The sequence below is a fragment of the Pseudophryne corroboree genome (assembly GCF_028390025.1).
Source record: "Pseudophryne corroboree isolate aPseCor3 chromosome 3 unlocalized genomic scaffold, aPseCor3.hap2 SUPER_3_unloc_4, whole genome shotgun sequence".
In the NCBI taxonomy this organism is placed as follows: Eukaryota; Metazoa; Chordata; class Amphibia; order Anura; family Myobatrachidae; genus Pseudophryne; species Pseudophryne corroboree.
Genome location: NW_026967530.1, coordinates 1,087,337 through 1,197,500, shown reverse-complemented (window position 1 = coordinate 1,197,500; position 110,164 = coordinate 1,087,337). Strand labels below are relative to the sequence as shown.

General features: G+C 44.9%; 1 protein-coding gene across 2 annotated transcripts; it reads right to left on the bottom strand.

Annotated features, from left to right (window-relative positions):
• Positions 1–25,823: 25,823 nt before the first annotated feature.
• LOC134984198 (zinc finger protein 260-like) lies at positions 25,824–105,529 on the bottom strand. Of its 2 annotated transcripts, none has more exons than XM_063949832.1 (6): positions 105,353–105,529; positions 52,527–52,634; positions 51,005–51,083; positions 50,789–50,886; positions 50,207–50,606; positions 25,824–27,739 (listed from the first exon to the last, which is right to left on the bottom strand). In XM_063949832.1, exons 2-6 carry the CDS (start codon positions 52,590–52,592, stop codon positions 26,259–26,261), a joined length of 2,124 nt encoding a protein of 707 aa, XP_063805902.1. In that variant the 5' UTR covers positions 52,593–52,634; positions 105,353–105,529; the 3' UTR covers positions 25,824–26,258. The 2 variants fall into 2 exon arrangements, with proteins under 2 accessions (XP_063805902.1, XP_063805901.1); XM_063949831.1 differs by lacking the exon at positions 105,353–105,529 and adding an exon at positions 57,429–57,630.
• Between the last annotated feature and the right edge of the window lie 4,635 nt (positions 105,530–110,164).

The window sequence follows — 110,164 nt, the reverse complement described above, 5'->3', positions numbered from 1 at the left end:
TTTGGAAGTCTTTTTGTGCTTCGTTAAAAATGAAATTATCATTAACCTCCGGTTATCATCCACAATCAAATGGACAGACTGAGCGAGTGAACCAATCCTTAAAACAATATTTGCGTTTGTACTCGGCCAAACTCCAAAATGACTGGTCTGAGTTTCTTCCATTGGCAGAGTTTGCTTATAATAATGCCTGTCATTCCTCCACCAATGTGTCTCCATTTTTTGCAGTTTTTGGTTTCCACCCCAGAGCTAATTCATTTTTCCAACATTCCTCTGTCTCCTCTCTGGCCCTGACCTCTCATCTTAAACTTATTTGGAAAAAACTGCACATAGCTCTCAGAAAAGCAGCTTTCAGGGAAAAAGATTTTTCGGACAGGTTCCGGCGGCCGTGCACTTTTAGAGTAGGAGACAGGGTGTGGCTGTCGACTCGCAATATCAAACTTCGACAAACCTCAGCCAGATTGGGTCCTAGATTTATTGGACCATTTCTCATTATCAAAAAAGTCAATCCAGTTGCTTTCCGGTTACAGCTACCAAAAACGTTACGGATCGGAAATACCTTCCATTGCTCTTTGCTCAAACCATATGTTTCATCTAGCAGATTTCCTCGTAAAAAACCTCAGGGGAGATCACCAGTTAATGTACAGGGTCAGCAGGAGTTCGTGGTTGAGAAGGTTCTCGATTCCAAGTTGTCCCGGGGTCGGCTTTATTTTTTGGTGCATTGGAGAGGTTATGGTCCTGAGGAAAGGTCGTGGGTCCTAGATGAGGACCTTCATGCCCCAAGGCTCAAAAGGGCATTTTTTCAAGAATTTCCTCAGAAACCCGGATTTAGGGGTTCCTTGACCCCTCCTCAAGGGGGGGGTACTGTTAGGCGCCGAGGGTCCGCTCGTCAGTGCGGCCGGCGCCTAGCAACGGGGACGCCACTGTCGGATCGTGTTCCCCGTTGCTGGGTCTAAGTTTATATCATCACTGGTTTCCTGGCTGTGTAGCATGCAGCTGCACGGCATGTTGTAATTATCACTCATCTGTTTTCCTGGCCATGCAGCTTGTCAGCTGCATGGCATTTAATCCAATCAGCCTCCAAACAGCTGATTGGAAGACTCTCTGTTAAAAGCACTCCCAGGACTCCTCACAGACGCCGGTGATAGCTTCCTGTTTGCCTGATTCTGCTGCAGAGAGAGTTCCCAGTCCCGGTCTGTTAGTTTGTTCCTGTTCTCAGTGATCCTGTACTCGGAAGTTACCATCTGTTCCTGGAGTCTGATCGAGCACCTTTAACATCTGGTGGCGTTCGTGAGTCGCGGCGCAGCCGTGTGTTGCGGCTTGTCCGCTACTATTTATTATTGTGTTTATTTTGAGTTCTGGAGCTTTGCGGAGGATTCCGCTTCCACAAGATCCACTCTGGTGTCCAGCGGTGCCGGATAGGAGTGTCGGATCCGTGGATCTTTGGTTGTCCTTTTCCCTGGCGGCTAGTCCGCACATACCTTTTGATTTAGTTTAGGTAGCTTGTAACCCCTGGCTTGGTTGCTTAGTCAGAGGGCCCCTTGTTATCACCCTGTCTCGGACTTCCCCTTGTCTCCCATTAAAACCTGCGGGGGCATCGGGGTTGGGCAGACATAATCCGCCCTTCGAACGCGGCTGCCATGAGCTCAAGCAACCATAGTCTCGCAGGGGATTTCTGATAACACGGGCGAGACAACGGAGTTAGGGCGCCAGGGGTTACTAGGCTCTCCAGCTCCCACAACCTGTATTTCATTCCTGTACTCAGATCTCTGCCATAAGATCTTCTCCAGTCTGGAGTACAGGAATCGTAACATTTGGGGCCTTTTCGGCCTCACACCATGCAACATATTTCCGCCATATGCAGTGATAATGTTTTACCGTAACATCTTTCCTAACTTTAATAAGCGTAGGGATGACTTCCTCCGGAATGCCCTTTTCCTTCAGGATCCGGCATTCAACCGCCATGCCGTCAAACGCAGCCGCGGTAAGTCTTGGAACAGACAGGGCCCCTGCTGTAGCAGGTCCTGTCTGAGCGGCAGAGGCCAAGGGTCCTCTGAGATCATCTCTTGAAGTTCCGGGTACCACGCTCGTCTTGGCCAATCCGGAACCACGAGAATTGTTCTTACTCCTCGCTTTCTTATTATTCTCAATACCTTTGGTATGAGAGGCAGAGGAGGGAACACGTAAACTGACTGGTACACCCACGGTGTCACTAGAGCGTCCACAGCTATCGCCTGAGGGTCTCTTGACCTGGCGCAATATCTCTCTAATTTTTTGTTTAGGCGGTGTTAGGGTCTCCTGCCCTGTGCTGCCACGTCGTCATGGCAACCGGGAGACAAGTGCTAGTGGAGTAACCTGAGCGCAGCTGATACTCCGGTTCGGGTCTTTTGCTGTGCAGTGGTTATAGGCTCTGTGCACGGCAGGGGATCCGGTGCTGGTTTTTGTGCTCACAGTCTGTGAGGTCTGAGTGGGGCGTGGACAGCACCTGCTTTATAAGGCCTCTTTGCAGGGTATGCAGATGCTGCTGAATCTTTGTTGGTTAGTCAGTTCATGAAAGTTAGCCAGTACTGTGTAGCTTTGTATTTGTTTGTTGCTTACTGCAATTAGGCCTGGGGATTTGGTATTACACTCTGCCAATCCAGACCTAGCAGTAAGACTGGAGTCAGTCGTTCAGCTTGCTGGGGTTCTGTTACTACTCTGTGAACTTAGCAAGTTTGCGGCTGTATTCTAAGACTTGCCTGTCTAATCCTGTCTCACTGTGCTAGGTGTCAGGGGTCAGTTTAGTGGCAGTAAGCTAAAACCTGTGCACTGCAAGTGAGAAATAGGATTGTGGAGACTCTCCTTGTGTCTATCATTCCATCTCTGACCAAGGAGTTTACTGCCACACCCGTTGGTAACCCTTTAGGGTTTTGCTGTTGCCCTTAGCAACAGCATTTCGGGTTCTCTACGTATTAAAACACAACATCTTGCTTTTTCCATCTTAGCAGTTCTAATACAAGGGAGATACCCAGTTCCTTAGCCTCTGGGCTTCTCTGTTCACTTTGTGTGTATTTTGTTACCCTATCACCTTCTGTGTACGTTATGTCATTTTCCCCAGTTTGTCTGTGAGTCCATTTGTTTTGCATAACAGTTCAAACACCAGTACATTCCTGCAGACACTGGAGTGCATAACAGTTCTGACACCAGTACTTTCCTGCAGGCACTGGTGTGCATAACATATTCAGCAGCCTAATACTCCTGTTGAAATTTTGTGGGAATATGGAGCATACCCCTCAAAATACGTTGCAACAGGTGGTCGATCAGGTGAAGGTCCTGACTCGACAATTTAATGATTTGTCCATTAAAATGCACACCTCCCAGGCTGCTGGCGGAGCTCCCGCAGCAGCAGCACCTGCAGGGGTTAAGGAGCCGAAAGTAAATCTCCCGGATCGTTTTTCTGGAGATCGCTCGCAGTTCTTTTGTTTCAAGGAGAGCTGCAAGCTATACTTCCGGCTTAGGCCTCAGTCTTCTGGGTCGGAGATTCAGCGGGTGGGCATAGTGATTTCCTTGCTACAAGGAGACCCACAGGTCTGGGCATATGGGTTGCAGCCTGACTGTCCGTCGCTTATAAGTGTTGATGCTTTTTTTACGGTACTGGGCATGTTGTATGATGACCCTGACAAGACGGCCTCAGCCGAGGCACAGATTTCGATCCTTAAGCAAGGGCGAAGGCCAGTTGAGGTTTACTGTACGGAGTTTCGGAGGTTGGCCCATGATACCCAGTGGAATGACCCAGCCCTGAGACACCAGTACCGAAGAGGTCTTTCTAACCAGATAAAGGACCAACTGGTACAATATCCCTTGCCTGATAGCTTGGATCAGCTCATGCAGTTATCTATCCGGGTGGATAGACGGCTGAGAGAGCGTAGGCTTGAAAGGGAGACTGAGATTTCCTTCCTTCCCAAGGGAACCTCAGACTCTGAGGAATTTTCTGAGGAGCCTATGCAGATTGGGGCTACCCGCCTCTCCTCGCGTGAGAAGACGCGGAGGAGACAGCAGGGGTTGTGTCTGTACTGTGGGAATAAAGGTCATGTGGTAGTATCATGCCCAGAAAAGCCAGAAAACTTCAGGGCCTGAGGGTGATGGGAAATATCCTGTCAGGCCAGAAGTCAGAATTTCCCAAGAAGACTTTTATCATTCCGGTGACCTTGAAGATCCTCGGTCAAACTGTCAAGACTGAGGCCTTTGTGGACAGTGGGGCCGACGGGGTTTTTATGGACCGCCAATTCGCCCTAAAACACTCTGTTCCCTTAGTACCCTTGGCATTGGAAATTGAGATTTGTGGGTTAAACGGGGAACCATTATCCCAAGGTAAAATTACCTCTTGCACTAGCCAGATTTCTTTGTTTATTGGAGCCACACACTCTGAAAAATTGTCCTTTTATGTGACTGTCTGTACTTTTGCCCCATTGGTGTTGGGGTTGCCCTGGTTAAGGGCCCACAATCCTCAATTTGACTGGGTCTCTGGGGAGATTCTTAGTTGGGGTACTGATTGTTTCAGGAGTTGCTTGAGCCTTCCAGTCAGGCTCTCGCAGCTAAGTTTGCCAGGATTGCCAGGGTGTTATGCAGATTTTGCGGACGTGTTCTCCAAAAAAGTTGCAGAGGTACTACCTCCCCATCGCCCCTATGACTGTGCCATTGATTTGTTGCCAAATGCTAAGCTTCCCAAGAGCAGGTTGTACTCCCTGTCACGTCCTGAGACTCAGGCTATGGCAGAGTACATTCAGGAGAACTTGGCTAGGGGATTTATCAGACCTTCACAGTCTCCAGTTGGGTCGGGGTTCTTCTTTGTGGGTAAAAAGGACGGTTCGTTGCGACCCTGCATCGACTTCAGGGAATTGAACCGTATCACGATTAAAAACTCATACCCACTGCCTCTCATTTCGGTCTTGTTTGACCAGCTTCGTACTGCCACCATTTTTTCTAAGATTGACCTACGCGGTGCGTACAATCTAATCCGAATAAGAGAGGGGGATGAATGGAAGACTGCCTTTAATACCCACTCAGGGCATTATGAATATTTGGTGATGCCTTTTGGGCTCTGTAATGCCCCGGCAGTCTTCCAGGATTTCATGAATGATGTGCTCAGGGAATATTTGGATAGATTCTTAGTTGTATACTTAGATGACATCCTAATCTTCTCCCATTCCCTGGAGGAACATCGGAAGCATGTACGCTTAGTCCTCCAGAAACTCAGAGACCACCGGCTTGGGGCGAAGCTGGAGAAGTGCGAATTTGAAGTTCAGCAAATCGCATTTCTAGGATATATTATCTCCCCAGAAGGTTTCCAAATGGAGGGTTCCAAGGTACAGGCAGTCCTGGATTGGGTGCAGCCCACTAGTTTGAAGGCGCTTCAGCGTTTCCTGGGCTTTGCGAATTTTTATAGACGATTTATCGCTGGATTTTCGTCTATAGTGGGCCCTTGGTGGCACTCACTAAGAAAGGGGCGGATGTTGCTCACTGGTCTTGTGAGGCTAAAGCGGCTTTTGCCCGTCTCAAAAGGGCATTTGTTTCGGCCAAGGTGCTGCGACACCCAGATCCAGAGCGTCCTTTTGTGGTGGAGGTGGATGCCTCTGAGATGGGTATTGGGGCAGTGCTTTCTCAGATGGGAGTGTCTGATAATCGCCTTCATCCCTGTGCTTACTTTTCCCGTAAATTTTCGCCTGCCGAGATGAATTATGACGTGGGTAACCGGGAATTGTTGGCTATTAAGGATGCATTCGAGGAGTGGAGACACTGGCTTGAGGGGGCTAAGTTTGTGGTCTCAATTCTCACTGACCATAAGAATCTGGCATATTTAGAGTCAGCAAAGCGTCTCAATGCCAGGCAGGCACGATGGGCTTTGTTTTTTGCTCGCTTCAATTTTTTGATAACATATCGCCCTTGGTCAAAAAACATCAAGGCTGATGCGCTCTCGCGGAGTTTTGCTCCAATCCAGGAGACCACCGAGGAGCCGTTGCCCATTGTTTCCCCATCATGTATTAAAGTGGGCATTACCCAGGACCTCTTATCATTAGTCCTTAGAGCACAGGAGCAGGCTCCTCCAGACCTTCCGGTAGGTCTTTTGTTTGTGCCTCCTAGGTTAAGACAGCGAGTGTTCCTGGAATTCCATGCCAAGAAGTCGGCAGGTCACCCGGGTATTGCCAGAACTCGGGAGTTGCTATCTAGGGCGGTGTGGTGGCCCTCGGTGGCTAAGGATGTGGATCAGTGGGTTCGGGCATGGGACATCTGTGCCCGAAATAAGACTCCTAGAGGGGTTCCTGTTGGCCCATTACATCCACTCTCTATCCCATCTAAGCCATGGACCCACATTTCAATGGATTTTGTGGTGGACTTGCCCAAATCCTCGGGGATGACAGCCATCTGGGTTGTCGTTGACAGGTTTTCGAAGATGGCGCACTTCGTTCCACTGGTTGGGCTGCCATCAGCCAGACGCCTGTCTGAATTATTTATGCTGCATGTTGTGCGTCTCCACGGGTTGCCACTTGATGTGGTCTCTGACCGCGGATCCCAGTTTGTGGCCAAATTCTGGAGGGCATTTTGTTCCGATCTCCAGATTTCTGTCAGCTTGTCGTCAGGCTACCATCCGCAGTCTAATGGGCAGACTGAAAGGGTGAACCAGTCCTTGGAGCAGTTCCTCAGGTGTTATGTCTCCAAGTGTCAGACTGACTGGGTTGCTCATCTGTCCATGGCGGAGTTTGCCTATAACAACACGGCTCACTCTGCTACAGGGATCTCTCCCTTCCTTTGTGTGTATGGGCATCATCCTAAGGCCAATTCTTTTGACCCCCTGGACTCCACGCCTGGTGGTTCCTTTGTGGTTTCGGTCCTTAGAGGTATTTGGCGGAAAGTGAAGAAAGCCCTTGTGTCTGTGTCATTAGTGACCAAAAGGGTTTTTGATAAGCGGAAAAGACCCTGCAGCTTCAAATTAGGAGACTTCGTCTGGTTGTCTACCAAGAATTTGAAGTTGAGACAGCCATCTCATAAGTTAGGCCCCCGGTTCATCGGCCCTTATAAGATCACCAGGGTTATCAATCCGGTGGCATTTCAGTTAGATCTGCCCCGTTCTTTGGGTATCAATAAAACATTTCATTGTTCCCTTTTAAAACGGGCGATTAGTAATCCTTCTTCCAGTGGAAGACCTTCCCCTCTTCTGATACGTGGCCAGAGGGAGTTTGTTGTTGAAAGGATTCTTGACTCCAAGGTGGTTCGGGGTCGGCTGTCATTTTTGGTGCACTGGAAGGGGTATGGCCCGGAGGAGCGGTCGTGGGTGCGCAGTTGTGATCTTCATGCCCCCAGACTGATACGCTCTGTCTTCTCGCAGTTCCCCGATAAACCCGGTGGTAGGGGTTCTTTGACCCCTCGTCAGAGGGGGGGTACTGTTAGGGTCTCCTGCCCTGTGCTGCCACGTCGTCATGGCAACCGGGAGACAAGTGCTAGTGGAGTAACCTGAGCGCAGCTGATACTCCGGTTCGGGTCTTTTGCTGTGCAGTGGTTATAGGCTCTGTGCACGGCAGGGGATCCGGTGCTGGTTTTTGTGCTCACAGTCTGTGAGGTCTGAGTGGGGCGTGGACAGCACCTGCTTTATAAGGCCTCTTTGCAGGGTAAGCAGATGCTGCTGAATCTTTGTTGGTTAGTCAGTTCATGAAAGTTAGCCAGTACTGTGTAGCTTTGTATTTGTTTGTTGCTTACTGCAATTAGGCCTGGGGATTTGGTATTACACTCTGCCAATCCAGACCTAGCAGTAAGACTGGAGTCAGTCGTTTAGCTTGCTGGGGTTCTGTTACTACTCTGTGAACTTAGCAAGTTTGCGGCTGTATTCTAAGACTTGCCTGTCTAATCCTGTCTCACTGTGCTAGGTGTCAGGGGTCAGTTTAGTGGCAGTAAGCTAAAACCTGTGCACTGCAAGTGAGAAATAGGATTGTGGAGACTCTCCTTGTGTCTATCATTCCATCTCTGACCAAGGAGTTTACTGCCACACCCGTTGGTAACCCTTTAGGGTTTTGCTGTTGCCCTTAGCAACAGCATTTCGGGTTCTCTACGTATTAAAACACAACATCTTGCTTTTTCCATCTTAGCAGTTCTAATACAAGGGAGATACCCAGTTCCTTAGCCTCTGGGCTTCTCTGTTCACTTTGTGTGTATTTTGTTACCCTATCACCTTCTGTGTACGTTATGTCATTTTCCCCAGTTTGTCTGTGAGTCCATTTGTTTTGCATAACAGTTCAAACACCAGTACATTCCTGCAGACACTGGAGTGCATAACAGTTCTGACACCAGTACTTTCCTGCAGGCACTGGTGTGCATAACAGGCGGGACGCCATCATGTCCACCTGTGGACGTTCCCATTGATTTACAATCATTTGGAAGACTTCTGGATGAAGTCCCCACTCTCCCGGGTGGAGGTCGTGCCTGCTGAGAAAGTCTGCTTCCCAGTTGTCCACTCCCAGAATGAACACTGCTGACAGTGCTAGTACATGATTTTCCACCCATCGGAGAATCCTTGTGGCTTCTGCCATTGCCATCCTGTTTCTTGTGCCGCCCTGTCGATTTACATGGGCGACAGCCGTGATGTTGTCTGACTGGATCAGCACCGGCTGGTGTAGGAGCAGGGATTTTGCTTGACTTAGGGCATTGTAAATGGCCCTTAGTTCCAGAATATTTATGTGTAGGGAAGTCTCCTGACTCGACCACAGTCCTTGGAAGTTTCTTCCCTGTGTGACTGCCCCCCAGCCTCGAAGGCTGGCATCCGTGGTCACCAGGACCCAGTCCTGTATGCCGAATCTTCGGCCCTCTAGAAGATGAGCACTTTGCAGCCACCACAGCAGAGACACCCTGGTCCTTGGAGACAGGGTTATTAAGCGATGCATCTGAAGATGCGATCCGGACCATTTGTCCAACAGGTCCCACTGAAAGATTCTGGCATGGAACCTGCCGAAGGGAATTGCTTCGTAAGAAGCTACCATCTTTCCCAGGACTCGCGTGCAGTGATGCACTGATACCTGTTTTGGTTTTAGGAGGTCTCTGAGATGACAACTCCTTGGCTTTTTCTTCCGGGAGAAACACTTTTTTCTGGACTGTATCCAGAATCATACCCAGGAACAGTAGACGTGTCGTCGGAACCAGCTGTGACTTTGGGATATTCAGAATCCAGCCGTGCTGTCGTAGCACCTCCTGAGCTAGTGCTACTCCCACCAACAACTGTTCCTTGGACCTCGCCTTTAGTAGGAGATCGTCCAAGTACGGGATAATTAAAACTCCCTTCTTTCGAAGGAGTATCATCATTTCCGCCATAACCTTGGTAAATACCCTCGGTGCCGTGGACAGTCCAAACGGCAGCGTCTGGAATTGGTAATGGCAATCCTGTACCACAAATCTGAGGTACTCCTGGTGAGGATGGTAAATGGGGACATGCAGGTAAGCATCCTTGATGTCCAGGGATACCATGCAATCCCCCTCGTCCAGGCTTGCAATAACCGCCCTGAGCGATTCCATCTTGAACTTGAATTTTTTTATGAATGTGTTCAAGGATTTCAAATTTAAAATGGGTCTCACCAAACCGTCCGGTTTCGGTACCACAAATAGTGTGGAGTAGTAACCCCGGCCTTGTTGAAGTAGGGGTACTGTGATTATCACCTGCTGGGAATACAGCTTGTGAATTGCCGCTAGCACCGCCTCCCTGTCTGAGGGGCCACTCGGCAAGGCAGATTTTAGGAACCGGTGGGGTGGAGACGCCTCGAATTCCAGTTTGTACCCTTGAGATACTATTTGAAGGATCCAGGGATCCACCTGTGAGCGAGCCCACTGATCGCTGAAATTCTTGAGGCGGCCCCCCACCGTCCCTGGCTCCGCCTGTGGAGCCCCACCGTCATGCGGCGGACTTGGAAGAAGACGCGGGGGAGGACTTTTGCTCCTGGGAACCTGCTGTTTGTTGCAGCCTTTTTCCCCTACCTCTGCCTCTGGACAGAAAAGACCCGCCTTTTCCACGCCTGTTTTTCTGGTTCCGAAAGGACTGAACCTGATAAAACGGGGCCTTCTTAGGCTGTGAGGGGACCTGGGGTAAAAATGCTGACTTCCCAGACGTTGCTGTGGAAACTAGGTCCGAGAGACAATCCCCAAATAATTCCTCACCCTTATAAGGCAAAACTTCCATGTGCCTTTTAGAATCTGCATCTCCTGTCCACTGGCGAGTCCATAAGCCTCTCCTAGCAGCAATGGACAATGCACTTACTTTAGATGCCAGCCGGCAGATTTCCCTCTGTGCATATATAAGACTGAGTCTTTAATATGGTCTATGGTTAGCAGAATCGTGTCTCTGTCTAGTGTGTCAATATTTTCTGACAGGACATCTGACCATGCAGCGGCAGCACTGCACATCCACGCTGACGCAATAGCTGGTCTAAGTATAATGCCTGAGTGTGTGTATACAGACTTCAGGATCGCCTCCTGCTTTCTATCAGCAGGTTCCTTAAGGGCGGCCGTATCCGGAGAGGGTAGTGCCACCTTTTTTGACAAACGTGTGAGCGCTTTATCCACCCTAGGAGGTGTTTCCCAACGTGACCTATCCTCTGGCGGGAAAGGGAACGCCATTAGTACCTTCTTAGGAATTACCAATTTTTTTTATCAGGGAAGGCCCACGCTTCTTCACACACTTCATTTAATTCTTCTGATGGGGGAAAAACTACGGGTAGTTTTTTCTCCCCAAACATAATACCCTTTTTTATGGTACCTGGATTTACATCAGAAATGTGTAACACCTCTTTCATTGCCTCAATCATGCAGTGAATGGCCTTAGTAGGCATTAGATTAGACTCATCGTCGTCGACACTGGTGTCAGTATCCGTGTCGACATCTGTGTCTGCCATCTGAGGTAGCGGGCGTTTTAGAGCCCCTGATGACCTTTGAGACGCCTGGGCAGGCACGACCTGAGAAGCCGGCTGTCCCACATTTGGCATGTCGTCAAATTTCTTATATAAAGAGTCTAAACGTGCACTCATTTCTCTCCATAAGCCCATCCACTCAGGTGTCTGCCCCGCAGGGGGTGACATCCCTTCTAAAGGCATCTGCTCCGCCTCCACATCATTATCCTCATCAAACATGTCGACACAGCCATACCGACACACCGCACACACACCGGGGATGCTCTAACAGAGGACAGGACCCAGAGAAGCCCTTTGGGGAGACAGAGTGAGAGTATGCCAGCACACACCAGAGCGCTATATAATGCAGGGACTAACTGAGTTATGTCCCTTATAGCTGCTTTTCTCTATATTATATGTATAGCACCCAAATTTAGTGCCCCCCCTCTCTTTTTTACCCTTTCTGGAGTTGCAGACTGCAGGGGAGAGCCAGGGAGCTTCCTTCCAGCGGAGCTGTGAGGGAAAAATGGCGCCAGTGTGCTGAGGGAGATAGCTCCGCCCCTTTTCCGCTGACTATTCTCCCGCTTTTTTCTGGAATCTGGCAGGGGTATTTACCACATATATAGCATCTGGGGCTATATATTGTGGTATTTATGCCAGCCAAGGTGTTTTTATTGCTGCTCAGGGCGCCCCCCCCCCCAGCGCCCTGCACCCTCAGTGACCGGAGTGTGAAGTGTGTATGAGGAGCAATGGCGCACAGCTGCAGTGCTGTGCGCCACCTTGGTGAAGACTGATGTCTTCTGCCGCCGATTTTCCGGACTTCTTCTTGCTTCTGGCTCTGTAAGGGGGACGGCGGCGCGGCCCCGGGACCGAACACCAAGGCTGGGCCTGCGGTCGATCCCTCTGGAGCTAATGGTGTCCAGTAGCCTAAGAAGCCCAATCCGGCTGCAAGCAGGCGAATTCGCTTCTTCTCCCCTTAGTCCCTCGCTGCAGTGAGCCTGTTGCCAGCAGGTCTCACTGAAAATAAAAAACCTATTTCTAAACTTTCTTTCTCTAAAGGCTCAGGAGAGCCCCTAGTGTGCATCCAACCTCGGCTGGGCACAAGATCTAACTGAGGCTTGGAGGAGGGTCATAGTGGGAGGAGCCAGTGCACACCAGGTAGTCATATTTCTTTCTAGAGTGCCCAGCCTCCTTCGGAGCCCGCTATTCCCCATGGTCCTTTCGGAGTTCCCAGCATCCACTAGGACGTCAGAGAAAAGAACGGTATCCAACCGGTTAAAATGACTGCATCCCACAAAAGAATGCGTAATCAACCGTTGTGAGGGAACATATCTCAAGAAGGTACTTATCCGTGACTTACCCGTGGTATCTGCTGAGATTAACTTAACAAAGCCATCCCCAAACACTGGTTACACTTTCATAGGGAAGATACTCCAGTATCTCTTGGAGTCAGCCTCAGCATTCCCTTGGTGAATCCACAACGCCCTCCTAGCCATCGAATTGGCCCGCGAACCCAAGAGTCCCATACTTCTTGTAGTCGCACGGCAGCCTGCTACAATGTTCTAGAGAAGACCCAACTTAAGAAATATCCCCTCTCTCTCTAGGGTAATTCTATCGGATGCCAAGGTAACCGACCATTTCTGAATGCAAGCACTCCCCCATGCGTATGTAATGCAAATATCATCAAAGCATATAATTAAAATATCACTTAGCTTCCTGTATACGATTCTTTGTGACAGGGCCCCGTTCAGACCAGGAGTTGACTTTCACTTTATTCTATCCACTGCGGGAAAACAATAAACACTCGGACTCCTCATGAGGATTTGAGACCATCTCGTCACGGCTGACCTAGAGCTTTATCAACAGAGCGACCAGCACATGAGAAGGAATAACTTTACTTCAGCATTCATTAGAAATTGTAATAGGAATATACATATTCTAATACACATATACACACATATCCTATATATATATATATATATATATATATATATATACATACAGTGGGGATTGAAAGTTTGGGCACCCCAGGCAAAAATTCATTTTAATGTGCAAAAAGAAGCCAAGGAAAGATGGAAAAATCTCCAAAGGGCATCAAATTACAGATTAGACATTCTTATAACATGTCAAAAAAAAGTTTGATTTTATTTCCATCATTTATACTTTCAAAAGAACAGAAAACAAAAAATGGAGTCTGCAAAAGTTTGGGCACCCTGCAGAGTTAATACCTTGTACTGCCCCCTTTGGCAAATATCACAGCTTGTAAACGCTTTTTGTAGCCAGCCAAGAGTATTTCAATTCTTGTTTGAGGTATCTTCGCCCATTCTTCCTTACAAAAGTCTTCCAGTTCTTTGAGATTCCTGGACTGTCTGTGACGCACTGCTCTTTTAAGGTCTATCCATAGATTTTCAACTATGTTGAGGTCAGGAGATTGTGAAGGCCATGGCAGAACTTTCAGTTTTACGCCTCTTGATGTAATCCACCGTGGATTTTGAGGTGTGTTTAGGATTATTATCCATTTGTAGAAGCCAGCCTCTCTTTAACTTCAGCTTTTTCACAGATGGCATCAAGTTAGCGTCCAAAATTTGCTGGAATCTTATTGAATCCATTTTTCCTTCTACTCGTGAATGTTCCCTGTGCCACTGGCTGCAATACAACCCCAAAGCATGATTGATCCACCCCCATGCTTAACAGTTGGACAGAGGTTCTTTTCATTAAATTCTGTGCCCTTCCTTCTCCAAACGTACCTTTGCTCATTGCGGCCAAAAAGTTCGATTTTAACCTTATTGGTCCACAGAACTTTATTCCAAAATGCATCAGGCTTGTCTATATGTTCATTTGCAAACTTCAAACGCTGATTTTTGTGGTGAGGACGTAGAAGAGGTTTTCTTCTGATGATTTTTCCATGAAGACCATATTTTTACAAGTATCTCTTTATAGTGGAATAGTGTACCACAACTTCAGTGTCTGCCAGATCTTCCTGGAGGGATCGTGCAGTCACACGTGGATTTTGACTTGCTTTTCTCACAATCCTGCGATTAACTTCCACTGTTCCTGATGACTGTCATTTCTTAATTACATTACGAACAGAGGATATGGGCATCTGATAACGCTTTGCTTTCTTCTTATAGCCTTCTGCTTTGTGAGCGTCAATTATTCTTAGTTTCAGTGTTCTACACAACTGCTTAGAGGAACCCATGGTGCTGATTGTTGGAGCAAGGTCAGATGAGTCTGGGCTTTTAAAACCTTTGAGATTGACATCACCTGGTCTTTCCAGACGATGATTGAGAACAATCCATGACACTGCCAGGTCTCAGCTGTCCAAAGGGGGCAGTACAAGGTATTAACTCTGCAGGGTGGCCAAACTTTTGCAGACACCATTTTTTGTTTTCTGTTCTTTTGATAGTGTAAATGATGGAAATAAAATCAAACTTTTTTTGACATGTTATAAGAATGTCTAATCTGTAATTTGATGCCTTTTGGAGATTTTTCCATCTTTCCTTGGCTTCTCTTAGGTTTTCTCTTAGGTTCTCTCCAGTTAATTTTTTCCCTCCTTGTATCAGAGGCGTAGCGTGGACACATGACACCCAGAGCAGGGTCATGTCACGGTGCCCCCACCCACCACCACCCATACATACATACATACATACAATTCACACACATTTTGGCACAGACATACATAAACACACAAATACAGTATACACAGATAGATATATATATATATACACACACACACACACACACAAACATACACATATACTCACACAATTCTCACCAAGTGGGCAGCAGCAGAGCAGCTCCTCATTCTAAGCTGGAGGGGCGGAGCTTCTATGTGATTGACAGGCTGGGCCTCCGTGGGTAGAAGGAAAGGAGTGAGGAAAGGGTGACTACCACACTGCCTGCATTTTCCAGATCACTGAATGCAGATACCTGACAGCCAGGAAGCATCTTCTGACAAGCCTCCAATACTCCCCTCTTCCCCAACAACACACCACACTTCACTGCACTGGACTCTCAGCACTGCAATCAGTGACATGGAACAAGCAGGCAGTGTGGTGGGCACCCCTTCCCTCTCTTCTAGTTATCTCCTCCTACTCGGAGATCCCGGCTCTCAGCTGTGTTACAGGGAGCCGTGGTCTTCTGTCCCCAGCAGCGCCTCGAGCTCCAATTACTCCACCCTCCCTATGCATCTGGATATAAGTGATGTCACTATAAAGTTCCCAGATCCCCTCATCTCCCCAGTCGTGTCCCTGTATTATTACTATAGATATATAAGTGATGTCACTGTGACACTCCCAGATCCCCTCACCTTCCCAGTCAAGTCCCTGTATTATTACTATTGACATAAGTAATGTCACAGAGACACTCCCAGATCACCTCACCTCCCCAGTCATGTCCCTGTATTATTACTATAGATATAAGTGATGTCACTGTGACACTCCCAGATCCCATCACCTCCCCAACTCATGTCCCTATATTATTACTATAGATATAAGTGATATCACTGTGACACTACCAGATCCCCTCACCTCCCCAGTCATGTCTCTGTATTATTACTATAGCTATGTGATGTCAATGTGACGCTCCCAGATCCCCTCACATCCCCAGTCATGTCCCTGTATTATTATTATTATAGATATAAGTGATGTCACTGTAACATTCCCAGATCCCCTCATCTCCCCAGTCATGTCCCTGTATTATTACTATAGATAAGTGATGTCACTGTGACACTCCCAGATCCCCTCACCTCTCCAGTCATGTCCCTGTATTAAAACTATTGACATAAGTAATGTCACTGTGACACTCCCAGATCTCCTTACCTCCCGAGCTCCACTTGTCCACCCTCCCTACGCCCCTGCCTAGTATGTCCTCTTTCTATATTCCAGGTACCAGATTCGCACATAGGTAAACGATTTACCAAAAAGGGAGGCCAAGTTGAGGAACTTTTTAAAGTAGCCCCCGAGAGTGGAATCTTCAATATTTCGAAAGTAGAATTACTTCCTTTAGAGAAACAAGTTCTTAAAAAGGGTCTTTCATATGCGCCATCTTGTGGCTTGAATAAAGTAAATACATAGATAGATCTTAACCTGTATGTTAGGAACTTGACATTAAAAAGGCATTATATAAAAAAAGATGATGCAGTAATAAAAAACTGGAATAATACTATACAGGATTCTGGACTCAAATTAAAATAGACCTCTTATCCCTTAGAACCAAAGGGCCCTTATATTGAAATGTTTAGTCAAATGATGAAGAAGGAGATAGAGAGCCTGAACACATCGGTAAGGAACAACACTAAAAATCTTAGCAAAGCCGAATTAGGGGCCTTAAGGAACCTTTCTTCAAATCAAAATATAGTGATTAAGAGGGGTGATTAAGGGGGTGGGATAGTAATTATGGATCGGGAGTACCATGAGGAGGAAGCTTATAGACTTCTTGGTGATGTTAATTCATATATAAAGTTGAAAAAAGATCCCACCAGTGTCTTCTAGAATTCTCTAGAATTGGAACAGATTCTCAAAGAAGGAATTTCCAATAAGTGTATTAATTTAAATGAATTTCATTATTTGCCAAATCGACATCCAAAGATGGAGACTTTTTATCATATCCCAAAAATCCCTAAAGACCTATCCCACCCCCCTGGTCTTCCAATTGTCAGTGGCATTGGATCACTGACATCAAGGGTGTCTGAATACGTTGACAACTGTATTAAAAAAATATATACCCACCCTTGAATCCTATATTCAAGACTCAACTCAAGTGTTACAAATAAAAGGTGATCTACAATGGGCAGAATCTTATAAGTGGTGTTCAATGGATGTACAATCGCTCTGTACATCTATTCTTCACGATAAGGGGATTTCGGCTGTAGAACGTATATTAAGAAATGACCCTGAGGTGATTGAGTCTAAGATTCGTGTGTCAATGTCTTGAATTTGTCTTAAAAGCCAATTACTTCGCTTTTCTTGAGGCATGGTACCAGCAGGTGTGTGGATCAGCCATAAGCCAATATCTATATGGGACAGTGGGAACAGAATATCATGAGTGGGGCTGCAAAGGATAAGATCGTGTTGTACAAAAGGTACATAGACGACGTCCTGATAGTATGGAATAGTCCGAGTGGGTTGACTTTTTAGAAGCGATTAATGCCAATACCTTCAACCTACGCTTCACAGGGACATTCAATCCCGTCCATTTAGAATTTTTGGATGTAGTGCCTAGCACCGAAAATTTCCCCAAGACAGGTCTTCGAGAAACATTCACCCATTTTAAGAACGTGGATAGCAACAGCTATTTGGAGGATACCAGCTGCAACCTGCCCCAATGGAAAGAAAATATCACCTATTTACAATTTTTGAGGTTAAGAAGAAATTGTTCTCACATGGTCAAATTTGACGAACAGGCTGAGATATATAAAAAGAGGTTCGCTGAGAGAGGGTTCCCCGAGGACTTAATAGAATCAGCTAAAGAAAAAGCGAAGACTAAAGATAAAATCACTTCTTGTGTATAAAAGAAAAAAAGGATGTAGAATATAAGAGAATCTTTTGTCCATTTGTAACACAATTTAGTTCAGGACATCGGGAATTAGAAAATGGCCAAGAAAAACTGGCACATATGGTTGTTGGATCAAATTCTAGGTCCAAAACGGCCTAAAAACACCCGATATCATAGTATACCACGTCATTTTAGTGAACATCATGGTGCTGATCCAGATTCTCTGAGATTTATTGGGATAGAACAGGGCTGGCCAAACCAGTCCTCGAGATCTACCAACAGTCCACATTTTCCAGACCACCTAGCTGGAGCACAGGTGTAGTCATTACTAAGTAAGATGTGCTGCATTCATTCCTAACTGACCATTCTACAGATCTCCAGGAGGCCTGGAGAACATGGACTGTTGGTAGATCTCGAGGACCGGTTTGGCCAGCCCTGGGATAGAACATGTACCAGTGGACAGAAACGGGGGAGTGGGGGAACAGGTACTTCTAAAACGTGAGACCTTCTGGATCCTTTCTTTAGACACTCCAATTCCAGGAGGTCTCAACGAAAATGATGAAATGACCCCGTTTATTAGAGAGAGGTAAAGTCATCTCACTTGTGTGTATCACTTTAAATGATTCCAGTACAGGTTAATGGATCGGTCTTTTTTCCATCTAAGATGTAATACTGCCGTCTCTGTTGTTTCATGTAAAATGCGTCTTTCAGTGAAGACTTAAAGTAAAGGCCCCCGTACACTAGAACGATAATGCCCGATTTCATCCGATTTCGACCTTTTGGGCCGATAAATCCAATGTATCATATGCGATCCTGCCGACCGGCCGGTTCAAGGGAAATCGTATGCTACATGAGGGTTCCGACGTGTCGCTGTAGTGTATGAGGCCCTTTAGATGATGATAAATGGAATGCTCTGATGATGAAACCTGCTAATAGAAGAAGTATGTTCCAGTGGAGTAATTGTTCCAGGTGTCATGATTCATTAAGCTACATCTGTGTGACACCAGTACTATAAATGACAGGCATGACGTCCAGTGGGCCAGCCTCCTGACGAAGCTACATGCAAAACGCGTAGAGGCGTGGCCTGCTAGATGTATCAGCTCCCAAGCTGACCACTGGTTTGTGCCTCCTGGTTGTGTTGGTGTCCCGACGAGCCGCGGTGTTGTTCGGTAAGCCGCTGGTGCAGTGTGAGGTCCCGGAGGTCCTGGTTCCTGGTGCAGCACAGCTCTTACCAGCAGGCAGAGACTGGAGCTGTCCCGGGGTGCCTTCTCCTCCACCCTGCAGCCGGAAGGATCTCCAGCTGTGTTGCTAGGGGAGGAGGAGTTTGGTTTCCGGGACCAGGGTTGACCAGGACTTCCTGGTAGAAGGTAATGCCGGGGGGAGGGAGGGGGTCGGCGTCTGCGGGTTGCGGCGGCAGGCAATAAGAAGCCCATAGGCTTCTATAGGGTATCGCCATCCAAAGATGGCGATACCCTCAGGGGCAATAATGCGGCGGACGGGGTATAGTACATATGAAAATGTGATAAATTGGGGGTTTTATCGCATTTTCCCTTTAGTACATCCCGCCCTTAATGTGGATTCCATCTCACAGTAATTTTATTTGTTAATGTGGATCCTTCGCTAAAGGGATTTTACCTGTTTTAAATAAAAGTGATTTGCACTATGTGCGCCCGCCTCTTTTGTTTCTGTATTTAGAATATATATATATATATATATATATATATATATATACACACATATACATATATACAGCCCATGTATTCCGGCTCTCCATTGAAAAAGAAGTAGCTGCTTCGGGTGCCTTCGTAATAAAATTACATACGCAGCCAATAGACGTGGCACTCCTGGAGTCTTGTCAAATAAATCTCGTGAGTAGGTTTCACGAAACTGCCTACTCACGAGATTTATTTGACAAGACTCCAGGAGTGCCACGTCTATTGGCTGTGTATATATATATATATATATATATACACACACACATACTTTTATATTTCCAATTTGTGCTTATATTCAAATTGCCATATCCATGAGTTATTTTTTTGTATAAAATTTGTATATATATATATATATATATATATATATATTTATAAATGTGTAAGCCCTCACTCACTGACTCCCTACCTCACTGACTCCCTACCTCAGTTGCTCATCACTAATTCTCTGACTTCCCAATACGTCAGGAAGATGAAATGTAACACAGGTATTCTTCAGGTGGGAAATAGGAAAACTACGTAATTAGGATTTTAATAAACCTCCCCTAAGGGTATGAAAAGGGCGATGACATAATGGGATCATTACCGAAGCATGACTTGCGTTGCGTGAACGATAACGCCCAAATGGACAACTGGATCAAAGTTTGGATTCCACATCCAGTGTGTAGAATTTAATAAATTACAAAAACGGTCCCGTCACTTATTACCATATCTGCTACGGGTGCTCCTCGGGTAACGCCACGAACCATGGATCAACATTTACTTACATTCAGATATCTCAAATTTCCATCTCTATAGATTATCAAATTATTAACTCATATTTACAACCGTGACAATCAGACACTCCCGTGCGAGGAACGGGTAGAACAGCTAGTAATATAATAATTAAGAGTGCACCTAGGAGCAGTGCTTTGTATTTCACCTCTGCAAATCATAGAATTTAGATTGTAAGCTCCATTAAGGCAAGTACAGATGTTAAAATAAGAATTTACTTACCGATAATTCTATTTCTCGGAGTCCGTAGTGGATGCTGGGGTTCCTGAAAGGACCATGGGGGATTAGCGGCTCCGCAGGAGACAGGGCACAAAAAGTAAAGCTTTACGATCATGTGGTGTGTACTGGCTCCTCCCCCTATGACCCTCCTCCAAGCCTCAGTTAGGTACTGTGCCCGGACGAGCGTACACAATAAGGAAGGATCTTGAATCCCGGGTAAGACTCATACCAGCCACACCAATCACACTGTACAACCTGTGATCTGAACCCAGTTAACAGTATGATAACAGCGGAGATGGCTCACAACAACAATAACCCGATTTAGTTAACAATAACTATGTACAAGTATTGCAGATAATCCGCATTTGGGATGGGCGCCCAGCATCCACTACGGACTCCGAGAAATAGAATTATTGGTAAGTAAATTCTTATTTTCTCTATCGTCCTAGTGGATGCTGGGGACTCCGTCAGGACCATGGGGATTATACCAAAGCTCCCAAACGGGCGGGAGAGTGCGGATGACCCTGCAGCACCGAATGAGAGAACTCCAGGTCCTCCTCAGCCAGGGTATCAAATTTGTAGAATTTAGCAAACGTGTTTGCCCCTGACCAAGTAACTGCTCGGCAAAGTTGTAAAGCCGAGACCCCTCGGGCAATCGCCCAAGATGAGCCCCCTTCCTTTTGGAATGGGCTTTTACAGACTTTGGCTGTGGCAGGCCTGCCACAGAATGTGTAAACTGAATTGTACTACAAATCCAACGAGCAATCGTCTGCTTAGAAGCAGGAGCACCCAGCTTGTTGGGTGCATACAGGATAAACAGCGAGTCAGATTTTCTGACTCCAGCCGTCCTGGAAACATATATTTTCAGGGCCCTGACTACGTCTAGCAACTTGGAGTCCTCCCAGTCCCTAGTACCCGCAGGCACCACACTAGGCTGGTTCAGGTGAAAAACAGAAAACACCTTAAGGAGAAAATTGAGGACGATTCCTCAATTCTGCCCTGTCAGAATGAAAAATTTTGTAAGGGCTTTATATATGATAAAGCCGCCAATTCTGAGACACGCTTGGCTGAAGCCAGGGCTAATAGCATCGTCACCTTCCATGTGAGATATTTTAAGTCCACAGTGGTGAGTGGTTCAAACCAATGTGACTTTAGGAAACTCAAAACAACATTGAGATCCCAAGGTGCCACTGGAGGCACAAAAGGAGGCTGTATATGCAGTACCCCTTTTACAAACATCTGAACGTCAGGCACTAAAGCCAGTTCTTTCTGGAAGAAATTCGACAGGGCCGAAATTTGAACCTTAATGGACCCTAATTTTAGGCCCATAGACAGTCCTGTTTTCAGGAAATGTAGGAAACGACCCAGTTGGAATTCCTCTGTAGAGGCCTTCTTGGCCTCACACCACGCAGCATATCTTCACCAAATGCGGTGAAATTGTTTTGCGGTTACATCCTTCTTGTCTTCGACCAGGGTAGGGATGACTTCATCTGGAATGCCCTTTCAGGATCCGGCGTTCAACCGCCATGCCGTCAAACGCGGCCGCGGTAAATCTTGGAACAGACAAGACCCCTGCTGGAGCAGGTCCTTTCTTAAAGGTAGAGGCCACGGGTCTTCCGTGAACATCTCTTGAAGTTTCGGGTACCAAGTCCTTCTTGGCCAATCCGGAACCACGAGTATCGTTCTTACTCATCTCCCTCTCATGATTCTCAGAACTTTTGGTATGAGAGGCATAGGAGGGAACACATACTCTGACTGGTACACCCACAGTGTTACCAGAGCGTCCACCGCTATTGCCTGAGGGTCCCCTGACCCGGCGCAATATCTGTCTAGTTTTTTGTTCAGGCGGGACGCCATCATGTCCACCTTTGGTTATTCCCAACGGTTTACAATCATGTGGAAAACTTCCCGATGAAGTCCCCACTCTCCCGGGTGGAGGTCATGCCTGCTGAGGAAGTCTGCTTCCCAGTTTTCCACTCCCGGAATGAACACTGCTGAGAGTGTTATCACATGATTTTTCGCCCAGCGAAGAATCCTTGTAGTTTCTGCCATTTCCCTCCTGCTTCTTGTGCCGCCCTGTCTGTTTACGTGGGCGACTGCCGTGATGTTGTCCCACTGGATCAATACCGGCTGACCTTGAAGCAGAGGTCTTGCTAAGCTTAGAGCATTGTAAATTGCCCTTAGCTCCAGTATATTTATGTGGAGAAAAGTCTCCAGACTTGATCACACTCCCTGGAAAATTTTTTCCTTGTGTGACTGCTCCCCAGCCTCTCGGCTGGCCTCCGTGGTCACCAGCATCCAATCCTGAATGCCGAATCTGCGGCCCTCTATAAGATGAGCACTCTGTAACCACCACAAGAGAGACACCCTTGTCCTTGGATATAGGGTTATCCGCTGATGCATCTGAAGATGCGATCCGGACCATTTGTCCAGCAGATCCCACTGAAAAGTTCTTGCGTGAAATCTGCCTAATGGAATTGCTTCGTAGGAAGCCACCATTTTTACCAGGACCCTTGTGCAATGATGCACTGACACTTTCCTTGGTTTTAGGAGGTTCCTGACTAGCTCGGATAACTCCCTGGCTTTCTCCTCCGGGAGAAACACCTATTTCTGGACTGCGTCCAGAATCATCCCTAGGAACAGCAGACGTGTCGTCGGGATCAGCTGCGATTCTGGAATATTTAGAATCCACCCGTGCTGCTGTAGCAGTATCCGAGATAGTGCTACCCCGACTCCAACTGTTCCCTGGACTTTGCCCTTATCAGGAGATCGTCCAAGTAAGGGATAATTTAAGACGCCTTTTCTTCGAAGAAGAATCATCATTTCGGCCATTACCTTGGTAAAGACCCGGGTGCCGTGGACAATCCAATGGCAGCGTCTGAAACTGATAGTGACAGTTCTGTACCACGAACCTGAGGTACCCTTGGTGAGAAGGGCAAATTTGGGACATGGAGGTAAGCATCCCTGATGTCCCGGGACACCATATAGTCCCCTTCTTCCTGGTTCGCTATCACTGCTCTGAGTGACTCCATCTTGATTTGAACCTTTGTAAGTGTTCAAATTTTTTTAGATTTAGAATAGGTCTCACCTAGCCTTCTGGCTTCAGTACCACAATATAGTGTGGAATAATACCCCTTTCCTTGTTGTAGGAGAGGTATTTGATTATCACCTGCTGGGAATACAGCTTGTGAATTGTTTCCCATACTGCCTCCCTGTCGGAGGGAGACATTGGTAAAGCAGACTTCAGGAGACTGCGAGGGGGAAACGTCCAATCTGTACCCCTGGGATACTACTTGTAGGATCCAGGGGTCCTTATGGTCCCAGCGTCATGCTGAGAGCTTGGCAGAAGCGGTAAAAAGGCTTCTGTTCCTGGGAATGGGCTGCCTGCTGCAGTCTTCTTCCCTTTCCTCTATCCCTGGGCAGATATGACTCTTATAGGGACGAAAGGACTGAGGCTGAAAAGACGGTGTCTTTTTCTGCAGAGATGTGACTTAGGGTAAAAACGGTGGATTTTCCAGCAGTTGCCGTGGCCACCAGGTCCGATGGACCGACCCCTAATAACTCCCTTTCCTTTATACGGCAATACATCTTTGTGCCGTTTGGAATCTGCATCACCTGACCACTGTCGTGTCCATAAACATCTTCTGGCAGATATGGACATCGCACTTACTCTTGATGCCAGAGTGCAATATCCCTCTGTGCATCTCGCATATATAGAAATGCATCCTTTAAATGCTCTATAGTCAATAAAATACTGTCCCTGTCAAGGGTATCAATATTTTTAGTCAGTGAATCCGACCAAGCCACCCCAGCTCTGCACATCCAGGCTGAGGCGATCGCTGGTCGCAGTATAACACCAGTATGTGTGTATATACTTTTTATGATATTTTCCAGCCTCCTGTCAGCTGGCACCTTGAGGACGGCCCTATCTATAGACGGTACCGCCACTTGTTTTGATAAGCGTGTGAGCGCCTTATCCACCCTAAGGGGTGTTTCCCAACGCGCCCTAACTTCTGGCGGGAAAGGGTATACCGCCCATAATTTTCTATCGGGGGAAACCCACGCATCATCACACACTTCATTTAATTTATCTGATTCAGGAAAAACTACAGGTAGTTTTTTCACACCCCACATAATACCCTTTTTTGTGGTACTTGTAGTATCAGAAATATGTAACACCTCCTTCATTGCCCTTAACAAGTAACGTGTGGCCCTAAAGGGAAATACGTTTGTTTCTTCACCGTCTACACTGAAATCAGTGTCCGTGTCTGTGTCTGTCGACTGACTGAGGTAAATGAGCGTTTTACAGCCCCTGACGGTGTTTGAGACGCCTGGACAGTTACTAATTTGTTTGCCAGCCGTCTCATGTCGCCAACCGACCTTGCAGCGTGTTGACATTATCACGTAATTCCATAAAATAAGCCATCCATTCCGGTGTCGACTCCCTAGAGAGTGACATCACCATTACAGGCAATTTGCTCCGCCTCCTCACCAACATCGTCCTCATACATGTCGACACACACGTACCGACATACAGCACACACACAGGGAATGCTCTGATAGAGGACAGGACCCCACTAGCCCTTTGGGGAGACAGAGGGAGAGTTTGCCAGCACACACCAAAACGCTATATTTTACAGGGATAGCCTTATAATAAGTGCTCCCTTATAGCTGCTTTTATAAAATCACAATTTCGCCAAATTTTGCCCCCCCTCTCTTTATTTAACCCTGTTTCTGTAGTGCAGTGCAGGGGAGAGCTTGGGAGCCTTCCTGACCAGCAGAACTGTGTGAGGAAATGGAGCTGTGTGCTGAGGAGATAGGCCCCGCCCCCTTTTCGGCGGGCTCGTCTCCCGCTTAAAAATGGATTCTGGCAGGGGTTAAATATCTCCATATAGCCCCGGAGGCTATATGTGAGGTATTTTTTGCCTAAAAAAGGTTTTTCATTGCTGCCCAGGGCGCCCCCCCCCAGCGCCCTGCACCCTCAGTGACTGCCGTGTGAAGTGTGCTGAGAGCAATGGCGCACAGCTGCAGTGCTGTGCGCTACCTTAGGAAGACTGAGGAGTCTTCTGCCGCCGATTCTGGACCATCTTCTGTATTCAGCATCTGCAAGGGGGCCGGCGGCGAGGCTCCGGTGACCGATCCAGGCTGTACCTGTGATCGTCCCTCTGGAGCTTAATGTCCAGTAGCCAAGAAGCCAATCCATCCTGCACGCAGGTGAGTTCACTCCTTCTCCCCTAAGTCCCTCGATGCAGTGATCCTGTTGCCAGCAGGACTCACTGTAAAATAAAAAACCTAACCTAAACTTTTCTAAGCAGCTCTTTAGGAGAGCCACCTAGATTGCACCCTTCTCGTTCGGGCACAAAAACCTAACAGAGGCTTGGAGGAGGGTCATAGGGGGAGGAGCCAGTACACACCACATGATCGTAAAGCTTTACTTTTTGTGCCCTGTCTCCTGCGGAGCCGCTAATCCCCCATGGTCCTTTCAGGAACCCCAGCATCCACTAGGACGATAGAGAAAAGCATATGTTATAAAAAAGATGACTTATGATCGAGTATGATATAGCAGCCAGAACCATCCACAGGAGGAAATACTGTGCTCCTTAAAACATGTAACACAAGTCAAAGGTGAGGAAAAAGTTCACATGGGCAATGATATGAAAGAGATGTTCAGGCTCTGAAATGGTCCCATATACCATCTGATATTCATACTCACAGCCTTGGTGTAATTACATTGCAGCTTTTTATTATAGCAAGAAGACACACATATAATGAATTAAAACATAGTGCATTAGAGTTCATAGAGTGCATTCTCTCGTAATAGCCCGCCATGTGGTATAGTCAGTTGGTGTAGCCAGGTACAGTATTAGGTAGTAGGATAAAACCAGTTGATATTTACCATATCCTTAGGCCTGACATATCCCATAGGTCTTGTCCTGGCAAAAAGAATGGCATTCCCTCGGTTCTCCAAAAGTGCAGCATCCCGTGCCTGAAATTGCTAAAGATGGCTGCCTCATCTTATACAAATATGTACAAAGGGCTTGGATCCTATTAAAAGTCAGTGTCTACACAAATAATTGTATTACAGATTCTTATATGTAAAACATTAACGCAACCTTATTTCATGTCTACCAGTTCAAGGAAATTAAACTGTGTCTTGCAATAGCTAGTTCTCACCAGTGTGACCTCTCTGATGTCTAACAAGAGAGGATTTCTGTGTAAAACATTTCCCACACTCAGAACATGGAAATGATCTTTCACCGGTGTGACTCTTCTGGTGTGAAACAAGATATGAGTTACACGTAAAATGTTTCCCACACTCAGAACATGTAAATGGCTTTTCTCCTGTGTGATGTCTCTGATGTCTAAGAAGATGTGATTTGTGTTTATAACATTTCCCACACTCAGAACATGGAAATGGCTTCTCACCTATGTGATGTCTCTGATGTATAAGAAGATGTGATTTGTGTTTATAACATTTCCCACACTCAGAACATGGAAATGGCTTCTCACCTGTGTGACTTCTCTGATGTGTAATGAGATTTGATTTCACTGGAAAACATTTCCCACACTCAGAACATGGGAATGGCTTCTCACCTGTGTGAATTCTCTGATGTGTAATGAGATGTGATTTCACTATAAAACATTTATCACACTCAGAACATGAAAATGGTTTCTCACCTGTGTGACTTCTCTGATGTCTAACAAGAGTTGATTTCCGTGTAAAACATTTATCACACTCAGAACATGGAAATGGCTTCTCACCTGTGTGACTTCTCTCATGTTTAACAAGATATGATTTCATTGTAAAACATTTCCCACACTCAGAACATGGAAATGGCTTCTCACCTGTGTGAATTCTCTCATGATTAACAAGAGCTGATTTCAGTGCAAAACATTTCCCACACTCGGAACATGGAAATGGTTTTTCACCTGTGTGGCTTCTCTGATGTGCAACAAGATGGTATTTTTGTGTAAAACATTTCCCACACTCAGAACATGGTAATGGCTTTTCACATATGTGACTTCTCTGATGTACAACAAGATCTGCTTTTTGTGTAAAACATTTACCACACTCAGGACATGAAAAAGATTTATCACCCTTGTGATTTCTCTGATGTATAATCAGATCTGATTTCTGTGTAAAACATTTCCCACACTCAGAGCACGGAAATGGTTTTTCGCCTGTGTGAAGTTTCGTGTGTGTAAAAAAAGAAAATTTATCTTTAAAACATTTCCCACACTCAGAACATGGAAATGGTCTATCATCTGTGTGTTGTTTCTGATGTCTACAAAGATTTGATTTGTGTCCATAACATTTCCCACACTCAGAACATGCAAATGGCTTCTTGCCTGTTTGACTTATCTCTTGTCTTTTATGTTTAAATCTTTTCCCACATCCAGAAGAGGAAATGACTGTATCACCGCTATGATCTGTCCTAGGTGCAGCAATATGTGAGTTACCAGGAGAACATTCCTCAGGAACAGAGGGATCAGATGATATATCTGCACTGTGAAGTGTTGGATGTATATTTAAGGAAATGGGGTTTTCTTCTGGAGACCCTTGTGTGATGTTCTTATCTTCTAATTCAAAATCTGGAGACCAAACGAGATGTCCCTCCGGGGTATTCCTTGTATTGCGTCCATCTGGTAGAAATAATAAAAAAAAAAAATTTGGCTCTATTTGATATTGCACCTATTCCCAGAGGTTTCTGCTTAGTACAACCTCATGCAGAATACTTTGCATGTGCTACATATCACTCTCACAAACATAACAAAGGAGAAGAAAGCAAACAAGGGGAGTTTTTTGTAGAGTGTGGCTGAGTCCCTACTCATCCCTCATGTGGATATGTGAGGCACACAAGTTGCGCCCTTCACAGGGCAATGGCAGGCTTGAAACCAAAGGTATCAGTGCCTCCTACTTCAAACATGGCATCCACAATTTCATATAGGAGGCACATCTAGTAGACGGCCAACCCAGAGTACAATGTGAAAATGATAGAATGGAGTGCACAGGTCACTAAGTGAGCCAGGGAAGGAAACTAACTCCCAGACTAGCCACCGAGGCATCCTCCCTTTTATCTCTGCTATATTGGACATGCCAGGAGAAGATATGCATTATAATGCCGTACAGATCAGCCAGAGAGTCAGAGCTTCTTGCAAGTCCATACAAATACACAAAGTGACTGTAGAGTCCTATGGCAGGATACAGGCCAAGGGATTGGGCGACAAATTTCAAAAAGGATCCACGGTGCTACGGCCTATGTATTGGCTTCCCATATATTTAGTGTATATCGGTCTAACGCAGTTCCTAGAGGTGGTCTGGAAGCACACCTCCACAAATAAATAATAAATACTATATAAAGTATTGTACAGCAAAAAAAAAATTTTATTTCTAAATTCCCCAATCCACAGCTGGTATCCAAAGAAGGGTGGTCCTTTACAGTTATTCAAACAACTTTTAATTCCATATATAATCCATAAAAATCAATCCTCAGTCTCAATGTGCTTTCTACAGAGTTCTTACAGTAGGAGAAGCGATACATACAATAGACTGTAGATGTTACACGTATAGTGTATCTGTGCACCGGGGACTATTCTGCCCGTGGTCTCCTAAATGCTCCTCAGCGCTAGCTGTCCTATATCTACAGCTATCTCTGTTCTCCAAGGTCTGCAGTGACACCAATCTTCCTGCTTTCCATCTCCAGTACTCTATCACCTCACTGATAAAAACACTGTGACCGGGTCCACCTGCTGGAGACACATTTCCACCCTCGAATGGGTTTTTGTCAAGGCACTTTTTTATACTACTGACCTCAGATCCATTGTACTCACTCCAGAGCATCATACATGTTCCAGGGCATCTTAAAGTAATACAGATAGATCCACGGTTATCTTGGCCTCTTTGTATATACTATTAGAAGTATCCTAACATATTCCGCACAGGCTCCATTGAAAAACTCATATCTCTAAATTTAAAATAGGCTTTTAAACCTTCAATATATATGATGGAAACTATTCTAAAACAAAAAATGGGGCTGCAAAACTTCACAATATTCTAAGAGACACATGTAAGGTCAAAACGGATATTTTTTAAAGAGGCACATATAAACTCAAAACAGATATTTCTCCAGATATTTTCAGAAATATATGTAGACTCCCTATAACTATTTAAATTATTTTACAAAAACCTTCAATGTATCAGATGGAAACTCTCACAAAAGCAAAAAGGAGAGTTAGAAAATCCACAAAATGTCAAGAAGCACATATAAACTCTAAACAGATATTGTTAAAGGGCACATATAAACTCAAAACAGATTTTTATCATAATTTTTTTAAATGTAAGTCAATTTGCATTAACTGTTCAAATTCTATTACAAAAAACATTGCTTCATACACTGACACTGTAACAAATAGACCACACATCTGTTTTTAGAACCTCCATCCTCAAATACAGTTTCCAAATGATCAACATCATATCGCTTTTGTAAGAACTGATCTTTTACAGTAAACACTTGCTGCCTAAAAATCTTCTTGTCTGCTGGTTTGGGTGCTGGCTGCTATCTCTTCAAATAAGAGTTATGGTGGGGGAGGGTGCAGGAAGGCAGAGGAACATTCCGGTCCCTCCGAGAGCAGCAGCAGAGGGAAGTCTCTCTTCCCTGCAGCTGCAAACACTGTATCTGACTTGTCGCATCCTGGTCAGATAAGGCACTAGTTGGTGTGGTCGCATCTGATGCCACCATGCCAGACAAGTGGTTAAAGTACGGCCCTTCTTTGGATACTAGTTGTGGATTGGGGCATTTAGAAATAAAAAAATTTTTTGCTACTTAATATTTTTGATTACATTTGTGGAGACCTTTTGTTACTAAATATTTTTATTTATTTGCAGAGGTGTTCATACAGACCTTCACAGCTGTTCACCTACCAGTCCATAATGCATATAGGAATTTCAATTTTCAAATTTCAAAAGAACATCTCTACGGTATTGTAGGGGGTTCAAGTCCACAAGCTTAGGGTACAGAGCACAGTAAGCTACATAATTTAGCCTCCAAACCTGCAGCCTCAACAGACCCAAGGATGCTTCGAAGTCTAAAGTGGTTACACCATTGACAGTTCTGAAGGTTCTCTGCCTTATCCTTAACTGATGGATTTTTCCCCAAAAACCGCTACGAAATAGTAATTTTTTTTATGAGTGAATTAGGTGAAGAACATGAATTTAGCAAAAAATGATTTTAGCAAAAAAAATAAAAAAAAATATCTCCTATATATTTGTCTAAATCTGTGACTCTGTGCCTGTAACGCTGGGCGGAGTTACAGTGGTGGGTGGAGTTATTCAAATGAGTCACAGAACTGGGCAAATCTATAGGAGAGCAGCAGCAGAAGCAGATGATATGGGCATGGCACAGGCAGGGATGCTTACCTCCCAGCTTTCTTCAGACAGGAGGAGGGACACACACACACACACGCACACACACACACGCACACACACACAACACCCCACAGCGAAAAGGGGGCGTGGCTTCACGGGAGGGCACCCGTTTTCGTCAGTGAGGGGGCATGCCCAGCGCTCTGTGAGCTGCTGGCATGCCCCCAGGGGCAGATTATGAGTCTGGGGTCCCAGGGCACTTAAGACAAGGGGCCCTATCTCATTGCTGTGCCTGCTGTGGGATTGGGGCGTGGCCTAATCGCCCCGCGAAGCCACGCCCCCTTATGCAAATTCCAGGATTTTTTTTTTTTTTTTTATGGAATTTTGGCCCCTCAGCTAGAGGTAAATCCAGAGGAGGTGGTCGCTCCCCCCTACACACCCGCACAGGCAGAAGAAAGCAGGGAGACTGCTGCCTCCCTGTAACACCACAGACCTGCCTACACGTAGCAGCGTGTGCTGACTGTAGCACAATGCTGCCGCTGTTACTGGCAGGACGGGGGAGCTTCAGAGCTGGGACACAGCTACTCCAGCCAGGGGGCCCCATAAAACTGTGGGGCCCATGGTACGTACCCCCTGCCCCCCCTTAATCCGGCTCTGCTGCTGGAACCCCCCCTTAATCCGTACCCCCTGATGCCCCCTCTCCCTCTGTCTCCACTAAATTCACCACTGCTCTAAGCAGAACAGTGAGTACAGGAGCTTCCCAACTGACCCCCCCCCCCAACACCACCACCACCGCGGGACACTGCGGCCCACGGGTGGGACAGCGGGACAGACCCTAAAAAATGGGACTGTCCCGCGAAAATCGGGACGGTTGGGAGGTGTGGGGGTGTGTGAGGGGGTATGCCGTACAGACAGACGGGCACCGGCTCACTGTGTGCTTGACCCCCCACATCGGCATACTCAGCAGGGGCTCTCTGGCGCGGAGGAGCGTCACTTTCTGGCACACTCCACACTTCTTAGCTGCAGTTTAGTGGGGCACCTGCCGCTGTGCAGATTCCGTACTGCCTCTGTTATCTCCAGCCCCGGCAACCCCACCGCTAGCTGCAGCGCTGCCACCCGCAGTGAGGTGCACCCAGCTCCTTCACACACTTTAGCCGGCGGGTAGCGCTGCAGAAGTCCGAGCTGCTTGCAGGCTCTGACCCCCTCCTCCCTCCAGCCACAGCGTCTCCTGGGGGCTAACCAGTCACTCCCAGTCTCCCCTTACCACAGTGCCCAGCAGCCGCGAGGTCCGCGCCGCGTGCATGCTATGACCCCCTCCTCCCTCCAGCCGCAGCGTCTCCTGGGGGCTAACCAGTCACTCCCAGTCTCCCCTTACCACATTGCCCGGCAGCTGCGCGAGGTCCGCGCCACGTGCATGCTATGACCCCCTCCTCCCTCCAGCCGCAGCATCTCCTGGGGGCTAACCAGTCACTCCCAGTCTCCCCTTACCACAGTGCCCGGCAGCCGTGAGGTCCGCGCCACGTGCATGCTATGACCCCCTCCTCCCTCCAGCCGCAGCATCTCCTGGGGGCTAACCAGTCACTCCCAGTCTCCCCTTACCACAGTGCCCGGCAGCCGCGAGGTCCACGCCACGTGCATGCTATGACCCCCTCCTCCCTCCAGCCGCAGCATCTCCTGGGGGCTAACCAGTCACTCCCAGTCTCCCCTTACCACAGTGCCCGGCAGCTGCGCGAGGTCTGCGGTGTGTGACTGAAGAGGGGGGGAGGGATGCGGACGGGCAGAGGAAGCAGGACTCCAGCCTGAGAGAGTCAGCCATGCCAAGTCTCCACCAGCAGCAGATCCCAACAGGTTGGAGTGGAACAGCAGCAGCCAACAGCAGTGACTCCGGTAAGACACATCTGTCTGTCACCACTGTTCTGTCCCTAATACCAATCTCTCCCGTGCCCTGTGTTCTGTCATGTCCCTGTCACCGTTATCCTGGCCCTGTCACCCTTATCCTGGCCCTGTCACCCCTATCCAGGCCCTGCAGAGCCGGCCTTAGGCATAGGCAAACTAGGCAAATGCCTTGGGCATTTGATATGCTTAGGGGCTCCAGCAGCTTCTGCTGATTAAAATGATATGCGGCATGCCTATATTCTGTGTGTATTCCTGGAAATCACTGTAATGTAGCATTTCATACACAGATACAGCCGCATTTTCATACAGAATATAGGCATGCTGCATATCATTTTAATCAGCAGAAGCTGCTTGTGCATCCTAGCCACATAGTAAAGCAAATACGATGCATTTTTATAAACAAAAAGCGCCCGACGTTAGCAGAGCTGCCAGCTGACTCATGTCAGGCATCTCTTGCAGAATTAGCGGCGGTGCTAGGGGGCACCAGCCAAAATCTTGCCTAGAGCATCATATTGGTTAGGGCCGGCTCTGAGGCCCTGTCACCCCTGTGCTTGCCCTGTCAACCCTATACTGGCCCTGTCACCCCTGTCCTGGTCCTGCCGCCCCTACCATGGCCATGTCACCCCTATCCTGTCCCTGTAATTTCTGTCCTGGCCCCGTCGCCCCTGTCCTGGCCCCGTCGCCCCTGTCCTGGCCCTGTCACCCCTGTCCTGGCCCTGTCACCCCTGTCCTGACCCTGTCACCCATATTCTGACCCTGTCACACCTGTCCTGGCCCCGTCACCCCTGTCCTGGCCCTGTTACTGCATACCCTCCAACTACCTTTTTGGCAGGTACAGTACCCGTAGCGCCTCCAGACTCCTCCCCAATGCACCACACCTCCGCACCTTCCCCTCTACCACATGCGGCACCCCACCCCTCCCCCACACGCTGTGCCTCCAGACCCCCTACACCACCCGCGGCTTCCACTCCTCCGCCCCTCCACCACCCACAGCACCTCCAGACCCCCTCCACCATCCACCCCCCATATATGTCTCCCCCCACACCTGCCCCCCCTCCACCCGCAGCATCTGCAGACACCCTCCTCCATCCGCGGTGCCCCCCTCATCCACCCCTCCCCCACCTGCCCCTCCACCACCTGCAGCACCTCCGGACCCCCTTCCCCATCCGCCGCACCACCTGTACTTGCCCCTCCCCTACTCACGCCACCTCCGGACCCCCTACCCCACCCCTTTCCATCCCACAGCACCTCCGGAACCCTTCACCCATCCGCAACATCCCCGCACCTGCCCCTCTCCCACCCTTGGCACCCCTGCCCTTCCCCCACTGGCAGTGCCTCGGGACCCCATCCCCCATCTGCAGCCCCCACTCCTCTGCCTCTCCCCCACCCACAGCATCTCCCGACCCTTCCCCATCCGGGCCCCCCCGCTTCCACCCCCCCTCTACCCGCAGCATCTACAGACACCCTCCCCCATCCACAGCCCCCCCCCCCCCCCCCCCGCACCTGTTACATTCTGTACATTGTGCCCTGCAGGTGCTGTTCACGCCGTCGCAAGGCGCTGCGCCTCCTTCACCATCGCACGCCCTTTCATTGTGCAATATTTAACCACTAACAAAGGAATGCAGGTAATACTCCATATAATACAAATATTGAACCCCAGAAAGGCATGCAAGGGTTAAGGGGGCGTAGCCCCTTGCGACGGTGTGAAGAGCGCCCGTAGGGCGCGATGAAGCACCTAGTATATATATATATATATATTTTTTTTTTTTTTACTAAATTATTCCCCCCAGCAGTGATCAGCTGGTTCGTATTCTCGCTGACAGGACACTGAGCTCCTGATGCGCTTTTTCTCATGTCCCCAGGGTGTGCGCACATGCCGGCATCATGCCGCCACCCCTAACAGATGCTGAAGTAGACGCGGTGTGGTCCACCTCAGGCATTGCTTTGCCTGAGGTATTGTGTGCTGCTCCCAACCCTCTCTGTGTCTTTTCATACTGCTGTCTGGGGTTATTGTGCTGCTTCACTCTCTGTATTGTCACTGCACTGTGTATATTCACCTAACTCTGTGTCTTCTTGCAATAAGAATGTCTGGGAAAAAGACTGTGTGTCCCTCATGTAACACTAAGTTTACACCTTCTCCAGTGTGGGGGGGGGGGGGTCTCTCCTGTGTACCCAGTGTTCTCTACTCTCACAAGGTAGTGGTTTGCAGGAACCTGAGTGGTTAGACTCTTTCAAGGGAATGATTTCTAATATTAACAAAGAGTTAGCTGTTGCCAGACAGGAAAGGCAAACCCTGAAACAATCTTTAAATTATTATTTGGTTAAGGCTGCTGACCACAGACAGGCTCCTCAGCCCCCTCTGGTGGCCTCTCATAAACGCACACTCCCACAGGTGTTCCAATCTGACTCTGAAATACTTCAATGACTTGGATGAGGGAGAGATAAATGTGGAAGATGACAATTCTCTGTCCCGGGGTTTGAGGCCCCGATTTATTCTATTAGAGAAGTCCTCAACATTCCGGATAAGGAGACAGAATAAAAAGAGGAATTGTATGTTAATGTGAAACCAAAATCCTCTGCCACCTTTCCTATATCAAAGGAATTAAACTCCCTGTCTAAAGAGGCGTGGGTCAATCCTGACAAGAAATTCCAAACTCCTAAACGGTTACTAAATTCCTTTCCTTTTCCACCTGAGGATAGGAAAGTGTGGAAGAATCCCCCATCAGTAGATACTTCAGTGTCCAGGTTGTCACGTAAAATAGTACTGCCTGTACATGGGGCTCTCTCAAAGACCCAGCTGACCGCAAAATTGAGATTACACTCAAATCAATCAATTTATACAGCGGTGGGCGTAGCTCAACGGACCACTATAGCTTGCGGCTGGATTTCCAGGGCTATGGTAAAATGGTCTGATAATATAATAGAGGGGTTGGAATTCCTACCTCAGGATGAGATCATGACACTACTACATCATATCCAAGATGCTTCTAATTTTATGAGTGAGGCCATTAAAGATTTATGTCTCATCAATGGCCGTGCTACAGCCATTACTGTCTCGGCTTGCAGGGCAATGTGGCTGCAACAATGGTCAGCAGATGCTTACTCCAAGAAAGGCGTGGAGAATCTTCCTTTTACAGGAGAGGCCTTGTTTAGGGAAGAACTGAACAAGTGTATTTCTCAGGCTATGGTGGGCAAGTCTACATATCTACAGTCTGCTGCGCCTCCTGCTAGACGTCCCTATCCTAGGTCCTCTCTGCAGTCCTTTCGTGCAGCCAGATTCAGAGGCAGAGCCAGAGGTGCCTCCAATGCTGCTAGAGGAAGTCAAGGTAAGTCATGTAAACCAGCGGCTGCTGGATCTCTGGACCAGGCCTCCGGATCCTCATCCACTAAGCACTCCGCATGGCAGTTGGCTCCAGCAGCAAGGCGACTTTCAGGTAGGTGCTGGCCTTCAACACTTCGTTACTTGGGTGAGGGATTTCATATCCCGAGGATACCAGCTAGAATTTCAAGAACTGCCTCCTCTCAGATACTTCAAGTCAGGCTTACCAGCTTCACCTGTAGCAAGAGTTGCCTTACAAGAAGCCATTCAAAAACTGCTTTCAACAGGATTTATTGTTCCAGTACCTCCTCCGCTGCACACAAAGGGATTTTACCCATCTCGGCCATATTCATTCCAGGAGTGGACAACTGGGAAGCAGACTTCCTCAGCAGGCACGACCTCCTTCTGGGGGAATGGGGCTGTCACAACTGAGGGTTTAGGCTGACGGGAGGAAGCCTCAGTTGTAGGGGCTGAGATGAAGTTAAACCTGGGAGGTTTAATCAGACCCCTGGACATGTAAGTGCAGATTGATTACCCGAAGGTGTGACCATGACAACCAGTTTAAAATTTAAAATAAAAGTTTATTTAACAGACTCCGTGAAATGACAAGCAGCATTCAAAGTAAATCAAAGACAGTGGCAAATAACACAGTTCCTGGATCACATAACCATAGGAGGTATCTCAGAGCACTGGTAGGTATAGAACAGATGTAAAAGTCCTTTGATGGAATCACCTTACCAGGCCTGGTTGTAGTAGTGGAGATAGCCGAGGAACATGCCAGTAGTTGTAGCAGATGAATCTGTAACTTGAGTATGCTGCTGTATCAGCTGGATGGAACCAGCCAGGTGGTAAGACACGGAGTGGATGCTGAGTGGAATCAGCCGGGTGATGAAACACAGAGTGGATGCTGAATGGAACCAGCCAGGTGGTAAGACACGGAGTGGATGCTGAGTGGAATCAGCCAGGTACTAAAGTCACGGAGTGGATGCTGGATGGAACCAGCCAGGTGATGAACACAGAGTGAATGATGTGAGATGCTAGTGAGCGTAGAAACAGAATAGCTGATAGATGATTACCGGTGGTAGTGGATACTGCTGGTAAGATAGGATCCGCTGGATCAGCACCGGTGTTTTGTAGAAGCTGGAATCTGTTTGGAAGCTGGCTGCTGGAAGCAGATAGTAGATAGCTGGAAACTGGACAGCCACGGAGGACTGTAGAGTCAGGCTGCACCGCAGGATGGAAAGCAGATGCGGGTCTCTTTGTGGATGCTGGAGACAGGAACTGGAACCTGGAGAAATAAGCCACAGGAGAGAGAGACTGGAACAAGCTATGACTTTCAAAGCACTGACATCTATCTGGCCCAGACACAGGATACTTATACCTGCTGCTATGCAGGCATTGGCTGGGCAATTATGCAGATTCCAGAGACGGTGGATTGGAGGAATTGGAGCATGTGATCAAATCCAACATGGCTGCGCCCATGCTGGAACCTGGAGGGAAAACTGGTTTGAAATGAAATGTGCAAACATAGTGATAATGGCGGCGCCGGCCGCGGAGGACAGGAGACGCCAGATGACAGTTATATGCTGAGACACTTGGAGGGCAGCAGAGGCTGCGGTAGGCATGATACACTATACTGAGAACCTGCAGCAATAACACAGGAACAGCGGCGGAGGCCGTGGAGGACGGGAGACACCATGTTGGATTCAAACATGGCGCCGCTGTGGTAGTGTCTCAGAATGACAGGAGGAATGTGCAGAGTGTTGACACAGATGAGATCTGGACTCGGAACGCTGGGCCAGTCTCAGAAGACACCTAAACGGCAGGTAATGGCGTCCAGATACCCGGATCGTGACAGGGGCCTTCAACCTCAGGTGTTTCAACAACTGGATCACCGGTTGGGCTGTCCGTAGACCTGATGGCTTCTCGTCTCAACAGGAAGCTTCATCATTACTGGTCCAGAACAATGGATCCTCAAGTGGTGGCTGTGGATGCTCTGATGGCACCGTGGCCTTACTAGTTTGTGTACCTGTTTCCTCCAATCCCTCCAATCCCAAGAGTTCTAAAAAGACTCAAAGGGAAAGATTTCAGACAATTCTAATTGCAGACCTCTGGGCTATGCTTCTGCCGATCCTCGAGGACCTTCTGCAACAAGAGCCATTCGTCTATCCAGACTTACTGCGGCTACGTTTGATGGCTTGGAGGTTGAGAGGGAGATTCTAGCCAGAAAAGGTCTTCCCTCCAAGGTTATTTCAATTATGAGGTGGTTACGTCCAAACATTACTACTGAATCTGCAAAAAATATGTTTCTTGGTGTGAGGGTAAAAGATATTCTCGTGTGGAGTTTCAACTTGGCCGTTTTCTGCTTTTCCTGTAAGCAGGCGTGGATATGGGCCTGAGGTTAGGTTCCATCAAAGTTCAGATTTTGTCTCTCTCCATCTTCTTCCAGAAACAGCTGTAGGTACTTCCGGAAGTACAAACCTTCCTGAAATGTGTTCTTCACATTCAACCACCCTTGATCCCTCCCATGGCTCCGTGGGATCTCAATGTGGTATTGAACTCTCTCCAGTCAGACTGGTTTGAACCCTGACAAAGGGTAGATTTGAAGTATCTAACTTGGAAGACTGTCATGTTACTGGCGTTAGCCCCTGCAAGCCGTGTGTCAGAATTGGGGGCCTTATCGTGTAAGAGCCTTTATTTGATTTTTCAGGAGGATATGGCAGAGCTCAGAACTCGCCTGCAGTTTTTGTCGAAAGTTATTTCGGCTTTTCACATTAATCAACCTATCGTGGTTCCGATACTGTCTGACACATCGGTCGCTCTGAAGTCCTTGGACGTTGTGAGAGCTTTAAAGATTTACGTCAAGAGGACCGCTCGTCATAGGAAGTCTGACTCACTGTTTGTCCTTTACGACACTACCAAAATTGGATGTCCTGCTTCTAAGCAGTCCATTGCTCGATGGCTCAGATTGACCATTCAACAAGCCTATTCTTCATCAGCTTTGCCTTTGCCGACTTCTACCCAGGCCCATTCCACAAGGTCGGTGGGTTCTTCCTGGGCGGCTGCCTTGCAGTTGTGCCGAGCTGCTACGTGGTCTGGTACGAACAAATTTGTGAAGTTCTATAGGTTCAATACCTTGGCCAGAGATGTCCTTCAGTTTGGTTAGGTGGTTTTGCAGAGGTCTCAGCATTCTCACACCCATTCTGGGAGCTTTAGGACTTCCCCATGGTACTAAATGTCATCCCGGTATCCCCTACGTACTAGGAGAAAAGGAATTACTGGTAGGTATTAAATCCCTATGTTTGCCCCCAAAACAGACTTGTTCATACGTTACCATCCCAGTGGACCTGGAGGGGGGAATATAATACTGTGCCGAGCGCAGCGAGCCACGCGATGGGAGGCGGTACACTTACACAGTGTCCATGTCGACATTGACACACAAAAAACTCAGGTCGGTATTTTGCCATGTCAGCATTTAAAATGTCTGTATTGTGACTATGTCGGCATTTTCAACATGACGGTATAATGAATGTCGGTATTTTTGTCAGTGTCGGTATTTTGACTGTAGGACAATGGCTGTCGGGATTATGACCATCGGTATTGTGTCTAGCGGTAAATTGTACTGAACCCATCACTGATATTACTGCTGTATCCATCTGTCACCCTGATCCGGCCACACAGGAAGTACCCATGAGGGAAATGTATCTTACTGATGCTCTCTGTATTATATGACCGTCACTGATGCTCTCTGTATTACGTGGTGGTCACTGATGCTCTCTGTATTACGTGGTGGTCACTGATGCTCTTTGTATTATATGGCAGTCACGGATGCTCTCTGTATTATGAGGAGGTCACTGATGCTCTCTGTATTATATGGTGGTCACTGATGCTCTGTTTTATATGGTGGTCACTGATACTCTCTGTATTATATGGTGGTCACTGATGCGCTCTGTATTATGTGGCAGTCACTGATGCTCCCTGTATTATATGGCAGTCACTGATGCTCTCTGTATTATATGGCAGTCACGGATGCTCTCTGTATTATATGGCAGTCACTGATGCTCCCTGTATTATATGGCAGTCACTGATGCTCTCTGTATTATATGGCAGTCACTGATGCTGTCTGTATTATATGGCAGTCACTGATACTCTCTGTATTATATGGCAGTCACTGATGCTCTCTGTATTATATGGCAGTCACTGATGCTCCCTGTATTATATGGCAGTCACTGATGCTCTCTGTATTATATGGCAGTCACGGATGCTCTCTGTATTATGAGGAGGTCACTGATGCTCTCTGTATTATATGGTGGTCACTGATGCTCTGTTTTATATGGTGGTCACTGATACTCTCTGTATTATATGGTGGTCACTGATGCGCTCTGTATTATGTGGCAGTCACTGATGCTCCCTGTATTATATGGCAGTCACTGATGCTCTCTGTATTATATGGCAGTCACTGATGCGCTCTATATTATGTGGTGGTCTCTGATTATCTCTGTATTATATGGCTGTGACTGATGCTCTCTGTATTATATGGCTGTCACTGATGCTCTCTGTATTATATGGCAGTCACTGATGCTCTCTGTATTATATGGAGGTCACTGATGCTCTCTGTATTATATAGCAGTCACTGATGCACTCTATTATATGGCTGTGACTGATGCTCTCTGTATTATATGGCTGTCACTGATGCTGTCTGTATAACATGGCTATCACTGATGCTCTCTGTATTACATGGCTGTCACTGATGCTGTCTGTATAACATGGCTATCACTGATGCTCTCTGTATTACATGGCTGTCACTGATGCTCTCTGTATTATATGGCTGTCACTGATGCTCTCTGTTATTATATGGCAGTCACTGATGCTCCCTGTATTATATGGCAGTCACTGATGCGCTCTGTATTATATGGCAGTCACTGATGCTCTCTGTATTACGTGATGGTCACTGATGCGCTCTGTATTATATGGCAGTCACTGATGCTCTCTGTATTGTATGACTGTCACTGATGTGCTCTGTATTATATGGCAGTCACTGATGCTCCCTGTATTATATGGCAGTCACTGATGCTCTCTGTATTATATGGCTGTCACTGATGCTGTCTGTATTATATGGTGGTCACTGATACTCTCTGTATTACATGCTGGTCACTGATGCGCTCTGTATTATATGGCAGTCACTGATGCTCTCTGTATTACATGACTGTCACTGATGCGCTCTGTATTATAAGGCAGTCACTGATGCTCTGTTTTATATGGTGGTCACTGATACTCTCTGTATTATATGGTGGTCACTGATGCGCTCTGTATTATGTGGCAGTCACTGATGCTCCCTGTATTATATGGCAGTCACTGATGCTCTCTGTATTATATGGCAGTCACTGATGTGCTCTATATTATGTGGTGGTCTCTGATTATCTCTGTATTATATGGCTGTGACTGATGCTCTCTGTATTATATGGCTGTCACTGATGCTCTCTGTATTATATGGCTGTCACTGATGCTCTCTGTATTATATGGAGGTCACTGATGCTCTCTGTATTATATGGAGGTCACTGATGCTCTCTGTATTATATGGAGGTCACTGATGCTCTCTGTATTATATAGCAGTCACTGATGCACTCTATTATATGGCTGTGACTGATGCTCTCTGTATTATATGGCTATCACTGATGCTCTCTGTATTACATGGCTGTCACTGATGCTGTCTGTATAACATGGCTATCACTGATGCTCTCTGTATTACATGGCTGTCACTGATGCTCTCTGTATTATATGGCTGTCACTGATGCTCTCTGTATTATATGGCAGTCACTGATGCTCCCTGTATTATATGGCAGTCACAGATGCGCTCTGTATTATATGGCAGTCACAGATGCTCTCTGTATTACGTGATGGTCACTGATGCGCTCTGTATTATATGGCAGTCACTGATGCTCTCTGTATTGTATGACTGTCACTGATGTGCTCTGTATTATATGGCAGTCACTGATGCTCTCTGTATTATATGGCAGTCACTGATGCTCCCTGTATTATATGGCAGTCACTGATGCTGTCTGTATTATATGGTGGTCACTGATACTCTCTGTATTACATGACTGTCACCGATGCGCTCTGTATTATAAGGCAGTCACTGATGCTCTGTTTTATATGGTGGTCACTGATACTCTCTGTATTATATGGTGGTCACTGATGCGCTCTGTATTATAAGGCAGTCACTGATGCTCTCTGTATTACATGACTGTCACCGATGCGCTCTGTATTATAAGGCAGTCACTGATGCTCTGTTTTATATGGTGGTCACTGATACTCTCTGTATTATATGGTGGTCACTGATGCGCTCTGTATTATAAGGCAGTCACTGATGCTCTGTTTTATATGGTGGTCACTGATACTCTCTGTATTATATGGTGGTCACCGATGCGCTCTGTATTATAGGGCAGTCACTGATGCTCTGTTTTATATGGTGGTCACTGATACTCTCTGTATTATATGGTGGTCACTGATGCTCCCTGTATTATATGGCAGTCACTGATGCTCTCTGTATTATATGGCAGTCACTGATGCGCTCTATATTATGTGGTGGTCTCTGATTATCTCTGTATTATATGGCTGTGACTGATGCTCTCTGTATTATATGGCTGTCACTGATGCTCTCTGTATTATATGGCAGTCACTGATGCTCTCTGTATTATATGGAGGTCACTGATGCTCTCTGTATTATATAGCAGTCACTGATGCACTCTATTATATGGCTGTGACTGATGCTCTCTGTATAACATGGCTATCACTGATGCTCTCTGTATTACATGGCTGTCACTGATGCTCTCTGTATTATATGGCTGTCACTGATGCTCTCTGTATTATATGGCTGTCACTGATGCTCCCTGTATTATATGACAGTCACTGATGCGCTCTGTATTATATGGCAGTCACTGATGCTCTCTGTATTATATGGAGGTCACTGATGCTCTCTGTATTATATGGCAGTCACTGATGCTGTCTGTATTGTATGACTGTCACTGATGTGCTCTGTATTATATGGCAGTCACTGATGCTCTCTGTATTGTATGACTGTCACTGATGTGCTCTGTATTATATGGCAGTCACTGATGCTCTCTGTATTATATGGCAGTCACTGATGCTCCCTGTATTATATGGCAGTCACTGATGCTGTCTGTATTATATGGTGGTCACTGATACTCTCTGTATTACATGCTGGTCACTGATGCGCTCTGTATTATATGGCAGTCACTGATGCTCTCTGTATTACATGACTGTCACTGATGCGCTCTGTATTATAAGGCAGTCACTGATGCTCTCTGTATTATATGACTGTCACTGATGCGCTCTGTATTATAAGGCAGTCACTGATGCTCTCTGTATTATATGACTGTCACTGATGCGCTCTGTATTATATGGCAGTCACTGATGCTCTCTGTATTATATGGCAGTCACTGATGCTCTCTGTATTATATGGCAGTCACTGATGCTCTCTGTATTACGTGGTGGTCTCTGATTATCTCAGTATTATATGTCTGTCACTGATGCTCTCTGTATTATATGGCAGTCACTGATGCTCTCTGTATTATATGGCAGTCACTGATGCTCTCTGTATTATATGGCAGTCACTGATGCTCTCTGTATTATATGGCAGTCACTGATGCTCTCTGTATTATATGGCTGTCACTGATGCTCTCTGTATTATATGGCAGTCACTGATGCTCTCTGTATTATATGGAGGTCACTGATGCTTCTCTGTATTATATAGCAGTCACTGATGCACTCTATTATATGGCTGTGACTGATGCTCTCTGTATTATATGGCTGTCACTAATGCTGTCTGTATAACATGGCTGTCACTGATGCTCTCTGTATTACATGGCTATCACTGATGCTCTCTGTATTACATGGCTGTCACTGATGCTTTCTGTATTATATGGCTGTGACTGATGCTCTCTGTATTATATGGCAGTCACTGATGCTCCCTGTATTATATGGCAGTCACTGATGCTCTCTGTATTACATGACTGTCACTGATGCGCTCTGTATTATATGACTCTCACTGATGCGCTCTGTATTATATGACTGTCACTGATGCTCTCTGTATTATATGGCAGTCACTGATGCTCTCTGTATTACATGGCTGTCACTGATGCTTTCTGTATTATATGGCTGTGACTGATGCTCTCTGTATTATATGGCAGTCACTGATGCTCCCTGTATTATATGGCAGTCACTGATGCTCTCTGTATTATATGACTGTCACTGATGCGCTCTGTATTATATGACTCTCACTGATGCGCTCTGTATTATATGACTGTCACTGATGCTCTCTGTATTATATGGCTGTCACTGATGCTCTCTGTATTATATGGCAGTCACTGATGCTCTCTGTATTATATGGCAGTCACTGATGCTCCCTGTATTATATGACTGTCACTGATGCGCTCTGTATTATATGACTCTCACTGATGCGCTCTGTATTATATGACTCTCACTGATGCTCTCTGTATTATATGACTGTCACTGATGCTCTCTGTATTACGTGGTGGTCTCTGATTATCTCAGTATTATATGGCAGTCACTGATGCACTCTGTATTACGTGGTGGTCTCTGATTATCTCAGTATTATATGGCAGTCACTGATTCTCTCTGTATTATATGGCAGTCACTGATGCTCTCTGTATTATATGACTGTCACTGATGCGCTCTGTATTATATGACTGTCACTGATGCTCTCTGTATTATATGGCAGTCACTGATGCTCTCTGTATTATATGACTGTCACTGATGCTCTCTGTATTATATGGCAGTCACTGATGCTCTCTGTATTATATGACTGTCACTGATGCGCTCTGTATTATATGGCAGTCACTGATGCTCCCTGTATTATATGGCAGTCACTGATGCTCCCTGTATTATATGGCTGTCACTGATGCTCTCTGTATTATATGGCAGTCACTGATGCTCTCTGTATTACGTGGTGGTCTCTGATTATCTCAGTATTATATGGCTGTCACTGATGCTCTCTGTATTATATGGTGGTCACTGATGCTCTCTGTATTATATGGCAGTCACTGATGCTCTCTGTATTATATGGTGGTCACTGATGCTGTCTGTATTATATGGTGGTCACTGATGCTGTCTGTATTATATGGCGGTCACTGATGCTCTCTGTATTATATGGCAGTCACTGATGCTCTCTGTATTATATGGTGGTCACTGATGCTGTCTGTATTATATGGTGGTCACTGATGCTGTCTGTATTATATGGCAGTCACTGATGCGCTCTGTATTATGTGGCAGTCACTGATGCGCTCTGTATTATATGGCAGTCACTGATGCTCTCTGTATTATATGGCAGTCACTGATGCTCCCTGTATTATATGGCAGTCACTGATGCTCTCTGTATTATATGGCAGTCAGTGATGCTCTCTGTATTATATGGAGGTCACTGATGCTCTCTGTATTATATAGCAGTCACTGATGCACTCTATTATATGGCTGAGACTGATGCTCTCTGTATTATATGGCAGTCACTGATGCAATCTATTATATGGCTGAGACTGATGCGCTCTGTATTATATGGCTGTCACTGATGCTGTCTGTATAACATGGCTGTCACTGATGCTCTCTGTATTACATGGCTATCACTGATGCTCTCTGTATTACATGGCTGTCACTGATGCTCTCTGTATTACATGGCTGTCACTGATGCTCCCTGTATTATATGGCAGTCACTGATGCTCTCTGTATTATATGGCAGTCACTGATGCTCCCTGTATTATATGGCAGTCACTGATGCTCTCTGTATTATATGGCAGTCACTGATGCTCTCTGTATTATATGGCAGTCACTGATGCTCTCTGTATTATATGGCAGTCACTGATGCTCTCTGTATTATATGGCAGTCACTGATGCTCTCTGTATTATATGGCAGTCACTGATGCTCTCTGTATTACGTGGTGGTCTCTGATTATCTCAGTATTATATTGCAGTCACTGATGCTCTCTGTATTATATGACTGTCACTGATGCGCTCTGTATTATATGACTGTCACTGATGCTCTCTGTATTATATGGCAGTCACTGATGCTCTCTGTATTATATGACTGTCACTGATGCTCTCTGTATTATATGGCAGTCACTGATGCTCTCTGTATTATATGACTGTCACTGATGCGCTCTGTATTATATGGCAGTCACTGATGCTCCCTGTATTATATGGCAGTCACTGATGCTCTCTGTATTATATGACTGTCACTGATGCTCTCTGTATTATATGGCAGTCACTGATGCTCCCTGTATTATATGGCAGTCACTGATGCTCTCTGTATTATATGGCAGTCACTGATGCTCTCTGTATTATGTGGTGGTCTCTGATTATCTCAGTATTATATGGCAGTCACTGATGCTCTCTGTATTACGTGGTGGTCTCTGATTATCTCAGTATTATAAGGCAGTCACTGATGCTCTCTGTATTATATGGCAGTCACTGATGCTCTCTGTATTATATGGTGGTCACTGATGCTGTCTGTATTATATGGTGGTCACTGATGCTCTCTGTATTACATGGCGGTCACTGATGCTCTCTGTATTATATGGCAGTCACTGATGCTCTCTGTATTATATGGCAGTCACTGATGCTCTCTGTATTATATGTAGGTCACAGATGCTCTCTGTATTATATAGCAGTCACTGATGCTGTCTGTATTATATGACTGTGACTGATGTTCCCTGTATTATATGGCGGTCACTGATGCTCTCTGTATTATATGGTGGTCACTGATGCTCTCTGTATTACATGGCGGTCACTGATGCTCTCTGTATTATATGGCTGTCACTGATGCTGTCTGTATAATATGGCTGTCACTGATGCTCTCTGTATTATATGTCGGTCACTGATGCTCTCTGTATTATATGGCGGTCACTGATGCTCTCTGTATTATATGGCTGTCACTGATGCTGTCTGTATAATATGGCTGTCACTGATACTCTCTGTATTATATGGCAGTCACTGATGCTCTCTGTATTACATGGCTGTCACTGATGCTCTCTGTATTATATGGCTGTGACTGATGCTCTCTGTATTATACGGCAGTCACTGATGCTCCCTGTATTATATGGCTGTGACTGATGTTCCCTGTATTATATGGCGGTCACTGATGCTCTCTGTATTATATGGTGGTCACTGATGCTCTCTGTATTACATGGCGGTCACTGATGCTCTCTGTATTATATGGCTGTCACTGATGCTGTCTGTATAATATGGCTGTCACTGATGCTCTCTGTATTATATGTCGGTCACTGATGCTCTCTGTATTATATGGCGGTCACTGATGCTCTCTGTATTATATGGCTGTCACTGATGCTGTCTGTATAATATGGCTGTCACTGATACTCTCTGTATTATATGGCGGTCACTGATGCTCTCTGTATTATATTGGTGGTCACTGATGCTCTCTGTATTACATGGTGGTCACTGATGCTCTCTGTATTATATGTCGGTCACTGATGCTCTCTGTATTATATGGCGGTCACTGATGCTCTCTGTATTATATGGCTGTCACTGATGCTGTCTGTATAATATGGCTGTCACTGATACTCTCTGTATTATATGGCGGTCACTGATGCTCTCTGTATTATATTGGTGGTGTGTTCAGTGCTATGGTTGAACAGAGTCTTTGAACTAATGGTCTACTTCATGTTTGCTTGCAGATGCAAGTGCAATTTTCTAGGTTACAGAATTGCTGATGTCCACTGGAGCTATCAAACACTCATTCACAGTTGTGTACACCAGATCTATAGGCAGGCCTATGGCCATTTTGATGGCCTTAAATGCTACTATGAGCTTGTCTCTGGTAAGGAAAAAATTCATTGAGGGCCCTAAAAGCCTAGAAAAACTTATAACTTACTGCCAAGAAGGACCTTTAGTCCCTAAATATCTTTCTGGGGCCACCCTAGATCAGAGCTCAGTAAGGGGTGGTTTTATTGCTTCCAGAGGCCTCTCCCGTCTAAGTAGTCAAAAGCAACAGACTTTAGGTTCACTGGTCTAGATGTTACTGCAAGAATGTGGTCTGCTAAGCCCCAAATCTTTTGAATTTAGTTGTCCACTGACATTTCTGGTATCCTGGATATGTACTTGGGTAGGAGTGAATTGGAGCAAAGTTGAGGCATCTGCATCACAATCACGGTTTATGAAGGGGTCAAGTACTCTGCTTACATCTGGACTGTAGTATAGTTCATACAGGGGTTAAAGGTTTACATATGGTCTGGCTCTCTATCACGGTCTATGAAGAAGTTGCACGCCACTGATTAGTGATTCATTTAGATTGGGGATTATAAGGCCTAAAATCCTGACCAGATACGAGGAAATCAGGAGTATAATAGGGGCTGATGGCTCCTGATGTATGAGATACACCAGAGAGAGTGGGGAGGAGACTGGTCAGATCTCTGGGCTGGTAACACACAGTGACATGATGTGAGGGGGAGAGCAGGAGTATAATAGGGGCTGATGGCTCCTGATGTATGAGATACACCAGAGAGTGTGGGGAGGAGACTGGTCAGATCTCTGGGCTAGTGACATATAGTGACATGATGTGAGGGGGAGAGCAGGAGTATAATAGGGGTGATGGCTCCTGATGTATGAGATACACCAGAGAGAGTGGGGAGGAGACTGGTCAGATCTCTGGGCTGGTAACACACAGTGACATGATGTGAGAGGGGGAGCAGGAGTATAATAGGGGCTGATGGCTCCTGATGTATGAGACACACCAGAGAGAGTGGGGAGGAGACTGGTCAGATCTCTGGGCTGGTAACACAGTGACATGATGTGAGAGGGAAAGCAGAAGTATAATAGGGGCTGATGGCTCCTGATGTATGAGATACACCAGAGAGTGTGGGGAGGAGACTGGTCAGATCTCTGGGCTGGTAACACAGTGACATGATGTGAGGGGGAAAGCAGAAGTATAATAGGGGCTGATGGCTCCTGATGTATGAGATACACCAGAGAGTGTGGGGAGGAGACTGGTCAGATCTCTGGGCTGGTAACACACAGTGACATGATGTGAGAGGGAAAGCAGAAGTATAATAGGGGCTGATGGCTCCTGATGTATGAGATACACCAGAGAGTGTGAGGAGGAGACTGGTCAGATCTCTGGGCTGGTAACACACAGTGACATGATGTGAGAGGGAAAGCAGAAGTATAATAGGGGCTGATGGCTCCTGATGTATGAGATACACCAGAGAGTGTGGGGAGGAGACTGGTCAGATCTCTGGGCTGGAAACACACAGTGACATGATGTGAGGGGAGAGCAGGAGTATAATAGGGGCTGATGGTTCCTGATGTAAGAGATACACCAGAGAGTGTGGGGAGGAGACTGGTTAGATCTCTGGGCTGGTAACACACAGTGACATGATGTGAGAGGGGGAGCAGGAGTATAATAGGGGCTGATGGCTCCTGATGTATGAGACACACCAGAGAGAGTGGGGAGGAGACTGGTCAGATCTCTGGGCTGGTAACACAGTGACATGATGTGAGAGGGAAAGCAGAAGTATAATAGGGGCTGATGGCTCCTGATGTATGAGATACACCAAAGAGTGTGGGGAGGAGACTGGTCAGATCTCTGGGCTGGTAACACAGTGACATGATGTGAGAGGGAAAGCAGAAGTATAATAGGGGCTGATGGCTCCTGATGTATGAGATACACCAGAGAGTGTGGGGAGGAGACTGGTCAGATCTCTGGGCTGGAAACACACAGTGACATGATGTGAGGGGAGAGCAGGAGTATAATAGGGGCTGATGGTTCCTGATGTATGAGATACACCAGAGAGTGTGGGGAGGAGACTGGTTAGATATCTGGGCTGGTAACACACAGTGACATGATGTGAGGGGGAGAGCAGGAGTACAATAGGGGCTGATGGCTGCTGATGTATGAGATACACCAGAGAGAGTGGGGAGGAGACTGGTCAGATCCCTAGGCTGGTAACACACAGTGACATGATGTGAGGGGGAGAGCAGGAGTATAATAGGGATGATGGCTGATGTATGAGATACACCAGAGAGTGTGGGGAGGAGACTGGTCAGATCTCTGGGCCAGTAACACACAGTGACATGATATGAGGGGGAGAGCAGGAGTATAATAGGGGCTGATGTCTTCTGATGTATGAGATACACCAGAGAGTGTGGGGAGGAGACTGGTCAGATCTCTGGGCTGGTAACACACAGTGACATGATGTGAGGGAGAGCAGGAGTATAATAGGGGCTGATGTCTCCTGATGTATGAGATACACCAGAGAGTGTGGGGAGGAGACTGGTCAGATCTCTGGGGTGGTAACACACAGTGACATGATGTGAGGGGGAGAGCAGGAGTATAATAGGGGCTGATGGCTCCCGACTCCCCCACTGGGCAGATACATTTCCCTCATTAGTCTGTACTGACAGAGGAGGGTGTAGGATAAGATATTGTTGTAGTGACAGAACAAGGAGGATATATGACTATTAACTGTAATAAGTGTTTATTACTCACCTGTGCTGATATCTGTAGGGATCTCCTCCTCCTTACACTGCTGATCACCCCTCACATACGTCTCTTCTTCTCCCTCTATATCTTCTGCCTTTATATCAGTCACATACGTCTCTTCTTCTCCCTCTATATCTTCTGCCTTTATATCAGTCACATACGTCTCTTCTACTCCCTCTATATCTTCTGCCTTTATACCAGTCACATACGTCTCTTCTTCTCCCTCTATATCTTCTGCCTTTATATCAGTCACATACGTCTCTTCTTCTCCCTCTGTATCTTCTGCCTTTATATCAGTCACATACGTCTCTTCTTCTCCCTCTGTATCTTCTGCCTTTATATCAGTCACATACGTCTCTTCTTCTCCCTCTGTATCTTCTGCCTTTACGTCAGACATACCTTCTACCTAAATAAACCAAAAAAACAAACAAACAAACAAACAAACACACACTATAATGACATTTACATACAGTCAGATTAAACGGAGGTGAAACAGTATAATATCAGTGTATAAGACACACAGCTCCTCTACAGATCATATAGTGACAGTCACTTTGTTATATTGGGGAGACCCTAAATCCCACCTACCTGATCCTCCTGTGGGATCCTGTGATTCTCCTCTGTACAATCCTGGGAATACAGAGGACGGGGACATCTCTCTGGGGTATCTCTGTTACTGGATCCATCTGTAGGAGACACACAGTGACTGAGTACAGTGTATATATGTGATTATCAGATGATGTGTGTATATAGGGGCCCCCATACCTGCTCTCCCCTGTACAATACATGACAGTCTCCTCTTACCCAGTGATGTGAGGGGCCGGTGATTCTCCATCATCACGTCCTTGTACAGACCGCTGTGTTCCTCTATATACTCCTCCTCCTGCATGGAGACATAGACAGTGATATCCTGACACCTTATAGGAACCTGACACACACAGTGATACATTCATCACCCAGACACGTCCCCCGGTGTTACTGTATAATGTCCCATTCCCAGCAGTCACCTCTCCAGTCATCACCCAGACACATCCCCTGGTGTTACTGTATAATGCCTCATTCCCAGCAGTCACCTCTCCAGTCATCACCCAGACACGTCCCCTGGTGTTACTGTATAATGTCCCATTCCCAGCAGTCACCTCTCCGGTCATCACCCAGACACATCCCCTGGTGTTACTGTATAATGCCCCATTCCCAGCAGTCACCTCTCCAGTCATCACCCAGACACGTCCCCTGGTGTTACTGTATAATACCCCATTCCCAGCAGTCACCTCTCCAGTCATCACCCAGACACGTCCCCTGGTGTTACTGTATAATGTCCCATTTCCAGCAGTCACCTCTCCAGTCATCACCCAGACACATCCCCTGGTGTTACTGTATGATGCCCCATTCCCAGCAGTCACCTCTCCAGTCATCACCCAGACACGTCCCCTGGTGTTACTGTATAATGTCCCATTCCCGGCAGTCACCTCTCCAGTCATTACCCAGACACATCCCCTGGTGTTACTGTATAATGTCCCATTCCCAGCAGTCACCTCTCCAGTCATCACCCAGACACGTCCCCTGGTGTTACTGTATAATGCCCCATTCCCAACAGTCACCTCTCCAGTCATCACCCAGACACATCCCCTGGTGTTACTGTATAATGTCCCATTCCCAGCAGTCACCTCTCCAGTCATCACCCAGACACATCCCCCGTTGTTACTGTATAATGTCCCATTCCCAGCAGTCACCTCTCCAGTCATCACCCAGACACATCCCCTGGTGTTACTGTATAATGTCCCATTCCAGCAGTCACCTCTCCAGTCATCACCCAGACACATCCCCTGGTGTTACTGTATAATATCCCATTCCCAGCAGTCACCTCTCCAGTCATCACCCAGACACATCCCCCGGTGTTACTGTACAATGCCCCATTCCCAGCAGTCACCTCTCCAGTCATCACCCAGACACATCCCCTGGTGTTACTGTATAATGCCCCATTCCCAGCAGTCACCTCTCCAGTCATCACCCAGACACGTCCCCTAGTGTTACTGTATAATGCCCCATTCCCAGCAGTCACCTCTCCAGTCATCACCCAGACACATCCCCTGGTGTTACAGTATAATGTCCCATTCCCAGCAGTCACCTCTCCAGTCATCACCCAGACACGTCACCTGGTGTTACTGTATAATGCCCCATTCCCAGCAGTCACCTCTCCACTCATCACCCAGACACATCCCCTGGTGTTACAGTATAATGTCCCATTCCCAGCAGTCACCTCTCCAGTCATCACCCAGACACATCCCCTGGTGTTACAGTATAATATCCCATTCCCAGCAGTCACCTCTCCAGTCAGCAGCAGAATGATCTTGTTGATGAGTTTCAGGATCTTCTGGTTACTGTGTCTCATGTATCCGTAAGTGAGGTGGAGTCAGTTTACAAATCTGTAATCCTGTTTATTGGAGAGACATCAAATACCAATGTGTACACTCCCAGATCCCCTCACCTCTGCAGTTATGTCCCTGTATTACTATAGATATAACAGGGATATAATATACAGTATAATACAGATCAGTGATGACATTACTGTGTGTGTGTATATTACAGTGTATGAGGTATAACAGGGATATAATATACAGTATAATACAGATCAGTGATGACATTGCTGTGTGTGTGTATTACAGTGTATGAGGTATAACAGGGATATAATATACAGTATAATACAGATCAGTGATGACATTGATGTGTGTGTATATTACAGTGTATGAGGTATAACAGGGATATAATATACAGTATAATACAGATCAGTGATGACATTGCTGTGTGTGTGTATATTACAGTGTATGAGGTATAACAGGGATATAATATACAGTATAATACAGATCAGTGATGACATTGCTGTGTGTGTGTGTATATTAGTGTATGAGGTATAACAGGGATATAATATACAGTATAATACAGATCAGTGATGACATTGCTGTGTGTGTGTGTGTATATTACAGTGTATGAGGTATAACAGGGATATAATATACAGTATAATACAGATCAGTGATGACATTGCTGTGTGTGTGTGTATATATTACAGTGTATGAGGTATAACAGGGATATAATATACAGTATAATACAGATCAGTGATGACATTGCTGTGTGTGTGTATATTACAGTGTATGAGGTATAACAGGGATATAATATACAGTATAATACAGATCAGTGATGACATTGCTGTGTGTGTGTGTGTGTGTGTGTGTGTGTGTGTGTGTGTGTGTGTGTGTGTGTGTGTGTATTACAGTGTATGAGGTATAACAGGGATATAATATATAGTATAATACAGATCAGTGATGACATTGCTGTGTGTGTGTGTGTATATTACAGTGTATGAGGTATAACAGGGATATAATATACAGTATAATACAGATCAGTGATGACATTGCTGTGTGTGTGTATATTACAGTGTATGAGGTATAACAGGGATATAATATACAGTATAATACAGATCAGTGATGACATTGCTGTGTGTGTGTATATTACAGTGTATGAGGTATAACAGGGATATAATATACAGTATAATACAGATCAGTGATGACATTGCTGTGTGTGTGTATATATTACAGTGTATGAGGTATAACAGGGATATAATATACAGTATAATACAGATCAGTGATGACATTGCTGTGTGTATGTATATATTACAGTGTATGAGGTATAACAGGGATATAATATACAGTATAATACAGATCAGTGATGACATTGCTGTGTGTGTGTGTATATTACAGTGTATGAGGTATAACAGGGATATAATATACAGTATAATACAGATCAGTGATGACATTGCTGTGTGTGTGTATATTACAGTGTATGAGGTATAACAGGGATATAATATACAGTATAATACAGATCAGTGATGACATTGCTGTGTGTGTGTGTGTGTGTGTGTGTGTGTGTGTGTGTGTGTGTATTACAGTGTATGAGGTATAACAGGGATATAATATACAGTATAATACAGATCAGTGATGACATTTTTGTGTGTGTGTGTATATTACAGTGTATGAGGTATAACAGGATATAATATACAGTATAATACAGATCAGTGATGACATGTGTGTGTGTGTGTGTGTGTGTGTGTGTGTGTGTGTGTGTGTGTGTGTGTGTATTACAGTGTATGAGGTATAACAGGGATATAATATACAGTATAATACAGATCAGTGATGACATTGCTGTGTGTGTGTATATTACAGTGTATGAGGTATAACAGGGATATAATATACAGTATAATACAGATCAGTGATGACATTGCTGTGTGTGTGTGTATATTACAGTGTATGAGGTATAACAGGGATATAATATACAGTATAATACAGATCAGTGATGACATTGCTGTGTGTATATTAGTGTATGAGGTATAACAGGGATATAATATACAGTATAATACAGATCAGTGATGACATTGCTGTGTGTGTGTGTGTGTATATTACAGTGTATGAGGTATAAGAGGGATATAATATACAGTATAATACAGATCAGTGATGTCATTGCTGTGTGTGTGTGTGTGTGTGTATATTACAGTGTATGAGGTATAACAGGGATATAATATACAGTATAATACAGATCAGTGATGACATTGCTGTGTGTGTGTGTGTGTGTGTGTGTGTGTGTGTGTGTGTGTGTGTGTGTGTGTGTGTGTATTACAGTGTATGAGGTATAACAGGGATATAATATACAGTATAATACAGATCAGTGATGACATTGCTGTGTGTGTGTGTATATTACAGTGTATGAGGTATAACAGGGATATAATATACAGTATAATACAGATCAGTGATGACATGTGTGTGTGTGTGTGTGTGTGTGTGTGTATATATTACAGTGAATGAGGTATAACAGGGATATAATATACAGTATAATACAGATCAGTGATGACATTGCTGTGTGTGTGTATATTACAGTGTATGAGGTATAACAGGGATATAATATACAGTATAATACAGATCAGTGATGACATTGCTGTGTGTGTGTGTATATTACAGTGTATGAGGTATAACAGGGATATAATATACAGTATAATACAGATCAGTGATGACATTGCTGTGTGTGTGTATATTACAGTGTATGAGGTATAACAGGGATATAATATACAGTATAATACAGATCAGTGATGACATTGCTGTGTGTGTGTGTATATTACAGTGTATGAGGTATAACAGGGATATAATATACAGTATAATACAGATCAGTGATGACATTGCTGTGTGTGTGTATATATTACAGTGTATGAGGTATAACAGGGATATAATATACAGTATAATACAGATCAGTGATGCATTGCTGTGTGTGTGTATATTACAGTGTATGAGGTATAACAGGGATATAATATACAGTATAATACAGATCAGTGATGACATTGCTGTGTGTGTGTGTATATTACAGTGTATGAGGTATAACAGGGATATAATATACAGTATAATACAGATCAGTGATGACATTGCTGTGTGTGTGTGTATTACAGTGTATGAGGTATAACAGGGATATAATATACAGTATAATACAGATCAGTGATGACATTGCTGTGTGTGTGTGTATATTACAGAGTATGAGGTATAACAGGGATATAATATACAGTATAATACAGATCAGTGATGACATTGCTGTGTGTGTGTATTACAGTGTATGAGGTATAACAGGGATATAATATACAGTATAATACAGATCAGTGATGACATTGCTGTGTGTGTGTGTATATTACAGTGTATGAGGTATAACAGGGATATAATATACAGTATAATACAGATCAGTGATGACATTGCTGTGTGTGTGTATATTACAGTGTATGAGGTATAACAGGGATATAATATACAGTATAATACAGATCAGTGATGACATTGCTGTGTGTGTGTATATTACAGTGTATGAGGTATAACAGGGATATAATATACAGTATAATACAGATCAGTGATGACATTGCTGTGTGTGTATATATTACAGTGTATGAGGTATAACAGGGATATAATATACAGTATAATACAGATCAGTGATGACATTGCTGTGTGTGTGTGTATATTACAGTGTATGAGGTATAACAGGGATATAATATACAGTATAATACAGATCAGTGATGACATTGCTGTGTGTGTGTATATTACAGTGTATGAGGTATAACAGGGATATAATATACAGTATAATACAGATCAGTGATGACATTGCTGTGTGTGTATATATTACAGTGTATGAGGTATAACAGGGATATAATATACAGTATAATACAGATCAGTGATGACATTGCTGTGTGTGTATATTACAGTGTATGAGGTATAACAGGGATATAATATACAGTATAATACAGATCAGTGATGACATTGCTGTGTGTGTATATTACAGTGTATGAGGTATAACAGGGATATAATATACAGTATAATACAGATCAGTGATGACATTGCTGTGTGTGTGTATATTACAGTGTATGAGGTATAACAGGGATATAATATACAGTATAATACAGATCAGTGATGACATTGCTGTGTGTATATTACAGTGTATGAGGTATAACAGGGATATAATATACAGTATAATACAGATCAGTGATGACATTGCTGTGTGTGTGTGTATATTACAGTGTATGAGGTATAACAGGGATATAATATACAGTATAATACAGATCAGTGATGACATTGCTGTGTGTGTGTATATTACAGTGTATGAGGTATAACAGGGATATAATATACAGTATAATACAGATCAGTGATGACATTGCTGTGTGTGTGTATATTACAGAGTATGAGGTATAACAGGGATATAATATACAGTATAATACAGATCAGTGATGACATTGCTGTGTGTGTGTGTATATTACAGTGTATGAGGTATAACAGGGGTATAATATACAGTATAATACAGATCAGTGATGACATTGCTGTGTGTGTGTGTGTGTGTGTATATTACAGTGTATGAGGTATAACAGGGATATAATATACAGTATAATACAGATCAGTGATGACATTGCTGTGTGTGTATATTACAGTGTATGAGGTATAACAGGGATATAATATACAGTATAATACAGATCAGTGATGACATTGCTGTGTGTGTATATATTAGTGTATGAGGTATAACAGGGATATAATATACAGTATAATACAGATCAGTGATGACATTGCTGTGTGTGTGTATATTACAGTGTATGAGGTATAACAGGGATATAATATACAGTATAATATAACATCAGGGATTATTACGCTGCAGGACACATACTCACCGTGTGATATCAGGGAATGAGATGAGGAAACAAAGCATGCTGGGTAGTGTAGTACAAATCAGGTGACCACTAGAGCTTCCCTGTCATGTGACACATTTGTCCTCTCCCAGGCAGCCATTTTGTGTAGGGCTAATACCTCCAGGAAGAGTCTCAGGCTTCTGTAATAAGGCCGATATGTAGAGTGTAAGCCTAGTGCTGGCTGTGGCTGTGTCACATGACTATGCTGTGTGTGTCACATGACTGTGAGAGCTAACCAGAGCAGAGAGTGCTAGGTCACATGAATGTGAGAGCCAATCAGAGCAGAGAGTGCAGGATCACATGACTGTGAGAGCCAATAAGAGCAGAGAGTAGCAGTGGAGGTGTCAGTGAGTACGGAGCACATACAGTATAATGAGGTTGGGGTGTGACTGCTGCTACTATGGGGACAGTGACATTATTATTATGCTATAGGCTGTGTGGTATTATCCCTGTATAATAGGACACTCATACATTATATAGGTTCTGCGTCTACCTTATTTCAAGGCTGCATTTCACCTGGTTCTAATCAGCCACAGAACCTGTGTGATCTATGCGTGTCCTGGTGTATAGGGATAGTATGGTAACGGTAGATATATAGACAGATAAATATCAGATAAATAGGGCCTGACTCAGATTAGAAAGTAAAGCATAAAAACCTGGTAACTGTGTCTGGAACACACTGCAGTGACATGCAATGGGAGAAATTCCATTTATATTGTTTCTGTGCAGGGTAAATACTGGCTGCTTTATTTCTACACTGCCATTTAGATTCCAGTTTAAACCCCTCCAAATCTAACTCTCTCTGCATATGTTACATCTTTACCCCCCTGCAGTGCACATGGTTTGGCCCTGTTGCTTACTTTTTTGCTTAAACATCCTAGTGATATTTGGTGGACCCCCTTTATTAAAGTAAACCTTAGTTACCTTCTAATACCAGTAAATAAAGACACGGAGACATGATTTTGGCAGAAAAATTGCTAGCTATTTATTTGACCCTAACCATAGCAAACCTGTAAATGGAAAAATTTGTTAAGCTGCCGAATCACCCGGCAAAATGGTGGCAGAAAAAAGAACGGCTCTATTAAACTATTGGTAAACTTAAATTGGTAAACGGACCGAAACCGTCCAACACCTTATCAAAAACCGGTAATAGGTGTCAACACAACCCCCACAGTGACTTCCCACCGCTCCTGGGTGCCCTGCCGCTGCCTCCCGGATGGGTGGTCGAGCGGCCATTAAGTCGATGGAGGTGAGTGCACCTAAACCAAATAAACTGAAACTTACTACCTATATAAGCGATACACCTACAAACTGCCGTTCTTTTCCGCCAAAAGCGAAGGACTCCCTCCCAGAGTCCTCGCACCGCCACCATAACCTACCCTAACTCCTGCAACACTAGGAACAGATCCTCCAGGAAAAACATCATCCCCTCATTGGATAGATGTACACCATCAGGCCGAAAAAGGTGTTTGTCTCGGAACCGAATCCTAGGGTGGCGAACCACTTTGCCTCCGTGGGCCAAGACCCACTTCGCCACCGCCCCATTCACCTTTGTCCTGGCCTCATCTATTACGCGTCCGTCCTCCACACTGCGCCAACTCAACCTTGGCACCATCAGGGAAAAAACCAATACGCAATTGGTCCATGCTGCGGCCACCTTTGCCAGATCTTGTATCATGGCCCACCTTAGCTCCAAGGAAGTCCTCTTCCCCAGGTCGTTGCCACCTAAGTGGACAACCAACACCTTGGGAACACCATGCTTCCTAGCTTGACTGACTAATCTACTCAATAGATCTGTCCACATCATTCCTCGCCAACCAAGCCATCTGATTCCCTGACCTCCAGGGAACCTCTGAGCCGTATCAGAGGCCAAGAACCTAGCTGCCCAAAAGACATAAGAGTGGCCAACCACCCAAACGGACAAGCCATCAGCGAAACAACCTGAATGGAGGAAAAGGGGTAAAATGTGTTACTAAAATCTATACCAGAAATAGAAATTGCGTTAACCTGAAGGATCTGCCAAAAAATAAAAATTTTGTTTATAGCTTCCTAAGTCGCAGCAGTCACGGCCTAGCCCAGGGGTGGCCAACCAGTCAGTGACAAAGAGCCAAAAAACCTTGTTAGGTACGTCAAAGAGCCGGCATCAAGCCGATGGTGCACATGCAAAAATGGAACGTGGCCTTGTGCCTGCTAGACCACACCCCTGGTATAAAATACATTGAAAAAGCCAGAACAACATAAAATATATTTTTTTAAGCCAGATCCATTGAAAAATCCACTTTCACATAATAAACTTCAGCTCCCCCATGTGTCACTCCTGCCAACACCCTCCTGTCACTCCAGCCAGCTCCCCCATGTGTCACTCCAGCCAACACCCTCCTGTCACTCCAGCCAGCTCCCCCATGTGTCACTCCAGCCAACACCCTCCTGTCACTCCAGCCAGCTCCCCCATGTGTCACTCCAGCCAACACCCTCCTGTCACTCCAGCCAGCTCCCCCATGTGTCACTCCAGCCAACACCCTCCTGTCACTCCTGCCAGCTCCCCCATGTGTCACTCCAGCCAACACCCTCCTGTCACTCCAGCCAGCTCTCCCATGTGTCACTCCAGCCAACACCCTCCTGTCACTCCAGCCAGCTCCCCCATGTGTCACTCCAGCCAACACCCTCCTGTCACTCCAGCCAGCTCCCCCATGTGTCACTCCAGCCAACACCCTCCTGTCACTCCAGCCAGCTCCCCCATGTGTCACTCCAGCCAACACCCTCCTGTCACTCCAGCCAGCTCCCCCATGTGTCACTCCAGCCAACACCCTCCTGTCACTCCAGCCAGCTCCCCCATGTGTCACTCCAGCCAACACCCTCCTGTCACTCCAGCCAGCTCCCCCATGTGTCACTCCAGTCAACACCCTCCTGTCACTCCAGCCAGCTCCCCCATGTGTCACACCAGCCAACACCCTCCTGTCACTCCAGCCAGCTCCCCCATGTGTCACTCCAGTCAACACCCTCCTGTCACTCCAGCCAGCTCCCCCATGTGTCACTCCAGCCAACACCATCCTGTCACTCCAGCCAGCTGCCCCATGTGTCACTCCAGCCAACACCCTCCTGTCACTCCAGCCAGCTCCCCCATGTGTCACTGCAGTCAACACCCTCCTGTCACTCCAGCCAGCTCCCCCATGTGTCACTCCTGCTAGCACCCTCCTATGTCACTCCAGCCAGCACCCTCCTATGTCACTCCAGCCTGCTCTCCCATGTGTCACTCCTGCCAAGACCCTGCTGTGTCACTCCAGCCAGCTCTCCCGTGTCACTCCAGCCAGCTGCCCCATGTGTCACTCCTGCTAGCACCCTCCTATGTCACTCCAGCCAGCTCCCCCATGTGTCACTCCAGCCAGCTCTCCCATGTGCCACTACTGCCAAGACCCTGCTGTGTCACTCCAGCCAGCTCTTCCATGTGTCACTCTAGCCAACACCCTCCCATGTCACTCCTGCCAGGACCCTCCTGTGTCTCTCCAGCCAGTTCTCCCACGTGTCACTCCTGCCAACACCCTCCTGTCACTCCAGCCAGCTCTCCCATGTGTCACTGCTGCCAAGACCCTGCTGTGTCACTCCAGCCAGCTCTGCCATGTGTCACTCTAGCCCACCTTCATGTATCACTACAGCCCCCCCATCAACTCATGCCGTTGCAGCAGTCCCTAATGTGTCCTCTGTTTGCTTGTGGGTGTCTCACCTCTAGTGTCTGACTACTTCAGTTTTCAGTCCCTGTAGTGCTGCTGCGTGTCTGGCTGGAGTGCAGCGGTTGGGAGCCACATTTGAATAAAGAAAGAGCCACATGCGGCTCAAGAGCCACAGGTTGGCCACCGCTGGCCTAGCCGATCTCCCGATATTCTAATAAATTTGAAGCAAAGCATTAAGACTTTAAGGGAAAGGTAAAAAAAAAAAAATCAAAACGAAATCAAACAGGGGGGGGGGGGGGGTATAAAAAAGAGGGTAAAACATGAAATAACTCAGCTGGAGGTGAAAGCATAAAAACCTGCTGAGGGACTTTGATAGCAAAGATTAGCCTAATTAATGATTAGAATTCAGTCCGTCAAGTCAGGCAAAAATAGCAAAATAACTCCAGACCCCCGCTGCCGGCTCACGCCCGCAGCGGCAAGTGGCTAATCCCTGAGTAGGATCACACACGGGTAAACGAACCAACATATAGTGAACATAACATATGCATAAACCAAGCAAACCTTATCTTACTCTAACTTATTGACGCCAGCTACGCTTACGCAAAGTATCTCAGGCGACGGGGCGAATGTATCGCTTATAACAGGACGACTTCCATCGCCCCACCGCCTGGATCTGGGCTCCCGAAAAACCCGCGGCCGCTGCCGCCGTAGCAGCCCCAATGCGGAAGGAGTGTGTACCGAAGTGAGAGGGGGAAAGGCCCAAGCTCGTCAGACAGCGACCCATCATCCACCGAAATTGGAACTTTGTTACTGGCAGCCCATCATAGTGCAGCAACCACGACCCCCGACAGTCGGGCCTTACTGCCTCATACTGCACTGCCAGCCGTACTGGGCATATGCTCTCCTCAAGTGCCGGAACCAGGGTGACCCATCGGCCCTTCCCCACCTGGTCCGTCTTAGAGCGTCGCAATCTGCACAGCAAGGACCTCCCACTCACCACCACGTCCCCCACCAGCATGCGCGAATCTGTTTGCTTAGAAGGCGCTACCAACTCCGAAATCCTAAAGGCACCGTGGTAGGCCATAGAGAAAGCCAATCTAAAAAGCAGCGATTCAAACATAGACGATGCGATGGCTCCAACCGACCCAATGATGTCAGGCAGCAAAGCTGCATCAAAGGGCCGCCTCCTGTCAGGCGGCGTAGGTGCAACGCGCGCCCATCCTTTCATAGCCTTAAGCAGAATCCCGCTTTTCGTCAGATCGGGAACGCCCTTAATTCTGCAGAAGAACGCAATGCCAGCCAAGTACCGGGACACCACCGCTCTCGACCTACCCGAAACATAAAGCTGCCAAATAAAAGAAAGCATCATCCGATGCCCACTCTTACCTCGTTGCTTCCGTCCTCTAGCAAATTCTTCCCATTCGCTCCAGGCCTGTTCGTAAGCCTTAAGCGTGGATTGCGCGACCGAGCGCAGTGCTAAACCTTCCAGTCCGGCTCGATGACCTGCCAGACATAACCGGGACAATGAAAACCCCGTTGGTCGGCCTCGGGAGCCAACAAGTAAAACCAATCCCAATGCCCTCGCGATAGCGCATCAGCGACCCCGTTCTCCAGACCCGGCACATGCTGCGCGCGGAACCACACGTTCCTGCGCAGACAAGTAAGCAGCAACTGCCCTAGGACCCGCAGCACCACCAGCGATTTAGCCCTCTGGTTGTTAATCGCGTGCACCACGCCCAGATTGTCGCATCTGAACAGGATGCTGCGATGCGCTAGCCGCTCGCCCCAAATCTCCAGCGCAACCATGATGGGAAAAAGCTCCAGGAGCAGAAGGTCCCTAGTGAGACCCGCCTGATGCCACTCCGCTGGCCACGATGCCGCGCACCACGATCCCTCAAGATAGCACCCAAAACCGGATGCCCCTGCCGCGTCGGTGAAAAGCTGCAATCTGGCGCTATCTACCGTCGGTGCCTGCCATATTCTAACCCCGTTAAAATCTTCCAGGAACGAGGCCCATACTGCCAGATCTCTTTTTATCTCGGCTGGCAACCGTACAAAGTGGTGCGGCCTGGCACATCCCGCGGTTGCTCTTTCCAGCTTCCGGCAGAAAACCCTGCCCATCGGGATGACCCGACAAGCAAAGTTAAACATGCCCAGCAAGGATTGTGCCTGCCGCAGCTTAACCTTACGCGAGCCCATGAACTGGCCAATGGCCTTGCGAAGCTTAGCCACTTTGTCCAAAGGCAGACGACACTCGCCTGCCACTGTGTCGATCTCGATACCTAGAAATGACAGGCAAGAGATCGGCCCCTCCGTTTTGTCTTCGGCAACTGGCACTCCGAAGTGACAAAACAATGCTCGTATACTGAAAAGCAGGTTGCCGCACCGCGGCGAACCCGCCGGACCCGTACAAAGGAAATCATCGAGGTAATGGGCAACGCCGTGCCCACCCGACGAAGACTCCACGCACCAATGCAGGAAGGTGCCAAAACGTTCAAAATACGAGCATGAAACGGAACATCCCATCGGCAAACATTTGTCGATGAAATATTCCGATCCAATCCGGAAACCCATAAAACGAAATGAGTCTGGATGGAGGGGTAGCAACCTGAACGCGGATTCGACGTCAATCTTTGCCATGAGGGCCCCAGCTCCGTAGCTGCGGACCAAATTGAGCGCCTCGTCAAACGATTGATATACCACCGAGCAATGACCCGGAGGTATAGCGTCGTTGACCGAGGCCCCCGGTGGGTAGGAGAGGTGCTGGATCAGCCGGAAGGCCCCAGGTGTCTTTTTGGGCACCACCCCCACCGGGGAGATGACGAGATCAGCCACGGGGGGTGAAGCAAAAGGCCCCACCATCCTGCCCAGCCTGATCTCCTTATCGACTTTTTCCCGCAATACTAAAGGCAAAGCTCGAGCCGACTGCAGGTTCCTCTGCGCCCTAACTGTAACCTCGCTTGCAACAGGCAAGCGGAACCCAAAACTAAAACCTTCGTATAAAAACCCGGCATCCTCCTTATTCGGATACCAACTCAACCATTTACGCATAGCCTCTAACCTAATTGGCGTTGGCGCCCTGAGGAGCACTCCCGCCGGGCGCTCCTCTAGAGTAGGGTTGTTTAGCGCGGGGACCCTGCCGAGTATTCTTGAAGCAGGAGGAGGCCGGGTGGGAACCCCCGCAATGGAGGCAAGCGTGACGGAACCGACACTGCTTGCCGTAGGTACATGCCGCGTTGTTAAACGCGAAGCATAACCCTTTCGTTCCTGTCTGCTTACCAGTCCGGACGGCCGACCTAACTGGCTTGGCCGACCCGCCGTCCCCGCCGGGCGCATGGGCGGACGGCCCGACCCAGTGTCCGTCCGCCCCTGTGCCCCGGGGCTCCTTGGCCTGTTGTGAGGCCCTGGTGACCCTAAGCCATACCTCCACGTCCTTGAACCCGAAGTCCATCACATACAACCCGTCCTGTTTCTCTCTGAATTCCTCATCATATCTACGCCATTCGTCACCCGCCGACGTGCGTTGCATATCATGCACGAGGTGCAGGTACCGGATGACATTCATATGCTCGTCTGGCCTGTCCTCAAGGTAACAAGCCGCGAAAACCCAGAAACCTGCCAGCCAGTTATTGAACGTGCGAAATGCCTCGGCCCCTATGCCCTTCTTAGCGGTAGCTGCCTTGAACTCCCTCTTCGCGCCTTTCGTCAAGACGAAGACATCCACGTAGTCCCCCCTACGAATGCTTTTGCTGCAGCTATCCCTAAGCCCTCGCATGACAGCGGTATATTCGCAGCGAACCACGCCTGGCAAGTCGCGCCGCTTCCTAGCCTTGCGAGATTCTTTGCTAACCCGCCTTCGCCTCTTATGCCTCTCTTGCCTCCCAGCCGCCTTTTTGGCGTATTTAATCGCCCTTTTCCTCGCCTTCGCCGTGCTACTTATGTCGGACACCGCCGAGGAAAGGGAGGAGGAGGAAGAAGAGGAAGAAGAGGATGAAGGGGACGAGCTGCGCGAACTTGAGGGAGTACTCGCAACCGACCCAGACTGCTCCGCCTCACCTGAAGCCGTAGAATGGTCGGATCCAGATTCATCAGGGGCGATGTACGAAACGTCCTCCACTTCCGATTCCGCTTCCTCCGTATCCGTCTGATCAACTGCGGGCAAAAAGGGGGAAGAGGACCCAGAGACACACAGTGGCGAGCGCCTAGCCCTTCCAGGCGATGGCGTGCCGGATGAACGCACATTCTCATCCCGCCGTGGCTGCTGCTGCAGCTGAGCCGCGGCCGCACCAAGCTCACGGCACGCACGCGCTACCCTCTGCGCGGCAGAGCCCGCACCCGCGCCCGATCCGCTAGGAAACCCCCCGGACCCAACCTCGCGCCCGGGGGCCGCTGAGAGCGGGCCCAAAGCTGCCACCACCGTGGCGAGGGCCGTAGCGAAAGCGTCTTGTGTTATATTTGCATCCCGTGGCGCAGGCGCGTCGCCTGCTGGTTGCCGAGCGGGCGGAACGCGCCGTGTGGACCCGCCGCTGGGCACGGGAAGCCATGACCCATCCGGACCACAAATCGGTCGGCCCTGTGGGGAAAGGTCCGTAATGACCGGGCACCTCACCCTGGACATAAACCCCCCCCCTACTTCCTGTGCCCGCCCGCCCAGGTCCCCCGGAAGTGCTGGATGAGCTGCCACGTCCAGCCCGGGAGGCCCTGCTCTGTGCATCATGTGACGCCCGCGGTGCTATGCTGCCCATCCTTTGCGCACCGCTGGGCGAAAAACCCCGAAAACCTGGTTGATCACCACCAGGCCTGTTTTCCCTCCTCGCCCCGCCGGAACTAATCCGCAGCGAGGAGGGCTGAGGGGACACGGAACGATGCGGCGTCGCTGCGCGCACCCGTGCGCGAGAGACGCCGCCGGAGCCGCGCGTTGGTGCGCGCGCCCCACCGCCTCCTGTCCTGGTGTCCCCCGCTGCCGATGCAGCCTCTTGCTGTGCACTCCTATCCGACGATCCGGCGCAGGGCACACCGACGGGCCCAGGCCGGATCGCCGTCACTTCTGTCGCCCGCCCAGTTCTCCCCCGCCGCGTGGAGCTTCCAAGCGGCCCTGGCAGGGAGGACCGGCTGGGTGTCACCGCAGCGGGTGCCGAGCGGCATCCAGCGAGGCGCGCTAGCGCGCGCCCGCGGGCTCTCACCGTCCCGACTGCCCCCGGAGGCGAGGACCGTTGGTCCCCTCTCTCCAGGATGTCAGACCTCCGGACCGCCACGTGCCGCCCACCGCGGCCGCCAGCAGCTACACTCGCGACCGCAGGGTCGCCGGAGGAGCGCGTCCTGCGCCCTGCACCCAACGACCCTGGAGCAGCCCCATGCGTATTAACGGCCTCCCCGGCGCCGGACATCCCGGCCCCGGGCTCAGCCTCGCTGGCCTGGTAACGGGCTGGCGCGCCTACTGATCGGCGTGGGCGGCTGGAGGCCATATTATAATTCGTTTCCTAAAACAAGTGCACGAAATATAGAAGGGTGAACAATCTGCCAGGCAGAACTCACCCCAAGGAAATTCAAACAGCAAAGAGGCCCAAAATGGCCACTGCAGCCTATATATACCCTAACCCTCCCCCTTTTCCTAAGGCTGTACTACCTCACAGCTAGTTCCACCCCTCACAGGATGTTTAACCCATTCCTCTCCTATGCAGTCAATTCTTTCTCCTTAACTACAAACATGAATCAGGCTTATAGACATACTTGCCTACTCTCCCGGAATGGCCGGGAGGCTCCCGAAAATCGGGTGACCCTCCTGGCCCCACGGAAGAGCAGGCAAGTCTCCCGGCCGAGCAGCAGTCACCCTGCCCGTCCGCCCACTTACTGTGTAAAGTGGGCGGTCCGGGCAGTTGATGACGCGATTCTTGCTGAATCGCGTCGTCATAGCCACGCCCCCTGCAGTGTAATGCCGGGGATCGCGGCATTACAGAGCGGGGGGCGTGGCTTAAAGGCCGTGACGTAGTAACTCCGGCCACGGCCCGCCCCTGCTCCGCCCCCATCCCGCCTCTGGTCCGCCTCCTCCCCACGTCACAGCCTGCCCCCCTGCTGAGCCAATCTGGCTGCTCTCTCCCGCAGAGAGCAGCCAGAATATCGGCAAGTATGCTTATAGATACTCATGAATTATTGATGTTCTGTGGCTGCTGAAAAGCAGGTGAAATTCAGGCTTAGAGTCAGCCAGCCACAAGATGGTGGTCTGGCTGGCATGGAGAGTAGTGGTGCTGCTCTTCAGCTCCTGCATCGGGACCACTTTACCACACACTTACTGGGGGGCTCCCCACCCTCAATGTTTATATGTGGCCCTTAATATAAAGGAGGAACACCTCGAACTCTTTTGGCCGGCACCTGCAAGCTCCGGAGTCACTTTGCCAGGCCACCGCACACTCCAGTGATGGCCCACGAAGCTGCCTCCATTACAGTGGGTAGATCGCTCCGCAGTGCCCCACCTGATTGCTGTGCTACCTCACGCTGGTGTCCCACTCAGAGGGGGGTATTTCCTGCTGCCGCGGCCGCCATAGGTGTATGAGAGCCGGAAGTGAATCAATGGCCGGAAACTCACCAAACTCTGAACCCATGCTGCTGTGTGCTCGTTTAGTCTTGGAACCTTGTAACATAGTAAGTAAGGTTGAAAAAAGACAATTGACCATCGAGTTCCACCTATTTGTGGTCTCCTATGCAGTCTTATTATAGGACTAGTTATTTTTATGCTAGGACTAGTTATAGTAACTATAATGCGTGCCTACGCACCATAACCCTGAATATCTTTATCCAATAGGAATTTATGTAACCCATACTTAAAGGTGTTGACTGAGTCGGCCATTGCTACTCTCTCAGGCAGGGAATTCAAACACGTATTGTCCTTACTGTGAAAAAACCTTTTCACCTCAATGTGCGGATATTCCTCTCATCTAACCTAAGCGAGTGACCACGTGTCCTCTGTGCTGATCCTATAGAAAACTGGTCCCTCCCAAGCTCTGTGTATTGACCCCTTATATATTTGTAGATGTTGATCATGTCCCCTCTTAGTCTCCTCTTTTCCAATGTAAACATGCCTAGCCTTACAAGCCTTTCCTCGTATTCCATCGTCTCCATGCCCTTAATTAGTTTGGTTGCCCTCCTCTGAACCTTTTCTAGCTCCAGGATATCCTTTTTGTAATATGGTGCGTAGAATGGTACACAGTATTCAAGGTGTGGCCTCACTAGTGATTTATATAATGGGAGTATAATACTCTCGTCCCTTGCATCAATTCCCCATTTTATGCATGCTAATATCTTATTAGCCTTCTTTGCTGCACTCCTACTTTGGGTACTGCTGCTTAATTTGTTATCTATGTGAACCCCTAAGTCTTTTTCCAGTACAGAATCCCCTAATATTACCCCATTTAGTATGTAGGTGTTATTTTTGGTCTTGCTCCCACACTTACACTTGTCTGTGTTAAATTTCATTCTCCATTTGGCTGCCCATGCTTCCAGTTTAGTTAAGTCGTTCTGAAGAGACTCAGCATCCCCCTCCGAATTTATAACCTTACACAATTTGGTGTCATCTGCAAAAATTGACACCATGCTCTCTAGACCTACTGTTAGGTCGTTGATGAAAATGTTGAACAAAAGTGGTCCAAGTACAGACCCTTGTGGCACACCACTTAGTACTTTAGTCCAATTTGAAAATGATCCATTGACCACAACGCGCTGCTCCCTATTAGTGATATATTTTACACCGGTTTGGTCTACATGCAGAAATCCTCGACCAAGGCTCCTAAACATGGAGGTGCTGATATCTCTCAACACTTTACTAGGGGCACCAAAAATACCCAACAGAGGGGTCACCCCTCCCCTCCTCACGTTCCTATGGATAATTCTGTCAAATCACCCTCTGCTCTTTCCACTAAAGAAGATATTTTAGCTCTCTGTTCTCTCATCACAGACTTTAAGGAGTCTCTGGAGTCCAAATTGGATACAGCAGTGGCCTCCATTAAGACGGATATCTCCTCTCTCGCCTCTACAGCCACCAAAATGGATGCCTGTCAGGACAACTTCCAGAAAGCTTTAAATGACACGGGGCGCGACCTGGACCAGATAGTCTCGTAATTGTCTGAACTTCACACTAATAAAATTAGGATCTTGAAAACCGTGAGCGCAGATGTAATCTCCGCATCCGCAACAATCCGGAATCCGTCAATGCAGATAATCTAGAACCCTACCTCCATACTCTATTCTCTTTTCTGATACCTGATCTGGGGGGCACACAGCTTTCACTCTAAAGGGCCCACTGTGCCCTTCGTCCTAAGCCTAGGGATGGTGACCCACCCCGAGATGTGGTCCTTCATTTTCTCAAGTTTAAATAGAAAGAAAGGATCCTGTTTTTGTTATGAGCCACGGCTGTGGCTCATTCCTGTTTTGCATTTCGGTTAGGTATTTTATGTTATACTTCTGTTTATGTTCCCTGTGGGTGTCACTGGGTGTTCGGAGCTCACCCTTAAGGAGAGGATACTGTTATGAACCACAGGTAGTGGTTCATTCCTATTTTATGTTTATTATTCTCTTGCAGGCCAGGATTTCCCATTGCTCTGGTTTAGAGGATTATTGTTTGCTGTCAGTGGTGAGTCTGTGTATTGCAGCCTGTGTCCATGTGGTTGGCCTCACCTGTCCGCTAATTGCAGTTTGGAGTCATGCAACAGGGCAGCTGCACGACATAATTAATTAGGCCTCTCTGTTATATGCTGGCTGAGTGCAATTCACAGACGCTGGTGATATTTCTTGGTTTCCAGTCTCCCAGAGTGCTTGTGTTCTGAGCTTGTTCCTGCCAGTTCCTGAGCTCCTGTATAGCAGTGTCAGTCTAGCTGCTTCCTGAGTGTCGGTTCCTGTGTCGATTCCTGTGTCTGATCCCGTGTCCTGCCGTGAAGCATTCCTGTCCAGAAGTCCTGTGGCTTTGCCTGTGCCTGGTCGAGTTTCTGGCTTCTTGGTGTCCACCGGTCTGTCGTTTGGGATTCTGCCTGTCCTCCAGTTCTGAGAGTCTGTGCCGGCAGCATTGGGGGTTCCTGTCCGTTTGCCAGTATTAGTACCGGTTCCGTGAGTAGCGGCTTTGCCGCGTCTGTCGGCCTAGGCCGCTGTATTCCTTGGTTATATCTGTCACTGGTGTTTTGCAGAGGGTTCTGCTTATGCTGTCACCGCCGGTACACAAAAGTATTGTGTCGGCGTGTGGACAGCATTTTCTTTGTAGTTCTTTTCCTTTGGCGGCAAGCCGCACATACATTTAGTTTCAGGTTTGTTAGTAGCCCCTGGCCTTGTTGTTTAGTTAGAGGGCCCCTTGTTATCACCCTGTCTCAGTTCAGTCTTTGTCTCTCATTAAGACCTGAGGGGACATCGGAGTTGGGCAGACGTAATCCGCCCTTTAAACGCGGCTGCCATGGGCCCAAGCAACCATAGTCTCGCAAGAGTGTACTGACAGCACGGAGATAGGGTGCCAGGGGCTATTCCATTTCCACACCTTGTCTCAGCGTCACGTTCTGGTGCTCAGGACTCACTACGTAACATCTCCCCTGTTCTGAGCACCAGGAACCTAACAGTTTTCTACTCGCGGCAAACCTCATGTTCTTTTCAATTTAATGAAACTCCAGTTTTTACAAGATCTGGCCCCTCTCACCATTGTTAAACGGAGGGAACTCTGTGACCTCACCAAGGACCTACGGGACAGAAACATCCGACCTTCAGGGAAAAACTGTCATCATAAGAGATCTCCGTGAAAACAAAGACTTGTTGTCGCATATAGAAGAATCTGGAGCCCCCCCTGATGCTGATCACTTCTTCATTGGGAAGGACGTTCTCTTGCCCCCCCCTCTTTTTACCTCTTTGTACGTTTTTTCGCGGATACCGCTTCCGATTACAATCCCCTCGTATATTCAGAACTGTTTATTATATGTGATCTCTACCTTACTGCGAAAATGTGTTCATTCCAGATTTATGCTAACTGGTCTCCCCCCTTCCTTTTTCTTTTGATGTGCCCCCACTGGATTCATCCACCAGTTGCTCTATGTAATGAATTACACTGACTTTGTTTATTTTTTCCTGATTGGCCATGTACTGGTTTCCACCAGTGGCCCCAACTGGTGGCAATGCAGTCCCTGGTGCGGACCGTCTGTGCTTGTCGACCATACTTTTCCCGATATGTTTGTATTCCTACGCTCTACATGACTCATAGACTTTCCCAGTGTTTAATATGCCTTTTTTTTTCTTTCTTTTTTTTCCCCCCTCTCCCTCCACCTCACTCACCCAGGGGAGCCCATCCCCTCTGTTGTCTTCTGTATATTTGTGCCCAATTTCTTTAGCACACCATTTTTCCTCCTGCTCTCTCCCCCACATGTGAAATTACTCACGTTACTGCTTTCACCCCTCCCCCCCCCCACCTTTACACTTATTTCCTTGTGGCGACTCGGATATCGTTTCCCTCGCCCATTTGGACACCTACGTCCTAATTGTCGAGTACCTGCCCCTTCTCTGTGTTGAGTAACTTATTCTTTTTCCCACTAATCTCCTGTATCTTGCTCAACCAAGGTTGAGTACTCTACCCCCTCTCCCTCTCTCTTTAACTCTCTGCATTGAGTAAGTCAACTTCTTTACTCTACAGATGGGTCCACATTTATCTTGACGGTTAATAGGATTAACGGAGACTGGCCAATCGGACCTTATCCCCTGCTGTAATGACTTAATCCCCTGCTGTATTGTTCTATGTATCGTATTGCAGCTGAGAACAATAGATGAAGGGTTAATGCTAGTAAATCATGTTGTACCTAGGCGCAGAAAACTAGTCAAGATAAATGTGGACCCATCTGTATCTCGTCTTTCTGTTTTTCCCCCTTACTCCTCCCTCCATCAGAAACATGCCGTTTACTATTGCCTCTATGAATGTCCGAGGCCTTAACACACCCCAGAAACGCTCTCACCTGTTCCGTACGATTCGCACCTTATGAGCAGACATAGGCCTACTTCAGGAAACACACTTCAGGGACCCAGGGCACCCTACTCTGTCTTCCAAACGTTTCTCCATTGTGTTGTACTCCTCGTGCAAATCCAAGCTTAATGGAGTCGCTATCTTGATCAGTAACACACGCCCCTTCGTTCAAACCTCGGTACATACTGATGTGGATGGGAGGTATATTGTTTTGGTTGGCAGGCTGGGGCACTTGGAGGTGACTACAGCTAATATCTATGCACCCAACTTGGGCCAACAGTGCTTCTTTAGGTCCTTCTTCACCGCTCTCCAAAAATATAGATCGGGATACGTATTCTTGGGAGGTGACTTTAACGCCGTATTGGATCCCCTCCTGGACAGATCCGCTCCCCAGAAGACTTCCCGTACCTGTCCTGTATCCACTGCTTTTTCTAAACAGATTAAAGTTGCATTTCTTTTTGACGCATGGCGTGCCCTCAAGCCATCCTCTAAGGACTACACTTTTTTTTCCACTCCCCATCGTTCTTACTCCAGAATCGACTACCTGTTTTGCGGTCCTCTGGCCTATAAACACATGCTATCTTCATCTATCATCCCTAATGTTTGGTCAGATCACCCCTCAGTCATGTCCACATTTGATCTCCTAGACGTGCCAAATGCCCGCCCCTCTTGGCGCTTGAATGAAACCCTTCTTAAGATCCTTCAAGGCTAATATTAGTGACATACTTACGTAGTGTTGATTCTAGCACCCTGCACCTTTCAAAATCCTGTGCAGTTCCTCTATCCTGCCTGGGGTGTTGCTCTTTGCTGTGGTGCTTCTCAGCACATTCAAAAATGTTGTGGGGACTAGCCCCAAAGAAAATTCCTTTTTTGGAGCACTCTTTTTTTAAATAATAAATAATATGTTGTATAAAGGATTAATGAATTGTATTAAAGCTTGACTTTTATTTCTCACCTATCAAAAATACAAGGTAGAGTGTTCAGAGCACCTACCGTCATACAGTGAGGTGATTATCACTCGTATCCAGTGAATGTCCGTCTCCCGTAATGTCAAAACATGAATAAACAAATATGTTCATACTATTACTCTTTTTATTTTTATTTTTCCTTTTACGTAGAAATAAATTTCAAAGCACTATAGTTGCTAATGAAAACACAACATGTTTAGTATGTGTCTTTAAGACCATCAATTCTTGTTAAGGCGAACTCTCCGTGTAACCATACACATGTCGTCAGGTTAAATTGCAGAGGAAAAATAAGAATTTACTTACCGATAATTCTATTTCTCGTAGTCCGTAGTGGATGCTGGGGACTCCGTAAGGACCATGGGGAATAGCGGCTCCGCAGGAGGCTGGGCACATCTAAAGAAAGCTTTAGGACTACCTGGTGTGCACTGGCTCCTCCCCCTATGACCCTCCTCCAAGCCTCAGTTAGGATACTGTGCCTGGACGAGCGTACACAATAAGGAAGGATTTTGAATCCCGGGTAAGACTCATACCAGCCACACCAATCACACCGTATAACTTGTGATCTAAACCCAGTTAACAGCATGATAACCGAGGAGCCTCTAGAAAGGATGGCTCACTACAGCAATAACCCGAATTTTTTGGTAACAATAACTATGTACCAGTATGCAGACAATCCGCACTTGGGATGGGCGCCCAGCATCCACTACGGACTACGAGAAATAGAATTATCGGTAAGTAAATTCTTATTTTCTCTAACGTCCTAAGTGGATGCTGGGGACTCCGTAAGGACCATGGGGATTATACCAAAGCTCCCAAACGGGCGGGAGAGTGCGGATGACTCTGCAGCACCAAATAAGAGAACTCCAGGTCCTCCTCAGCCAGGGTATCAATTTTGTAGAATTTACAAACTTATTTTCTCCTGACCAAGTAGCTGCTCGGCAAAGTTGTAAAGCCGAGACCCCTCGGGCAGCCGCCCGAGATGAGCCCACCTTCCTTGTGGAGTGGGCATTTACATATTTTTGGCTGTGGCAAGCCTGCCACAGAATGTGCAAGCTGAATTGTACTACAAATCCAACTAGCAATAGTCTGCTTAGAAGCAGGAGCACCCAGCTTGTTGGGTGCATACAGGATAAACAGCGAGTCAGATTTCCTGACTCCAGCCGTCCTGGAAACATATATTTTCAGGGCCCTGACAACGTCTAGCCACTTGGAGTCCTCCAAGTCCCTAGTAGCCGCAGGCACCACAATAGGTTGGTTCAGGTGAATTCTGAAAACCACCTTAGGGAGAAACTGAGGACGAGTCCTCAATTCCGCCCTGTCCGAATGGAAAATCAGATAAGGGCTTTTACAGGATAAAGCCACCAATTCTGACACGCGCCTGGCCCAGGCCAGGGCCAACAGCATGAGCACTTCCCATGTGAGATATTTTAACTCCACAGATTTAAGTGGGTCAAACCAATGAGACTTTTGGAACCCAAAAACTACGTTGAGATCCCAAAGTGTCACTGGAGGCACAAAAGGAGGCTGTATATGCAGTACCCCTTTTACAAACATCTGAACTTCAGGGACTGAAGCTAGTTCTTTTTGGAAAAAAATTGACAGAGCCGAAATTTGAACCTTAATGGACCCCAATTTCAGGCCCATGGACACTCCTGTTTGCAGGAAATGTAGGAATCGACCCAGTTGAATTTCCTCCGTCGGGCCTTACCGGCCTCGCACCACGCAACATATTTTCGCCAAATGCGGTGATAATGTGTTGCGGTTACATCCTTCCTGGCTATGATCAGGATAGGGATGACTACATCCGGAATGCCTTTTTTCCTTCAGGATCCGGCGTTCAACCGCCATGCCGTCAAACGCAGCCGCGGTAAGTCTTGGAACAGACAGGGTCCTTGCTGGAGCAGGTCCCTTCTTAGAGGTAGAGGCCACGGATCCTCCGTGAGCATCTCTTGAAGTTCCGGTTACCAAGTCCTTTTTGGCCAATCCGGAGCCACGGATATAGTGCTTACTCCTCTCCATCTTATCAATCTCAGTACCTTGGGTATGAGAGGCAGAGGAGGGAACACATACACTGACTGGTACACCCACGGTGTTACCAGAGCGTCTACAGCTATTGCCTGAGGGTCCCTTGACCTGTCGCAATACCTGTCGAGTTTTTTCCAACGGTTTATAATCATGTGGACGACTTCTGGGTGAAGTCCCCACTCTCCCGGGTGGAGGCCGTGCTGAGGAAATCTGCTTCCCAGTTGTCCACTCCCGGAATGAATACTGCTGACAGTGCTATCACACGATTTTTCGCCCCGCGAAGAATCCTTGCAGCTTCTGCCATTGCCCTCCTGCTTCTTGTGGCACCCTGTCTGTTTACGTGGGTGACTGCCGTAATGTTGTCCGACTGGATCAACACCGGCTGACCTTGAAGCAGAGGTCTTGCTAAGCTTAGAGCCTTGTAAATGGCCCTTAGCTTCAGGATATTTATGTGAAGTGATGTCTCCAGGCTTGACCAAAAGCCCTGGATATTCCTTCCCTGTGTGACTGCTCCCCAGCCTCTCAGGCTGGCATCCGTGGTCACCAGGACCCAGTCCTGAATGCCGAATCTGCGGCCCTCTAGAAGATGAGCACTCTGCAACCACCACAGGAGGGATACCCCTGTCCTTGGTGACAGGGTTATCCGCTGATGCATCTGAAGATGCGATCCGGACCATTTGTCCCGCAGGTTCCACTGGAAAGTTCTTGCGTGGAATCTGCCGAATGGGATTGCTTCGTAGGAAGCCACCATTTTTACCCAGAACCCTTGTGCATTGATGCACTGAGTCTTGGCTCGGTTTTAGGAGGTTCCTGACTAGCTCAGATAACTCCCTGGCTTTCTCCTCCGGGAGAAACACCTTTTTCTGGACTGTGTCCAGGATCATCCCTAGGAACAGAAGACAAGTCGTCGGAACCAGCTGCGATTTTGGAATATTGAGAATCCAATCGTGCTGCCGCAACACTACCTGAGATAGTGCTACACTGACCTCCAACTGTTCCCTGGATCTTACCCTTATCAGGGAATCGTCCAAGTAAGGGATAACTAAAATTCCCTTCCTTCGAAGGAATATCATCATTTCGGCCATTACCTTGGTAAAGACCCGGGGTGCCGTGGACCATCCATACGGCAGCGTCTGAACTGATAGTGACAGTTCTGTACCATAAACCTGAGGTACCCTTGGTGAGAAGGGTACATTTTGACATGAAGGTAAGTATCCTTGATGTCCCGAGACATCATGTAGTCCCCTTCTTCCAGGTTCGCAATCACTGCTCTGAGTGACTCAATCTTGAATTTGAACCTCTGTATGTAAGTGTTCAAAGATTTTTAGATTTAGAATCGATCTCACCGAGCCGTCTGGCTTCGGTACCACAACAGTGTGGAATAATACCCCGTTCCTTGTTGCAGGAGGGGTACCTTGATTATCACCTGCTGGGAATACAGCTTGTGAATGGCTTCCAAACTGCCTCCCTGTCAGAGGGAGACGTCGGTAAAGCCGACTTTAGGAAACGGCGAGGGGGAGACGTCTCGAATTTCAATTTGTACCCCTGAGATATCACCTGAAGGATCCAGGGGTCTACTTGCGAGTGAGCCCACTGCGCGCTGAAATACAATGAGACGGTCCCCACCGTGCCTAAGCATGTAAAGCCCCAGCGTCATACTGAGGGCTTTGCACAGGCGGGAGAGGGCTACTGTTCCTGGAAACTGGCTGATTTCTGCAGCCTTTTCCTCTCCTTCTGTCACGGGGCAGAAATGAGGAACCCTTTGCCCGCTTGCCAACGCAGGACTGCGCCTGCTAATATGGCGTATCCTTATTTTGAGAGGCGACCTGGGGTACAAACGTGGATTTCCCAGCTGTTGCCGTGGTCACCAGGTCTGAAGGACCGACCCCAAATGACTCCTCTCCTTTATAAGGCAATACTTCCAAATGCCTTTTGGAATCCGCATCACCTGACCAGTGTCGTGTCCATAACCCTCTACTGGCAGAAATGGACAACACACTTATACCTGATGCCAGTCGGCAAATACTCCGCTGTGCATCATGCATATATAGAAAAGCATCTTGTAAATGCTCTATAGGCAAAAATATACTGTCCCTATCTAGGGTATCAATATTTTCAGTCAGGGAATCCGACCATGCCCACCCAGCACTGCACATCCAGGCTGAGGCGATTGCTGGTCGCAGTATAACACCAGCATGTGTGTAAATACATTTTAGGATCCCCTCCTGCTTTCTATCAGCAGGATCCTTAAGGGCGGCCATCTCAGGAGAGGGTAGAGCCCTTGTTCTTACAAGCGTGTGAGCGCCTTATCCCCCCTAGGGGGTGTCTCCCAACGCACCCTAACCTCTGGCGGGAAAAGATATACTGCCAATAACATTTTAGAAATTATCAGTTATTATCGGGGGAAACCCACGCATCATCACACACCTCATTTAATTTCACAGATTTAGGAAAACTACAGGTAGTTTTTCCTCACTGAACATAATACCCCTTTTTGGTGGTACTCGTATTATCAGAAATGTGTAAAACATTTTCCCTTGCCTCAATCATGTAACGTGTGGCCCTATTGGAAATCACGTTTGTCTCTTCCCCGTCGACACAGGAGTCAGTATCCGTGTCGGCGTCTGTATCTGCCGTCTGAGGTAACGGGCGCTTTAGAGCCCCTGACGGTCCATGAGACGTCTGGACAGGCACAAGCTGAGTAGCCGGCTGTCTCATGTCAACCACTATCTTTTATACAGAGCTGACACTGTCACGTAATTCCTTCCAACAGTTCATCCACTCAGGTGTCGACCCCCTAGGGGGTGACATCACTATTACAGGCAATCTGCTCCGTCTCCACATCATTTTTCTCCTCATACATGTCGACACAAGGTACCGACACACAGCACACACACAGGGAATGCTCTGATAGAGGACAGGACCCCACTAGCCCTTTGGGGAGACAGAGGGAGAGTTTGCCAGCACACACCAGAGCGCTATATATATACAGGGATAACCTTATAGAAGTGTTTTTCCCCTTATAGCTGCTGTATACACAATACTGCGCCTAATTAGTGCCCCCCTCTCTTTTTTTAACCCTTTCTGTAGTGTCAGACTGTAGGGGAGAGCCAGGGAGCTTTCCCTCCAACTGAGTTGTGAGGGAAAATGGCGCTTGTGTGCTGAGGAGATAGGCCCCGCCCCCTTTTCGGCGGCCTTTCTCCCGCTTTTTTATGGAATGTCTGGCAGGGGTTAAATACATCCATATAGCCCAGGAGCTATATGTGATGTATTTTTAGCCATTACAGGTATTTTCATTGCGTCTCAGGGCGCCCCCCCCCCAGCGCCCTGCACCCTCAGTGACTGAAGTGTGAAGTGTGCTGAGAGCAATGGCGCACAGCTGCAGTGCTGTGCGCTACCTTTATGAAGACAGGAACGTCTTCTGCCGCCGATTTCTGGACCTCTTCGTCTCTTCTGGCTCTGTAAGGGGGACGGCGGCGCGGCTCCGGTGACCCATCCAGGCTGTACCTGTGATCGTCCCTCTGGAGCTAATGTCCAGTAGCCTAAGAAGCCCAATCCACTCTGCACTCAGGTGAGTTCGCTTCTTCTCCCCTTACTCCCACGGTGCAGTGATCCTGTTGCCAGCAGGACTCACTGAAAATAAAAAAAACCTAAACTAAACTTTTATTCTAAGCAGCTCAGGAGAGCCACCTAGCCTGCACCCTTCTCGGCCGGGCACAAAAATCTAACTGTGGCTTGGAGGAGGGTCATAGGGGGAGGAGCCAGTGCACACCACCTGATCCTTAAGCTTTTATTTTGTGCCCTGTCTCCTGCGGAGCCGATATTCCCCATGGTCCTTACGGAGTCCCAGCATCCACTAGGACGTCAGAGAAACAGGGATATAATATACAGTATAATACAGATCAGTGATGACATTGCTGTGTGTGTGTATATTACAGTGTATGAGGTATAACAGGGATATAATATACAGTATAATACAGATCAGTGATGACATTACTGTGTGTATATTACAGTGTATGAGGTATAACAGGGATATAATATACAGTATAATACAGATCAGTGATGACATTGCGGTGTGTGTGTATATTACAGTGTATGAGGTATAACAGGGATATAATATACAGTATAATACAGATCAGTGATGACATTGCTGTGTGTGTGTGTGTATATAACAGTGTATGAGGTATAACAGGGATATAATATACAGTATAATACAGATCAGTGATGACATTGCTGTGTGTGTGTATATTACAGTGTATGAGGTATAACAGGGATATAATATACAGTATAATACAGATCAGTGATGACATTGCTGTGTGTGTGTATATTACAGTGTATGAGGTATAACATGGATATAATATACAGTATAATACAGATCAGTGATGACATTGCTGTGTGTGTGTATATTACAGTGTATGAGGTATAACAGGGATATAATATACAGTATAATACAGATCAGTGATGACATTGCTGTGTATGTGTATATTACAGTGTATGAGGTATAACAGGGATATAATATACAGTATAATACAGATCAGTGATGACATTGCTGTGTGTGTATATATTACAGTGTATGAGGTATAACAGGGATATAATATACAGTATAATACAGATCAGTCATGACATTGCTGTGTGTGTATGTGTATATTACAGTGTATGAGGTATAACAGGGATATAATATACAGTATAATACAGATCAGTGATGACATTGCTGTGTGTGTGTGTATATTACAGTGTATGAGGTATAACAGGGATATAATATACAGTATAATACAGATCAGTGATGACATTGCTGTGTGTGTGTATATTACAGTGTATGAGGTATAACAGGGATATAATATACAGTATAATACAGATCAGTGATGACATTGCTGTGTGTGTATATATTACAGTGTATGAGGTATAACAGGGATATAATATACAGTATAATACAGATCAGTGATGACATTGCTGTGTGTGTGTGTGTGTGTGTGTGTGTGTGTGTGTGTGTGTGTGTGTGTGTGTATATTACAGTGTATGAGGTATAACAGGGATATAATATACAGTATAATACAGATCAGTGATGACATTGCTGTGTGTGTGTATATTACAGTGTATGAGGTATAACAGGGATATAATATACAGTATAATACAGATCAGTGATGACATTGCTGTGTGTGTGTGTATATTACAGTGTATGAGGTATAACAGGGATATAATATACAGTATAATACAGATCAGTGATGACATTGCTGTGTGTGTGTATATTACAGTGTATGAGGTATAACAGGGATATAATATACAGTATAATACAGATCAGTGATGACATTGCTGTGTGTGTGTATATATTACAGTGTATGAGGTATAACATGGATATAATATACAGTATAATACAGATCAGTGATGACATTGCTGTGTGTGTGTGTATATTACAGTGTATGAGGTATAACAGGGATGTAATATACAGTATAATACAGATCAGTGATGACATTGCTGTGTGTGTATATATTACAGTGTATGAGGTATAACAGGGATATAATATACAGTATAATACAGATCAGTGATGACATTGCTGTGTGTGTATATTACAGTGTATGAGGTATAACAGGGATATAATATACAGTATAATACAGATCAGTGATGACATTGCTGTGTGTGTATATTACAGTGTATGAGGTATAACAGGGATATCATATACAGTATAATACAGATCAGTGATGACATTGCTGTGTGTATATATTACAGTGTATGAGGTATAACAGGGATATAATATACAGTATAATACAGATCAGTGATGACATTGCTGTGTGTGTGTATATATTACAGTGTATGAGGTATAACAGTGATATAATATACAGTATAATACAGATCAGTGATGACATTGCTGTGTGTGTGTATATTACAGTGTATGAGGTATAACAGGGATATAATATACAGTATAATACAGATCAGTGATGACATTGCTGTGTGTGTGTATATTACAGTGTATGAGGTATAACATGGATATAATATACAGTATAATACAGATCAGTGATGACATTGCTGTGTGTGTGTATTACAGTGTATGAGGTATAACAGGGATATAATATACAGTATAATACAGATCAGTGATGACATTGCTGTGTGTGTATATATTACAGTGTATGAGGTATAACAGGGATATAATATACAGTATAATACAGATCAGTCATGACATTGCTGTGTGTGTATGTGTATATTACAGTGTATGAGGTATAACAGGGATATAATATACAGTATAATACAGATCAGTGATGACATTGCTGTGTGTGTGTGTATATAACAGTGTATGAGGTATAACAGGGATATAATATACAGTATAATACAGATCAGTGATGACATTGCTGTGTGTGTGTATATTACAGTGTATGAGGTATAACAGGGATATAATATACAGTATAATACAGATCAGTGATGACATTGCTGTGTGTGTGTATATTACAGTGTATGAGGTATAACATGGATATAATATACAGTATAATACAGATCAGTGATGACATTGCTGTGTGTGTGTATATTACAGTGTATGAGGTATAACAGGGATATAATATACAGTATAATACAGATCAGTGATGACATTGCTGTGTATGTGTATATTACAGTGTATGAGGTATAACAGGGATATAATATACAGTATAATACAGATCAGTGATGACATTGCTGTGTGTGTATATATTACAGTGTATGAGGTATAACAGGGATATAATATACAGTATAATACAGATCAGTCATGACATTGCTGTGTGTGTATGTGTATATTACAGTGTATGAGGTATAACAGGGATATAATATACAGTATAATACAGATCAGTGATGACATTGCTGTGTGTGTGTGTGTATATTACAGTGTATGAGGTATAACAGGGATATAATATACAGTATAATACAGATCAGTGATGACATTGCTGTGTGTGTGTATATTACAGTGTATGAGGTATAACAGGGATATAATATACAGTATAATACAGATCAGTGATGACATTGCTGTGTGTGTATATATTACAGTGTATGAGGTATAACAGGGATATAATATACAGTATAATACAGATCAGTGATGACATTGCTGTGTGTGTGTGTGTGTGTGTGTGTGTGTGTGTGTGTGTGTGTGTGTGTGTGTATATTACAGTGTATGAGGTATAACAGGGATATAATATACAGTATAATACAGATCAGTGATGACATTGCTGTGTGTGTGTATATTACAGTGTATGAGGTATAACAGGGATATAATATACAGTATAATACAGATCAGTGATGACATTGCTGTGTGTGTGTGTATATTACAGTGTATGAGGTATAACAGGGATATAATATACAGTATAATACAGATCAGTGATGACATTGCTGTGTGTGTGTATATTACAGTGTATGAGGTATAACAGGGATATAATATACAGTATAATACAGATCAGTGATGACATTGCTGTGTGTGTGTATATATTACAGTGTATGAGGTATAACATGGATATAATATACAGTATAATACAGATCAGTGATGACATTGCTGTGTGTGTGTGTATATTACAGTGTATGAGGTATAACAGGGATGTAATATACAGTATAATACAGATCAGTGATGACATTGCTGTGTGTGTATATATTACAGTGTATGAGGTATAACAGGGATATAATATACAGTATAATACAGATCAGTGATGACATTGCTGTGTGTGTATATTACAGTGTATGAGGTATAACAGGGATATAATATACAGTATAATACAGATCAGTGATGACATTGCTGTGTGTGTATATTACAGTGTATGAGGTATAACAGGGATATCATATACAGTATAATACAGATCAGTGATGACATTGCTGTGTGTATATATTACAGTGTATGAGGTATAACAGGGATATAATATACAGTATAATACAGATCAGTGATGACATTGCTGTGTGTGTGTATATATTACAGTGTATGAGGTATAACAGTGATATAATATACAGTATAATACAGATCAGTGATGACATTGCTGTGTGTGTGTATATTACAGTGTATGAGGTATAACAGGGATATAATATACAGTATAATACAGATCAGTGATGACATTGCTGTGTGTGTGTATATTACAGTGTATGAGGTATAACATGGATATAATATACAGTATAATACAGATCAGTGATGACATTGCTGTGTGTGTGTATTACAGTGTATGAGGTATAACAGGGATATAATATACAGTATAATACAGATCAGTGATGACATTGCTGTGTGTGTATATATTACAGTGTATGAGGTATAACAGGGATATAATATACAGTATAATACAGATCAGTCATGACATTGCTGTGTGTGTATGTGTATATTACAGTGTATGAGGTATAACAGGGATATAATATACAGTATAATACAGATCAGTGATGACATTGCTGTGTGTGTGTGTATATTACAGTGTATGAGGTATAACAGGGATATAATATACAGTATAATACAGATCAGTGATGACATTGCTGTGTGTGTGTATATTACAGTGTATGAGGTATAACAGGGATATAATATACAGTATAATACAGATCAGTGATGACATTGCTGTGTGTGTATATATTACAGTGTATGAGGTATAACAGGGATATAATATACAGTATAATACAGATCAGTGATGACATTGCTGTGTGTGTGTGTGTGTATATTACAGTGTATGAGGTATAACAGGGATATAATATACAGTATAATACAGATCAGTGATGACATTGCTGTGTGTATATATTACAGTGTATGAGGTATAACAGGGATATAATATACAGTATAATACAGATCAGTGATGACATTGCTGTGTGTGTGTATATTAGTGTATGAGGTATAACAGGGATATAATATACAGTATAATACAGATCAGTGATGACATTGCTGTGTGTGTATATATTACAGTGTATGAGGTATAACAGGGATATAATATACAGTATAATACAGATCAGTGATGACATTGCTGTGTGTGTGTGTGTGTGTGTGTGTGTGTGTGTGTGTGTATATATTACAGTGTATGAGGTATAACAGGGATATAATATACAGTATAATACAGATCAGTGATGACATTGCTGTGTATATTACAGTGTATGAGGTATAACAGGGATATAATATACAGTATAATACAGATCAGTGATGACATTGCTGTGTGTATATTACAGTGTATGAGGTATAACAGGGATATAATATACAGTATAATACAGATCAGTGATGACATTGCTGTGTGTGTGTGTGTGTGTGTGTATATATTACAGTGTATGAGGTATAACAGGGATATAATATACAGTATAATACAGATCAGTGATGACATTGCTGTGTATATTACAGTGTATGAGGTATAACAGGGATATAATATACAGTATAATACAGATCAGTGATGACATTGCTGTGTGTATATTACAGTGTATGAGGTATAACAGGGATATAATATACAGTATAATACAGATCAGTGATGACATTGCTGTGTGTGTATTACAGTGTATGAGGTATAACAGGGATATAATATACAGTATAATACAGATCAGTGATGACATTGCGGTGTGTGTATATATTACAGTGTATGAGGTATAACAGGGATATAATATACAGTATAATACAGATCAGTGATGACATTGCTGTGTGTGTATATATTACAGTGTATGAGGTATAACAGGGATATAATATACAGTATAATACAGATCAGTGATGACATTGCTGTGTGTGTATATATTACAGTGTATGAGGTATAACAGGGATATAATATACAGTATAATACAGATCAGTGATGACATTGCTGTGTGTGTATTACAGTGTATGAGGTATAACAGGGATATAATATATAGAGATGAGCGCCTGAAATTTTTCGGGTTTTGTGTTTTGGTTTTGGGTTCGGTTCCGCGGCCGTGTTTTGGGTTCGACCGCGTTTTGGCGAAACCTCACCGATTTTTTTTTGTCGGTTTCGGGTGTGTTTTGGATTCGGGTGTTTTTTTCAAAAAACACAAAAAAAACAGCTTAAATCATAGAATTTGGGGGTCATTTTGATCCCAAAGTATTATTAACCTCAAAAACCATAATTTACACACATTTACAGTCTATTCTGAATACCTCACACCTCACAATATTATTTTTAGTCCTAAAATTTGCACGAGGTCGCTGTGTGAGTAAGATAAGCGACCCTAGTGGCCGACACAAACACCGGGCCCATCTAGGAGTGGCACTGCAGTGTCACGCAGGATGTCCCTTCCAAAAAACCCTCCCCAAACAGCACATGACGCAAAGAAAAAAAGAGGCGCAATGAGGTAGCTGTGTGAGTAAGATTAGCGACCCTAGTGGCCGACACAAACACCGGGCCCATCTAGGAGTGGCACTGCAGTGTCACGCAGGATGGCCCTTCCAAAAAACCCTCCCCAAACAGCACATGACGCAAAGAAAAAAAGAGGCGCAATGAGGTAGCTGTGTGAGTAAGATTAGCGACCCTAGTGGCCGACACAAACACCGGGCCCATCTAGGAGTGGCACTGCAGTGTCACGCAGGATGGCCCTTCCAAAAAACCCTCCCCAAACAGCACATGACGCAAAGAAAAAAAGAGGCGCAATGAGGTAGCTGTGTGAGTAAGATTAGCGACCCTAGTGGCCGACACAAACACCGGGCCCATCTAGGAGTGGCACTGCAGTGTCACGCAGGATGGCCCTTCCAAAAAACCCTCCCCAAACAGCACATGACGCAAAGAAAAAAAGAGGCGCAATGAGGTAGCTGTGTGGGTAAGATTAGCGACCCTAGTGGCCGACACAAACACCGGGCCCATCTAGGAGTGGCACTGCAGTGTCACGCAGGATGTCCCTTCCAAAAAACCCTCCCCAAACAGCACATGACGCAAAGAAAAAAAGAGGCGCAATGAGGTAGCTGTGTGGGTAAGATTAGCGACCCTAGTGGCCGACACAAACACCGGGCCCATCTAGGAGTGGCACTGCAGTGTCACGCAGGATGTCCCTTCCAAAAAACCCTCCCCAAACAGCACATGACGCAAAGAAAAAGAGAGGCGCAATGAGGTAGCTGTGTGAATAAGATTAGCGACCCTAGTGGCCGACACAAACACCGGGCCCATCTAGGAGTGGCACTGCAGTGTCACGCAGGATGGCCCTTCCAAAAAACCCTCCCCAAACAGCACATGACGCAAAGAAAAAAAGAGGCGCAATGAGGTAGCTGTGTGGGTAAGATTAGCGACCCTAGTGGCCGACACAAACACCGGGCCCATCTAGGAGTGGCACTGCAGTGTCACGCAGGATGGCCCTTCCAAAAAACCCTCCCCAAACAGCACATGACGCAAAGAAAAAAAGAGGCGCAATGAGGTAGCTGTGTGGGTAAGATTAGCGACCCTAGTGGCCGACACAAACACCGGGCCCATCTAGGAGTGGCACTGCAGTGTCACGCAGGATGGCCCTTCCAAAAAACCCTCCCCAAACAGCACATGACGCAAAGAAAAATAAAAGAAAAAAGAGGTGCAAGATGGAATTGTCCTTGGGCCCTCCCACCCACCCTTATGTTGTATAAACAAAACAGGACATGCACACTCTAACAACCCATCATTTCAGTGACAGGGTCTGCCACACGACTGTGACTGATATGACGGGTTGGTTTGGACCCCCCCAAAAAAAGAAGCAATTAATCTCTCCTTGCACAAACTGGCTCTACAGAGGCAAGATGTCCACCTCATCATCATCCTCCGATATATCACCGTGTACATCCCCCTCCTCACAGATTATCAATTCGTCCCCACTGGAATCCACCATCTCAGCTCCCTGTGTACTTTGTGGAGGCAATTGCTGCTGGTCAATGTCTCCGCGGAGGAATTGATTATAATTCATTTTAATGAGCATCATCTTCTCCACATTTTCTGGATGTAACCTCGTACGCCGATTGCTGACAAGGTGAGCGGCGGCACTAAACACTCTTTCGGAGTACACACTTGTGGGAGGGCAACTTAGGTAGAATAAAGCCAGTTTGTGCAAGGGCCTCCAAATTGCCTCTTTTTCCTGCCAGTATAAGTACGGACTGTGTGACGTGCCTACTTGGATGCGGTCACTCATATAATCCTCCACCATTCTTTCAATGGTGAGAGAATCATATGCAGTGACAGTAGACGACATGTCCGTAATCGTTGTCAGGTCCTTCAGTCCGGACCAGATGTCAGCATCAGCAGTCGCTCCAGACTGCCCTGCATCACCGCCAGCGGGTGGGCTCGGAATTCTGAGCCTTTTCCTCGCACCCCCAGTTGCGGGAGAATGTGAAGGAGGAGATGTTGACAGGTCGCGTTCCGCTTGACTTGACAATTTTCTCACCAGCAGGTCTTTCAACCCCATCAGACTTGTGTCTGCCGGAAAGAGAGATCCAAGGTAGGCTTTAAATCTAGGATCGAGCATGGTGGCCAAAATGTAGTGCTCTGATTTCAACAGATTGACCACCCGTGAATCCTTGTTAAGCGAATTAAGGGCTCCATCCACAAGTCCCACATGCCTAGCGGAATCGCTCCGTGTTAGCTCCTCCTTCAATGTCTCCAGCTTCTTCTGCAAAAGCCTGATGAGGGGAATGACCTGACTCAGGCTGGCAGTGTCTGAACTGACTTCACGTGTGGCAAGTTCAAAGGGCATCAGAACCTTGCACAACGTTGAAATCATTCTCCACTGCGCTTGAGACAGGTGCATTCCACCTCCTATATCGTGCTCAATTGTATAGGCTTGAATGGCCTTTTGCTGCTCCTCCAACCTCTGAAGCATATAGAGGGTTGAATTCCACCTCGTTACCACTTCTTGCTTCAGATGATGGCAGGGCAGGTTCAGTAGTTTTTGGTGGTGCTCCAGTCTTCTGTACGTGGTGCCTGTACGCCGAAAGTGTCCCGCAATTCTTCTGGCCACCGACAGCATCTCTTGCACGCCCCTGTCGTTTTTTAAATAATTCTGCACCACCAAATTCAAGGTATGTGCAAAACATGGGACGTGCTGGAATTTGCCCATATTTAATGCACACACAATATTGCTGGCATTGTCCGATGCCACAAATCCACAGGAGAGTCCAATTGGGGTAAGCCATTCCGCGATGATCTTCCTCAGTTGCCGTAAGAGGTTTTCAGCTGTGTGCGTATTCTGGAAACCGGTGATACAAAGCGTAGCCTGCCTAGGAAAGAGTTGGCGTTTGCGAGATGCTGCTACTGGTGCCGCCGCTGCTGTTCTTGCGGCGGGAGTCCATACATCTACCCAGTGGGCTGTCACAGTCATATAGTCCTGACCCTGCCCTGCTCCACTTGTCCACATGTCCGTGGTTAAGTGGACATTGGGTACAGCTGCATTTTTTAGGACACTGGTGACTCTTTTTCTGAGGTCTGTGTAAATTTTCGGTATCGCCTGCCTAGAGAAATGGAACCTAGATGGTATTTGGTACCGGGGACACAGTACCTCCAACAAGTCTCTAGTTGGCTCTGCAGTAATGATGGATACCGGAACCACGGTTCTCACCACCCAGGATGCCAAGGCCTCAGTTATCCGCTTTGCAGTAGGATGACTGCTGTGATATTTCATCTTCCTCGCAAAGGACTGTTGGACAGTCAATTGCTTGGTGGAAGTAGTAAAAGTGGTCTTACGACTTCCCCTCTGGGATGACCATCGACTCCCAGCAGCAACAACAGCAGCGCCAGCAGCAGTAGGCGTTACACGCAAGGATGCATCGGAGGAATCCCAGGCAGGAGAGGAATCGTCAGAATTGCCAGTGACATGGCCTGCAGGACTATTGGCATTCCTGGGGAAGGAGGAAATTGACACTGAGGGAGTTGGTGGGGTGGTTTGCGTGAGCTTGGTTACAAGAGGAAGGGATTTACTGGTCAGTGGACTGCTTCCGCTGTCACCCAAAGTTTTTGAACTTGTCACTGACTTATTATGAATGCGCTGCAGGTGACGTATAAGGGAGGATGTTCCGAGGTGGTTAACGTCCTTACCCCTACTTATTACAGCTTGACAAAGGGAACACACGGCTTGACACCTGTTGTCCGCATTTCTGTTGAAATACCTCCACACCGAAGAGCTGATTTTTTTGGTATTTTCACCTGGCATGTCAACGGCCATATTCCTCCCACGGACAACAGGTGTCTCCCCGGGTGCCTGACTTAAACAAACCACCTCACCATCAGAATCCTCCTGGTCAATTTCCTCCCCAGCGCCAGCAACACCCATATCCTCCTCATCCTGGTGTACTTCAACACTGACATCTTCAATCTGACTATCAGGAACTGGACTGCGGGTGCTCCTTCCAGCACTTGCAGGGGGCGTGCAAATGGTGGAAGGCGCATGCTCTTCACGTCCAGTGTTGGGAAGGTCAGGCATCGCAACCGACACAATTGGACTCTCCTTGTGGATTTGGGATTTCGAAGAATGCACAGTTCTTTGCTGTGCTGCTTTTGCCAGCTTGAGTCTTTTCATTTTTCTAGCGAGAGGCTGATTGCTTCCATCCTCATGTGAAGCTGAACCACTAGCCATGAACATAGGCCAGGGCCTCAGCCGTTCCTTGCCACTCCGTGTGGTAAATGGCATATTGGCAAGTTTACGCTTCTCCTCCGACAATTTTATTTTAGGTTTTGGAGTCCTTTTTTTTCTGATATTTGGTGTTTTGGATTTGACATGCTCTGTACTATGACATTGGGCATCGGCCTTGGCAGACGACGTTGCTGGCATTTCATCGTCTCGGCCATGACTAGTGGCAGCAGCTTCAGCACGAGGTGGAAGTGGATCTTGAGCTTTCCCTAATTTTGGAACCTCAACATTTTTGTTCTCCATATTTTAATAGGCACAACTAAAAGGCACCTCAGGTAAACAATGGAGATGGATACTAGTATACAATTATGGACGGACTGCCGAGTGCAGACACAGAGGTAGCCACAGCCGTGAACTACCGTACTGTACTGTGTCTGCTGCTAATATAGACTGGTTGATAAAGAGATGTCGTAGTATGTATGTATAAAGAAGAAAGAAAAAAAAACCACGGTTAGGTGGTATACAATTATGGATGGACTGCCGAGTGCAGACACAGAGGTAGCCACAGCCGTGAACTACCGTACTGTACTGTGTCTGCTGCTAATATAGACTGGTTGATAAAGAGATGTCGTAGTATGTATGTATAAAGAAGAAAGAAAAAAAAACCACGGTTAGGTGGTATACAATTATGGACGGACTGCCGAGTGCAGACACAGAGGTAGCCACAGCCGTGAACTACCGTACTGTACTGTGTCTGCTGCTAATATAGACTGGTTGATAAAGAGATGTCGTAGTATGTATGTATAAAGAAGAAAGAAAAAAAAACCACGGTTAGGTGGTATACAATTATGGACGGACTGCCGAGTGCAGACACAGAGGTAGCCACAGCCGTGAACTACCGTACTGTACTGTGTCTGCTGCTAATATAGACTGGTTGATAAAGAGATGTCGTAGTATGTATGTATAAAGAAGAAAGAAAAAAAAAACCACGGTTAGGTGGTATACAATTATGGACGGACTGCCGAGTGCAGACACAGAGGTAGCCACAGCCGTGAACTACCGTACTGTACTGTGTCTGCTGCTAATATAGACTGGTTGATAAAGAGATGTCGTAGTATGTATGTATAAAGAAGAAAGAAAAAAAAACCACGGTTAGGTGGTATACAATTATGGACGGACTGCCGAGTGCCGACACAGAGGTAGCCACAGCCGTGAACTACCGTACTGTACTGTGTCTGCTGCTAATATAGACTGGTTGATAAAGAGATGTCGTAGTATGTATGTATAAAGAAGAAAAAAAAACCACGGTTAGGTGGTATACAATTATGGACGGACTGCCGAGTGCCGACACAGAGGTAGCCACAGCCGTGAACTACCGTACTGTACTGTGTCTGCTGCTAATATAGACTGGTTGATAAAGAGATGTCGTAGTATGTATGTATAAAGAAGAAAAAAAAACCACGGTTAGGTGGTATACAATTATGGATGGACTGCCGAGTGCCGACACAGAGGTAGCCACAGCCGTGAACTACCGTACTGTACTGTGTCTGCTGCTAATATAGACTGGTTGATAAAGAGATGTAGTAGTATGTATGTATAAAGAAGAAAGAAAAAAAAACCACGGGTAGGTGGTATACAATTATGGATGGACTGCCGAGTGCCGACACAGAGGTAGCCACAGCCGTGAACTACCGTACTGTACTGTGTCTGCTGCTAATATAGACTGGTTGATAAAGAGATGTAGTAGTATGTATGTATAAAGAAGAAAGAAAAAAAAACCACGGGTAGGTGGTATACAATTATGGATGGACTGCCGAGTGCCGACACAGAGGTAGCTACAGCCGTGAACTACCGTACTGTGTCTGCTGCGACTGGATGATAAATAATGATATAAAAAATATATATATATCACTACTGCAGCCGGACAGGTATATATATTATATAATGACGGACCTGCTGGACACTGTCTGTCAGCAGAATGAGTTTTATTTTTATAGAATAAAAAAAAAAACACCACACAAGTGAAGTCACACGACGAGTGTTTAACTTTTTCAGGCAATCACAATATAAGTTGTCAAAGTCAGAAAAATATCTCTATGCACACTGCCATATTTGCACCTCATTCATGTCCACGCTGCGCATGCGTACGCTCTCCCGTACGTGCACATACTCACAGTCGCGGGCACCCGCAGGCGCACGGTATGCGTATTTACGGTAGAGTTTATGTAATCGTAGCGTGCGACTCAATCGTTACATATTTTCATTAATAAGGTATTTTGTAGATCATGGTCCCTTTGATAGATTCTGAAAGTTTGGTTAATATAGCATGTTCCTGAACAGAGGGATTCCTCTTTGTATTGTGCGAAGGGTCTAACAGGGGTCATACAGTGGTGTTTGGTACCCATCGGAAGAGTATTTAAATAGCAATATTCCGGTGTTGGTTTGGAGCGGATTAATCGCTCGTGCGAATAGTTATGGACATAAGAAGTTATGTCCATTTACTATCATTTGTTCTTACTTAGTCATGCACCTGAAGAGTTGGAAACAAGTATCAGTGGGTCTCAAATGGCTCTTTGACCTTAGAGATCCCCCAAACAATAGTTTGCATGTTGGGAGGGCCTCACATCTTCACATGCATAAGGTAAGCACAGGAATAGTAATTGAAGATCAATTGTACTCCAAATCAGTATCTTTCCCGCAGACGGAGTACAATAGCCTTTAATTACACTGAGCTTTGAGACTCAATGAGGAGGGCCAACACCTGTGTTTACGAATGAGTTAGGGTTTGTATCCAGGAGAATGATGGCTGAGATGTCATTGTCTCAACTGAAAGTGGACATCATGAATATAGAACAAAGCCCAGAGACAGGGTTCTGTTTTGTATTCGCCAAACAATAGCTCTCCAGAAGACAGGAATGTGTTAGTCATCACCCATTGTGTTGCATAACCAAGGCCACTGATACAAGACAGCCCACCTGTATGAATCAACCTATGACCTTTTGTTATAATGCGAAGCCGAATTCTTGTGTCCAATGGACGATAAGATTGTAGGGACCATTAGATAGCATTGTGTGTGGAGCATAAAAGACGGGCCTGTGGCATCCAGCTTACACTTCTCTTCAAACGATTCTCATTGCTGATAATCGGGAAGCTGGATGTCCAGAGGCGCTTGCGATCGTTTCCCCTTGTGCGTAAGTTCTCTCCGTAATCATATTGTCTTACTGTGAGCCATTTCTCTCATCTCTCTCTCTCTCTCTCCCTCTCTTCTCTTTCTCTCGTATTTTCCCTTGATTAGATTGTATTATATTGTATTGTATTTGATGTGTAGTTATTTGGTTAGGAAGTCTCTGTTATATTGTAGTGTATCATTTGTACTGTGATTCCTTTTTGCAAGTATATTAGTTATAATACATATAATAGGCTTTGGACCCTAAACAAGTATCTGTGTATTTCTCATAGTGTTAAGTATTCACAGAGCGTCGGTGACGCTCAAGCAGCTTTGTAGTTAATCAGGTTACACCAGGTTGCACTTACACATTGTCTCTACATAAAGGTATACTGTGTATCTCATTGTTAAAGGTATAGATATCAAGGTATAGCGTTGTGAGCGTCTGCGCCGCTGGTGATCTCCTCGTGGTCTCGAGCGTCCGCTACGCCATAGCGAATCATTACGTTAGTCACAGCCAATAGCGTGTCTGCCTGTGATCTCTGGGCCGTGAGCGAAAGCGACGCTTGAGCGTCTCGCCTACGGCTGAGCGATCGATACGCAACTAGCGTACCCTTACGGTACTTCTTACGTAGTCAGCGTACAGTGTTCTTAGACCTCATAAAGGGTTGTTTATACGATAAAAGAATTCAGCTTTATCAAAGTATACTACTAACTATACTGGTGGTCAGTGTGGTCAGGTCACTGGTCAGTCACACTGGCAGTGGCACTCCTGCAGCAAAAGTGTGCACTGTTTAATTTTAATATAATATTATGTACTCCTGGCTCCTGCTATAACCTATAACTGGCACTGCAGTGCTCCCCAGTCTCCCCCACAATTATAAGCTGTGTGAGCTGAGCACAGTCAGATATATAATATATACATAGATGATGCAGGCATGCAGCACACTGGGCTGAGCAGTGCACACAGATATGGTATGTGACTGAGTCACTGTGTGTATCGTTTTTTTCAGGCAGAGAACGGATATATTAAATAAAACAACTGCACTGTCTGGTGGTCACTGTGGTCAGTCACTAAACTCTGCACTCTCTTCTACAGTATCAGCCTCAGGTCAATCTCTCTCTCTCTCCTAATCTAAACGGAGAGGACGCCAGCCACGTCCTCTCCCTATCAATCTCAATGCACGTGTGAAAATGGCGGCGACGCGCGGCTCCTTATATAGAATCCGAGTCTCGCGAGAATCCGACAGCGTCATGATGACGTTCGGGCGCGCTCGGGTTAACCGAGCAAGGCGGGAGGATCTGAGTCTGCTCGGACCCGTGAAAAAAAACATGAAGTTCGGGCGGGTTCGGATTCAGAGGAACCGAACCCGCTCATCTCTAATAATATACAGTATAATACAGATCAGTGATGACATTGCTGTGTGTGTATATATTACAGTGTATGAGGTATAACAGGGATATAATATACAGTATAATACAGATCAGTGATGACATTGCTGTGTGTGTATATATTACAGTGTATGAGGTAAAACAGGGATATAATATACAGTATAATACAGATCAGTGATGACATTGCTGTGTGTGTATATATTACAGTGTATGAGGTATAACAGGGATATAATATACAGTATAATACAGATCAGTGATGACATTGCTGTGTGTGTATATATTACAGTGTATGAGGTAAAACAGGGATATAATATACAGTATAATACAGATCAGTGATGACATTGCTGTGTGTGTATATATTACAGTGTATGAGGTATAACATGGATATAATATACAGTATAATACAGATCAGTGATGACATTGCTGTGTGTGTATATTACAGTGTATGAGGTATAACAGGGATATAATATACAGTATAATACAGATCAGTGATGACATTGCTGTGTGTGTGTGTGTATATTACAGTGTATGAGGTATAACAGGGATATAATATACAGTATAATACAGATCAGTGATGACATTGCTGTGTGTGTGTATATTACAGTGTATGAGGTATAACAGGGATATAATATACAGTATAATACAGATCAGTGATGACATTGCTGTGTGTGTATATATTACAGTGTATGAGGTATAACATGGATATAATATACAGTATAATACAGATCAGTGATAACATTGCTGTGTGTGTGTATATTACAGTGTATGAGGTATAACAGGGATATAATATACAGTATAATACAGATCAGTGATGACATTGCTGTGTGTATATATTACAGTGTATGAGGTATAACAGGGATATAATATACAGTATAATACAGATCAGTGATGACATTGCTGTGTGTGTATATTACAGTGTATGAGGTATAACATGGATATAATATACAGTATAATACAGATCAGTGATGACATTGCTGTGTGTGTATATTACAGTGTATGAGGTATAACAGGGATATAATATACAGTATAATACAGATCAGTGATGACATTGCTGTGTGTGTGTATATTACAGTGTATGAGGTATAACAGGGATATAATATACAGTATAATACAGATCAGTGATGACATTGCTGTGTGTGTGTGTGTATATTACAGTGTATGAGTTATAACAGGGATATAATATACAGTATAATACAGATCAGTGATGACATTGCTGTGTGTGTATATATTACAGTGTATGAGGTATAACAGGGATATAATATACAGTATAATACAGATCAGTGATGACATTGCTGTGTGTGTGTGTGTGTGTGTGTGTGTGTGTGTGTGTGTGTGTGTGTATATTACAGTGTATGAGGTATAACAGGGATATAATATACAGTATAATACAGATCAGTGATGACATTGCTGTGTGTGTGTATATAACAGTGTATGAGGTATAACAGGGATATAATATACAGTATAATACAGATCAGTGATTACATTGCTGTGTGTGTATATATTACAGTGTATGAGGTATAACAGGGATATAATATACAGTATAATACAGATCAGTGATGACATTGCTGTGTGTGTGTGTGTGTGTGTGTGTGTGTGTGTGTGTGTGTGTGTGTGTGTGTATATTACAGTGTATGAGGTATAACAGGGATATAATATACAGTATAATACAGATCAGTGATGACATTGCTGTGTGTGTGTATATTACAGTGTATGAGGTATAACAGGGATATAATATACAGTATAATACAGATCAGTGATGACATTGCTGTGTGTGTATATATTACAGTGTATGAGGTATAACAGGGATATAATATACAGTATAATACAGATCAGTGATGACATTGCTGTGTGTGTATTACAGTGTATGAGGTATAACAGGGATATAATATACAGTATAATACAGATCAGTGATGACATTGCTGTGTGTGTGTGTATATTACAGTGTATGAGGTATAACAGGGATATAATATACAGTATAATACAGATCAGTGATGACATTGCTGTGTGTATATATTACAGTGTATGAGGTATAACAGGGATATAATATACAGTATAATACAGATCAGTGATGACATTGCTGTGTGTGTATATTACAGTGTATGAGGTATAACAGGGATATAATATACAGTATAATACAGATCAGTGATGACATTGCTGTGTGTGTATATATTACAGTGTATGAGGTATAACAGGGATATAATATACAGTGTAATACAGATCAGTGATGACATTGCTGTGTGTGTATATTACAGTGTATGAGGTATAACAGGGATAATATACAGTGTAATACAGATCAGTTATGACATTGCTGTGTGTGTGTATATTACAGTGTATGAGGTATAACAGGGATATAATATACAGTATAATACAGATCAGTGATGACATTGCTGTGTGTGTGTGTATATTACAGTGTATGAGGTATAACAGGGATATAATATACAGTATAATACAGATCAGTGATGACATTGCTGTGTGTGTGTATATTACAGTGTATGAGGTATAACAGGGATATAATATACAGTAGAATACAGATCAGTGATGACATTGCTGTGTGTGTATATATTACAGTGTATGAGGTATAACAGGGATATAATATACAGTGTAATACAGATCAGTGATGACATTGCTGTGTGTGTATATTACAGTGTATGAGGTATAACAGGGATAATATACAGTATAATACAGATCAGTTATGACATTGCTGTGTGTGTGTGTGTATATTACAGTGTATGAGGTATAACAGGGATATAATATACAGTATAATACAGATCAGTGATGACATTGCTGTGTGTGTGTATATTACAGTGTATGAGGTATAACAGGGATATAATATACAGTATAATACAGATCAGTGATGACATTGCTGTGTGTGTGTGTATATTACAGTGTATGAGGTATAACAGGGATATAATATACAGTATAATACAGATCAGTGATGACATTGCTGTGTGTGTGTATATTACAGTGTATGAGGTATAACAGGGATATAATATACAGTATAATACAGATCAGTGATGACATTGCTGTGTGTGTGTATATTACAGTGTATGAGGTATAACAGGGATATAATATACAGTATAATACAGATCAGTGATGACATTGCTGTGTGTGTGTATATTACAGTGTATGAGGTATAACAGGGATATAATATACAGTATAATACAGATCAGTGATGACATTGCTGTGTGTGTATATATATTACAGTGTATGAGGTATAACAGGGATATAATATACAGTATAATACAGATCAGTGATGACATTGCTGTGTGTGTGTGTGTGTATATTACAGTGTATGAGGTATAACAGGGATATCATATACAGTATAATACAGATCAGTGATGCATTGCTGTGTGTGTGTGTATATTACAGTGTATGAGGTATAACAGGGATATAATATACAGTATAATACAGATCAGTGATGACATTGCTGTGTGTGTGTGTGTGTGTGTGTGTGTGTGTGTGTGTGTGTGTGTGTGTATATTACAGTGTATGAGGTATAACAGGGATATAATATACAGTATAATACAGATCAGTGATGACATTGCTGTGTGTGTGTGTGTGTGTGTGTGTGTGTGTGTGTGTGTGTGTGTGTGTGTGTGTGTGTATTACAGTGTATGAGGTATAACAGGGATATAATATACAGTATAATACAGATCAGTGATGACATTGCTGTGTGTGTGTATATTACAGTGTATGAGGTATAACAGGGATATAATATACAGTATAATACAGATCAGTGATGACATTGCTGTGTGTGTGTATATTACAGTGTCTGAGGTATAACAGGGATATAATATACAGTATAATACAGATCAGTGATGACATTGCTGTGTGTGTGTATATTACAGTGTATGAGGTATAACAGGGATATAATATACAGTATAATACAGATCAGTGATGACATTGCTGTGTGTATATTACAGTGTATGAGGTATAACAGGGATATAATATACAGTATAATACAGATCAGTGATGACATTGCTGTGTGTGTGTATATTACAGTGTATGAGGTATAACAGGGATATAATATACAGTATAATACAGATCAGTGATGACATTGCTGTGTGTGTATATATTACAGTGTATGAGGTATAACAGGGATATAATATACAGTATAATACAGATCAGTGATGACATTGCTGTGTGTGTGTATATTACAGTGTATGAGGTATAACAGGGATATAATATACAGTATAATACAGATCAGTGATGACATTGCTGTGTGTGTATATTACAGTGTATGAGGTATAACAGGGATATAATATACAGTATAATACAGATCAGTGATGACATTGCTGTGTGTGTGTATATTACAGTGTATGAGGTATAACAGGGATATAATATACAGTATAATACAGATCAGTGATGACATTGCTGTGTGTGTATATTACAGTGTATGAGGTATAACAGGGATATAATATACAGTATAATACAGATCAGTGATGACATTGCTGTGTGTGTATATATTACAGTGTATGAGGTATAACAGGGATATAATATACAGTATAATACAGATCAGTGATGACATTGCTGTGTGTGTATATATTACAGTGTATGAGGTATAACAGGGATATAATATACAGTATAATACAGATCAGTGATGACATTGCTGTGTGTGTGTATATTACAGTGTATGAGGTATAACAGGGATATAATATACAGTATAATACAGATCAGTGATGACATTGCTGTGTGTGTGTATATTACAGTGTATGAGGTATAACAGGGATATAATATACAGTATAATACAGATCAGTGATGACATTGCTGTGTGTGTGTATATTACAGTGTATGAGGTATAACAGGGATATAATATACAGTATAATACAGATCAGTGATGACATTGCTGTGTGTGAGTATATTACAGTGTATGAGGTATAACAGGGATATAATATACAGTATAATACAGATCAGTGATGACATTGCTGTGTGTGTATATATTACAGTGTATGAGGTATAACAGGGATATAATATACATTATAATACAGATCAGTGATGACATTGCTGTGTGTGTGTATATTACAGTGTATGAGGTATAACAGGGATATAATATACAGTATAATACAGATCAGTGATGACATTGCTGTGTGTGTGTATATTAGTGTATGAGGTATAACAGGTATATAATATACAGTATAATACAGATCAGTGATGACATTGCTGTGTGTGTATATATTACAGTGTATGAGGTATAACAGGGATATAATATACAGTATAATACAGATCAGTGATGACATTGCTGTGTGTGTGTGTGTGTGTGTGTGTGTGTGTGTGTGTGTGTATATTACAGTGTATGAGGTATAACAGGGATATAATATACAGTATAATACAGATCAGTGATGACATTACTGTGTGTGTGTATATTACAGTGTATGAGGTATAACAGGGATATAATATACAGTATAATACAGATCAGTGATGACATTACTGTGTGTGTGTATATTACAGTGTATGACGTATAACAGGGATATAATATACAGTATAATACAGATCAGTGATGACATTGCTGTGTGTGTATATTACAGTGTATGAGGTATAACAGGGATATAATATACAGTATAATACAGATCAGTGATGACATTGCTGTGTGTGTATATATTACAGTGTATGAGGTATAACAGGGATATAATATACAGTATAATACAGATCAGTGATGACATTGCTGTGTGTGTATATATTACAGTGTATGAGGTATAACAGGGATATAATATACAGTATAATACAGATCAGTGATGACATTGCTGTGTGTGTGTATATTACAGTGTATGAGGTATAACAGGGATATAATATACAGTATAATACAGATCAGTGATGACATTGCTGTGTGTGTGTATATTACAGTGTATGAGGTATAACAGGGATATAATATACAGTATAATACAGATCAGTGATGCATTGCTGTGTGTGTGTGTATATTACAGTGTATGAGGTATAACAGGGATATAATATACAGTATAATACAGATCAGTGATGACATTGCTGTGTGTGTGTATATTACAGTGTATGAGGTATAACAGGGATATAATATACAGTATAATACAGATCAGTGATGACATTGCTGTGTGTGTGTATATTACAGTGTATGAGGTATAACAGGGATATAATATACAGTATAATACAGATCAGTGATGACATTGCTGTGTGTGAGTATATTACAGTGTATGAGGTATAACAGGGATATAATATACAGTATAATACAGATCAGTGATGACATTGCTGTGTGTGTATATATTACAGTGTATGAGGTATAACAGGGATATAATATACAGTATAATACAGATCAGTGATGACATTGCTGTGTGTGTGTATATTACAGTGTATGAGGTATAACAGGGATATAATATACATTATAATACAGATCAGTGATGACATTGCTGTGTGTGTGTATATTACAGTGTATGAGGTATAACAGGGATATAATATACAGTATAATACAGATCAGTGATGACATTGCTGTGTGTGTGTATATTAGTGTATGAGGTATAACAGGTATATAATATACAGTATAATACAGATCAGTGATGACATTGCTGTGTGTGAGTATATTACAGTGTATGAGGTATAACAGGGATATAATATACAGTATAATACAGATCAGTGATGACATTACTGTGTGTGTGTATATTACAGTGTATGACGTATAACAGGGATATAATATACAGTATAATACAGATCAGTGATGACATTGCTGTGTGTGTATATTACAGTGTATGAGGTATAACAGGGATATAATATACAGTATAATACAGATCAGTGATGACATTGCTGTGTGTGTATATATTACAGTGTATGAGGTATAACAGGGATATAATATACAGTATAATACAGATCAGTGATGACATTGCTGTGTGTGTATATATTACAGTGTATGAGGTATAACAGGGATATAATATACAGTATAATACAGATCAGTGATGACATTGCTGTGTGTGTATATATTACAGTGTATGAGGTATAACAGGGATATAATATACAGTATAATACAGATCAGTGATGACATTGCTGTGTGTGTGTGTGTGTGTGTATATTACAGTGTATGAGGTATAACAGGGATATAATATACAGTATAATACAGATCAGTGATGACATTACTGTGTGTGTGTATATTACAGTGTATGAGGTATAACAGGGATATAATATACAGTATAATACAGATCAGTGATGACATTGCTGTGTGTGTGTGTGTGTGTGTGTGTGTGTGTGTGTGTGTGTGTATTACAGTGTATGAGGTATAACAGGGATATAATATACAGTATAATACAGATCAGTGATGACATTGCTGTGTGTGTGTATATTACAGTGTATGAGGTATAACAGGGATATAATATACAGTATAATACAGATCAGTGATGACATTGCTGTGTGTGTGTATATTACAGTGTCTGAGGTATAACAGGGATATAATATACAGTATAATACAGATCAGTGATGACATTGCTGTGTGTGTGTATATTACAGTGTATGAGGTATAACAGGGATATAATATACAGTATAATACAGATCAGTGATGACATTGCTGTGTGTATATTACAGTGTATGAGGTATAACAGGGATATAATATACAGTATAATACAGATCAGTGATGACATTGCTGTGTGTGTGTATATTACAGTGTATGAGGTATAACAGGGATATAATATACAGTATAATACAGATCAGTGATGACATTGCTGTGTGTGTATATATTACAGTGTATGAGGTATAACAGGGATATAATATACAGTATAATACAGATCAGTGATGACATTGCTGTGTGTGTGTATATTACAGTGTATGAGGTATAACAGGGATATAATATACAGTATAATACAGATCAGTGATGACATTGCTGTGTGTGTATATTACAGTGTATGAGGTATAACAGGGATATAATATACAGTATAATACAGATCAGTGATGACATTGCTGTGTGTGTATATATTACAGTGTATGAGGTATAACAGGGATATAATATACAGTATAATACAGATCAGTGATGACATTGCTGTGTGTGTATATATTACAGTGTATGAGGTATAACAGGGATATAATATACAGTATAATACAGATCAGTGATGACATTGCTGTGTGTGTGTATATTACAGTGTATGAGGTATAACAGGGATATAATATACAGTATAATACAGATCAGTGATGACATTGCTGTGTGTGTGTATATTACAGTGTATGAGGTATAACAGGGATATAATATACAGTATAATACAGATCAGTGATGACATTGCTGTGTGTGTGTATATTACAGTGTATGAGGTATAACAGGGATATAATATACAGTATAATACAGATCAGTGATGACATTGCTGTGTGTGAGTATATTACAGTGTATGAGGTATAACAGGGATATAATATACAGTATAATACAGATCAGTGATGACATTGCTGTGTGTGTATATATTACAGTGTATGAGGTATAACAGGGATATAATATACATTATAATACAGATCAGTGATGACATTGCTGTGTGTGTGTATATTACAGTGTATGAGGTATAACAGGGATATAATATACAGTATAATACAGATCAGTGATGACATTGCTGTGTGTGTGTATATTAGTGTATGAGGTATAACAGGTATATAATATACAGTATAATACAGATCAGTGATGACATTGCTGTGTGTGTATATATTACAGTGTATGAGGTATAACAGGGATATAATATACAGTATAATACAGATCAGTGATGACATTGCTGTGTGTGTGTGTGTGTGTGTATATTACAGTGTATGAGGTATAACAGGGATATAATATACAGTATAATACAGATCAGTGATGACATTACTGTGTGTGTGTATATTACAGTGTATGAGGTATAACAGGGATATAATATACAGTATAATACAGATCAGTGATGACATTACTGTGTGTGTGTATATTACAGTGTATGACGTATAACAGGGATATAATATACAGTATAATACAGATCAGTGATGACATTGCTGTGTGTGTATATTACAGTGTATGAGGTATAACAGGGATATAATATACAGTATAATACAGATCAGTGATGACATTGCTGTGTGTGTATATATTACAGTGTATGAGGTATAACAGGGATATAATATACAGTATAATACAGATCAGTGATGACATTGCTGTGTGTGTATATATTACAGTGTATGAGGTATAACAGGGATATAATATACAGTATAATACAGATCAGTGATGACATTGCTGTGTGTGTGTATATTACAGTGTATGAGGTATAACAGGGATATAATATACAGTATAATACAGATCAGTGATGCATTGCTGTGTGTGTGTGTATATTACAGTGTATGAGGTATAACAGGGATATAATATACAGTATAATACAGATCAGTGATGACATTGCTGTGTGTGTGTATATTACAGTGTATGAGGTATAACAGGGATATAATATACAGTATAATACAGATCAGTGATGACATTGCTGTGTGTGTGTATATTACAGTGTATGAGGTATAACAGGGATATAATATACAGTATAATACAGATCAGTGATGACATTGCTGTGTGTGAGTATATTACAGTGTATGAGGTATAACAGGGATATAATATACAGTATAATACAGATCAGTGATGACATTGCTGTGTGTGTATATATTACAGTGTATGAGGTATAACAGGGATATAATATACAGTATAATACAGATCAGTGATGACATTGCTGTGTGTGTGTATATTACAGTGTATGAGGTATAACAGGGATATAATATACATTATAATACAGATCAGTGATGACATTGCTGTGTGTGTGTATATTACAGTGTATGAGGTATAACAGGGATATAATATACAGTATAATACAGATCAGTGATGACATTGCTGTGTGTGTGTATATTAGTGTATGAGGTATAACAGGTATATAATATACAGTATAATACAGATCAGTGATGACATTGCTGTGTGTGTGTATATTACAGTGTATGAGGTATAACAGGGATATAATATACAGTATAATACAGATCAGTGATGACATTGCTGTGTGTGTGTATATTACAGTGTATGATGTATAACAGGGATATAATATACAGTATAATACAGATCAGTGATGACATTGCTGTGTGTGTATATTACAGTGTATGAGGTATAACAGGGATATAATATACAGTATAATACAGATCAGTGATGACATTGCTGTGTGTGAGTATATTACAGTGTATGAGGTATAACAGGGATATAATATACAGTATAATACAGATCAGTGATGACATTACTGTGTGTGTGTATATTACAGTGTATGACGTATAACAGGGATATAATATACAGTATAATACAGATCAGTGATGACATTGCTGTGTGTGTATATTACAGTGTATGAGGTATAACAGGGATATAATATACAGTATAATACAGATCAGTGATGACATTGCTGTGTGTGTATATATTACAGTGTATGAGGTATAACAGGGATATAATATACAGTATAATACAGATCAGTGATGACATTGCTGTGTGTGTATATATTACAGTGTATGAGGTATAACAGGGATATAATATACAGTATAATACAGATCAGTGATGACATTGCTGTGTGTGTATATATTACAGTGTATGAGGTATAACAGGGATATAATATACAGTATAATACAGATCAGTGATGACATTGCTGTGTGTGTGTGTGTGTGTGTATATTACAGTGTATGAGGTATAACAGGGATATAATATACAGTATAATACAGATCAGTGATGACATTACTGTGTGTGTGTATATTACAGTGTATGAGGTATAACAGGGATATAATATACAGTATAATACAGATCAGTGATGACATTACTGTGTGTGTGTATATTACAGTGTATGACGTATAACAGGGATATAATATACAGTATAATACAGATCAGTGATGACATTGCTGTGTGTGTATATTACAGTGTATGAGGTATAACAGGGATATAATATACAGTATAATACAGATCAGTGATGACATTGCTGTGTGTGTGTATATTACAGTGTATGAGGTATAACAGGGATATAATATACAGTATAATACAGATCAGTGATGACATTGCTGTGTGTGTATATATTACAGTGTATGAGGTATAACAGGGATATAATATACAGTATAATACAGATCAGTGATGACATTGCTGTGTGTGTATATTACAGTGTATGAGGTATAACAGGGATATAATATACAGTATAATACAGATCAGTGATGACATTGCTGTGTGTGTGTATATTACAGTGTATGAGGTATAACAGGGATATAATATACAGTATAATATAATATAACATCAGGGATTATTACGCTGCAGGACACATACTCACCGTGTGATATCAGGAAATGAGATGAGGAAACAAAGCATGCTGGGTAGTGTAGTACATATCAGGTGACCACTAGAGCTTCCCTATCAAATGACACATTTGTCCTCTTCCAGGCGGCCATTTTGTGTAGGGTTAATACCTCCATGAAGGGTCACAGGCTTCTGTAATATGGATGTTACTTATTTTTTAAGGCTAGTGCTGGTTGTAACTGTGTCACATGACTGTGCTGTTTGTGGGTCACATGACTGTGAGAGTCAATCATAACAGAGAGTGCACAGTCATATGACTGTGAGAGCCAATCAGTGCAGAGTGCATTGTCATATGACTTTATGTCACATGACTGTGAGAGCTAATCAGAGCAGAGAGGGCAGGATCACATGACTGTGAGAGCCAATCAGAGCAGAGAGTGCAGGGTCATATGACTGTGAGAGCCAATCAGAGCAGAGAGTGCAGTGTCAAGTGACTTTGAGAGCCAATAAGAGCAGAGAGTGTAGCAGTGGAGGTGTCAGTGAGTACGGAGCACATACAGTATAATGAGGTTGGGGTGTGACTGCTGCTACTATGGGGACAGTGAATCCTTTAATTGTATTAGTGCCATTTTTTCATGTTTACTTCGGTTTTGTTTAAAGATATTTGGATAATATTTCCGATGATTTTTGTTTTTTATTTTTGAATTCTGACACAATTCTTCAAAGTCGTTCAATATTTTATAATAGAAAACAGCGATCGCCGGACTTTTTTGATCAATAGCAAAACAATGAGACTGGGAGTTTTAGTAACATGTTGATTCTCTTCTCTTTTCTGCCAATTGTTGTTCTAGATTCGGATTCTGGACTCCTGATCCGTTTAATCTAAAACATTCGGTAATTTCTCATCAGTTATGGAGCTATCCGCATTATTTTCATGTATATGTTTTAATACATAAAAGCTCTTTCTGTACAGTTCTCTGATAAATTTATGTAGGTCCAAATATTTGGATCTTTGCTTGACGCAAAATGTAAACCCTTTTGTAACAATTTAATGTCATTAGTCGAGGGGGGATATTTACTAAGGGGGTTATTCCGAGTTGATCGTAGCTGTGCTAAATTTAGCACAGCCTACGATCATTCACACTGACATGCGGGGGGACGCCCAGCACGGGGCTAGTCCGCCCCGCATGTCAGTGCCGCCCCCTCACCCGCAGAAGTGCAAAGGCATCTCACAGCGGCGATACCTTTGCACTTCAAGAGTAGCTCCCGGCCAGCGCAGCTTTAGCGTGCTGGCCGGGAGCTACTCATCGCTCCCCGGCCTGCAGCGGCTGCGTGTGACGTCACTTACTGCGCACTTACACACTCACACATACTTACCTAGTGAAAAAAACAAGCGTGCAATCAGGTCAAAACTGCGCATGCACCGCAATGCGCAGGCGCGTCGTACGGGTACAAAGCAGATCATTGCTGAGCAATGGGTTTTACGAAGAATCCATTCGCACAGGCGGTCGCAAGGAGATTGACAGGAAGAGGGCGTTTGTGGGTGGCAACTGACCGTTTTCTGGGAGTGGTTGGAAAAACGCAGGCGTGTCAAAGCGTTTGCAGGGCGGGTGTCTGACGTCAATTCCGGGCCCGGACAGACTGAAGTGATCGCAGCGGGTGAGTAATTTCTGGGCAACTCAGAAACTGCACAAAACATTTTTGTACCGCTCGGCTGCACATGCGATCGCACACTTGCATAGCGAAAATACACTCCCCGTTTCCTTGGCCTGCCCCCCCCCCCCCTCCACCCACACACACACAGGTAAAAATAAGAATTTACTTACCGATAATTCTATTTCTCGAAGTCCGTAGTGGATGCTGGGGTTCCTGAAAGGACCATGGGGAATAGCGGCTCCGCAGGAGACAGGGCACAAAAAGTAAAGCTTTAGGATCAGGTGGTGTGCACTGGCTCCTCCCCCTATGACCCTCCTCCAAGCCTCAGTTAGGATACTGTGCCCGGACGAGCGTACACAATAAGGAAGGATTTTGAATCCCGGGTAAGACTCATACCAGCCACACCAATCACACCGTATAACTCGTGATACTATACCCAGTTAACAGTATGATAACAGAGGAGCCTCTGTAAAGATGGCTCACTACAACAATAACCCGATTTTTGTACAATAACTATGTACAAGTATTGCAGATAATCCGCACTTGGGATGGGCGCCCAGCATCCACTACGGACTTCGAGAAATAGAATTCTTATTTTCTCTATCGTCCTAGTGGATGCTGGGGTTCCTGAAAGGACCATGGGGATTATACCAAAGCTCCCAAACGGGCGGGAGAGTGCGGATGACTCTGCAGCACCGAATGAGAGAACTCCAGGTCCTCCTTAGCCAGGGTATCAAATTTGTAGAATTTTACAAACGTGTTCTCCCCTGACCACGTAACCTCTCGGCAGAGTTGTAATGCCGAGACCCCTCGGGCAGCCGCCCAAGATGAACCCACCTTCCTTGTGGAGTGGGCATTTACATACTTTGGCTGTGGCATACCTGCCACAGAATCTGCAAGCTGAATTGTACTACACATCCAGCTAACAATCATCTGCTTAGAAGCAAAAAACACCCAGTCTGTTGGGTGCATACAGGATAACAGCAAGTCAGAATTCCTGACTCCAGCCGACCTGGAAGTTATATTTTCAGGGCCCTGACAAGATTTAGCAACTTGGAGTCCTCCAAGTCCCTAGTAGTCGTAGGTACCACAATAAGCTGGTTCAGGTGAAACACTGACACCACCTTAGGGAGAAACTGTGGACGAGTCCACAGCTCTGCCCTGTCCGAATGGACAATCAGATATGGCTTTTGTGCGACCAAAACGCCAATTCTGACACTCGCCTGGCCGAGGCCAGGACCAACAGCATGGTCACTTTCCATGTGAGATATATCAAAACCACAGAGCGGTTTAAAGCAATGTGATTTGAGGAATCCCAACTACGTTGAGATCCCCCAGTGCCCCTGGAGGCACCAAAGGATGTTGTATATGCAATACTCCCTTGACAAACTTCTGGACTTCAGGAAATGAAGCCAATTCTTTCTGGAAGAAAATCGACAGGCCGAAATTTGACCCTTAATGAACCCCAATTTGAGGCCCATAGACACTCCTGTTTGTAGGAAATGTAGGAATTGACCGAATTGAAATTCTTCCTTTGGGCCTTCCTGGCCTCATACCATGGAACATATTTTCACCTAATCGGTGATAATGTTGTGCGGTCACCTCCTTCCTGGCTCTGACCAGGGTACGGATGTCTTCCGGAATGCCTTCTTCCCTTAGGATCCGGCATTCAACCTCCCTGCTGTCAATACAGCTGCGGTAAGTCTTGAAAACAGATATGCTTCTTGCTGAATCAAGACCCTTCTTGGTATCTCTTGAAGTTCCGGGTACCAAGTCCTTCTTGGCCCAACCGGAGCCACGAGTATAGTTCTTACTCCTCTCCGTCCTATAATTCTCAGTACCCTGGGTATGAGAGATAGAGGAGGGAACACATATACCGACTGGTACACCCACGGTGTTACCAGATCGTCCCAGCTATTGCCTGAGGGTCTCTTGACCTGGCGCTTCAGGTGGGACGCCATAATGACCACCTTTGGTCATTCCCAACGGTTCACAATCATGTGGAAACTTCCAGATGAAGTTCCCACTTTCCCGGGTGGAATTCATTCCTGCTGAGGAAAACTGGTTCCCAGTTGTCCACTCCCGGAATGAACACTGCTGACAGTGTTATCACATGATTTTTCGCCCAGCGAAGAATCCTTGCTGGCATCGTCCTCCTACTTCTTGTGACGCCCAGTCTGTTTACGTGGGCGACTGCCATGATGTTGTCCGACTGGATCAGCACCTGTTGTCTTTGAAGCAGAGGTCTTCCTAGGCTCAGAGCATTGAAATTTGCCCTTAGCTCCAGTATATTTATGTGGAGAGAAATCTCCAGACTTGATCACACTCCTTGGAAATTTCTTCCCTGTGTGACTGCTCCCCAGCCTCTCAGGCTGGCATCCGTGGTCACCAGAACACAGTCCTGAATGCTGAATGTGCTGTCCTCTAGAAGATGAGCACTCTGCAGCCCCCACAGAAGAGACACCCTTGTCCTTGTAGACAGGATTATCCGCTGATGCATCTGAATATGCGATCCGGACCTTTCATCCAGCAAATCCCCCTGAAAATTTTTTACGTGAGATCTGCCAAATGGAATTTCTTCGTAAGAAGCTACCATTTTTCCCAGGACCCCTGTGCATTGATGCACTGATACTTGGCCTGATTTTAGGAGGTTTCTATCTCGGATAGCTCCCTGGCTTTCTCCTCCGGGAGAAACACCTTTTTTCTGGACTGTGTCCAGAATCATTCCTAGGAACAGCAGACGTATTGTCGGAAAAACAGCTGCGATTTTTGGAATATTTAGAATCGACCCGTGCTGTCGTAGAACTACTTTAGATAGTTCTATTCCGACCTCCAACTGTTCTCTGGACCTTGCCCTTTTCAGGCTATCGTCCAATTACAGGATAATTAAGACGCCTTTTTCTTTGAAGAAGAATCATCTTTCCGGCCATTACCTTGGTAAAGGCCAGGGGTGCCGTGGACAATTCAACGGCAGCGTCTGAACTGATATTGACAGTTCTGTACCACGAACCAGAGGTACCCTTGTCGAGAAGGGCAAATTTTTACATGGAGGTAATCCCTGATGTCCAGGGACACCATATAGTCATTTTTCGGTTCGCTATCACTGCTCTGAGTGACACCATCTTGATTTGAACCTTTGTATGTAAGTGTTCAAAGATTTCAGATTTAGAATATGTCTCACTAAGCCGTC

Coding starts and splice junctions, on each gene's coding strand:
- LOC134984198 (XM_063949832.1), bottom strand. CDS start 52,592: ATGAGACACAGTAACCAGAAGATCCTGAAACTCATCAACAAGATCATT. Junction 51,084..52,526: donor TTCTGCTGCTGACTGGAGAG/GTGACTGCTGGG, acceptor GTCTCCATGCAG/GAGGAGGAGTATATAGAGGA. Junction 27,740..50,206: donor CCCTACAGATATCAGCACAG/GTGAGTAATAAA, acceptor TATTTCTACCAG/ATGGACGCAATACAAGGAAT.